Genomic DNA, 143,207 nt, shown 5'->3' on the forward strand with positions numbered 1-143,207 from the left:
CACCGCAGGCCTGGTGCTGCCCGGGAGGCCCCCGCCCAGTGCTGGTGACACCTGGTGGTCAGAAGCGGTCCCTGTGGCCTCCCAAGTCCCAGCCAGACAGGGAGGTGCCGGGTGTCAGGCCCAGAGGGATGCTGCTCACCGCTTAGGGGCTCACCTGTGACCCAGGGGACAGGCCTCCCATAAGCGGCCTTTATCTCTCTTGGTCAAGCCTGCCGCCCACTCCGCCTGCCCAGGAGGAAGGAAAGAGCCAAGTAGTACCTGAGAGGCCAAAGTCCACCGTTGGGGTCGAGGGGCAGAGGCCTCCTTCACCGCCTTCCCATACACAGCCCTCTGGGCCTCATCGTGACTATGCTGTCAGCGCAGGCCAGCTTCCCACAGGGAGCCCCCCTCGGAATTCCCCAAGGGCGGCTGTCTTTCGAAGGCCACGCCCTCCTCCTTGTATAGGAGGCTCTGGACCCAGGGCCCAGAGGAGTAGGAGAGAAAGTTGGGCTGGATGGGGCCTGGAAGGCTGGCGGAGAGGCAGGGGCAAATGGGCATCTTTGCTGATTGCCTCTAAAATGGGGTCCCCTTTAGTCTACATGTGAGAGTGAGCCCTGGAATAGGGTGGATTAGGTGTCTCCTGGCTCAACCTGCCACTCACTAGCTGCTGCACACACTACAGGCACATGGAAATGCACACACAAATGCGCACAGGCACACGCACGCTCAGGCACACACACACAGGCACACACACACAGGTGTGCACACACAGGCACACACAGACGCACACACGCACAGGCACACACACACTCAGGCACACAAACACAGAGGCACAGGCACACCCACACAGGCACAGTCACACGCACACACAGTCACACACACAGGCACAGGCACACAGGCATAGGCAAACAAACACCCAGAGGCACACACACAGGCACGCACACAGACCCACACGCACACAGGCACACACACACAGGCACACACACAAGCACACACACACACAGGCACAGGCACACAAACACACACAGGCACGCACGCACAGGCAGAGGCACACACACAGGCACATGTACAGACCCACGTGCATACAGGCACACACACAGGCACACGCACACACAGGCACACACACAGGCACACACACACAGGCACAGGCAAACACACACAGGGACACGCACACGCAGGCACACACACAGGCACACACACACGGGCATACACACAGGTGCACACACACAGGGACTCGCACACACAGGCACACACACAGGCACACACACACGGGCATACACACAGGTGCACACACACAGGGACTCGCACACACAGGCACACACAGGCACACACACAGGCACACACACAGGGACACGTGCACACGGGCACACACACAGGGACACGCACACACAGGCACCACACACACGCACACGCAGAGACATATGCTTTGGCTGGCTCCTTCCTGTTTCGTTGGGATGCCCCCACCCCTTCAGGAAGCCCTTGCCTCCCACCCCCAGCTGAGTCTGGGGCCTCCTGGGCCCCCCATAGGCTCCTGGGCTTCCCTCTGCCACAGCCCGGGCCACCCTGTGTGGTCAGTGTTCACTCCCAGGTCCCTCAGACTGGGAGCAAGGACGTTAGGCTCAGCCATGCACCCAGCGCAGAGTCCAGTGTTCGGCTGGGCCGGGGGCATTGGATGACCAGTGGCGGTGACTCGGGGCTTTCTCACGCCCCTGCTCCGTGTGTGGGGCGGGGCAGTGAGGGAATGGACTGCTGCATCTTGGACTTTGTCCTTGGCCCTGGGAGCCATCTTGAGATAGTAAAGGGGGACAGGCCAGGCATGGGTCTTAGAGAGGTCCCTTGGGTGACCCCCATGTGGAGGAGGTGCCTGGGGAGAAGCCGGGCGGGGGATGGGAGGGCCAAGGAGGAGATCTGGGAGGCGGCATCCCAACCCAGGGATGGTGAGTTTGAGCCAAAGACGCATTGAAAATGGAGTGGATGTCTGGGGAGTCACACTCCGTCAATATTTCAGGGAACATTGCCAGAGAGGACACCTGTGAGATGGTTTTGTACCTGGCCTGGCCCGTGGAGGGCCTGGAAATGGTCAGCATGGACAGGGGCCAGAGGACAGCCTGGGTCACTCAACGCTGTGCCCCTGCTGTGGCTTGGAGCCACGGGTCCTGCATGGAACTCTCAGAGCAGGCAGGATCTGCCCTGACCTCAGCCCATGGGGAAAGCAGCTACTGCCTGCAGAGAGGGTGGCACTGGGGCAGGAGGCTTGGGGTGAGTGGGGCGTAGGGACAGGAAGGCTTCCAGGGGTGTCAGGGTCATCCCCACCTCCTGCAGCCGAGACCACAGCAGTGTCACAGGCTTCGGGGCTCATGGGGTGAGCCAGCATTGGCTGGACATGTGGAACAACCCGGAGACAGGAACGGCCTCTGGGAAGACAGGCTCCGAGTCCCCCTTTTGCTGAGCATGGCCTGTCCCCTTCAGGACCCGTTCGATGCAGCCAGGTACTACCAGCTGGCACTGGCAGCCGCCGTGGACCTGGGAAACAAGAAAGCACAGCTGAAGATCTACACGCGGCTGGCCACCATCTACCACAACTTCCTCCTGGACCGCGAGAAGTCACTCTTCTACCAGAAGGCCAGGACCTTCGCCACAGAGCTCAACATCCGCAGGGTCAACCTGCCTCCTCTGCCACTCTGCGGGTGGGCCCCCTGGTTGGCCCCCAGCCACCCTCGCTGAGGACAGCATCCGAGGGAGTGGGTTTTGTGCAAGGAGGATGGTCTCCTGCCTCTCCTGGTGTCTCCCGTGGCTCATTTTCTGGGAAATGGAGGCATGAAAGCAGCGTTCAAATAGCAATAAATTTTTTTTTTTTTTTTGCAATAACATACCGAAGTCCCCAGCGCATCCTTCCCTCGTGTGCTTCCGGGGTGTGTCTAGGGGCCAGCTCTTTCCCTGGTGGCAGCCCTCTGATCTTGGGGATGAGAAGGACCCTGAGTCCAACAGACCTGGGCCAGGTCACCATGAGCCTCGGTTTCCTTGGCTGCCAGAGGGGAGATGGTGGTGGAACTCCTTGGGTAGTTCCCTGCTCAGAGCTTTTGCTGTAGCTCTCGTGCCACCCTTGCCTTTAATCTTCAGGCCAACTGTGCCCGGATGTGGGGGCTGCTAGTGCCCTTGTTTGCCATTGAAGAAGTAGAGGCACAGAGAGGTTAGGTGTCTGGCCCACCGTCACATAGCAGGTAGGGGCGGAGACGCAGAGCCCAGTACACTGACCACCACACCACCCTGCCAGCCTGCTGCCAGGAAGGTGTCCCCATTAGGACCCAAGGTCAGCTCTTGGACCTCTCTTGTGGTGTCAGGAGAGCCACAGGCCAGTGAGGGTGGCCCCGAGGATCCCTCACTCAGTGTCCTCTGCTCTCAGACTTGGCTGGGCCGAGCCTGGCCAGTCCCACCTCTGGCCACTGGTCAGCCCTCCGGGAAGTGAGATGCAGAGATGTACACAGACTGCCTGAGTAGATGCTGCTGCCCAGTGTTGAAAGTCTTATCTGGGCTGACCCCCAGCCGTCCCCACATACCGCTCCCCTTCCGGCCCCCGGCCCTCATCCCAGTCCCAGGAGTCCCAGGTTTCCTTCTTGGAATCTCTTGGCCCCAGGGAACACGGCTCACACGGTCTCTTTGCCAGTTTACGGCAAGGAAACCGAGGTTCCGAGACTGTGGGTGTCCCACGTGATTCTCACATACACTGCACTCTCCCAGGCCCCTCTTTTAAACACTTTAAATGAGGTGACATTCACATCGCATGCAATTACCTATTTCAATGCGAATCATGTGGTGGCATTTGTGCATTCACGGTCCTGTGCAACCACTCACGCCATCTAGTTTCAAAATGTTTTCATCTCCCCAGAAGAAACCTCCCACCCTCACTAAGCAGTTACCCCTCCTTGGTATCCCCCCAGCCCCTCGTTTGATGGAAGGGGAAACTGAGGCCCGGAGAGAGACTTGCCAGTGGGCGGAGCTCTGATAATAAGGAATCAGGCACCCATCTGCTGCTTCAGTCCTGGGTTGGTTTTCCACCCAGCAGAGGTGACAGAGCCGGGAGGTCCTGGGAGCACCACAGGGGAGCCCCACACTTGCAGCCAGAGCCCTGCCCCGAGCCTCCCCACCAGGGGGCAGCAGAGAGCTTTCCAGCACCGGCCGCGGGGCTGGCGGGAAGCAGCGGGTCAGAGCTGCTGACAAACCTCATGTTGACCCCAGATCGCTGTCTCTGTGGGTTGGGGTTGGGCTTGGGAATTGGAGGCTGCATGATTGGAAACATGAAGACGGCTCGGCCTGGCTGGAGCAGCGGGAAGCGCCGTCACGTTTGCTGAGGACACAGACCTCCTGCCCGCTGGGCCGAGCGTGCAGCTATTCTTCTCGGGGTGGGGGCCGCAGGTCCGGGTTGCTGTCGCCCCCGACCTGCCTCAGAGTCCGGGAGGCGTTTGAACTGTGCCTCCCCATCTCCACCCACCCTGGCTGGTGCCATGAGGGGCCTGGATCCTGGGATCCTGTTCCTCTTGGGCAGCAGAGACTGGGGGACCAGAGGAGATGATGGGTCTTCAAGCCCCACATTCAAACCCCAGCCCACCATGCACAGTCTGGGGGTTCGGGGTGACGGAGTTGATGTCTCTGAGCCCCAGTTTGGTCACCACTAAAATGAGGCCGACATACTGGGGCAGAGTGCCAGCCCCCGGGCTAACAGAGGCCTGTTTCCTACTGACAATACTTCTTACTCCTAGGAACAGCTTCAACAACCACACACTAGAGAACGCCCAGGCCAGCTTGTCAGAGGTACATGAACCAGAGCGACTCCATCTTGAATGGGGGCTGGGTAAAGGGAGGCTGAGACCTGCTGGGCCGCATTCCCAGGGTGCTAGGCATTCTTAGTCACAGGATGAGATAGGAGGTCGGTGCAAGACACAGGTCATAAAGACCTTGCTGCTAAAGCAGATTGCAGTAAAGAAGCCGGCCAAAGCCCACCAAACCCAAGATGGCCATGAGAGTGACCTCTGATTGTCCTCATGGCTCATTATGTGCTAATTATAATGCATTAGCTGCTAAAAGACACTCCCACCAGCGCCATGACAGTTTACAGATGCTGTGGCAGCATCTGGAGGTTCCCTACATGATCTCAGAAGGGAGGGCAGAAACTCTCAGTTCTGGGAATTGCCCACCCCTTTCCTGGAACACTCATGAACAGTCCAACCCTTGTTTAGCGTATGATCAAGAAATAACCATGAAAATGGGCAACCAGCAGCCTTTGGGGCACTCTACCGCCTCCTGGGTTCAAGCGATTCTCCTGCCTCAGCCTTCCTCGTAGCTGGGATTACAGGCACCTGCCACCACGCCCAGCTAATTTTTTGTATTTTAGTGGAGACAGGGTTTTCCCATGTTGGACCAGGCTGGTCTCGAACTTCTCACCTCAGGTGATCCACCTGCCTCGGCATCCCAAAGTTATGGGATTACAGGAGTGAGCCACTGCGCCCGGCCAGAGCAGCCATTCTGATATTCCTTTTCTTTCCTAATAAACTTGATTTCACTTTATGGACTCACCCCGAATTCTTTCTTCTGTGAGATCCAAGAAACCTCTCTTGGGGTCTGGATCGGGACCCCTTTCCAGTAACAAACTTGCTTAACCTCTCAGACCCTTCGTCTCTTCATCTGTACCCAAGACAAAGCCTCCCCCGAGGTTCCAAAAGTGAGGAGAGAACGCCTGGGAAACGACGGGCACGGAGTCGGTGTGCAGAACCAATATCACAGACTGGGTGTCAAGCCACTGTCATACTGGAAGTAATATCATGCTCTCCCCCACAGGTTATGAGGAACAATATCACAGGGGGGTGAGTACCTTCTCCGGTTGTGGGAGTAGTATCATCATCTCTTCCTTTAGATGACAGGAACAATATCACAGGGTGGGTGTACACCCCGTGTGTTTTTGGAAGCAATGTCATTCTCTCTCTTTCTAGGTTTTACGATTTGTATCACAGGTGGGATGTACACCCCTTCTTATATTGGATGGAATCTCAACCTCTTTCAACCTGTATCTTTAGAACAATATCCCATGGGGGTTATACATCTCTTCAATATTGGTAGTAATACCATCTTCTCCTTTCTTGGATATAAGAAGCAATATCACAGGAGGGGTGTACACCCCTTGCAATATTGGTAGTCATATCTCCTCTCCCCTGTGGTTATTAAGGACAAAATCCCAGGGTGGCTGTACGGTTCCTACTTTATTGGGAGTAATATCATCCACTCACCCCCTGGATAAGAGGAACCATGTCACTGAAGAGGTGTCCACCCCCTTCGATATTGTCGGCCATGTCATCTTCTTCCCGCCTGGATATTAGGAATGATACCCCGGGGTTGGGGGCGGTGTACACCCACTGCGATATCGAAAGTAAAATCAGCCTCTTTCCCGCTGGATATTAGGAACTATATCACAGGTGTGTGTGCGCCTTCTGGGATATTGGGAGTACTATCAGCCTCCACCTCGCTGCATATTAGGAACAATATACGGGGGGCAGGGTGGTTACACCCCTGCGATATTGAGAGCAATATTCTTCCCTCTCCCCTGTACAGTAGGAACTACATGACAGGGATCTGTACACTTCCGTGGTAATGGGATTAATGTTGTCCTCTCCTCCACTGAATGTCAAAAACAATATCACAGAAGGGTGTACACCCCCTGCGATATGGCCAGTAACATCATTGTCTCTACCTTTGGATACTAGGAACAACATCACAGAGAGTGTGTACACTCCCCTGCGATATTGGCCACAATGTTATCCTCTCTTCCCCTGGATATTAGGAACGATATCCCTGGTGGTGGGAGGTGGAGTACATTAAGAACAATATCACTGGGTGGGTGTACACCCCCTGCGATATTGGGTGTAGTATCATCCTCTCTTCCCTAGGATATTAAGAACAGAATCACAGGAGGGGTGCACAGCCACAGTCCCTGCATTATTGGGAGTAATAGCATCTTCTCCCCCTCTCGACATAAGGAACAATATCCCAGGGTGGGTGTACATCCTCTGCGATGTTGGGCATAATGTCACCGTCTCCCGACGTGGATATTTGGTATAGTGTCCTAGGGGGGTGTACACCTTCTTCGATATTGGGAACAATATCATCCTCTCCCCTCAGGATTGTAGGCAAAATATCGAAGGGGTTCTACAACTCGTGTGATGTGGGCAGTAATATCATCCTCTCCCCACCTGAATGTTAGGAATTATATCACAGGCGGCTGTACACTTCTTGCGATATTGGGATTCTTATCATCCTCTCCCCTCATGGATATTAAGAACAATATTACAAAGGAGGTGTACACCCCTGTGATATTGAGAGTAATATGCTCTCCCCTTCGGGATATTAGGAACAATATGGCAGGAGGTGTGTACAACCCCTGCGATATTGGGAGTAATATCATCCTCTCCCCCTGAATAAAAGAAACAATATCACAGGAGGATGTCCACCCCCTGTGATATTGGGAGTCATATCATTTTCTCTCCCTCTGGATATTCGGAACAATATCACAGTGGGTGTGTACACCCCCCTGCGATATTGCCACTGCTATCATCGTCTCCCTCCCAGGATATAAGGAACAATATCACAACTGGGTGTACACCCCCTACGATATCGGGGGTAATATCTTCCTCTCCCATGCTGGCTATTGGGAACAATGACACAGAAGGGGTGTACACCCCCTGCTTTATTGGGGGTGATATCGTCCTCTCCGTCCCCCGATATTAGGAACAATATCCCTAGGGAGTGTACACCTCCTGCAATATTGAGACTGATATCATCCTCTCGCCCCCTGAATATTAGGAACAGTATCACAGGGGTGGTGTACACCACCTGCGAAATCAGAAGAAATATCATCCTCTCCTCCTTTGGATGTTAGGGAAAATATCACGGGGGAGGTATACGCCCCCTGCGATATTGGGAGTCACATCATTCTCTCCCACCCACGATACAAGGAACAAGATGACCGAAAGGATGTACACCCACCGGGATAGTTTCAATATTGTCATCCTCTACCCCCTGGCTATGAGAAATAACATAATAGAGGGGTGTACACTTTTTTCGATATTGGGAGTAATATGCCCTCCCCATCAGATATGAGGAACAAGTCAATTAATTATTAATATTAATAAATATAATAAAAATTAATAGTAATCATCAATATTAATAATCACAATAAAGACAGTAAAAAGTAACACTGGTTAAAAATGTTGAAGATAGTATTAATAGTTAATAATAATAGCACTATTAATAATAAAATACTAATATCAGGAATTATGGTTACTTAAATCAAAACTAAGTGATTTTGGTAAAAAATTAATTAATATTAATAATTAATAATACTGTTAAGTGATATTAATATTAATAATTAACATTAAATGTGCATAATCATATATTTAAAATAATTATCCATAATTAATAACAGTATCTTATTAATTAATAGTATCATTGATAATTATTAAATCAATCATTGATGTTTAAAAATTAATCATAGCATTATTCCTACTACGGCAGACGGTGTACATCCACCCTGAGATATTGTTCTTGCCATTCAAAACAGGAGAGGATTACATGACTCCAGATATCAAAGAAAGTGCAAGAGGAAGAGGATGATATGATTCCCAATACAGATGGGTGTACACCCTTTGAGGGTGTACACACTAAGGGTGCACATCCGTCAGTGAAAGACTTCATAATTTCTCGACAGGGAGATGATATTACTGATAAAATCATAAACAGGCTGAGAGTCCACCATGGCTCCCAATAGCCAAGGGGGGGAGAGGGGGTGGTTATTGGTCCCCACCTCGCGGGGGGTGGCTCACCCCCCTGCGAGGTGGCTCCCAATAGCCAAGGGGGGGAGAGGGGGTGGCTATTGGTCCCCACCTCGCGGGGGGGTGGGGTGTAATATTGTGAGTAATATCATCCTTTCCCAGGTGGAAATTTGGAACAGTATCACCTGGGACATGTACACCCCCTGTGATATTGAAAGTAATATCATCCTCTTCTTTCCTGGATCATGGGAACGTCATCACTGGTGGGTGTACACTTTCTGCGATATTCGGGGCAGCATCATCTTGTCTGCCTTGGAATATTAAGGACCATATCACAGGGGGGCTTGTACATCTTCTGCAATATTGGGAATGAAATTGTCCTCTCTTTCCCTGCAAATTAGTAACGATATCACAGAATGAGCGTTCACCTCCTGCGATAATTACCACCTTCTCCCCCTCCGGATATCAGGAAGAGTATCACACTGGGGTTTACAGTGTCTGCGATACTGGGAGTAATATCATCCTTTCGGCCTTGAGATATTATGAAGAATATCACAGGGTGGATGTTCACCGCCTGCTATATTGGGAGTAATATCAGCCTCTCCCTTCCGTGGATATTAGGAACAATATCCCACGCTGGGTTTACGCCTCCTGCTCTATGGGGAGTCATATCATCCTCTCCCTTCCAGCATATTAATAACAACATCACAGGGCGGGTGAACACAGCCCTGATACTGGAATTATTAGCCTCCTCTCCCCCTCCGGATACTAGGAACAATATCACAGAAGAGCTCTAACTTCCCTGCGATTTCGGGAGTAATATCATACGCTTCCTCCGTGATTATTAGGAGCAATATCACCAGGTGGTTGTCCATTCATTGCTATGTTGGGAGTCATGTCATACTCTACCCCCCTAGATATTAGGATCAGTGTCACAGGTGAGTGTACACTTACTGCGATATTAAAACTAATATCATGCTCTCCGTTCCTGGATATTAGGAATGACATCACAGGTAGGTATACACCCCCTGCGATATTAGGAGTCATAATATGATTATTAAACACCAATGATCGATTTTAATAATTATCAATGATACTATTAATAGGATACCATTATTAATTATGGATAATTATGTTACATATATGATTATGCAGGCTTCAAATTAATCATTAATATTAATGTTATTTCACAATATTATTAGTTCTTAATATTAATTATTATTTTATTACCAACATCTCTTAGTATTGATTTCAGTAACATTAATTGCTGATGTCATTATTTTATTAATAGTTATATTACTATTAATTATTAATACTAATCGTTAACATTTTTAACCAGTATTAATTTTTACTATCTTTTTTGTGATTATTGTCAATAATTATTAATTTTTATTATATTTATTAATATTAATAATTAATAGACTTGTTCCTGATATCCGGCTGGGAGAGGATGATATTACTCCCAATATCGAAGAAAGTGTACACCTCTCTATGATGTTATTCCTAAGAGCCAGGAGGTAGAGGTTGACATTATCGGAACTATAGCAGTGAGTGTACCTCCACTCGGTCATCTTGTTCCTTATATCCTGGGTGGGAGAGGATGATATCACTCCCAATATCGCAAGGGGCGTAGACCTCCCCTGTGCTATTGTCCCTAACTTCCAAAGGTGGAGGGGATGATATTTCTTCTGATTTCGCAGTGGGTGTACACCACCCCTGTGATATGATTCCTAATATCCAGGGGGTGAGAGGATGATATTAGTCTCAATATTGCAGGAGTTGTACACTCCCTAGTGATATTGTTCCTAATATCCAGGGACAGAGAGGACGGTATCACTCCCAATAGAGCAGGGGGTGTACACCCCTTCTGTGGCACTGTTCCTAATAGCCAGCAGGGGTGAGGAAGATATTACTCCCAATATTGCAGGTGGTGCACACTCCCTTGTGATATTGTTCCCTATATCCTGGCAGGGAGACGATGATACTAGTGACAATATTGGAGGCTGTGTACACACCCCCCACTGTGACATTGTTCTGAATATCCAGAGGGAGAGGAAATGATAGGACTCCCAATATCACAGGGGGTGTACATCCTCCTGTGATATTGTTTCTTATATTCAGGGGGAGAGGATGATATTACTCCCAATATCACAGGGATTGTACACCCCTCCTGTGATATTGTTCTTAATATCCTAGGGAAGAGAGAATGATACCTCACCCAGTATCACAGGGGGTGTACACCCACCCAGTGATGTTGTTCTTAATGTATTCCACCCCCCACCACCAGGGATATCGTTCCTAATATCCAGGGGAAGAGAGGGTAACATTAGGCCCAATATCGCAGGGGAGTGTACACACCCTCTGTGATGTTGTTCCTAGTATCCAAGGGTAGAGACGATGATATTACTGGCCATATCGCAGGGGTTGTACACCCTTCTGTGACATTGTTTTTGACATTCAGTGGGGGAGAGGATAACATTAATCCCAATATCACAGAAGGTGGACAGACCCCTTTGATGTAGTTCCTACTGCACAGGGGAAAGAGAAGAATATTGCTCTCAATATCGCAGGGGTGTAACCACCCTGCCCCTGTATATTGTTGCTAATATGCGGTGGGGTGGAGGCTGATAGTACTCCCAATATCCCAGAAGGCGCACACACCCCTGTGATATAGTTCCTAATATCCAGCGGAAAAGAGGCTGGACGATACCCCTGGAGTATCGTTCCTAATTTCCAGGCAGGGGGTGTTGACCTCTAGGCCCGCCATCCTGGCCACTGTGTTTTGTGGGGATCACTCAGTCCTGGGAGCTTCCTGGGGACCCCAGAAGGAAGAGAACAGGGTGGTCATGGCAACCTCAGCCCCAGGCTCTGGGCCCAAGTGCAGCAGTCCTTTGATTCTGGTTTGATCAGGGCAGTAACAACAGGTCATGTCATTCACACAAGGATTGGCTTCAATATAATGCATCAAGGGACTGTGGAGGACACAGATCAGCCTCCAGGCCAGTTATACCTGGTGGCTTAGCCAGTGCAGGCTGGGGAGTAGAAAAGCTGACTCCTGACCTCCCCACCTACCCTACCCACAGATGCCAGTAGCGGCCAGGGATCCCCAACTTCACGCAGAGGCAGGCAGCACAGTTGCTGCCTCCTTTGATCCCATCCCAGGGCCCACAGGGCCTGGAGAAACCTGGCAGGGGCTGAGTTGGGAGACTCAGGCAAGGGGATGCCAAGTGAAGAATGTGAGGGACTGGGTATGAGGGGCACTAAGGGCACAGGGTCTGCTTCCCCTGGGGAGGTGGCCGTGGGACATATAGTAGCCAAGCCTCCACAGGCCCCACCCTGCTGCCAGGCACACGTGGTGCCCATACTCACCCCAACAGCTGCAGGAAGGTTCTTCATCAACAAAAGGGGAGGACGCACCTACACCCACATAGGCATTGGTGCCCACACACATCAGAGAAGAAAATTCCTGCTGTGGCTAAAGTGTGGGGAAAGGGGCAATGTCCCCTTCCTCCCCATGGTGGGTCCAAAATCACCTGCTCCTGCCAGCACCCCCACCCCTAACTCCAGAAGCTGCTGACCTCCACCACAGTGCCATGCCATGTGCCAAGAACAGCTCAGCGGTACATCCCAAAGGGTGCTATCCTGGAGCGACTGTGCTGGGCAAGGGACACGTTTCCTAGTCACAGAGGTTTTCTTTCTTTACCACTCACCGGCCCTGTGCCTCAGTTTCCCCCACTATGGCGCAGTGTAAAAATCCCATCTTGAAGGCTAGGAACCCACAAAGGTCACCACACCTGGTCAAATGGGGGGTGAAACTCCCTGCCTTGGACCTCTTGCTCCAGGACTGATGTCCATTGGGACATGGCCAGGCCAGCATCCCAGGGAGGGCTGCATTCCCTGCCTGGGGAACCTTGTTCCCAGTTAGGGATCACTGGAGTTGAGGCCCCTAATGGATCGGGGGAGGCACAGGGGTAGAATGGAGGTAGCCCCATCATACGGGCCTGTGTAGACCCCAGAAAACAAGCAGAGTTCAGACTCTTGTCTGAAGCTGGCCACCTGAAAGGATTTGGGCTTTGGGGTGTGATGAGGGCCTGGGGTCAGGGAATAAAGTATGCTGGTTTGGACACGCAGGAGGTTCTCCGCAGCTCTCTCAGGTACAGGGTATGTTGCTAAGTACATGCTTTTAAAAACCCTAGGAGGAGGGGGCACCCAGAAGGGGCCCTGAAGCCGACGGCAAGGTCCAGCCTTTCCACCTCCCCAGCTGAAGACAGGCTGGAGGACAATTCTCCAGAGTTTCATAACAAAGAAGAGAAAAAAGAAATCAAAAAGACCTGGAGGATAGGCAAGCTAATGAGGGCTTACTGGGATTACCTTGCCTAATTCTCTGGGCCAGGTGAGGAAACAGGCCACAGTAGAATATTCAGACCCTGGGTAGGCAGCTGGCAGCCTGGAGCCCAGGAGGTCCTAACAGACTGCCCCAACCCCAGCCCTCAGCCAGGAGCGGCTCCGCCCACAGCTCACTCACTGGTAAATCAGGCCCACTGGGCTGCCTGCCCTTCCCCAATCCCCCTGGCTCACCAGGCCACAGCCTCCCTGCTCCTGGCTGCCAGACTGCGGATGGCAGTGCACGCCCCCTCCATTCTGGCTTCTCAGCTGCCCACCAGGCCATCCCTCTCTGCCAGGCCACCTGGAGCCTGGCCGTGTGCATGCGGGGTGGACAGCACCTGGAATACTTGGGCCGGCTTGGCTGGGGGCTGCGGTTCCTGTGCAGGGTGGAGTTAGCGCCCTATCCCATTCCCTGGCCCCATGGCCCCTCTGAGAAGACCCTCCACATACTGCCAGGCCTTGACCACCAGTAGCCCCACATCCAGGAGGCATCGACGTGCCCACCTCTGGTTGGCAGTGGGCATGCAACCCTGGGGCAGACCCCCTAGAATCCCAGGTATGAGAGAGCTAGGTGAGGGCAAGGGTGGCATCAGAGTGAAGGGGGACTGCCCCTCCACACCTGTGGGTATTTCTCAAAAGACGGAGACAAGACACTGGGAAAAGAAATAAGACACAGAGACAAAGTATAGAGGAAGAAAAGTGGGCCCAGGGCGCCTGCGCTCAGCATACGGAGGATGCTCACCGACACTGGTCTCTGGAGTTCCCTCAGTATTTATTGATCACTATCTCTACTATCTCGGCAAGGGGGATGTGGCAGGACTACACGGTAGTAGTGGGGAGAGGGTCAGGAGGAAAACGTGTGAGCAAAGGACTCTGTGTCATCAATAAGTGTAAGGAAAGGTGCTGTGCCTCGATGTGCACGTCGGCCAGATTGATGTTTGACTTTACACCACATCTCCGTGCAGTGTAGAGCAGTATTGCCGCCAGCATGTCTCGCCTCCAGCTGTAAGGCGGTTTTCTCCTATCTCAGTAAATAGAATGTATGGTCAGGTTTTACCCCGAGACATTCCATTCCCAGGGATGAGCAGGAGACAGATGCCTTCCTCTTATATCAACTGCAAAAAGGCCTCCTCTTCCACTAATCCTCCTCAGCACAGACCCTTTACGGGGGTCGGGCTGGGGGATGGTCAGGTCTTTCCTTTCCCAAGAGGCCATATCTCAGGCTGCGTTAGTGGGGAGAAACCTTGGACAATACCCAGGCTTTCTTGGGCAGAGGTCCCTGAGGCTTTCCGCAGTGCACTGTGTCCCTGGGTACTCGACAAAGGAGAATGGCGATGACTTTTACCAAGCATACTGCCTGCAAACATATTTTCACTAAGGCACATCCTGCACAGCTCTAAATCCATTCAACCTTGAGTCAATACAGCACATGCTTCTGTGAGCGCAGGGCTGGGGCTGGGGTTACAGATTAACAGCATCTCAAGGCAGAAGAATTTTTCTTAGTACAGATCAAAATGGACTTTCTTATGTCTTCATCTTTCTACGTAAGACACAAGAATAGTCTGATCTCTCTTTCTTTCCCCCACACAGAGTGTCACCACTGTATGTCAGCCTCTGGGGGACAGGCTTCAGCTTACACCCACCTTCCAAATTCCACCCTCTCACCTTGGCAGAAGCTGGCCTGGAATTGGGGCCAATGGATGGGTGGCAGACGACACTGTGTTCAGGTCCCCATGACGGCCTCACACAGGGGTGGTGGCCCTGCAGTTCCAGGTGCCACACACACGCCAGCCCCTGCTCGGGCCCTGATCTTTGAGGAGGGGGAGCAGCAGAACCCGGGCACTGACCCCACAGTGCCACTCACACCCACAGACGATTCTCCACACAGGCATCAGGTCTCGGTCCTGGCCACCTCCCCCTGCAGGGCCTCAGCTCTTTTGCGGGACTCACGTGGTCCTTCCTCACATGCAGCTCTGGTAGGATGCATTGCTCTGTACCCAGGGGCTCTGAGGTGACAATGGCCACGCTCGTGCAGAGTGCAAGGGCACAGGCTGGGTGCCCATTGTGGGGACCCTGACTGCAGCACTCCCAGACTATCATCGGGCATGCTGGCCCCCAGGCTTAGCTAGGGCACCAGCGGTAGGAGTGCACAGCTCTGGACTCTGCAGGAGGAGGACAACTGTCACCGCATCTTGATGTTCTCCTGCTGGTGTCACTCTGTGCTTCTCATCTCCTGGTTGTAGGATTCAGGGCAGACTCTCTGAACACCTTGTGGGAAACAGCAGAGTCCAGCAGAGAAGAGGAGAAATGCCCAGCTGCAAAGATGAAAAAATGGCAGGTGTGACATGGGCCCCCATTCAGATTCTGTATTTAAATGAGGTCTTCTAGAACACCTGCTCTCATTGGATAATACTTCAAATATATATATATGTGTGTATATATACATATATTTATATATATGTAAATGTATGTGTGTGTGCATATATATATATATATATATATATATAATTTTTTTTTTTTTGGAGAGAGAGAGTCTCGCTCTGTAGCCCACGCTGGAGTGCAGTGGCATGATCTCGGTTCACCGCCACCTCTGCCTCCCGGGTCCCAGTTCAAGCAATTCTCCTGCCTCAGCCTCCCGAATAGCTAAGATTACAGGCATGCACCACCTTGCCCAGCGAATATGTTTGTTTTTTTGTCTTGAGACGGAATCTTGCTCTGTCACCCATGCTGGAGTGCAGTGGCACGCTCTCGACTCACTGCAATTTCCAACTCCTGGGTTCATGCTATTCTCCTGCCTCAGCCTCCCGAGTAGCTGGGACTACAGGCACCTGCCACCACGTCCGGCTAATGTTTTGTATTTTTAGTAGAGACGGGGTTTCACCGTGTTAGACAGGATGGTCTCGATCTCCTGACCTCGTGCGAGAGAGCGAGGTCACCTGGGCGAAAGAGCGAGACTAAGTCAAAAAAAAAAAAAAAAAAAAGAAAAAAGAAAAAGAAAAAGAACAATATAAGCCAAATTCACTCAAAAGAAATAAAAACAAGATGACAAGTCAATGGCACTGAAAACAGAAAATCAACAGAAGAACTCAATAGAACAATAGCCGTTTCTTCATAAAGATCAACAAAATTGGTCACTATCAAGCCAGGCTAACAAAGAAAAAAAGAAATCACACAAATTACTATAAGGTGAGTACAAAAGTAATGGCAGTTTTAGCATTCTTGGAATTTGCTGTTTGATAATGGAATACCTTCTTAAATAAGTGTGGTTATGTTATTCATCATTTAATGGGCATTTCTTGCCTTTTTCTTTCTTTCTTTTTTTTTTTTTTTTTGCTAATGACTTATTACTTATTTATTTTAGACTATGGAAATGATATCAGACAAAAAGCCAATTCAAGCGACTTTCTTATTCGAGTTCAAAATGGGTCCGAAAGCAGGGGAGACAACTCACAACATCAACGCATTTGGCCCAGGAACTGCTAACTAATGTACAGCGCAGTGGTTCAAGAAGTTTTGCAAAGGAGACGAGAGCCTTGAAGATGAGGAGCATAGTGGGCAGCCACCGGAAGTTGATAACGACCAATTGAGAGCAACCACTGAATTCGATCCTCTTACAGCCACATGAGAAGTTGGCGAAGAACTGAATGTCGACCCTTCTATGGTCATCTGGCATTTGAAGCCAACTGGAAAGTTGAAAAAGCTTGATAAGTGGGTGCCTCATGAGCTGACCAAATAGTTTAAAATGCGTCCTTTTGAAGTGTCATCTTCTCTTATTCTATGAAACAACAATGAACCATTTCTTGATCAGATTGTGACATGCCACGAAAAGTGGATTCCATACAACAGCCAGCTCAGTGGTTGGACTGAGAAGAAGCTCCAAACCACTTCCCAAAGTCAAACTTGCACCAAAAAAGGTCATGGTCACTGTGTGGTGGTCAGCTGCCGGTCTTCTGATCCGCTACAGTTTTTGAATCCTGGTGAAATCATTACATCTGAGAAGTATGCCAAGCCGTTCGATGAGACGCATGGAAAACTGCAGCACCTGGAGCCGGAACTGGTCAACAGGAAAGGCCCAGTTCTCCACAACGCCTGACCACATGTCATACAACCAGGGCTTCAAAGTTGAATAAACTGGGCTATGAAGTTTTACCTCAGCTGCCATATTCATCTGCCCTCTCGCCAACCAACTACCATTTAAGCATCTTGACAACGTTTTGCAGGGAAAACACTTACACAACCAGCAGGATGCAGAAAACGCTTTCCAAGAGCTCATCGAACCCTGAAAGCACGGAATAAACAAGTTTATTTCTCCTTGGCAAAAATGTGTTCATTGTAATGGTTTCTTTTTTTTCTTTTTTTTCTTTTTTTTTTTTTTTTTTAGAAAGAGTCTCACTCTGTCGCCCAGGCCAGAGTGCAAAGGTACAATCTCGGCTCACTGCAACCTCTGCCTCCTGGGTTCAAGAGATTCTCCTGCCTCAGCCTCTTGAGTAGCTGGGATTACAGGCACATGCCACCATGCCTGGCTAATTTTTGTCTTTTTAGTAGAGACGGGATTTCACCATGTTGGTCAGGCTGGTCTCAAACTCCCAAACTCCTGATCCGCCCGCCTCAGCCTCCCAAAGTGCTGGGATTACAGGCGTGAGCCACTGCGCCCAGCCCATTGTAATGGGTTCTATTTTGATTAATAAAGATGTGCTGCAGCCTAGTTATAAAAATTTAAAATTCATGGTCCAAAACCACAATTACTTTTGCACCAACCTAAAATATAAGAATTAAAAGAGCCCTTTATATTAGAGAGCCCATGGATGAGAAAATAATAAAGAATATTACAATCTCCATAACCCACAAACTTGTAAGTTAGACCAACTGGATGAATTAAAAGACACAATCTATTAATACTAAGACACAGGAGAAATAGGTCATCTAAATATATTTATATCTATTAATAAAATGGAATCAATACCTAATAACCTTACAGAAAACTTATAGATTCCAAAAATCTGACATTCTGTCATGTTATTCTAACTGGTGGGATTCGGGGATTTCCATTTCGATAAGAACATAGGTGAGTCGCACACACTTAATTTTACTGCTCATTGGTCAGGAAACATATGTCCACTATAGGATACTGCAGAGCGATGCGTTTTGGAGAATTTAGGTAAGATAATATGATTTTCAGAGTTAAAGGAAGACCACCTGTTTTATGTACAGTAATTCCTCATAATTATCACAGGGGATACCATATTTAAACTTCGGGATATCCCCAGGTATAATTCTTATTTGAGCCACATGTGAACTTCAGACACGGAGGCTGCCCAACTTAGGTGGCTTTCAACAAACGTGGAAGTTAATTCGCAACCTATTTTGTGGAGGCATAAAATTCAATGAGCACTCACTTAACCTTTTATTTTAAATATTATTTTTGTAAACTTTGCATTTCCAATTAGGTGAAATTTTAAACCTGTTTCAGTTCTTATCCACTTTTTTTTTTTTTTTTCCTGAGACAGAGTTTTGCCCTGTCACCCAGGCTGGAGTGCAGTGGCATGGTCTCGACTCACTGCAACCTCCGCCTCCCAGGTTCAAGCGATTCTCCTGCCTCAGCCTCCCAAGTAGTTGGGATTACAAGTGCCCGCCACCATGCCCGGCTAATTTTTGTATTTTTAGTAGAGATGTGGCTTCCCCATGTTGATCAGGCTGGTCTTGAATCCCTGACCTTGTGATCTGCCCACCTTGGTCTACCAAAGTGCTCAGATTACAGGCCTGAGCCACCGCGCCCAGCCTCTCCACTCTTTTGAAGTGGAGGGGAGTAAGGGTTGCTTTAAGTTAGGAGGGACTCCCATGTACCCAACCCATTTGTGTAAATGTCTTCCTTCAGAGTTCTTCAAATCAGCATCACAATTGTTAAAGGTCTCCCACATGGTAATAATTGTGCTACAAGGTTTTACAAACATGAAGTTTATGTTTGGCTGAATTAACCTCCTTGCTGTGGCACAAGGGGGCCATAGGTAGTTTCACCAATTATGAAGCGGGTTCACTGTGCAATGGGTGCCGTTGTTCCTGAGTACAATGAGACCAAACACATTCATACATAAATCCCATGAAGTGAATTTATTACTTACAAATAGCAAACAAAAGACAACAGAGGTCTAGGATTCAATATGAACCGCTACCACAAGATCAGGAAGGCTACCCAGAGCAGATGGATGGAGTTTTGACTGTAAATGCTTCACTTGCACTACAACTGAGGGACCCCAGAAAGCAGCCCACCTTGGGTTTTCTCCCAGGATGTGGTTTGCTGGACACAAGCGTTAAAGGCCATTGTTTCGAGCAGGGACTATAACAGAGCCTGGGCTGTTCTGACCAATGTCACCTGATTATCAGGATATTGCCTTCCCAGCATATCATACAGTTATCTTGAGAACTACCAGTAAGAAAGGGAGGAAAATGGCCCTACACCCTTAAAACTGAAGGATCAGGATATTTGTGGTGACAAGAGGCACAGACAGTAGCGACAGTGTTCTCGTGAGCCATCTACTAGTTCTCTTGACCGGAGAGTGGCACCTGACTGCTTTTCTCTTCCCTTTCAATGGAAACTGTTTCAGAATGTTTTGAATATTTTGAGTTTCTACATCTATAGAGTTGTGGCACATGATCACTGGCAGTGTGGACTCTGCACGGTTAAAGTAAAGAGTTCAGGAGCCCATCAAGCCACATTAGAGGAGACCACCTAATCCTCCAAAGAGTGTCACTCCATCTTCCTGGGGTTAGCTCCACATGCAGTAAGGCCATTATGTCTAAGGCCGGCAAGACTTGCAGTCCGAAGATTCGACTTTTGACATGCTGATAAGCAGCAGTGATAAGAAAAGCCCACACACTGGCTAGGAATTTTTCAATGAAACCAGCTGAGATGCTTCTTCATATGCTTCGGTAGGGGCTAATAGCAAACTCTTTCTTCCCATTGTCTTTACTCATCAGTGCCTGAACCGTGAGGCACCATAGATGTATACCTCATCAGGAGGGTGTACGGGACAGAAGCAAGGGGAGCAGCAGCACAAGAAACAAACAAGGCCACTACTTCTGCCTACATAATAACTATTGTCTTGGAGTGTACAATAATTAATAATGTTCACATGGCTGCCCTAAGCATACAGAGATGGTGACCAGAGTAGGTACAGGGACTACAGAGATACAGCCTGATTCTTGCTAATTAGGACATAAGTGTCGGCTTACGTGCTGTGCTTTTGTGCATTAATAAGCAGCCTCAAAACTGCCCGCTAAGCACAGGCCAAATGTCATGCTGGGGTGCAATTAAACATTCATGTCTAGGAGATGACAGCATTTTAGTGTGGGAGAAGATGACAACAGCTGAAGACCACAAAACACTGTGCAGAACAAAGGGAAGGCCCATCGTCAGCTCACGGTTCTGACCCAGGTGACTGCTGATGTGTTTCGGAACTGTCAGCCGACATCAGGTAGGTCAAGTTGAGCAGGTGTCCTGTATGAGGGCTGGTCCATTCGTTTTGTGTTGCGTTGCCAATGGTTTCAATAGCGTCTCATGCACCCCACTGGTGAGGAAGGAATTAGCACCCTACGTTTACTGGCACTGTTAAACACATAACATCTATTACTAAACAGATAAGCCAGACATCAGTTATTAATTACCTGTAGGAGGATGGTGTAAGCTCCCACAGGCCCAAACAGGGATTAACTTGGGAGCAGAGAGTGGTTTCGCATTAAAAAAGTGAGGATGTTCCTTTTTTTTTTTTTTTTTGGAGACAGAATCTCGCTCTGTCACCCTTCCTGGAGTGCAGGGGTGTGATCTCGGCTCACTGAAAGCTCTGTCTCCTGACTTCACGCCATTCTCCTGCCTCAGCCTCCCTAGAAGCTGGGACTACAGGCGCCCACCACCATGCCCGGCTAATTTTTTGTATTTTTAGTAGAGACGGGGTTTCACCATGTTAGCCAGGATGGTCTCGATCTCCTGACTTCGTGATCCGCCTGCCTTGGCCTCCCTAAGTGCTGGGATTACAGGCGTGAGCCACCACGCCTGGCCAAGGAATCTCCTTTGTTCCTACAGGAGTATATGATTGGTTTGTCTGTTGGCTGGTAGGGAACTGAATCATGTGACACTGACTGGTAAGACTGTAATACTGTAAAATACAATATATAAATTATAATACCATAATGGTGTAATACTATCTACTACAGTACCAAAGGCATCGATGAAAAGCCCAACACTATCATATGTGACTGAGAGACTGAATGCTTCCTCCCTCAGATTGGTTACAACATATTGTCCTATCACAATTCTCTCTCCTTCATTCAAAGTGAACGATCCAAATAACAGACAGAAATAGTAAAGAATAAAGGGTAACAGACGCAAAGAACTCACGAGATGATACTCTATGGTAAAGTTTATGTACTTAGGAATTAATACCAACTCATTATTAGCAAAAAATAAACATCTTTACATCAAGAGTAGTTTTTCCTTTAATAAACAAAGGTGGAATGTGTATAATGGACAAGGGATAAACAAAATTTGTCAAATGAGGCTAGTAAGACAATCCCAACAATTCACAATCATTATTCACTGGTCCATTAATCACAGGGCAATACATACAAATGAAACTTACCTGGCCGGGTGCAGTTGCTCATGCCTGTAATCCCAGCACTTTGGGAGGCCAAGGCGGGCAAATCATGAGGTCAGGAGTTCAAGACCAGCCTAGCCAACATGGCAAAACCCTGTCTCTACTAAAAATACAAAGAATTAGCTGGACGTAGTGGCAGGCGCCTGTAGTCCCAGCTACTCGGGAGGCTGAAGCAGGAGAATCGCTTAAACCTAGGAGGTGGAGGTTGCAGTGAGCCAAGATCACACCACCACACTCCAGTCTGGGCAACAGAGTGAGACTCCATCTCAAAAAAATAGTAATAATGAAATAAAAAAATTAAACTTACCTACATATTAGAAAAACATCAAAATTCAACCATGAATCCAGCACATTATCAGATGAATAGACAAAAATTCTACCAACAAACTTAAGAAAATACCATTATCTATGAAATTCAAGTACTACTGCTTAAAGAGCATTGACAGAACTCTCACCTCAAGGTTTCCCTGCAAAACAAGGTGAAATGCATTCTCAAGACTCTTTAAGAATGAGCCACTGATAAAAACAATATACTTGTAACTTGTGTAACATTTCATACATTTTTTTCAAGTACTACACGATAATTAATTTGCGTCAGGCTTTCCAAATTAGAAAAGCTTCACTTATAGAACTTCTTTCCAGTGGGAGTTTTCACACCACTTTTCAAGTAAATGTGAAAACCAAAAATATTCTTGCAGTTTCTAAACTATTAAGAGTTTTAATCCTGTGTACGTTCTTGTATTTACAAGGTCCAGCCAGCTACAGTCTGCATTTTCCTATGTCCTTGAGTGGGTATGAAAGAAAGGAAACATTCCCACATTCTGGACATTCAAAGGGTTTTTCTCAGGAATGAGCTGATGTCTCCAAATGGAACTAAGACACCTGAAGGCCTTACCACAAATTTAAACTCAAAAGGCTTTTCTCCACTCCGAGTCCTCCCAAATCTTCAAAAACAGGAAAATTTGAAGGCTTGACCACACTTCCTACATTCTTAAGGTTTCTCTGCAGTGTGAGCTCTTTCATGTTTATGAGGGAATGGGAAAGAGTAAATCTTTTACCACATTTCTTAGATTCAAGGGGCTTTATTATTTATTTTTTTGAGATGGAGTATCACTCTGTCGCCAGGCTGGAGTGCAGTGGCACAATCTTGGCTCACTGCAACCTCCGCCTCCCAGGTTGAAGTGATTCTCCTGCCTCAGGCTCCTGAGTAGCTGGGATTACAAGCATACGCTACCACACCCAGCTAATTTTTGTATTTTTAGTAGAGACGAGGTTTCAACATGTTGGCCAGGATGGTCTCGATCTCCTGACCTCATGATCCGCGTGGGCTTCCCCCGAACCTCCTGTGGCTTTTTATGTCCTTGAAAAAGAACTAAGAGAACTGAAATGTGCCACCATGCCCAGCTAATTATTATTATTACTTTGAGATGGAGTCTTGCTCTGTCGCCCAGGCTAGAGTGCAGTGGTGCGATCTCGGCTCACTGCAAGCTCCGCCTCCCGGGTTCACGCCATTCTCCTGCCTCAGCCTCCCGAGTAGCTGGCGTGAGTCACTGTGCCTGGCAGTATTTTATTTTTTGTAGAGACAGGGTTTCACCATGTTGCCCAGGTTATTTCATATTGTTTTAATCCAGGCTGGTTATGAACTCCTGGGCTCAAGCAATACACACACCTTGGCCTCCCAAAGTGCTGGGATTATAGGCTGAGTCACTACACCCAGCATCTATATCATGACTTCTTTCATGGCGAGTAAGGTGACTGGAACGAGTGTAGGCTTTACTGCATCTCTTACATTCATAGGGTTTTTCTCCAGTATGAATTCTTTCGTGGAGGTGAAGGGAACTGAGGCGACTGAAGGCTTGGTCACATTGTTTACATTCATAGGCTTACTCTCCAGTATGACTACTTCTATGGTTACAGAGGGAACTCAAACGATTAAAGGCTTTGCCACATTGTTTACATTCATAGGGTCTCTCTCCAGTATGAATGCTTCCATGGTCATGAAGGGAAGTGGAACAGCTGAAGGCTCTATCACATTTGGTACATTTATAGGGTCTTTCTCCAGTGTGAGTCCTTTCATGCGTCTTAAAAGAACAAGAAAATCTGAATGTTTTCCCACATTCCTTACATTCGTAGGGTTTCTCTCCAGTGTGAGTTCGTTCATGTATTAGACAAGAACCGGAAACAGTGAACGCTTTATCACATTGTTTACATTGATAGGGTTTTTCTCCTGTGTGAATTCTCTGATGTCTTTCAACTGAATTGAGAAAATAAAAAGCTTTACCACATATCATTCATTTATAAGCCAGATTTCCACTGTGCATTATCCTGTGTCTTCTAACACCTGGAACAGAAACGAAGAATTTCCCACACTGTTCACATTTATATTGCTTCTCTCCATATGGTTTGTATCCTGAGTGAGCTAGGATGTGCCTATTAAGGAGGGAATGACATACAAAGACTTTTCCACAAATACTGCATTCACATTGTTTTCATCCAGTAGAAATGTTCTCATTGAGATCAAGATTTGGAATTTGGCTGACAACTTGTCCATCATACTGACTACCTTCTTTGCTTTCACACAGTCTCTGTACCATATGATTTCTGTAAAAAAAAGACAAGCACATTATTATTGCTTGGTTTTATAACTTTCTACTTATTAATAGGTCTTGGACTTACACTGCTACCAATACCAGGGAAAACGCATTTTTTTTTTTTTTTGCCATGACTGAATTATTTGAAAGTAAATGGGTTACTACTGAAAATACAGCTACCACCTGCACGGCTGTGACCAAAATAGTCAGATTCATATACCCAATTTTGTAGTACTATTTTCAAGTAAACTGTTTTTCAAACACTGACTGCTACACTCAAGTACGTTACATTTTAGGTGAAATTTTTCTAAAAAGAAATAAATTTCAAGTGACTCTTATTTGTTTTGATTGCTTGTTTTTAAGCTCATGACATGCTAAGATTCCTTCAGATGACTTTATTTCCTCTTCTCAGTACAAATTATCTTATATCTTTCCCAGGTTTTTCGAAGTGATCTTCAATATTCTGGTCTTTCCATTTGTTTCCTAAAATGCAGACCCACAAAATTATCATGAATTATTACAAACTATAGAAACATTACTACATTTAATGTTCATTGTACACAGTGCCCATGCCTGATTTCTTCACCAAATCATTCCCTTGCCACATTCCAAATCACAAATAGCACTGAAGAGGGGGCGGAGCAAGATGGCCGAATAGGAGCAGCTACAGTCTCCAACTCCCAGCGCGAGCGACATAGAAGACCGGTGATTTCTGCATTTTCAACTGAGGTACTGGGTTCATCTCATTGGGGAGTGCCTGACGATCGGAGCTGGTCAGCTGCTGCAGCCCGACCAGCGAGAGCTGAAGCAGGGCGAGGCATTGCCTCACCTGGGAAGCGCAAGGGGGAAGGGAGTCCCATTTCCTAGCCAGGGGAACTGAGACACACAACACCTGGAAAATCGGGTAACTCCCACCCCAATACTGCGCTTTAAGAAACAGGCACACCAGGAGATCATATCCCACACCTGGCCGGGAGGGTCCCACACCCACGGAGCCTCCCTCGTTGCTAGCGCAGCAGTTTGTGATCTACCGGCAAGGCAGCAGCGAGGCTGGGGGAGGGGCGCCCGCCATTGCTGAGGCTTAAGTAGGTAAACAAAGCTGCTGGGAAGCTCGAACTGGGTGGAGCTCACAGCAGCTCAAGGAAACCTGCCTGTCTCTGTAGACTCCACCTCTGGGGACAGGGCACAGTAAACTAAGACACACAGACACCTCTGCACAGACGCAAACGACTCTGTCTGACAGCTTTGAAGAGAGCAGTGGATCTCCCAACACGGAGGTTGAGATCTGAGAAGGGACAGACTCCCTGCTCAAGCGGGTCCCTGACCCCTGAGTAGCCTAACTGGGAGACATCCCCCACTAGGGGCAGTCTGACACACCACACCTCACAGGGAGGAGTACACCCCTGAGAGGAAGCTTCCAAAGCAAGAATCAGACAGGTACACTCGCTGTTCAGAAATATTCTATCTTCTGCAGCCTCTGCTGCTGATACCCAGGCAAACAGGGTCTGGAGTGGACCTCAAGCAATCTCCAACAGACCTACAGCTGAGGGTCCTGACTGTTAGAAGGAAAACTATCAAACAGGAAGGACACCTACACCAAAACCCCATCAGTACATCACCATCATCAAAGACCAGAGGCAGATAAAACCACAAAGATGGGGAAAAAGCAGGGCAGAAAAGCTGGAAATTCAAAAAATAAGAGCGCATCTCCCCCGGCAAAGGAGCGCAGCTCATCGCCAGCAACGGATCAAAGCTGGACGGAGAATGACTTTGACGAGATGAGAGAAGAAGGCTTCAGTCCATCAAATTTTTCAGAGCTAAAGGAGGAATTACGTACCCAGCGCAAAGAAACTAAAAATCTTGAAAAAAAAGTGGAAGAATTGATGGCTAGAGTAATTAATGCAGAGAAGGTCATAAACGAAATGAAAGAGATGAAAACCATGACACGAGAAATACGTGACAAATGCACAAGCTTCAGTAACCGACTCGATCAACTGGAAGAAAGAGTATCAGCGATTGAGGATCAAATGAATGAAATGAAGCGAGAAGAGAAACCAAAAGAAAAAAGAAGAAAAAGAAATGAACAAAGCCTGCAAGAAGTATGGGATTATGTAAAAAGACCAAATCTACGTCTGATTGGGGTGCCTGAAAGTGAGGGGGAAGATGGAACCAAGTTGGAAAACACTCTTCAGGATATCATCCAGGAGAACTTCCCCAACCTAGTAGGGCAGGCCAACATTCAAATCCAGGAAATACAGAGAACGCCACAAAGATACTCCTCGAGAAGAGCAACTCCAAGACACATAATTGCCAGATTCACCAAAGTTGAAATGAAGGAAAAAATCTTAAGGGCAGCCAGAGAGAAAGGTCGGGTTACCCACAAAGGGAAGCCCATCAGACTAACAGCAGATCTCTCGGCAGAAACTCTCCAAGCCAGAAGAGAGTGGGGGCCAATATTCAACATTCTTAAAGAAAAGAATTTTAAACCCAGAATTTCATATCCAGCCAAACTAAGTTTCATAAGTGAAGGAGAAATAAAATCCTTTATAGATAAGCAAATGCTTAGAGATTTTGTCACCACTAGGCCTGCCTTACAAGAGACCCTGAAGGAAGCACTAAACATGGAAAGGAACAACCGGTACTAGCCATTGCAAAAACATGCCAAAATGTAAAGACCATTGAGGCTAGGAAGAAACTGCATCAACTAATGAGCAAAATAACCAGTTAATATCATAATGGCAGGATCAAGTTCACACATAACAATATTAACCTTAAATGTAAATGGACTAAATGCTCCAATTAAAAGACACAGACTGGCAAACTGGATAAAGAGTCAAGACCCATCAGTCTGCTGTATTCAGGAGACCCATCTCACACGCAGAGACATACATAGGCTCAAAATAAAGGGATGGAGGAAGATTTACCAAGCAAATGGAGAACAAAAAAAAGCAGGGGTTGCAATACTAGTCTCTGATAAAACAGACTTTAAACCATCAAAGATCAAAAGAGACAAAGAAGGCCATTACGTAATGGTAAAGGGATCAATTCAACAGGAAGAGCTAACTATCCTAAATATATATGCACCCAATACAGGAGCACCCAGATTCATCAAGCAAGTCCTTAGAGACTTACAAAGAGACTTAGACTCCCATACAATAATAATGGGAGACTTCAACACTCCACTGTCAACATTAGACAGATCAACGAGACAGAAAGTTAACAAGGATATCCAGGAATTGAACTCATCTCTGCAGCAAGCAGACCTAATAGACATCTATAGAACTCTCCACCCCAAATCAACAGAATATACATTCTTCTCAGCACCACATCATACTTACTCCAAAATTGACCACGTAATTGGAAGTAAAGCACTCCTCAGCAAATGTACAAGAACAGAAATTATAACAAACTGTCTCTCAGACCACAGTGCAATCAAACTAGAACTCAGGACTAAGAAACTCACTCAAAACCGCTCAACTACATGGAAACTGAACAACCTGCTCCTGAATGACTACTGGGTACATCACGAAATGAAGGCAGAAATAAAGATGTTCTTTGAAACCAATGAGAACAAAGATACAACATACCAGAATCTCTGGGACACATTTAAAGCAGTGTGTAGAGGGAAATTTATAGCACTAAATGCCCACAAGAGAAAGCAGGAAAGATGTAAAATTGACACTCTAACATCGCAATTAAAAGAACTAGAGAAGCAAGAGCAAACACATTCGAAAGCTAGCAGAAGGCAAGAAATAACTAAGATCAGAGCAGAACTGAAGGAGATAGAGACACAAAAAACCCTCCAAAAAATCAATGAATCCAGGAGTTGGTTTTTTGAAAAGATCAACAAAATTGACAGACCACTAGCCAGACTAATAAAGAAGAAAAGAGAGAAGAATCAAATCGACGCAATTAAAAATGATCAAGGGGATATCACCACCGACCCCACAGAAATACAAACTACCATCAGAGAATACTATAAACACCTCTACGCAAATAAACTGGAAAATCTAGAAGAAATGGATAATTTCCTGGACACTTACACTCTTCCAAGACTAAACCAGGAAGAAGTTGAATCCCTGAATAGACCAATAGCAGGCTCTGAAATTGAGGCAACAATTAATAGCCTACCAACCAAAAAAAGTCCAGGACCAGATGGATTCACAGCTGAATTCTACCAGAGGTACAAGGAGGAGTTGGTACCATTCCTTCTGAAACTATTCCAATCAATAGAAAAAGAGGGAATCCTACCTAACTCATTTTATGAGGCCAACATCATCCTGATACCAAAGCCTGGCAGAGACACAACAAAAAAAGAGAATTTTAGACCAATATCCCTGATGAACATCGATGCAAAAATTCTCAATAAAATACTGGCAAACCGGATTCAGCAACACATCAAAAAGCTTATCCACCATGATCAAGTGGGCTTCATCCCTGGGATGCAAGGCTGGTTCAACATTCGCAAATCAATAAACATAATCCAGCATATAAACAGAACCAAAGACAAGAACCACATGATTATCTCAATTGATGCAGAAAAGGCTTTTGACAAAATTCAACAGCCCTTCATGCTAAAAACGCTCAATAAATTCGGTATTGATGGAACGTACCTCAAAATAATAAGAGCTATTTATGACAAACCCACAGCCAATATCATACTGAATGGGCAAAAACTGGAAAAATTCCCTTTGAAAACTGGCACAAGACAGGGATGCCCTCTCTCACCACTCCTATTCAACATAGTGTTGGAAGTTCTGGCTAGGGCAATCAGGCAAGAGAAAGAAATCAAGGGTATTCAGTTAGGAAAAGAAGAAGTCAAATTGTCCCTGTTTGCAGATGACATGATTGTATATTTAGAAAACCCCATTGTCTCAGCCCAAAATCTCCTTAAGCTGATAAGCAACTTCAGCAAAGTCTCAGGATACAAAATTAATGTGCAAAAATCACAAGCATTCTTATACACCAGTAACAGACAAACAGAGAGCCAAATCAGGAATGAACTTCCATTCACAATTGCTTCAAAGAGAATAAAATACCTAGGAATCCAACTTACAAGGGATGTAAAGGACCTCTTCAAGGAGAACTACAAACCACTGCTCAGTGAAATCAAAGAGGACACAAACAAATGGAAGAACATACCATGCTCATGGATAGGAAGAATCAATATCGTGAAAATGGCCATACTGCCCAAGGTTATTTATAGATTCAATGCCATCCCCATCAAGCTACCAATGAGTTTCTTCACAGAATTGGAAAAAACTGCTTTAAAGTTCATATGGAACCAAAAAAGAGCCCGCATCTCCAAGACAATCCTAAGTCAAAAGAACAAAGCTGGAGGCATCACGCTACCTGACTTCAAACTATACTACAAGGCTACAGTAACCAAAACAGCATGGTACTGGTACCAAAACAGAGATATAGACCAATGGAACAGAACAGAGTCCTCAGAAATAATATCACACATCTACAGCCATTTGATCTTTGACAAACCTGAGAGAAACAAGAAATGGGGAAAGGATTCCCTATTTAATAAATGGTGCTGGGAAAATTGGCTAGCCATAAGTAGAAAGCTGAAACTGGATCCTTTCCTTACTCCTTATACGAAAATTAATTCAAGATGGATTAGAGACTTAAATGTTAGACCTAATACCATAAAAATCCTAGAGGAAAACCTAGGTAGTACCATTCAGGACATAGGCATGGGCAAAGATTTCATGTCTAAAACACCAAAAGCAACGGCAGCAAAAGCCAAAATTGACAAATGGGATCTCATTAAACTAAAGAGCTTCTGCACAGCAAAAGACACTACCATCAGAGTGAACAGGCAACCTACAGAATGGGAAAAAATTTTTGCAATCTACTCATCTGACAAAGGGCTAATATCCAGAACCTACAAAGAACTCAAACAAATTTACAAGAAAAAAACAAACAACCCCATCAAAAAGTGGGCAAAGGACATGAACAGACATTTCTCAAAAGAAGACATTCATACAGCCAACAGACACATGAAAAAATGCTCATCATCACTGGCCATCAGAGAAATGCAAATCAAAACCACAATGAGATACCATCTCACACCAGTTAGAATGGCAATCATTAAAAAGTCAGGAAACAACAGGTGCTGGAGAGGATGTGGAGAAATAGGAACACTTTTACACTGTTGGTGGGATTGTAAACTAGTTCAACCATTATGGAAAACAGTATGGCGATTCCTCAAGGATCTAGAACTAGATGTACCATATGACCCAGCCATCCCATTACTGGGTATATACCCAAAGGATTATAAATTATGCTGCTATAAAGACACATGCACACGTATGTTTATTGCAGCACTATTCACAATAGCAAAGACTTGGAATCAACCCAAATGTCCATCAGTGACAGATTGGATTAAGAAAATGTGGCACATATACACCATGGAATACTATGCAGCCATAAAAAAGGATGAGTTTGAGTCCTTTGTAGGGACTTGGATGCAGCTGGAATCCATCATTCTTAGCAAACTATCACAAGAACAGAAAACCAAACACCGCATGTTCTCACTTATAGGTGGGAACTGAACAATGAGATCACTCGGACTCAGGAAGGGGAACATCACACACCGGGGCCTATCATGGGGAGGGGGGAGGGGGGAGGGATTGCACTGGGAGTTATACCTGATGTAAATGACGAGTTGATGGGTGCAGCATAGCAACATGGCACAAGTATACATATGTAACAAACCTGCACGTTATGCACATGTACCCTACAACTTAAAGTATAATAATAATAAATAAATAAATAAATAAATAAATAAATAAATAAAGAAAAAAAAAAAAAAAAAAAAAAAAAAAAAAAAAAAAACAAATAGCACTGAAGATAGGGAAATACTTCTGTAATTAAGTGAAATGTGTTGTCGTTCTCACCTACAAAAGCCAGGTTCCTGCAGGTTTCCTGCATCACTTTTCTGGAGAGATTCTTCTCAGAAGAATCTAGCAAAGCCCATTCCTCCTGGGTAAAGTTCACAGCCACATCCTCAAAAGCCACGGAGTCCTAGAACATTCCACACATGTGGATAGAAGGATGGGTGAGACTGACAGCACTGGGAATCTATACTCAATTCATAAGCTATTTACATGATTCTAAAATTTCCAAGCATTTATTTTATGACTTGTCACAACTCTTACTCTGTTCACACATACTCCCCCCGACACAGCAGTACGAATGCTAGAATTAACTATTCAAAAAGGCAACAGCAAAGTAGAAACACCCATCTCTTTAGAGAAGCCAAGAAGTAAGATGTGCTGCTAGGAGTTACCTTTTAACTTCACTTTGTACATTTCTAGTATCTGCCATAATAAAGTCCTACCTGATGTGCATAAGTGAGTTAATATTATCAGTCCTGAGACTACTTATTCTTAAAAACGGCTGCTCACAAAGTTCAGTCTTTGTATTAGTAACTTACATTTTGAAAGGGATTCCACCAACCCAAGTAATAAGAATGACTCACTGCATCTAAATGGCTTATGCAATATATTTGCCACAACTTTTTCTGCTGAAGTTCTGTTATTTTGTGTCACTGCAGCGGTCCTTAGGGAACCAGACACCAAAACACAGTCTGAACACTAAGTGTTCAATGAGTTTCCCTGGTAGACAATGTTTTACATGTGCTGTCACTTGTTAACTGGGGAGTTGAGCCCATCCCATGTGATTACACCAAGACAGAATAGGCTTATTAAATTTAATTGAGAAGTAAATAAAACCAATAATTGATATTTAACAATACTAAGACAACAATTTTTAAAATTTGTATTGCACAATGTCAAGGCAGAAAGGAATAAGAGGAAATATGACACATGTTTTTTAAAATGACATTAATGTCACCACTTCCAGATGCTAATCCTATGAAATCACATAAATTCCCAAATCAGGGAATTTAAAACATTAGGCAAGAAAAACTACTTTTTCATATGTAGTAAAAATGACAAATGTCTAATGGTTTTTAGTCCTCTAAAAAAAGAGTGATGGCTTGTCTAACATACTTCTAAGATTTTCAAATGAAAATATTCAGGACAGGACAGTATTAGCAGAGAGATGAGCAAGCAGACCAAGGGAAAAAAGTCTTAATGACCCAGCATTTATATGGAAAGTTGAGGAATGATAGAGTAGGCACTGTAGAATAGAAAAAGAAATCATATGCACTTTAAAATGTGAGGTAAACCAGGCTGGCACCTACTTGGGAAAATGCATTGCATTCTTCTCTATTCCATGAACAATAATCAACTTATTACATATCAAATATGAAAGATAAAACCAGAACACTTTCAGAAGTCACAGGAAGATTTTTTTTTTTTACGAAGGATTAGGCAGAATTTTTTTTATGTAAGAAAAAAGTGATAAAGAAACAGACAAACTCAAACATATTAAAATTTAGGGAATAAAAAGAAAATAGAGTGGGCCGGGCGTGGTGGCACACGCCTGTAATCCCAGCACCTTGGGAGGCTGAGGCGGGTGATCACCTGAGGTCAGGAGATCACCTGAGGTCAGGAGGTTGAGACCAACCTGGCCAACATGGCAAAACCCCGTCTTTTTGTTGTTTGTTTGTTTGTTTTTTGAGACGGAGTCTTGCATTGTCGCTTGGGCTGGGGTGCAGTGGCAAGATCTTGGCTCACTGCAACCTCCACCTCCTGGGTTCAAGCAATTCTCTTGCCTCAGCCTCCTGAGTAGCTGGGATTACAGGTGCCTGCCACCACGCTCAGTTAATTTTTTTTGGATTTTTAGTAGAGACAGGGTTTCATCATGTTGGCCAGGCTGGTCTGGAACTCCTGACCTCGTGATCTGCCCACCTTGGCCTCCCAAAGTGCTGGGATTACAGGAATGAGCCACCGTGCCAGGCCTAATACCCTGTGTTTACTAAAAATACAAAAATTAGCTGGGTGTGGTGGTGGGTGCCTATAATCCCAGTTACTCGGGAGGCTGACACAGGAGAATCACTTGAACCCGGGAGGTGGAGGTTGCAGTAAGCAGAGATGGCTCCACTGCACTCCAGCCGGGCTACAGAGCAAGACAGCGTCTCCAAAAAAACAAAAAACAACAACAAAAGAAAACCTCAGATATTTAGATACCAGGATACAGATGTGTCCACTGTCATAAATTCCTCACCATGCTGCAAGAGGGGAACTGACATTCTGGTGAATCTTTGTAAATCATCAATTTATCTATCACACTTTTATTTCACCGGTAGCATTTACAAAGCTAATTCCTACAATTCCATTTGAAATTACCCTTAAAAAGAACAGAACTTTAAAACTTACTACACTCACTCTGGGGAAGAAAGAAATATGGAGTTTTAGCAAATAAAATACATCATTTTACCTTGCCTCTTTGGAAATAGTATTTTTATCTTTCAAGCTGTACTGACAAAATGTATCTTATTGTCAATGAAAACCTGAAACTCAAATAAGCAGACAAGCCTTTTCAAGGTAACAAACTCAGGGAGAGGTAGTGCTGAATCCAACACAGACCTTTCTAAGTGTCACGGCAGGCCATTCTATCACTCGGGACACCCATCCTGTTCAGTAAAGTACTCAGTGACCACCTAGGAGGCACTGGCACTGCTCTTTGTCCTCCTGTGCGCCTTAAGTGCATTTTAATATTCAAGTTCTTGCACGTCCTCTCTGGGGTGGGTTTTCCTTGCCCTTTGGGACAGTTTTTCTCTCTTCACAAGTCTCAGACAATCTAGAGAGCAGAAATCATTTCTGCCTTTTCCTCTCAATATCAGCATCCGATTGGCAGACCATCGATGTGTCTCCGAGGAATAAAAACTCGGGCTGGAGGAACAATTTTAATGACCTAACTTTAATGACATTACGTTGTATTGTCCATTAATTTTAATGTCCTAAAATTTCAATAACCCTAAGGCGTCACCATTTTAGATGAAACTATACCAGGAGATTCCTCTAAGGCCAAGAGCACCCAGCTGCTCCCCTGAGAGACTCTACCCCCTACCTCAGGCTGTCCTTGGCGATGAGATGACCCCGGGGCTGATACTCACTAGACCCTCCAATAGACATGGCCACTGTGGGTATCCTGGGTCATCCCCAGACAGTTTTAAAATGCCAGGACTAGGAAAAGACAGGAGGGTGGCTGAGGACACAACACCCTGTAAAGTTTTCACGGGGAGACCTCAACCTAAACACATTTTGGTCATATGTACACTTAGGAAGGATGAAAAGAAGAGAGGCACAAATATTTTTTTTTTACAGTAGAGTGTCAGATGATTTATTCTCCACTTTCCTCTCATGTAAAATGCTTGGAAAGAGAAAAATATTTTGGCCAAGGTGGCTCACGCCTGTAATCCCAGCGCTTTAGGAGGCCGAGGCGGGCGATCAATTAAGGTCAGGAGTTCGAAACCAACCTAGCCAACATGCCGAAACCCTGTCTCTACTAAAAATACAAAAATTAGCTGGACGTGGTGGTGGGTGCCTATAAGCCCAGCTACTTGGGAGGCTGAGGCAGGAAAATCGCTTGAACCCGGGAGTCAGAGGTTGCAGTGAGCTGAGACTGCACCACTGCACTCCAGCCTGGCGACAGGGTGAGACTCTGTCTCAAAACAAAACAAAACAAACAAACAAAATATATATATGTGTGTGTGTGTATATATATGTATGTATGGTTTGCTTCCTCATTAACCTTATCAAAGCCTCTCATTTACGCCCCTCCTGTGGACCCCAAACCACAAACCATGACTGCGGTACCCGGTTTGTGAATCACCGTTTGCTCAAACACACCGTTTAACGTTTAAACAAAGTCTCAGGTTAATTTTAGGGGGAGAAAGGTGGGACTGGAAGCCCACGAACCACAGTTCCTCCCACGCTGGAACCCCCCTCACAGTGTCGGGGCTCTCCCGGATCACCCTCCAGTGGTCACCGCACTACCTGGGTGGGGGAGGCGCGGGGTTCCCGAAAGGGCTCCGGCCGGCGGAAGTGGGGCCCGCAGGTACAGACAGGACCCAGGGGTCCCGCTGCCCGCCCCGCCCGGCCCTGCACAGAAGGGGACTGAGGCCCGGCTGCGCCGCGGCGACTCGGTCCGCAGGTTCCGCAGCCGATGGCTGGCTCCAGCAGGTTTCAACCAGCGCTCTTCCCCACTTCAGGAAGCCAGGCGCAGTCCACTCACCATTCCTCGGCTCCCCGGATGTCCCGGAGTCAGCGAGGAATGTCCCAATACCCGCAGGTCACAGGGTGGCCGAGGCTGCTGCGGAGCCACCTGGGCCTCCCAGAGCCAAGAAGTAGCAGCGGAGACTCACAGAAAGAGCCTACTGCGGCCAAGGGCAGACAGAGCGCCCGCCAGCCGGATCCCGGAAGCCGCCCTCTCCTTTCCGGCGGCGCGCCTGATTGAACGCTCCCCGCCCCAACGCCCCTGATTGCAGGGGGCTTCAGGCCCCGCCCCCTCAGGCCCTGAGTGACAGGAGATTGCGAGCTCACGCGAGGCTGGTTGAGGCCAGAAAGACCGTTTTGGCCTAGCGGTTTGTAGAGGGTGCGTCCTTCCTGCCCTGGGATCTCACCATGCAAGGACATTCCCAATTAAACTTGTGTAGAAGAAGATTATAGCTATTTGTGCATAAAATATATATAAAATTGCAAGCAATATAATGACAATTCTGTAACTGCCCAGTGGGTTCACCTTGCCCGCTACCTAGACAGAGCCGGTTTCTCAAGAGGGGGGAATAGCAAGAGAGAAGGAGTAATTCACGCAGAGTCGGCTGTGCGGGAGACTGGAGTTTTTAATTTACTTTTATTTTTCTGAAACAGAGTCTTGCTCTGTCGCCCAGGCTGGAGTGCAGCCTCGGAGTTTTATGATTATTCAAATCAGTCTCCCTGAGCATTCGGGGATAAGAGTATTTAGAAAGTTTATTTTGCCAAGGTTGGGGATGCTTGTGCATGACACAGCCTCAGGATGTCCTGATGACAGTGGCCCAAGGTGGTCAGAGCACAGCTTGGTTTTGTTGGAGATAAATGCTCGGTGCCGCAAAGTGAAACCAGCACTCAAGCGAAAGTTTTCTCAGCCACACAATTTACTTCTGCAGAAGCGTGCTGCTCGCATCAATCACAATCGCAAGAGCACACGGAACAAAGGAAAGCGGGGGTTTTTATTCCTAACGCAATCCCTACCTCTGGCATGGGCTGGGGCCAGACCTCAAGATCTAAACCGATCCGGTGGGCTATTTGTGAATATTTTCCCAAATAAGGAAGGGGGAAAGGGGATGTGAGTTACAACGGTGGGACGTGTTGTTTCGAAGGGAGAAATGGGTGCAGAGCAGGTAACCAAGGGAACAGATGTGAGTTATTGATTAGAACTGATGGGAAGGTTGTTTACAGTAACTAAGGGCAAGGAGACATGGAGAACAAGAAAGTTGAGTTCCAGAACAAAAAACAAGAACGTTAACATGCCAAACCTTGGAAGCGAAACTGACTGTATCTGACAGTTTTATACATTTTAGGGAGATAGGAGACATCAATCAACATATGTAAGATGAACACTGGTTTGATCCGGTACAACCTGAAGCAAAAGTGGGTCAACTCGAAGCCAGGAGGGGGCTTCCAGGTCACAGGCAGGTGAAAGAAACTCTTCTGAGTTTCTGATGAGCCTTTCCAAAGGAGGCAATAAGATATGCATGCTTCTCAGTGAGCATAGGATGACTTTGAATAGAATGGGAGGCAGGTTTGCCCTAAGCAGTTCCCAGATTGACTTTTCCCTTTATCTTAGTGATTTGGGGGGCCCAAAATATTTTCCTTTCCAATTTCCCCCTTTTGTTTTAAAAATATTTTGGAGAAAGCATTTTAGAAGAAAATCAGTCTCTGGTGCCAGGTTTTGTCTGATTTCTCATGGAGTAGCTGGGATTACAGGCGCGCGACACCACACCTGGCTTTTTTTTTTTTTTTTTTTTTTGGTAGAAACGGGGGTCTCCCTCGGTTGCCCAAGCTGGTCTCTGGTGCCCAAGGCGGGGCTCCCCGTAATGTCTACAAATAATCCAGTGAAGGAACACCAGAGAGTGGAAAGCGGAGGACGACCGAAAAAGGACTCCCCAGTAGGTTTTCACTTCAAGCTCTAGGGTAAGTAGGGAGCTCGGAGAATTCCAGGGAAACCTCGGGAAAATGTGGGTCAGGCTGAGAGTAAGTTCGCGAATTACTTAAGCCTTGTACTGCAGTTACTGCGCCGCGGAGGGGTAATTGTGAGTACCCCAAATCTCACATCTTTGTTCCATCTGGTAGACAAGTATTCTCCTTGGTTCCCGGAATATGGAACCGTCAATGTAAAAGATTGGGACAAGGTCGGATCAGACTTAAAACGAGCACAAGAGGGCCGCGATATTCCCGTCTCTGCTTGGTCTGTATGGTCAGCAGTTAAAACAGCACTGGAGCCCTTGCACACTGAGGAGGAGGAGGAGGAGTTCCAGGATGACATAGGAAAGTTGAATAATCAGGAGTCTAATTATCAGCTAAGTGAGCCATGACAGTCTCATTTTAAAAAGGGCAAGAAACGGGAAGGTATGTATGCTAATCTCCAAAAACGTATAAAAGAAACAGTGCCACCTACTGCGCCTTTAGGGGAAGGTCTGGAATGGCCGCCCCCAGGCCAGCCTTAGGAATTTTTGGAAGGGGAGCCTGACAGGCGCCTTGGGGCTCCCATTGTTGCAGGCCCCGCCAGTAACTATGGTGAAGGGAAGCTTCAGGCTTGTCCAACAGCCAATCATGATGAGGGAATGATCCAGGCTTGCCCATCTGTTAATTATGGTAGAGGAATGCTGCGAGCCGGTCCAAATACAAATGATGACACAGGGACAATCCAGGCATCCATTCGCCAGGCACAAGAAATGGGGGATTTGAATGCTTGGCAGTTTCTGGCAATTCTTTTGCCAGCTGAGGAGCCCAGAGAACTTGCTCAAGCATGCTGGGAGCCATTTCCTTTTAAAATATTAAAAGACTTAAAGCAAGCAATTGGACAGATGGGCCAAATTCTCCTTATGTTCATTCCTTGTTACAATGTGTGGCTTATAACAGACGTTGAATACCTACAGATTGGAAGGCACTAGCCCGATACACCCTGTCCCCCTCTGAATTTCTCCAATTTAAAACCTGGTGGATGGATGAAGCAACAAATCAGGCACGCAGAAACGCTCGAGCCCAACATCCCGTTAATACCACATCTGATCAATCGCTTGGAATCGGACAGGCATGGGGTACTCTAAATCAACAGATGGTAATGGGTGATGAGGCTGTTGATCAGCTCAGAACTACATGCCTAAGAGCCTGGGAAAAGAATTCACAACCCTGCTACTGCTTATCCTTCTTTTAACACAGTTCAACAGGGTCCAAGGGAGCCTTATCCAGATTCTATTGCCCGTTTGCAGGATGCGGCTCAAAAGGCTATTTCCGATTCTCATGACAAGAAAGTGATCGTTCAGCTGCTTGCTCATGAAAATGCTAATACAGAAGGTCAGGCAGCAATTAGACCTATTAAGGGAAAGGCAGATCTAAATGAGGGAAAAACTTTAAGTGAATACATTAAAGCCTGCGATGGCATTGGGGGGCACCTCACCCATCGTGGGGGGTGCCTCAGCCCACTGCCATGTGGATGGTAACAGTGAGGAGGAGAGAGGGGGTTGCTATTACTCCCCATTACGATGTGGATCGTAAAAATGACTCCCCCCTGCAATGTGTGTCCATTATTAGCAGTCTTTTTAGTTCAGGATATTAGGAACAATTTCACAGGTTGTGTGTACACAGCCTGCGATAGGAGAACGAACACCATCCTCTGCACCTCCGGATATTAGGAACCATATCACACAATGGGTGTACACTTTTTGGGAGATTTGGGGTAATGTCGTCCTGTGTTTCCCTGAACAATCAGAGACACATCGCCGGGCGGCTGTACACCTGCTACTCTCGGCAGGAACATCATACTACTGGAAATTAGGAACAATATCACAGACTGGGTGTCAAGCCACTGTCATATTGGAAGTAATATCATGCTCTCCCCCACAAGTTATAAGGAACAATATCACAGGGGGGTGTGTACCTTCTCCGGTTGTGGGAGTAGTATCATCATCTCTTCCTTTAGATGACAGGAACAATATCACAGGGTGGGTGTACACCTCGTGTGTTTTTGGAAGGAATGTCATTCTCTCTTCTTCTAGGTTTTACAATTCATATCATAGGCGGGGTGCACACCCCTTGTTATATTGGATGGAATCTCAATCCTCTTTCAACTTGTATCTCATCCTCTTTCAACTTGTATCTTTAGAACAATATCCCATGGGGGCTGTACATCTCTTCAATATTGGTAGTAATGCCATCTTCTCCTTTCCTGGACATCAGAAACAAGATCACAGGAGGGGTGTACACGCCTTGCAATATTGGTAGTAATATCACCTCTCCCCTGTGGTTATTAAGGACAAAATCCCAGGGTGGCTGTATGGTTCCTACTTTATTGGGAGTAATATCATCCACTCACACCCTGGATATCAGGAACGATATCACAGAAGAGGTGTCCACCCCCTTCGATATTGTCAGCCATGTCATCTTCTTTCCCCCTGGATATTAGGAATGATACCCCGGGGTTGGGGGCGGTGTACACCCACTGCGATATCGAAAGTAAAATCAGCCTCTTTCCCCCTGGATATTAGGAACAATATATGGGGAGCAAGGTGGTTACACCCCCTGCGATATCGAGAGCAATATTCTTCTCTCTCCCCTGTACATTAGGAACTACATCACAGGGGTCTGTACACCTTCCGCGATAACCGGATTAATGTTGTCCTCTCCCCCACTGAATGTCAAAAACAATATCACAGAAGGGTGTACACCCCCTGCGATATGGCCAGTAACATCATCATCTCTACCTTTGGATACTAGGAACAACATCACAGAGGGTGTGTACACTCCCCTGCTATATTGGACATGATGTTTTCCTCTCTTCCTCTGGATATTAGGAACAATATCCCTGGTGGTGGGAGGTGGAGTACCTTAAGAACAATATCACTGGGTGGGTGTACACCCCCTGCGATACTGGGTGTGGTATCATCCTCTCTTCCCTAGGATATTAAGAACAGTATCACAGGAGGGGTGCACAGCCACAGCCTGCAGGACCCTGAGGAGCCCTCCTTCTGCTTGGAAGCTGAGGACGACTGGGAGGACCCAGAGGCCCTGAGCTCACTGCTGCTGTTCCTGAACGCCCCCGGGTACAAGGCCAGCTTCCGTGGCCTGTACGACGTGGCGCTGCCATGGCTGAGCAGCGTGTTCTGCAGCTTTAGCGACAAGGAGGAGCTGACTGGGCGCCTGGCACAGGCCCGAGGGGCGGCCAAGAATGCTGGCCTCCTCATGGCCCTGGCCAGGCTCTGCTTCCTCCTGGGGCAGCTGTGCAGCAGGAGGCTCAAGCTGTCCCAGACCCGGGTGTACTTTGAGGAAGCACTGGGGGCCCTGGAGGGCAGCTTCAGGGACCTGTTCCTGGTGGTGGCTGTGTACGCCAACCTGGCCAGCATTTACCGGAAGCAGAAGAACCGGGAGAAGTGTACACAGGTGGTTCCCAAAGCCGTGGCCCTGCTCCTGGGGACGCCGGCCACATCTGCAGCACCGAGGCGGAGGGGGAGCTCCTGCAGCTGGCGCCGCGGTGGGTGGTGGGTGGCCAGAGCCTGCAGGCCGAGGCCCGGGCCTGCTTCCTGCTGGCCAGGCACCACGTGCACCTCAAGCAGCCCGAGGAGGCCCTGCCCTTCCTAGAGCGGCTGCTGCTTTTGCACAGGGACTCGGGAGCCCTAGAGGCTGCGTGGCTCTCAGACTGCTCCCTACTCCTGGCTGACATCTACAGCCGCAAGTGCCTGCCCCACCTGGTGCTGAGCTGTGTCAAGGTGGCCTCATTGAGGACACAGGACTCGCTGGCCGGCTCGCTGGGGAGCGTGAACCTGGTGCTCCAGAATGCCCTCCAGCCCCAGAGCCTCCCCACCCAGACTTCCCACTACCTCAGGCGAGCGCTGGCCTCCCTAACCCCGGGCACAGGCCAGGCGCTGCGCGGCCTTCTCCACGCCAGCCTGGCCCAGCTGTATAGCCACCATGGCTACCACGGCCCGGCCATCACCTTCATGATGCAGGCGGTGGAAGCCAGTGCTGTTGCCGGAGTCCGTGCCATCGTGGACCACCTGGTGGCCCTGGCCTGGCTGCATGTGCTTCATGGGCAGAGCCCGGTGGCCCTGGACATCCTGCAGTCTGTCCAGGATGCAGTGGTGGCCAGTGAGGACCAGGAGGGTGTGATTGCCAACATGGTGGCCGTGGCTCTGAAGAGGATGGGCCGGACTAGGCAGGCAGCCGAGGGCTACTACCGCGCCCTACGGGTGACTCGGGACCTGGGCCAGCGGAGGAACCAGGCAGTGGCGCTGGCCAACTTCGGGGCCCTGTGCCTGCACACGGGTGCCAGCAGGCTGGCCCAGCACTACCTCCTGGAGGCCGTGTGGCTGTTCTCGAGGCTGCCCTGCGGGGAGTGTGGCCGGGACTTCACCCACGTGCTCCTGCAGCTGGGCCACCTCTGCACCCGCCAGGGCCCGGCCCAGCAGGGCAAGGGCTACTATGAGTGGGCCCTTCTGGTCGCCATGGAGATGGGCCACGTGGAGAGTGAGTGCCCCGGTTCCTCCTGTGTGCCTTCCGGGGCCACTCGGGTCAGGGCACACCTGGGGTTTGTGATTCAGAAACAAGTGGTGGTTTTTCCACCATCGAAAGTGCTGAGTCGTGGCCAACAGCAGATGTTGGCAAGAGCCCTAGAGACAGGCGGTTCCCATGCAGGGCCAGGCCCTCTGTGCCCTACTGGGGCAGCCAGCTCTTCCCGGTTTGCCCAGGGACCATCCTGCCTTGAGCACTGAAAGTCCTGCATGCTGGGAATCCCTAGACATAACCCTGGGATCAAGGCAGGCTCTGCTGAGCTGGGACTTGGGGCCCCTGCATGAGCCAGGCCCTGAACGCCGGTTCTTGTGCCCGTGTTATCTGCTTGGTATCTCGGCAGCCTGTGCACCTGTCATCCCACTTCACAGAGGACACAGGGGCGGGTGATTGCCCAAAGCCGCAGAGCAGTTCATGCAAAAGCAGCTCGTTGTGCAGAGTGTGCCAGGCCCCACCCACAAATGGGGCTTGTGGGGTCCTCGGGTGGCAGGGGCTGAGCATGGGAATGTGAGCTTCAGGCCAGAGAAGCCACAAAAGGGTGAGTGGCATGATGGCGGGGCAGCACTTGGCCCGGGTTAGGGAAGCCTCTTTAGTCTGGGACCACAGGGTTGAGAGGATTTAGTCAAGTAATAGGTGGTGGGAGAGGGGCTGGTGGTGTAGCCTGTGTGAAGGCCCAGGGGTGAGCGAGTGGGGGTGAGTGAGCGGGGATGAGTGGGGTGTGAGTGGCGGTAAGTGAGTGGGGGTGTGATGGGGGTGAGTGAGTGGGAGTGTGAGCAGGGATGAGTGGGGGTGAGTGAGCGGGAGTGTGAGCAGGGATGAGTGAGTGGGGGTGAGTGAGCAGGGGTGTGATGGGGTGAGTGGGAGTGTGAGCGGGGATGAGTGGAGTGTGAGTGGCGGTGAGTGAGTGGGGGTGTGATGGGGTGAGTGAGCGGGAGTGTGAGCAGGGATGAGTGGGGTGTGAGTGGTGGTGAGTGGGGGTGAGTGAGCGGAGGTGTGATGGGGGTGAGTGAGTGGGAGTGTGAGCAGGGATGAGTGGGGTGTGAGTGCGGGTGAGTGCGCGGAGGTGTGATGGGGGTGAGTGTGCAGGAGTGTGAGCGGGGATGAGTGGGGTGAGTGGTGGTGAGTGAGTGGGGGTCAGTGAGCGGGAGTGTGAGCGGGGATGAGTGTGGTGTGAGTGGGGGTGAGTGAGCAGGGCTTATGCAGGGAGGTGCAGAGTTGGGACTGGGTGGGTTGGGTGCTGGATGGTGAGAAGCTCTTCTGGAGAGCTAAGCAGGGCCTGGGGCCTCAGGCTGTGCTTGGTCTTTTCCCCAAGAGCACTGGGGAGCCATGGAGTGCTATAGAACAGTCACTGCAGACTGAGCAGTGAACGGACAGTAGGTGGGCAGGGCTGTCCGAAATCTAGGCCGCAGAGGATAGATGAGGAAGTTGAGTCCAGGGAAATGGCTGAGACAAGCGATACTGTTGTGGGTCCCCTCTGTCTTGCAGCGCTTTGTCATGGCATAGTGAGACCACTCAGAGGTGCCTCCTGTGGCCTGGACCAGAGCCCCAGGGGCTGTGGCCAAATCTGCCCATTTCCCAGCATAGGCCTGGCACCCACTCCTGGCCCTAGGAGGGATGAGATTTTGGAAAGGACCGTGTGAAGGGGCCCCGGTCCCACACATCTGCCCAAGGAGGGGTAGGGGGTTCAGACCCAGGCTTCTTCCCCAGGGGCATTCTCTGACTGGAAGGAGACCCTCCAGGAACCCAGCGCCCCAGCCCCCACTGAGCCTCCGGTGGCTCCTGGCACAATAGTCTGTGGCACCTCCTCCTACGAGGCCCTCTGTGGGGTGCTGGGAGATTCAGACTTGGAAATGCGGGCCAGGGAACGGGGATCATGCTTCCCTGTCTCCCCACCCTGCGCTGAACAGTCGAGGAGACTGAGGGCGGGGCTGATACCCCACATGCTTACTTGGGGTCATTTTTGAGTCACTTTCGGTAGTTTGTGTCTTTCTAGGAGTGTGGCTGTTGTGTCTAGATGGTCTGATTTGTTGGTTTACAATTGTTCGTGGTGTTTTCATGGAATCCTTTTATTTCTGTCAGGTCGGCAATAAGGTTTCCTCTTTCATTTCTGATTTTAGAAACTTGAGTTTTTATTTATTTATTTATTTATTTTTATTAGAGATGGGGTCTCATCATCTTCCCCCAGGCTGGTCTTGAATGCTGGCCTCAGCGATCCTTCCAGCTCGGCCTCACAAAGCGCTGGGATGACAGGCGTGAGCCATGGTGCTCAGTCTCTGATTTCCGTCATTTGTGTCCCGTCTTTCTTTTCTTGGTCAGTCTGGTGAAAGATTTGTTAATTTTGTTATTATTTTCAAAAAACCCACTTTTGGTTTTGTTGATTATCTCTTTTGTTTTTCCATTCTCTGTATTTTTACTTCCCATTTCTACTCTCATGTTTATTATTCTCTTCCTTTTGTTTGCTTTGGGTTTAGTTCATTCTTTTTCTAGTTTCTCAAGGTGAAAGGTTAGGTTTTTGATTTGAGATTTTTCTTCTTTCTTTGAATGTAGACATTTACAGTTATAAATTTCCCTTTCAGCACTGCCTTAGCTGCATCTTGGAATTTTTGATATGCTGTGCCTTTTTTTTTTTTTTTTTTTTAAGACAGAGTTTTGCTCTATTGCCCAGGTTGGAGTGCAGTGGTGCAATTTTGGCTCACTGCAACTTCTACGAGGTTCAAGCTATTCTCATGCCTCAGCCTCCTGAGTAGCTGGGATTACAGACGAGCATCACCACGCCTGGCCCTAATTTTTGTATTTTTTATAGAGACAGGGTTTCACCATGTTTCCCAGGCTGGTCTCAAACTCCTGGACTCAAGCGATTCTCCCGCCTTGGCCTCCCACAGTGCTGGGATGACAGGCATGAGCCACCACGCTGGCCAGGGCTATGTATTTGTTTGCATTCTTCTCAAATTAGTTTTCAGTTTCCCTGATGGTCTCTTCTTTGACTCACTGGTTGTTTAGGAATGTGTAATTTCCACATATTTTTGAATTTCCCACATTTGCTTCACTGTTGATTTCGTTTCGTGCCAGTACAGCTGAAGAACACCTCTGCTTTGGTCTCAGTCCTTCTCCATTCACTGAGGCTCGTTTTGTGGCCTGGCATGTGGTCTGTCATGGGGAATGTCCCGTGGGCGCTCGAGAGGACTGTGTATTCAGCTGTTGTTGGGTGACGTGTGTGACAGAGGTCCATTCGGCGTACCTGGTTTCCGGTGTTAATCTCCAGAATGTTTCTGACACTAGAAAATCAGAAGCTTTCCACCATTCCCAGCGCCCTGGCTTTGGGAGAGGCCAGTGAGCCTGTGGCTTGGGAGCCTGGTTGCGTGAGAGAAGCATGTGTGGGAATGCCAGGGGCCGGCTTTGAACCCCATTCCCCCAACATGATGCCGTGTGTGGCAGACGCCTGGCTTTGCTCTCTCAGGGTTCCATCTGCGGCAGGGGCTACTTGTGCCCCTGGCCTCATCAGCTCAGGCTGAAGGCGGCCCTGGTCCTGGCCAGAGGGGCTTTGTGGAACAGAAATAGACGACCTGGTGCAGGGGCTGAGCCTGGCCAGGACCTCAGCCCTGGGGGTTGTAAAGAAGGCCGGGCTCTACCATGAGCATCTGCACCAAGCTGTGCCCATGTCACGGTGTGCTCGGCGGCTGTCCTTGCATGGGTGCGTGGCCTGTCTGCGCTCAGGCTCCCTGCCTATGGGGCCCAGGCTCACAGAGGTGTGAAAGAGGTAAGCACAGCGCAGGCGCCTCTGAGCCCAGCCAGCCTCGCTTCGATGCTGGGAGGCTGACGTCTTCCTTCTTGTCTTCTGCCCAGGCCAGCTGCGGGCCATCCAGCAGCTGTGCTACTTCTACAGCACCGTCATGCCCAGCGAGGCCCAGTGTGTCATCTACCACGAGCTCCAGCTCTCCCTGGCCCGCAAGGTGGCCGACAAGGTGCTGGAGGGGCAGCGCCTGGAGACCATCAGTCAGCTCTACCTGTCCCTGGGCACCAAGCGGTGAGGGCTGGCTTTGTAGTGGTGGGGGCGGGGAGGGGGGCAAAGAGGGTGGGGGAGCAGGGCAGGGAGGGGGGCACAGGGAAGCTGGCCCAGGGCCCCAGCAGCCCCTCTCCTTGGGATCATTTGGTTCCTTGGCATCAGATGCTTTGAGTTGGTGGGCCTGGGGTCGTCCCAGGGCTGCTGATGGCCTGTGACTCCCAGCTTGAGTCTCCCTTGGGTGACACGTCTTCCTATCCCTGCCTGCACACCTCCCCAAAGGTCATCTCAACCCCAGCAGAGGCAGTACGTGCATTCTGGACCGTTCTTCCTACTATGATGGCTTTTGTCATCTGACCTCTGCCTGCCCCGAGTCTTCACTCCTGGCCTTCATCTGTCCCCTTAAATGTGACCACAGCAGCCACCTGTGGCTTCTCTCCCACAGAAGACAGAGCCAGTTGTGTCACCTGCTTCCCTGGGGCAGGTTTTCAAGGTCTCACATCCCATATGTGGCCCACTCGGCTTCCCCAGAGCATCCTGACTTGTTAGGGTAATCATGGCCCTGGCCACCCCACCCATAGGGCCCGGTGACATTGCTGCAGTCACACCTCCTGGAGTGTCGGACTTACTGAGAGAGCAGGGAAGGAGCCAGATTCCATGGGGACCCGGGAGACTGGCTCCAGTCTTGGCCTCAGGTTCACAGAAGGAAAATGGGTCAGTGTGCTAGAACCATGCTTCTCAAAGTGTGGTCGCTGGACCAGCAGAGCAGCATCCATGTCACCTAGGAGCTTGTGCCGAGTGGGAGTTCTAGGGCCTGCCCCAGGCCTGTGGAGCCGGAAGCTCTGGGGGCAGGGCCAGCAAGCTATATGGACAGGCCTCCGGGTGACTGTGATGCCTGCACACCTTGAGAACCATCAGCCCAGATAGCCTCTGAACACTAACGGCTCCTGGTGCATCTGGAGAACACACAGGCCATGTCTGGGAGGCAGGGGAGATGGACTAGCACACTCCTCCTGCCACAGGGCAGCATGATGCTCGATTCCCTCAGAAGGATGTCCTTCATCTTTTCCACGCCGTGTGTGTTCACCCTGGCCCTCCCAGCAGCCTGGGAAGGGCAGAACACTGCACACACAAGAGAGCCGTTCCCAGTCCCCACATTCCAGATTAATCTGTCACCAGACCCACGGGAGGAGGCAGACTGGTTCCAGGAGGATGAGAGCCCTTGTTCTGACACCTGTATCTGATTCCAGGGCCTACAAATCCGCTCTGGACTACACCAAACGAAGTCTGGGGATTTTCATGGACCTCCAGAAGAAAGAGAAGGAGGCGCATGCCTGGCTGCAAGCAGGGAAGATCTATTACATCCTGCGGCAGAGCGAGCTGGTGGACCTGTACATCCAGGTGAGTGGCAAGGGATGCAGGAGGGACCCTGTGCTGTTCACTCTCTGTCCATCCATCCATCCATCCATCCATCCATCCATCCATCCACCCACCCACCCTTCCATCATCTATTTACCTGTTCATCGTTCCATCCATCCATCCATCATCCATCCATCCATCATCCGTCCGTCCATCCATCCACCCATCATCCATCCATCCATCATCCGTCCATCCATCATCCATCCGTCCATCCATCCACCCGTCATCCATCCATCCATCATCCATCCATCTGTCCATTCATCCATCATTCATCCATCCTTTTATCTTCCATCTATTCACCCGTCTATCCATCCACCTGTCCATCCACCCATCTATTCATCCTTCCATCATCTATCTGTTTACCTGTTCATCCTTCCATCCATCCATCCATCCATCATCCATCCATCCATCCATTCTTCCATCATCTACTCATCAACCTGTGGGTCCTTCCATCCATCCATCCATCCATCCATCCATCCATCCATCCATCCTTCCATCATCCATCCATTCACCTGTTCATCTTTCCATCCATCCATCCATCCATCCATCATCCATCCCTACGTCCATCCATCTATCTCTGTAAATACCTGACAGAAATAACTTAAGCAGACCCTGGGAATGACCTTTATGGCAGATGCACCTGAATATGTGTTCTAGGCTAGGGAATCCAGGAGTGGCCAACTGGAGATTCTTTCCTTGTCATCTGAGCCCCTGTCCTGTCCTATGGAACACAAGCTGTAGAGAGGATCGAACCCTTGAGTTTTGGGTTGCATGAAGGTTGCTAGGTGTAGAGTGGAGGTTGTTAGGGAGAGGGTGTTAAAAGATGCTATATAAGCTCTATGCCTTTCAAAAGCAGTTGCAGTTATCCAGGCCAGGCCTCCATCACTGGACTCTGTCTTGTATGTAACACCCCATGTCTCATTTTCTCTGTCTCTGGGTCTCTTCTTTTGCCTCTTGAACCTGGTGGCATCCCCACTGGAATAGGGGTTTGGCACAACAGGTGTCTCCCTGATTTCTTTGTATTCTCCTAGCCAGCATTTTCCCTTGGTCAGGACCTCCCTCTTGTTTCTCTTTCCCTTTCTCAGCACTGATTAGGTCATTATTATAAAGATCTTGCAGGTAGGGTTTTAATTAAAAACAACAGGGTTTTCTAAGTGGGTTCCATGATGGGCCATGTGATCAGAAAGCCTTTATCATAGTTTTATGGATGATAACATCAGGCACAGCCATCATTCAAATATACAGGGGTTGTTTTGAAAGAGAAAAAAATGAGTCTGTTTTATTTGATCATCTGCAAACCAGTAACAGACCAAGTTCCAGGCACTGAACAATCAGCAAGTGACAAGATTGACAAGGCTGCATGGTTTACCTGGGAAGGGCAGTCAGCCAGGACCCATCTCCATTTTCCTCTAGGTTTGCCAGTCTAGTAGTGACCCTCAACCTGAATGGCAGCAATTTAATAAAAGAAATTGTCCTCCCACAGAACTGGAACCCAAATGTTGCCACACAGCCAGAAATTTCAGGAGTGCCTGGAACACTTACATAGTCAAACGTCCTGCCCACCAGGCCTCTCAGTCGAGGCCAGTTCCCTCCTACCCCTCCCCTCTGCTTTCTGGTTTTAGGAACTGTCCTTTTCCCCGCTCCCGATATTTTGCTTGAGACCAGCACCTCTCTTCTCTGTTCTTCTCCCCAACATCCTGTTTCAGAAAACAACACGCTGCCTATGTCCTTAGAGGCTCACTCGCAGCCCTTTTCTGCCAGTGCAGCAGACAGCTGTTGCACTCACATTGGCTTCGCTTCTGTGAGAATCCCCTCCATCTCGCTGCGTAAACAGAATGCATCCGGAGAAAACCCCAGGCAAAGTGGCACAGGTGCTGAGAGTCAGAAGTAGGGCAGGCAGGCACTGAAGTGGTGAGTTCCACAGGGATGACGGCAGGCACACCATATGTGACAGATGCACAGTGTCCTCAAAGCTGCATCACGAGCTGTCCTGGGCTTCACACTCACTCAGGCTTGATGGAAATCCTATTTTTCTTTCAATCTTATGAAATAGTTCAGAGGAATTCTATTAGATCTCTTTCTGAAAAACTGTACATGCATTTTATGATGATAATGATTATTACTGTCATTATTATTATGATCGATAGAGACAGGGTCTTATCATATTGCCTAGGCTGGTGTCCAACTGTTGGGCTCAAGCGATCCCCCCGCCTCAGCCTCCTGAAGTGTTGGTATTACAGGTGTGAGCCACTGTGAACGGCCCAATATTACTGTTGTCATTACTGTTATTATTTTGCTTAGGCTGTGTATTAGTCAGAGTTCTCTAGAGGGACAGAACTAACAGTGTATATATATATACACACACACACACACACATATATATACACACACACATATATATGTATATGTACACACACATACACAAATAAAGGAGAGTTTATTAAGTATTAACTCACACGATCACAAGGTCACACAATAGGCCATCTGCAGGCTGAGGAGCAAAGGGAGCCAGTTCAAGTCCCAAAACTAAAAAACTTGGAGTCTGACGTTTGAGGGCAGGAAGCATCCTGCACAGGGGAAAGATGTTGGATGGGAGGCTAGTCCAGTCTAGCCTTTTCACGTTTTTCTGCCTGCTTTATATTCTAGCCGAGCTGGCAGCTGATTAGATGGGGCTCACCCAGATTAAGGGTGGGTCTGCCTTTCCCAGCCCACTGACTGAAATCTTAATCTACTTTGCCACATCCTCAAAGACACACCCAGGATCAATGCTTTGCGTCCTTCAATCCAATCAAGTTGACAGTACTCACCATCAGAGGCTGGTTAAAGTTGGTGACCTTTGCGGGTAGAACCTCTCACAGTACAGCTAGTTTGAGTAATGAATGGGTGAGGAAAACTTGGCTCACTTGAAGATGGTTCAAGTGATTTCTACCACACAGTATGTCCCCTAAGTGAAAGACACTAACATCAGGAACACTTCCCACGAAATATGCTTTTCCATTTAGATCCCACAGGGCAAGCCCATTCCAACTCTCTTCATCACAGGGTATGAGAAGTAAGAAACAAAACGTAGGTATGAACATATGTTGAACATGATCAAACTTAAAAGGCAAACACATTGGGAAAAAAGTAGACTTGCCACATATCTGAGGTTCAAAGACAGCCTTGATCTATCAAAATATGCAAAAATGAAAATTCCAAAAGGAAAAAGATATATGCATACTCGATTAACATACAAAAATCTGTTAGCAAAGAAAAGCAAATTAAAATGGCAGGTCCCTATGGCCAACAACTATCACTTGGGAAAAATGTATCAAAATGATAAAGCCCACTGCTGGTGCAAACATTGAAGATGGCCTCTCCTGCCCTCTGCTGGTGGGAATTTAAACTACAATAGTATGGTAAGTCCTTTCTGGAGCTTGTTTGAAAATATCAATCAAAAGTCTTTAAAATGGCCGGGCGCGGTGGCTCAGGCCTGTAATCCCAGCACTTTGGGAAGCCAAGGTGGATGGATCACAGGTCAGGAGATCGAGACCATCCTGGCTAACATGGTGAAACGCCGTCTCTACTAAAAATACAAAAAATTACCCAGGCATGGTGGCCGGTGCCTGTAGTCCGGAGTACTTGGGAGGCTGAGCCGGGAGAATGGCGTGAACCCGGGAGGCAGAGCTTGTAGTGAACGCAGATGGTGCCACTGCACTCCAGCCTGGGCGACAGAGCAAGGCTCTGTCTCAAAAAAAAAAAAAAAAAAAAAAAAAACCACAAAAATTAGCTGGGCATGGTGACATGCACCTGTAGTCTCAGCTACTCTGGAGGCTGAGGCAGGAGAATTGCTTGAACCTGGGGGCAGAGGTTGCAATGAGCCGAGATCGTGCCACTGCACTCCAGCCTGGCAACAGAGGAAGACTCTGTCAAAAAAAAAAAAAAAAAAAAAGTCTTTAAAATGTTTGCATCTTTTGATCTAGTGATTCCAGTGCTATAGCTTTTACCAGGGGAATAATCACAGCTCTGTAGAAACAGACACACATTTTTATTGTTTTTATACAATGAATGGAAGACCTTTCTAAAACTAGCTTTCTTCTTGGAATGAAGAACAGTATCCCAAATGATAGATATTAACATTAACATTTACTGAGCACTTCCCACATGCCAGGTGCTTTCTAAGAGCTTTACCTGTATTCTCATTCCTGGAGGTGCTCATAGAATACCTGGGGACCAAGGGGGCAGCTACATGGCACAATGAGAGAACAGGGTGGTACTGGTCTGGCCTCAGAGTTGCAAGTAACAGAAAACAACTGAAATTAAAGTTAATTTGAAAAAAAAAAAAGGAAAATTTAACCATCTGTAAAGTCTCAGCAATGGATAATAACAGTTAAGATTTATTGAGAGTTTTCTATGGGCTGCTCTAAGGACTCTGCATGTATTAATACTTTTAATCTTTACCCAGTCCTATGAGGTGGATATTATTCTTAACCCCATTTTGCAAGTGAGGAAACTAAGGCAAAGAGTGGATAAGACGCTTGCTCAAGGTTGGAAGAGTCAGTAATGACAGGACCGGCAATGACAGCCAGGCAGGCAGCTAGCTCCAGAGCTCAGTTCCTTAACAGGGTTAACTAAGGCTTAGCTAGATCCGGGAGGCGGTGCAATGCTACCAAGACCTCTTAGCTTGCCTCTCAGCACTTTCTTCCCACGTGGGCTCCCGTTTCCAGAACAGCAGCCCCCAAGCCCAAACTGACCTCACAGCGCACCATATCAAAGCAACCGTGAACATCTTCCCAGCCTAAGACCTGGACTATAAGAGGTCTGTTTTGGGTCTTGTACCCTCCCCTAGGACAGGGTCAGTCTCTGGAAACTGAGCAGGACCACTATAGAAAGCAGTAGTGGCTTCTCAGAGGAAGGGTTGTAGGCAGACACGTGTATGTCCATATTGAAGACAAGTTAGCTGTGCTCAAGGACCTGCTATGTGCTCGGTGTTTGCAGGGCACTGGGGCATACTAAGACATGGTTGGTTCTCCCAATCAACTGGGGGAAACACAGGCAAAAGGAAAAGAGCAATAAAGCTTGGTAATTCTCGGAAGAGAGACATGAACAAAGAGTAGCTGGAACCCAGGGACAAGGGAATACTGATCAAGGGGTGAACAGGCGCCAGATCTTGACAGCCCGGCAGGCCAAATAAAGGAGTAGTGAATAGTAACTACTGATGTTTGGAGGCAAACTATGTATGCCAGGCACTAAGCTAAACGATAAACATGTATCTTCACTCCAATACCTGATGTTTCACAGATGAGCAAAACTGATACTCAGAACAATAAAATAACTTGCCCAAGGACCCACAGTGATGGAGGCAGGATTCAACAGTCTATAAACACCTTGGATTTCACTATGTTGCTAAGGGGAGGCCAGCAAAGGTCACAATGAAATTCATTGTTTCCCACAAGTAACCCACATTGAAAATGAAAACGTCTTAATTGGTAGCAAATCTGGTATCACATATCTATCTATAATTAGGGTGCCACAGTACACACATTGAAGGGTTTCTATTCTTTTTCTTTCTTTTTTTTCTTTTTTATTTTTTTGAGAGAGAGTTTCACTCTTGCTGCCCAGGCTGGAGTGAAATGGGCAGTTGTGGCTCACTGCAGCCTCCACCTCCTGGGTTCAAGCCATTCTCCTGCCTCAGCCTCCCAGGCAGCTGGGATTACAGGCGCTTGCTACCACGCCCAGCTAATTTATTTATTTATTATTATTTTTTTAGTAGAGATGGGGTGTTTCACCATGTTGGCCAGGCTGGTCTCAAACTCCTGACCTCAGGTGATCCACCCGCCTCGGCCTCCCAAAGTGCTGGGATTACAGGCGTGAGCCACTGCACATGCCCAAAGGGCTTCTTTAATGGACCTCAGAAATGAAGATGTGGTCATTAAATACTGGAATTTTTCCAACCTGCTTTTAAGTATCAATATGGTGTGCAAGTAGTGCCATTTAAAATTGCAGAGAAAAAAACTCTGGAAGGATTTCAGATCCAAATTCAAAGGCCCCGAAACCACAAAAGGAGAAACCTGATCTGACCTGAACGTACCATGTATGGGAACCTGGGATAGCGGCGATGCTCTTGGGAGTATTCAGTTACCAGGGAGGCCCTGCACTGACCCTTTTTCGAGGAGACAATCAACAGAAGATTGTATTTGATGGGACAAATTCACTTCCTGTTAACAAGGCTTCTAACCCTGTACGAGAGAGAGAAGAAGGGAGGGCAAAGACTTTAGTTGGCTTTGAAGAAACAAATCCAGTTCTTTAGGAGTCTTGAAAGAAAAAAAAAAACCAGAAAAAAAAGGAGGTATTGTTTAGAAAGGCCATATGATCCACCCAGCTGTTAAATCCTGTGCTCCAAAGGGTGAAGAAAGGCTGAAGAAATGATAAATCAGTAGAGATTTGGTACTTCTCTCTCTCTCTCTTTTTTTTTTTTTTTGAGATGGAGTCTCGCTCTGTTGCCCAAGCTAGAGTGCAGTGGCGCAATCACTGCAACCTCCTTCTCCCAGGTTCAAGCGATTCTCCTGCCTCAGCCTCCAGAGTAGCTGGGATTACAGGTGCTGGCCACCACGCCTGGCTAATTTTTGTATTTTTAGTAGAGACAGAGTTTCGCCATGTTGGCCAGGCTGGTCTCGAACGCCTGACCTCGTGAATCACCCGCCTTGGCCTCCCAAAGTGTTGGGATTACAGGCGTGAGCCACCGTGCCCAGCTGGCACTCTTTTCTTGAGTATTTATTACTTTCCTTTTACAAACACCCCAACACATAGTAGATATTAAACAGTGCCTACTAATTCAAATTTTACTTCCTATGTAGCTCACTGGCTCTCCACCCCTGTATTCAATCCACCTGAAATCACTCTCCCGCTCTCCCACACTCCAGCAGAATAAACTGCCCTTTACATGTACAGTGCTTCTATTATGCCCCATGTACAGAGTTTCTATTATGGCACTGTATTGAAGCTGCTTCCTCTACTAGATTCTTACTTCTGTCCTCACCACTTTATCACATGCAGCCGCTCAGAAAATGTTGGCTATACTGATAAAGTGCTTTCACAAATTTATAAATACAGAGTTACCTTGTAGTACACCTCTGTGGTTTTCTTTGGACCAGGAGCTCCTCACGTGCAAGGCCATGTCTTACTCATCTTTATCTCCACTGCTGGCATGGTGCCTAACAGCTCCTAGCAAATAGTAGGTGCTCAGCAAACGTTTGCGTGGTTAAGCCCACCATTTCTCAGCACATGACTCGGTGGGAAAGGGTTGGGAGAGTAATACGCGGGATTACTGACGGAGAAAAAGTTGTGACCTCGTAACACACAGTTCGTGGGCGTGAGTAGTGTGGAAAACGGCAGTTTGCTGGGAAAGTAATTTAGTTCCCTCGGTTCAGGCTGGGAGGATTTTTCACAAGTGGCGAGGAGAAGGCTCACGTGAACCACATACAGGTGCTTCTCACTGAAAGGCACAACAAATCTAGAGCCAAGTGTAATAACGAAACGGGCCCCAAGAAGTTTATTTAATGCCCAGGGGTCCTCAAGTGGTCACTGCCAGGCTCTAGCATCCTGTCCAGCAGGCCTTTCTCCTCCTTTCAAATCTTGCTGGGCGACTCCTGAAAAGCAAAAGTAGGAAAGAAACTGGGGGCTGAGGATGGAGGCCCGGACAGAGGGTATCTCTCCTGCTCTGGCACCCGGGAGTCTGCGAGGGCTTCGGAAGCGCAGCGTCTCACGGTCTCGCATCCCGGACCTGGACGCATCCTGCGGCAGCGGTAATCCTGGTCCTTCTGGGCTTCCATAGGTCGGAATAAACTTGGGAACCTTTCGACCCGGAAAGCTCAGTGTTTTAAAATTCAAATCGCACCTGCCGACGTAAGAGCGAAACCCTTCAGGCCGACTCAATCCTAGCTGCTCGTTAACTAAAACCGCGAAGAGAACACAGTCTCCAATCCGAACGCCAGGAGGCCCAACTCCGGAGCCGACGCCGGAAGCGCTCTACCTGACGTCACTTCCGTCGCGTTTTGGGGCGGTACCAAGATGGACTCTTCACGGGCCCGGGAACAGCTCCGTCGGCGATTCCTTCTCTTGCCGGACGCCGAGGCCCAGCTGGACCGCGAGAGTAACGCCAGGCCGGGTGAGGCGCGCACCAAGCCGCCCCGAGGTTCTCAGAGGCGAGGCGCTGGAAAATGGCCGGCCTCCGGCGGCCCCGGCCCAGTCTGAAGGGACCGAGTTTCGGTTTTGCAAGTCGAATATTTGATGTCAGGGAAGATCCTTAGAATCGCGTAGTGCTGTGCATCGTCATCTCAGCTGCGCTTCAGAATTCTCTGGAGAGCTGATTTGACACCTGTTTGGAAATATCGGTTAAAATTAAAAATACCCACCGGTTCTAAGTCTTAAGAATTTACCGGAAACATGCCTGTATCGCAGTGCACAATGATGTGCGCAGTGTTTCACCTCTGCATTGCTTGCAATAGCGAATCACTAGAAATACTTGTCTTGCCTGTCAGCAGAAGGCTGGTTAAGTAAATTTGGATATGTGTATACATGACACGCCAGGTCGACTTGTATGTACCAATGGGGATGATTTTCAAAGGGAAGTGCGGAACACTATAGTATGCCGCCATTTGGGTACAAAACAGGTAACCTGTGATGTATGTTCACCTGTAGGTGCATAGAATAATGAAAGAATTCAGTAGAAATTGTAAGTGGTGGTTGCTTCTGGGGATTAGATCTGAGGTTAAGGATGGGAGTCAGATAACTCATTTTGGATATTTGTAACCCATATGTTTTAAAACCGTGTCCATTTATTACCTTTTCAAAATAAACATGAATTACCTGATGCCCAGGCATGATGATGTATACATTTTGAGGATATTCCAGAATATTATGAACATGCTTCGTAGGGTTTCCGATGGTCATCTAAAGGCCCAAAACCTCATATGTGGACCATTCATTCTCACGTGAACATAGAGGGCATGTCAGAATCCTCGGAAAACTTTCTAGAAATCATCCATCTGACCCAACCCCCATCCACCCTTTCTTTCGGATTGCGTTCCAGACAGGAAAAATGACTTGTCCATCACCTGTCTAGACAGGGCTGTGCTGGAACTAGAGCTCTGGTGTGCCGTTTCCACTTTTGAGCTGTGTTTAAAGTAATGATTTAGTTATAGGCTGGGCATGGTGGCTCACGCCTGTAATCCCAGCACTTTGAGAGGCCGAGGCAGCCTGATCACGAGGTCAGGAGTTCGAGACCAGCCTGGCCAAAGAGACCAGCCTGGCCAACATGGTGAAACCCGGTCTCTACTAAAAATACAAAAATTAGCCGGGCGTGGTGGCAGGCGCCTGTAATCCCAGCTACTCGGGAGGCTGAGGCAGGAGAATTGCTTGAACCCGGCAGGCGGTGGTTGCAGTGAGCTGAGATGGAACCATTCCATTCCAGCCTGGGCGACAGAGGGAGACTCTGACTCAAAAAAAAAAAAAATAGAATTTAGTTATAAAAGTATTCTTGAAAGACCACAAGTCCAGTTCATGCGCTACCATTTGCCTTTGGCATTTTTCCTAATCAACAGGACTAACTCCTTTCCTAGAAGAAATGTGAAACATATTAAAATTCTTACATTTCCAGGTGGCATTGTTATTTCCGAAAGACGATGAAAATGTAAATTTGATTTCAAAATATATTTAGAGGAAATAAATTGACTGTATTTGTTAGTGGGCTCTTATTATTTTTTGTAAATATAAACCTATCTCAAGGGTTTTTTTTTTTTTTTTTTTTTTTTGAGACAGAGTCTCGCTCTGTTGCCCAGGCTGGAGTGCAGTGGCCAGATCTCAGCTCACTGCAAGCTCTGCCTCCTGGGTTTATGCCATTCTCCTGCCTCAGCCTCCCGAGTAGCTGGGACTACAGGCGCCCGCCACCTCTCCGGGCTAGTTTTTTGTATTTTTTAGTAGAGACGGGGTTTCACTGTGTTAGCCAGGATGGTCAAGGGTTTTACAGAAGAATTTATCATGGAAGAGACTCTGGTTCCTAGCTCTAGGAAATTATTTTATTTGGCTTAAATTAAGTGTAATTTTTCCTCGCAAAATTATGGTAACTTAATAAGTTGAAATCTCCCTTATCTGCAGAAACCTCCACAGCTGTTCAGAAAAAGGAGAAACCTCTTCCAAGACTTAATATCCATTCTGGATTCTGGATTTTGGCATCCATTGTTGTGACCTATTATGTTGACTTCTTTAAAACTCTTAAAGAAAACTTCCACACTAGCAGGTAAGAAAACTTTATTGCTTCATAAATTAAACGCATGTCTGATTTTTCGTGTTATATTTTGTTAGTTGAATTCTTCAAACAGTAAGCACCTACTCTGTGCCAGGCCCTGTGTTGGAGGTGCTGGTGATACGAAGATGAATATGAGATGGGGATCAAAGGGTACATATTTTTAGTTGTAAGATGAATAAGGTCTGGGGATCTAATGTACATACAGTATGGTGACTATAGTTAATAATGCTGTATTGTATACTTGAAATTTTCTAAGAGTAGGTCTTGTGTCTTCCCCTGTTCCCTGACCAGTGGTAACTGAGGTGATGAGTGTGATGATTAACTTGATTGTAATCATTTCACAATGTGTGTATATATATATGTATCAGGTCATCACATTGTACATCTTGAATATATAAAATTTTAATTTGTCCATTATACTTCAATAAAGATGGAAAAAATAAAACCAATGGGAGGGTGTGTGCTCTGGGCATACACAGTAGAGTGGAAGAGAACTGGAAGTTATTTTTGTGCAAATAAATATATTGTAGGATGACGAAGGTAAGAAATTTAAGAAGGACCTAATCCATTTGGGGAAAAAAGGAGGGAGAAAGACTGACTGAAGGTCTTCATGAAGACCAAGTACAAGAGTACTGGGAGGAAGGCTTGAGAACTGTGGCCGGTGAGAACCGGGTCTCAAGGTTGGTTTCAGAGGGTACTTACAGCTGACAAGGTAACTACGGGGTGTGACTGCGTTGGAGTGCAGGTGAAGGTCAGCAGTGGGAGGAGTGCGAGCTTTGTGGCCAGGCCAGATGTACAATAGTTCCTCATTCGCAGGGGCTGAGATCCCTTCAGTATAGTCTCCAGAGCTGACATGGAGGAGAGGGTTGGAATCATATCCTAGGGTCCTTACTGCACATTGGAGAGTGATGTGGAGACCCTCAGATAATAAACGGAAAGGAGAGGTATGTTGGTGAGCAGCAGAGCTGGCATTGGGAGGGCTGGTGTGCTTAGGGTCAAGAGTAGTAATTTGGAAGTACCAGTGGGGTTAGGAAGATGCAGACAGGACTGTGGTCCTCTGGTATCACAGCAGGACACATGATTTCTCCTCAAGGGCCTTCAGGAGGAGCAGTGATTTCTGGCAGGGGAGACTGTCGAGCCACATGGAACAAGCCCTCGGGAAAGTAGGCAGAGGGGAGTTTATTTAAACTGTCCTCTACTTTCTAGGGGAGAAACTTTCCCTAAACACTCCCATCTTCTGCCCTTCCCTGTCACTCACTCCTTTTTGGGAGGTGGCGTGACTGATTGAGTGTGTGATGAAGAATTGGACGAAGGTAGCTCAGCACCTTCTCCTGCACGTCAGCTGCCTGTAGGAAGTGCAGACTCTGGTCTGCCTTCCCATGGTGTCATTTCACGGGGGCAGCCCTCACAGGAAAAGGTCTCTAGGTTTTCATTTTGACCTGGAACCCAGTGGGTAAGCCTGCCTGTTTCTGGGTCTCAGAGACCCGGTATTAGGAAGTGCTTTGTCACCACTCACCAAAGCCATATTCTTCCCACCGCTGCATCAGTATAACAGACATTTAATCTTCATCAGCTTGACTCAGTCATCTGTCTTAGAATGTGGGCTGGGAAAAGAGAGATGGATACTTTATTTTTATTTTGAGACAGGGTCTTGCTGCACTGTCACCCTCCAGTGGTGCGATCATGGCTTACTGCCTTGACTTCCTAGGCTCAAGTGATCCTCCCACCTCAACCTCCCAAGTAGCTAGGATTATAGGCGCACACTACCATGCCTGGCTAATTTGGTTTATTTTTTATAGAGACGAGGTCTCTTCATGTTGTCTAGGCTGGTCTCAAACTATTGGGCTCAAGTGATCCTCCCACCTTGACATCCTAAAGTACTGGGATTACAGGTGGGAGCCACTGCACCTGCCTGGAGGGGAGGGATACTTTAATCACCACCAACAGCAGCTGCTCTTTCCTTCATCAGAGACTTTACGGAACCTGAGACATGTTTGGCTGTGGGTGCCAAACACATGGAAGGTGCATTTCTAGCTCTCCAACAGCTCACTTTAGGCTGCAGCAGACAAGTGACCAGGCCTCATGTGTGCTCTGTAAATGTAGGCGCAAGGTATTATGGGAGCGTCTAGGAGGGGTACCTAGTCCAGGTCAGCCTCAGGACTGAGATCTTTTTGAGGTTTTAGGAGATGTGAGATAACTTCTCTATTTGTGTCCTTTTATTGGGTATTTCTGGTAGTTTAAATAAATGGCAGAGTAAGAAATGATCACACATAAGATGTTTGGGGGCAACTGCAGTGAAGTGGAGTGCCCAGGACCACACAGCTGCTGTGTGGCGAAGCCAGGACGCAGACAATGGGACCAGGGCTGTGGGGGTTGGAAAAAAAAAGTAGAAGTCATAAATCTGTCCTCAACAAGGTGTCATCTTAGAGAGAAAAAGGCATAAATGCATTCTCAAAGGCTGAGGATTTTGAGTCGCATTGTTTTCTTGGGAAGGACTCATTAAGGGGTGTTGGAGGGTATTGAGCAGCCATGAAATGAGAGGGCGGCACAAAAGACAGTGCTGGCTGAGTTCTGCTTTTGGAAAATGGCTAAAATGGCTTGTTCCTCTGACACCTGAGGTGATTTCTTTTTCTCCTGGCTGTAGCCTAGGTTTAGAAGCTTGAGGCCTTAAGGTTCTTTATATTGTTCAAAGATAGGAGAGCAGGGCCGTATTCAAAACTGAAAAACACTGTGATGCTATAGAAATCACAGTTTAAAAAACTCTGCTTGTGTGCGTCAAAATCAACTGTGGACTTAAAAGCAGAAAGCAAAATTAAAATCCCAGATGCTCGGGCCCAGAATTTTGGAAACTGCGGACTAGGTAGTTTCTCTTAGAAAGGTGCAAGGTGATTATGATATAAAGCCAGAGCCGAGGACCACTGACTGATAGTATTATATTTTGTTCAGGCAGTTTAAAAATTTTTCTTAGGCCGGGCACGGTGGCTCACGCCTGTAATCCCAGCACTTTGGGAGGCCGAGGTGGGTGGATCAGCTGAGATCAGGAGTTCAAGACCATCCTGGCCAACATGGTGAAACCCCGTCTCTACTAAAAATACAAAAGTTAGCTTGGCATGGTGGTGTGCACCTGTAATCTCAGCTACTCAGGAGGCTGAGGCAGGAGAATCGCTTGAAAACGGGAGGTGGAGGTTGCAGTGAGCCGAGATCGTGCCATTGTACTCCAGCCTGGGTGACAACAGCGAGACTCTGTCTCAAAAAAAAAAAAAAAAAAAAAAAAATTCTTATATCCTTTACCAGTATGTGCTTTTCAGCCTTTTGTTATCACCCCTAAGGAGTCTTTTTAGACATTTTTTTTCTAATCATCCCTGTGGAATGTGGAGTTAGATAAACTATATATTCACTTATATACTGCATGCATATCTGTGCTTTATACATACAATTAGAGCCAGATTTTTTTCTTCACTTTGGGGGCAATACTCCCCACAGTGAGACTGCACACTCTAGCAGAAGAGAGGTCTTTGAAGACTCCTAAAGATGAACATGGACATTTTTTCCTCATAGATATAACTTGAGTGATGGCCGGGCATGGTGGCTGATGCCTGTAATCCCAGCACTTTGGGAGGCTGAGACAGGTGGATCACTTGAGGTCAGGAGTTCGAGACCAGTCTGGCCAACATGGACATGGTGAAACCCCATCTCTACTAAAAATACAAAAATGAGCTGGGTGTGGTGGCCGGCGCCTGTAATTCCAGCTACTCGGGAGGCTGAGACGGGAGAATTGGTGAACCTGGGAGGCAGAGGTTGCAGTGAGCTGAGATTGCGGCACTGCACTCCAGCCTGGGCAACAGAGCGAGACTCTGTCTCAAAAATAAATAAATGAAAATAAAAATAACATGAGTGGAATAATAATGATTATGATTGAGGGTGAGCTGTGAGGAGCACTTTGCTGACTACTTGATTTAATTCTTACAGCTATTCTGAGTTAAGTACTGTCAATATTTCTGAAACACACGGAGGTTAGGTAATTTGCCTAGGGTCACAAAACTAGTCTTACTCAAGTTAAGATTCAAACCCATATAGACAGATTTCAGAGGCTGTGCTCTTAACCCCTTCACTCTGCTGCCTCTCATGACTCCGAATCTCAGAATTGCATCGTCATAAAAAGCCTTCATGGAATCTGGAACCTTGCATTATTGGAAGCTCACTTTGTGCCTTTGTAACTTAACAGTTGTAGCCATCCGTTCTCCCTCTCTCTTCCACGTGGACTGTCAGGCTTTTCCCATAGTGAAGCAGATGATGATGAGATATTGGATTGAGTTGGGAGAATGGGAAAGGGACCTCAGTCCCCAAGTCCAGCTGGGGTGGAGGGAAGGGGTTGTCCAGGTTGCCTCACACTGGCTGAATCAGATCACAGGCAGACTTGGAAGGGAGTCAAAAGGCATTGGCATTGAGGGTGAGGTGGTGGGTAGAAGATATTTTGAAAATGGGAGAATTTCATTTAGGAATCTTTTATGAGAGAAAATTTGAATTATAAAGTCCACTTAACTTGGAGGAATGAAGTTTCCCAGTGATAAACTTCTTTAATCCTGTCACACTCAAAACTTCAGAAACAACCAGAAAGCCACTATCTTCCTTGTATTTTTGTTTTATTTTATTTTATTTTATTTTTTATTTTATTTTATTTTATTTTATTTTATTTTTTTATGGAGACAGAGTTTCACTCTTGTTGCCCAAGCACTCCAGGCTGGAGTGCAGTGGCGCCATCTCAGCTCACTGCAGCCTCTGCCTTCTGGGTTCAAGCAATTCTCCTGCCTCATCCTCCCAAGAAACTGGGATTACAGGCACCTGCCACCATGCTTGGCTAATTTTGTATTTTTAGTAGAGATGGGGTTTCTCCATGTTGGTCAGGCTGGTCTTGAACTCCTGACCTCAGGTGATCTGCCTGCCTCGGCCTCCCAAAGTATTGGGATTACAGGCGTGAGCCACTGTGCCCAGCCTCTTCCTTGTATTTTTAAAGAAAATGCATTGTCGTGATCAGACTTTTCCCTTGGTTGGTTGGCTGATGAGAGTGTATATGTAAATGCATGTATTTCAGGTCTGTCTTTTCATTCTTTCCTGAGTTGTGTGTCTCTTTTTCTGACCCCCATCTTCCATAGATTGAGACTTTCTGAAAGTCTGGATTGTTTAAGTATGGCTTTTTCTGCACCACTTGATATTCTTAGAAGTAGATTTTTTTTTTTTTTAAAGACAGAGTCTCACTCTGTCGCCTGGGCTGGAGCGCAGTGACGTGACCTCGGCTCACTGCAACCTCCGCCTCCCGGGTTCAATTGATTCTCCTGCCTCAGCCTCCCGAGTAGCTGGGACTATAGGCATGTGCCACCACACCTGACTAATTTTTTATTTTTAGTAGAGACGGGGTTTCACCGTGTTGGCCAGACTGGTCTTGAACTCCTGATTTCAGGTAATCCAGCAGCCTCGGCCTCCCAAAGTGCTGGGATTACAGGAGTGAGCCACTGTGCCCGGCCTCTTAGAAGTAGATTTTTAAGCTGTTAATGAAAACTTTTAAGATACCCGATGATTCATTAAGTGCTGTCAGCCCTCTTACTGTTTTTATCTCCACAGCTGGTTTGTCTGTGGCAGTGCCTTGTTGCTCGTCAGCTTATCAATTGCGTTTTACTGCATAGTCTACCTGGAATGGTATTGTGGAATTCGAGAATATGATGTCAGGTATCCAGCCTTGATACCTATTACCACTGCCTCCTTTATTGCAGCAGGAATTTGGTAAGTTAACTTTGAAATGACTAACAGGAATGAACAACAAATTTTTTTTGATCAGATAGTGATATACTTGGTCCAAACTTTGAAAGAAAAACGGTATAACAGAAAAGTAGTCTCCTGGTCATTCATGCTCTCTGGTTCCCTTTTCATTAGTATCTCTTTCTCCTTCTATTTATGGATCTAGTTATTTAAAGCACAGATGGTGACATTCTGTACATATTTTGCATTTTGCTTTTTAAATGTATCTGACATACAATACATATAGAAAAGTGGAAAAAACTAAAATGAATGAATTAGTGAATGAATTCTTATGAAGTGAGTATTGGTGTAAATCGAGCCAGCACACTGGGAACCCCCTTCATTCTCCCTCATAGTTCCTACACCTTCCCTCCTGCCACAGGTAAATACTGCCTTGACCTTCATGGTAACTACTTGCTTTGCTTCATTAGGTATTCTATTTTTGTTTCATCTACGCTTTTGAACTTTATAGAAAGGGATTGGTACAGGGTGTATTCCTTCACATTGAGCTGGCTGTGTGCAGCATTATGTGCAATTCTTTCATATCGTCGCCCGGAACAGTGACTCATCTTCATTGCCCTTTTGCATTCCATTGTTTAATTGAATCCCAGTTTCTCTTTTCCATTGTTGATTGTGTTTAGATTTTTTTCAATTTGGGATTACTATAAAGGATGCTATAAAGAGCATTCTTGTATAAGGCTCTTGTAGCACCAACTGAAGTTGGTGTGTGTGTATATGTGTGTGTATATATATATATATATGTACCCCAAGGGGTAAAATTGTTGGGTGTACATACCTTTGACTTCAGTAAATCATGCCAAACTGCTTTCCAAAGTGGTTGTTCATCTTTTTTTTCCTTTTATTTTTCAATGGATTCTTATAGTTTGGGATTCTTCCATAATGGTACTTATAGATGTTTCTCATTCTTTTAAGCAGTTGCATAGTTTTCACAGCATGGACATATCATGATTTATGTAACCTGTCTTCTGCTGTTGGACTTAATTATATTTATACTCAAACAATGCCACAATGAATAACCTTCTTCATAAGTTAATTAAGTACTCAATGAAAAGTACAGGGTTTTTTTGGGTTTGTTTATAAAAGTAAGACTTGCTCACTGAGGAAAAAAAATCTGTAAATTACAGAAAAACACAAAGGAAATACATCCTATGATCCAACCAGAAAGAAAACTAGTTTTCCTATGTTGTGTGTAGCTCTTTAGTTTTTTCTTTCTTTATATCAATTGACTTTTTTTTTTTTGGAGGGAGACAGGGTCTCACTCTGTCACCCAGGCCAGAGTGCAGTGGTGTGATCACAGCTCACTGCAGCCTTGACTTCGCAGGCTTAAGTGATCCTCTTACCTCACTCAGCCTCCTGAGTAGTTAGGACCACAGGCACATACCTCCACACCTGGCTCTTTTTTGTATTTTTTGTAGAGATAGGGTTTCGCCATGCAGCTCAGGCTCGTCTCAAACTCCTGGCCTCAAGCCATCTGCTTGTGTCCGCCTCCCAGAGTGCTGGGATTACAGGCGTGCACCATGACCACCCCAGCCTAATTGAATTTTTATTTTGGAAGAACCACATACCTTTATACATATTCAGTTTAAATACATTCTTTCTATGACTCACTTTCTGTAGTTGAAGTTCAAAGTTGTTTGACAGTGTGATACGGTTATTGTTAACTTTTTTAGTGATGTGGCGGCATACAGATAGGTTGTTTTACTTTTTCCCATAAGGCTAAGGCCATCTCCAGAAACATTACTTTGTAGACAGTGTGATTATAGTTATTTGATACTCACACTTATCAAAATATTATATATTAAAACCAATAACTATCTGAACTTATTTGAATATAGTTTTCCCTATTCTGTTCTTAGAAATTTCAGTCATTAAAAATCATTTATACTTAGAAAGTTTTTAATTTTACTTTGATGACAGGAATAGTGTTTTTCTCAATGAAAGATATAATAGCAGCTTATAAATGATAACTGTTTTCATTCTGTTTTTAAGAGAAAATACTTTGATATTTTTTACCGTGATAATTTAGTGTGTGATTTCATAAAAACGAGCTGTAGCCATTTAAATTCTTGTTCAGGTGCAGAAACTAAGAGACTTCAGTTTCTATTAAGCCATGTCAAGTCCTATTAGGAGACCTTTAGTGGTTTCAGTTCCAGGGCCTTCTTGAAGAAATTGTGATAATTGTGTAAGTATATCTAGAGTTTTCCTTTTCAGCATTGGCTAAGTCACGTAAGAGAATTATGATACATAGAGATAGTTGCTGACTGGATGAACTTTTCCACATTGAATTCTTTAAATCTAGATTCTAGAGTAAAATATATTGATGCATATCAGAGTCGTCAACTGTGTATTTGTTGTTTTTTCAGCTTCAACATTGCTCTATGGCATGTGTGGTCATTTTTCACTCCGTTGTTGTTGTTTACCCAGTTTATGGGGGTTGTAATGTTTATCACACTCCTTGGATGATTTTTGAAGGTAAGATATCTGGAATGGTTTTTCTAAAAATGAACTCGTTTGAAAAATGTCTTTTATGACAATTTTGTTGTCCACACTAGAATTATCCATCCGTTGACCTCTGAAATAGAAGGGATTGAGACTCTTTGTTTTTTTCTTTGTAGACAGGGTCTTACTCTGTTGTCCAGGCTGGAGGATAGTGGCATGATCACAGCTCACTGCAGCCTTGACCACCTGGGGGCTCAAGCAATCCTCCCACCTCAGCTTCCCAAGTAGCTGGTATTACAAACATGTGCTACCATGCTTGGCTAATTTTTAAAAAAATGTTTTGTAGAAACAGAGTCTCCCTATGTTGCCCAGGCTGGTGGGGATGGGGGACTGAGACTCCTTCTTTTGAAAAAGTTGGTTCTAAGTTACTACTTTTTAGAAAAGGTACACTGCCTTTCAAAGACCTCATAAAGACAGGATTTGCACCTTCCAATATAGTTAAATTCACACATTAGACCATTTTATGTTGAGATCATATTAATTTCTGTCAACTTACATTCAATGACTGTTGGCTAGATCATTCTTAAGAAATGGGAATACAGGAAGAATGGACAATTTTACCCAATTGGGAAAAAAAAATCTGCCATCTTCTAACTGTCCTGACTTCCTCAGAAAAATGTGTTGGAGGACACAATCAGCTTTGGTTTGGTGTTATTCATAGAATTTCTGCCTCCCCTCAGATAACCCCATCCTGAGATCTGCTGCCTTACACAGTGGAGGCTGTTTTCTGAGTGTCGGATAACTGTGTTATTAAATAAGTGTATATTGAGAATGCTCACTCCAGATGCCTAGGGGCATAGTGAAAAGGACAGAGTGCCTCCTGTCAGGTCACTTACATCAGAACTTGCAGAAAATCTGCTTTATACAGCAGTTGACAGGTGTGGAAACTGAGGCCTATGGAAATGAAAGTTAATACACTAAATTTTCAAGATGTTAATGAAAAACTGACATTTCTGCCAACAGCATGCTCTCTCTATGGGATTTAAAGGAAGGTCAGTGGTAACCATGTACAGAAGAAATGGACATAGTCTCATTGTTAGCAGTCTGAAAATAGTTGCTAGCACCTCCATGCCCGTTCCAATGTCTGCAGCCTCCTTCATGCACCCGCTGTGTCTTGGGATCACTGGAAGCCCTCACTGGAGGCCCTTCATTCCTATACACTTGTGGTGCCACAAGCGGCTCTGGGCCTGGAGGAATCCTGCACATCTCAGAACACTTCCTCACCTGACCCTGTCAGCCATCTCTCTCCTCATGTTCTCAGCCCCTTCTTTGGCTCTTCAATTTTGAGTTTTTACAGATGTTTGGGAACTCTTACTCTGACATGGATTTATAATTGGTAATGGAGACTCAGTGTTGTAGATCACAGAGTGAACTATGCTTTTTAGTGTTAAATGCAATAGCTTAAGGTAGAAGGTTTTCCTTGGTACGTAAATACTGGTTTTCTTTCAGATTTAAGGACATATACTTTTTTTTTTTTTTTTTTTTTTTTTGAAGAGACAGGGTCTTCTATGTTTCCAGGCTGGCTTTGAACTCCTGGGATCAAGTGATCCTCCTGCCTCAGCCTTCAAAGGAGTTGGGACTACAGGCCCACGCCACCGTGCCTGGCTGGACATGTAAATTGGAAGTGAATGGTTAAACATCCAGCTGGCTGAAAGTATGGCGGACCCTCACAGAAAAGCTACAGTGTGTTTTTGCAACTATGAAGTGAATGGTTTCCTGGGAAAAATTGTGACTTTGTATAACTGTTGTTGAAATCAGAATAAATTATATTTCACTTGCATATTCTTAAATTATTAAAATTTTCAGAAGTCAGTGATATAGGAATACTATTTTGCAATGCGAATCCATTTGAATATTTGGAGAAGGTGGTTTCATTATAGGTGCATAATGCACTCTTAATATTTTAAACAAATAGTTCACTCTTCCATTTAAGGGATAGCAGTTCCTTATATAAAATGACTGGATGTGTATAAAGGAATTATGTTGCCATGTGCCTTTAACCAGCTTTAGTAATTACTATAATCTCATATTTATGATAGTTTTGTTAGGTACAGGACCAAATGAAAGTATTTTACGTTTTCCCATCACTTTAGATTTTATCATTGTGTAAATTACTGGGTTTTTAGCATTTCCTAATGTGAAGTTTTAGTCATTTTTAAGTATACATATTTTTTTCTGTACCATTTAAATAAAATATTTTTATAACTTTCTTGTGAGTTTTGTTCATGCAAACTTTGGAATAACTTCTGGTTTTTAGCTATTAGCACTTTGAATTAACTATATAAATAACAAGGGCTCTGTTCTTCAAAGACTTTATAAAGACAGTATTTGCACTTTCAAATGCAATATGTCTGCATTTAATCTAAACAGCATAAGCATTGTGACAGAAGGTACCTCATGTTGATTGTTTTCTCTGTAAGGTGACTTCTAATAATGACCTGACTTAATCACCACTTGTGTGTGTGTCTGGTTCAGATCATACCCTGCCATTTACTAGCTGCAAGACCTTCAGCAGTATAGATTTAGTATCCCTAATTTCAAAATCTGAAACTTTTTGATTGCTGACATGACACTCAAAGGAAATGCTCATTGGAGCATTTCAGGTTTTGGAATATAATGCAAATATTCCAAAATCTAAAACAGTTGTGGTCCCAAGCATTTCAGAGAAGTAGTAGTCAGCCTGTAGTCTTTTTTCAGCTGTGAAGTGGGAATAATATCTGTCTTCTTGTGGGTTGTGGGTAATAGTAATAATGTTTGTGAAACACCAATTACAGTGCCTGACACACAGTAGGTGTCCACTCAATAAATGGTAATGGAGAGGGAAAGAAAGGGAAAGCAGAATCTAGGATCAGGAATATCACATCCGGTTATGACATTTGCAAAAGGGAAAGTCAGGCATGATGAGTAGACAGAAGCAAACCCAGTTTGTGGTCATGGGTATGTGCAGGTGTGGCGAGAGTGTCATTTAAAATAGGGAGCAAGGCCAGGCGAAGGCCATAATCAGGCAGCTGAGTCAGGCAGTGATGAATCAGGCAATGATGTCAGGGTCCAGCATAACTGAGGCTGCAGCTCTGGAAGGTAGGGCATTTGGATCAGATCCCCTGGAGGGAGCTTGGGTGAAGAGTGCCCCATGTCAGCCTTCACACATTTTCTATCTGTCTTTTATTATTATTTTTTTTTTTTTCTTGAAGTGTGTGCTTACAACATGGATAGAAATCTAAGGCTGGGATGTGTTTAAAACAATTAGTTAAAATCTAGTTTCCCAAGTGCTAATAACTGGCCAATTAGGATGGTATGAAGATTATCCTATTACTTAAAAAGAGACTTTTTGAGACAGTCTTTAACTTGTCATAACATGTCTGAACAGGATGTAGTTTGAGACACTAAAAAGGATAAGACAGCAGTTTGGAAAGAGACCACATCAGTGCAACATGAATTCTGCTAAAATCGAAGCAAGAACAAACATCAATTTATTGTGAAGCTTGGGTGAAAAAATGGTGAAATCATTAATGCTTCATGAAAAGTTTATGGGAACAATGCCCCAAAGAAATCAACAGCTTACAAATGAATAACTTGTTTTGAGAAGGTAGCAGATGATGTTGAAGAGGAAGCCCTCAGTGAGAGACCTTACACGTGAATCTTTGAGGAAAAAATTAATCTTGTTTATGCCCTAATCAAAGAGGACTGATGATTAACAGCAGTTAACAATAGCAGAAACAATAACCAGTGTCATAGACACTGAACAATTGGTTCAGGTTACACAATTCTGACTGAAAGCAAACTTTCCACTTGATGTGCACCAAAACTGTTGTGCCCAGATCAGCTGCAAACAACAGCAGAGCTTTCAATGGAAATTTTAAACAAGTGGGATCAAAATCCTGAAGCATTTGTTCAAAAAATTGCAACAGGATATGAAACATGGATTTCCTAGTACTATTCCTGAAGACAAAGCACAATCAAAGCAATGGCTACCAAGAAGTGGAAGTGGGTCAGTCAAAGCAAAAGCAGACGAGTCAGGAGCACAGGTCATGGCAACAGTATTTTGGGGCTCAAGACACTTTGCTTGTTGACTTTCAGGAGGACCAAAGAATGGTAACATCTGCTTATTATGAGAGAGTTTTGAGAAAGCCACAACTTTAGCAGAAAATTCTTGGGAAAGCTTCAGCAGAGTCCTCCTCCACCACGACAATGCTTCTGCTTATTCCTGTCATCAAGGGCAATTTTGGGAGAATTTTGGTGGGAAATCATTACAGTCCCGATTTGGCTCCTCCTAACTTCTTTTCGTTTCCTAATCTTAAAAATTCTGTAAAGGGTACCCTTTTATCTTCAGTTAATGTGTAAAAGACTGCATTGATATGGTTAAATTCTCAGGACCTCCAGTTCCTTAGGGATGGGCTACATGGCTGTATCACGACTTACAGAAGTGTCTTGAACTTGATGGAGCTTATGTTGAGAAATAAAGTTTATATTATTATTTTTAATTCATTTTTTCCAAATTTTGAAGTCCGAGGGTACATGTGGAATGGCTAGATTGAGTTCATTAATATATGCATTACTTTGCATACTTATTTTTCGTGGTGAGATTTCTTAAAATCTACTCTCGTCACAATTTTTAAAATGATATAAATTGTTATTAACTGTAGTTACTATGTGTACAATAGGTCTCTTGAACTTACTCTTCTTAACTGAAATTTGGTACCCTTTGACAAACATCTCCCAACCCCCTAATTCCCCCTGCTGCCCAGCCCCTGGTAGCCACTATTCTACTCTCTACCTATATGACCTCAGCTTTTTTAGATTCTACATATAAATGAGATCATGTGGCATTTGTCTTTCTGTGCTTGGCTTATGTCACTTAACATAGTATCTTCCAAGTTCATATCCATATTGTTGCAAATGTCAGGATTTCCTTTTTTTTTTTTTCCTTTTTTTGAGAGAGGGTCTGGCTCTGTCACCGAGGCTGGAGTGCAGTGGCACAATCTCAGCTCACTGAAACCTGGACCTCCCAGGCTCTAATGATCCTCCTACCTCAGCGTCCCAAGTAGCTGGGACTACAGGTGCGCACCACTGGGTCTGGCTAATATTATTATTATTATTATTATTTTGACACAGTTTCACGCTTGTTGCCCAGGCTGGAGTGCAGTGGCGCGATCTTGGCTCACCCGCAGCTTCTGCCTCCCGAGTTCAAGTGATTCTCCTGCCTCAGCCTCCTGAGTAGTTGGGATTATAGGCATTTTTACTAGAGATAGGGTTTCTCCATGTTGGTCAGGCAGGTCTCGAACTCCCGACCTCAGGTGATCCACCTGCCTCGGCCTCCCAAAGTGCTGGATGTACAGGCGTGAGCCACCGTGCTCAGGCTTTTTTATTTTTTTCTTTTTTTTTTTCTTTGTAGAGTTGAGGTTTTGCCATGTTGCCTAGCTGGTCTTGAACTCCTTGGCCCAAGCGGTCCACCCACCATGGCCTCCCAAAGTATTGGGATTACAAGTGTGAGCCATTGTGCCTGGCCATTTCCTTCCTTTTAAGGCTGAATGAATAGTATTCTGTTGTGTATGTATACAATGTGTATACATACACACATTTTCTTTGTCCATCCATTGATGGATGCATAGGTTAATTGCATATCTTGACTATGATTTGTGTGTTATGGCTTGAATTTTCTCTCACTGGAAGATCTGTTGAAATCCTAATCCTCTGATTGTGGCCCTATTTGGAAATGGAATCTTTGTAAATTAAGTTGTAAATTACAATGAAGTCATACTGGAGTAGGGTGGGCCCTTAACCCATTATGACTGGTGTCTTTATAAGAAGAGGAAAAGAGACACAGATACAGAGGAAAGATGGTTAAATGACAAAGAGGCAAAGATTGGAGTGATACAGCTACCAGGGAAGGAATGCTAAGGGTTGCCAGCAACCAGCAGAAACTGGAAGAGGCCAGCGCTGCTGGAGCCTTCAGAGGGAACTTGGCTCTTCTGACATCTAGATTTTGAACTTCTGGCCTCCCAAACTGTGAGAGAATAAATTTTCATTGTTTTAAAGCCACCCAGTTAGTGGCACTTTGTTACACCCATCCTAAGAAATGAATACACTTGGCTGTGCTTGGTGGCTCACGCCTGTAATCCCAGGACTTTGGGAGGCCGAGGTGGGTGGATCACGAGATCAGGAGTTCGAGACCAGCCTGGCCAGCATGGTGAAACCCCCATCTCTACTAAAAATACAAAAAATTAGCCAGGCGTGGTGGTGTGCACCTGTAATCCCAGCTACTTGGGAGACTGAGGCAGGAGAATCACTTGAACCCAGGAGGCAGAGGTTGCAGTGAGCCACGATCACGCCACTGCACTCCAGCCTAGGCGATAGAGTGAGATTCTGTTTCGAAAAAAAAAAAAGAAAGAAAAGAAACGGATACACTAACTCTTTTGTTCTTAAAAATACTGGAATTACATAGCTACCACCAAAGGTGACTGGGGGCAAAATGTTCTAATTGCCCCTTGAGACCTTCTATTATCTCTGGTAGCTGAGTGTGCCAGGGGGCATCTGGCCTTGTGAAATCCCATCATCTTCACTGGAAGAAGGGAGCTCATGCGATCTTTAAAAAGTCAGGAAACAACAGGTGCTGGAGAGGATGTGGAGAAATAGGAATGCTTTTACACTGTTGGTGGGACTGTAAACTAGTTCAACCATTGTGGAAGACTGTAGCGATTCCTCAAGGATCTAGAACTAGAAATACCATTTGACCCAGCGATCTCAATCCTGGATATATACCCAAAGGATTATAAATCATGCTACTATAAAGACACCTGCACATGTATGATTACTGCAGCACTATTCACAATAGCAAAGACTTAGAACCAACCCAAATGTCCATCAATGATAGACTGGATTAAGAAAATGTGGCACATATACACCACGGAATACTATGCAGCCATAAAAAAGGATGAGTTCATGTCCTTTGTAGGGCCATGAATGAAGCTGGAAACCATCATTCTGAGCAAACTATCACAAGGACAGAAAACCAAACACCGCATGTTCTCACTCATAGGTGGGAATTGAACAATGAGAACAACTTGGACACAGGGTGGGGAATATCATGCACTGGGGTCTCTTGTGGGGTAGGGGGACAGGGGAGGGATGGCATTAAGAGAAATACCTAATGTAGATGATGAGTTACTGGGTGCAGCACACCAACATGGCACATGTATACATACGTAACAAACCTGCACGTTGTGCACATGTACCCTAGAACTTAAAGTATTTAAAAAAATTAAAAAAAGAAGGGAGCCTATGTCTGAGGGTAGCATGTCTGCCTGTCCATCTGCGTGGTACTGAATCATCATTGGGAGGCAGCTGCCTGGTCAGAACGTTTCAAGCTTTTACACTGATTGAGCCATGCCACACAGTTCTCAGGACACAGTGTGAGCAGGGGTAAGATGTGCCAAATGTGGTGAAAACAGAAGGCCTGGGTGCCACCAGCATCATTTCTGACCCCTTGTATCTGCCCACCACAGAGCAGGGGTCAGTCATAAGAAATTGGGGGCCCCGTGTGGCTCAGATTTTTGAAAAAAAAATCTCACCGGTGGAAGGCAGAACACAGTGTGGGTAAATCTCTGATTTATTTATTTATTTATTTATTTATTTATTTATTTATTTATTTATTGAGATGGAGTCTCACTCTGTCATCCAGGCTGTAGTCCAGTGGCACAATCTTGGCTCACTGCAACCTCTTCCTCCTGGGTTCAAGCGATTCTCCTGCCTCAGCCTCCCAAGTAGCTGGGATTACAGGCACGCACCACCACACTGGCTAATTTTTGTATTTTTAGTAGAGACGGGGTTTCACCATGTTGGCCAGGCTAGTCTCGAACTCCTGACCTCAAGTGATCTGTCTCGACCTCCCAAAGTGCTAGGATTACAGGGTCTCAGTTAGTTTTAACATTGTCTTGAGATTACAATAAAGGGGGCTGACTTTAGCCTCCAGAAACTTTCATTTCATTGCTTCTTAAAAAAAAAAATGCAGGCCGGGCACCGTGGCTCACGCCTGTAAACCCAGAACTTTGGGAGGCCAAGGCAGGTGGATCACAAGGTCAGGAGTTGAGACCAGCCTAGCCAGCATGGTGTACTAAAAATACATAAATTAGCCGGGCATGGTGGCAGATGCCTGTAATCCCAGCTGCTCAGGAGGCTGAGGCAGGAGAATCGCTTGAACTTGGAAGGCAGAGGTTGCAGTGAGCCAAGATTGTGCCACTGCACTCCAGCCTGGGTGACACAGTGAGATTCCATCTCAAAAAAAAAAAATAAAAAAATAAAAAATAAATAAAAATAAAAATGCAGATAGCCCAGAGACAGGCATTCCACCTGATTTTTCAGATGGTGACTGAGTGCTATTTATCTTTGTACGCAGCGGGTTAAGGTACTGCTAGCTACTGGAACATTTCAGACTTGTGGTGGCTTAGCACAATGGAAGTTTATTTCTCACTTGTGTAAGGTCCAGCTTCGGGAGAGGAAGCTGCCTCACCGGTCACTGGGGAGACAGGCAGACTGCCTCTTCCACCTTCAGCTCAGGGCCCCAGGTTGCTCTAGCTGTTGGTGTCGGCATCCATTGCTAGGAAGAGGAGGGGAGAATGTGGAGGGTTCCTAGTAGGTTTGCTGGATCCTCTTCCTGGACTGCCTTTCCAGACCCTGCTCCCTTCCGCCTGGCCATCCACTCCTAAGCCTAAAGAATGTACAGGAGGCCTGATGCAGTAGCTTGAGCCTGTAATCCCAAAGCTTTGGGAGGCTGAGGTGGGAGGATGGCTTGAGCCCAGGAGTTTGAGATCAACCTGCACAACATAGCGGGACCGCTGTCTCTACAAAAAACAACAAACAAACAAACAAACACAAAAAAAGAGCCAGGCGTGGTAGCACACACCTGTAGTCTTAGTTATTGGGAAGGTTGAGGTGGGAGGAGCACTTGAGCCCCAGAGTTCCAGGCTGTAGTAAGCTATAATCACACCACTTCATTCCAGCCTGGGAGACATAGGGAGACCCTGTCTCTATTAAAAATAAAATAAATAAAGAAAGAAGACTGTGCAGGTGTTGCCTCCTTCCTGAACCTCTCAGCCTTCCTGCAGACCTGGGTTCCTCCCAGGCCTCTCTTCTAGCCCTGCTTAAGGGTGCTGTGCTACTTACTGTGTCTCCACCCCCAGTCTCCTAGAAGTTGAGGGCTAATTCTCACAGGTCATGCTCCCCAGCTTCCCAGTGAGGGCTCATTAGCTGTTTGTCTATTGCTGTTTCTCTGCCTGAACATCAGCTCCACCTGAGCAGAGCCTTTCATAGCTGAAACCCCAGCGCCTAGAACAGAGACCAGCAGTCAGCCACGCCCGACCCGTAGGATGCTCTTCTGCAGAAACTTCCCAGACCTCCACTTAGCGGCACCCCAGCGGGGAGCCCTGGCGGACGCAGTCCCCTTCCGGGAGCAGGCGGGTGCCAGGCGGGCACCGGGGCTTTGGAAGGGGCTGGTGGAGAGGCTTGGACGCGGGTAGCCCCAGGGCAGACCCCAGGGCGTCCCCCATTCCAGCTCCTCTTGGTCCAGAATGGCTGCCGCTCCTTTGGGAGAGGGTACGGGATGGTCTCTTCTTAGAAAGTGGCTCAGGTCTTATTCCGCTTGGGGGCATCTCGCAGCCAACACACAGGCACACCAGACGGACAAACAGAAAAACCCACAGAAGGCGGCCCCTCCCCCAATTCAGAGACCTAGTGACGGGCGTTCCTCCACCCCTAACCAGACACACCCACGCTAGAGTGACCCGCACAGAGAAGACAATACAGAAATACGCAGGGACGAGGACAGACCGAAGGACGTTCGGACACGGACTCAGGCAGGATCACCTGGACCTCTGGGTTCCCCAACGGAGACCCTCGGGGAAGGCCCAGAGCATCGCACGCCCCTGTGGAGCCCCGGGCACCCCACTTGGCAACAGCCACCCCCACCCCCGCGCACACCCCCCCGGGCTGGCACCAGGAGACCCCCTCTCCCCAGCCCCACAACCCCGCGACCCCGGGAGGCACCTCTTGTCACCCAGCGTTTCCGGGGCGCCCGGACAGGGGCAAGGTGGGCGGGGGTCGGCGCAGGGGTGAGGGCTGCAGACCGCGGGCAGGGGCCGGGCGCGCGGGGGGAGGTGCGGGAGGACGCGCAAGCGTCGCGGCAGCGCTGGCCTGTGTCCCAGGAATCAGGAGCGGGGAGCTGTCCGCGTGGGTCCCGGAGCGGGCAGGGGGTTGCTCGGGGCGTTGCCCAGTGAGAGGCAGTGGGCAGGGGAGCTCGTAGAATCCTGGGTCAGCGGGGTGGGGCGCTGGGTAAGTGGACAGGGTGGTACCTTGACGGAGGACGAAGGGGCAGAAGAGGCGAGGGAGAGCGTCGGGAGGTGACAGGAGAGGGGGCAGGTTGGCAGAGGCGTGGGGTAGGAACAGGAGGGGAGGTGAAAAGGGGGGTGCTGGTTGGCAGAGGCGTCGGGGCAAGGACAGGAGCCAGGAACGCAGGCGGAGCCCGACGGCAGCCACCCCCAGGACCAGACTTGGCGCGGGTGTCTCCAAGATGCTCGAGGGCCTGGGGTCGCCCGCCTCGCCACGGGCAGCTGCGAGCACCTCGGTCGTGGGGTCGTCGGGGCCCGCGGCCTGCCCGCCTCCCTCCCCCTCGGCCCCGAGGTGCCCGGAGTCCCCGGTCCCCCGGCGGGGCGGTATGCGCGCCAGCGTCCCACAGAAGCTGGCCGAGACGCTGAGCAGCCAGTATGGGCTGATCGTGTTCGTGGCGGGGCTGCTGCTGCTGCTGGCCTGGGCGGTGCACGCCGCGGGCGTGGGCAAGAGCGACCTGCTGTGCTTCCTGACGGCGCTCATGCTGCTGCAGCTGCTGTGGATGCTGTGGTACGTGGGCCGCAGCTCCGCGCACCGCCGCCTCTTCCGCCTCAAGGACACGCACGCCGGCGCCGGCTGGCTGCGCGGTGAGTCCAGGCACCGGGCGAGCGGGTCTCAGCCTCCTCGCCCGCTGGCTGCATCCTGAGGCGGCTCTGCGCATTTCCCACCGCTGCCGTCTTCCCTTCAGCCTTTTCTGCCTTGGTCTCTGTGCATCTTTCCTTGCTTTCCCTTCTGCCCTTCTTTCCTCTCTCTCTCCCAGACGCTTCCATCATTACAGCTACAGTTACAGAAATCTCCCCAGTCCTTCCCTGGCTTAAAGCCATGCAGTGGCCCTACTGACCCCATGATGGAGGCCACACTCCCTCTCCTGGCACTCAGGGCCTTCTAGCATCCGACCCCCGAGGGCCCGTTTCCTTTGATCCCCTCCTTTGTTCTCATCCTGTCCTGGGGTCATTCTCGCTGACTTTCTTCTTCCTTCGCATGATCTCTGCCTCTGCACACTTGGCACCTTCGGTTCCCTCCTCCAGGAATGTCTTTTACACTCTCCCGCCTGCCTCCCTGCTTTCCGAGACAGGGTTCAGGCCTCACCCCATTCTTCCCGCGAAGCTTCTTCGACCCTCTTCTCCTCCCCGCTTTGCAGGTCTGACCACACGCCCCCAGCCCGCACTGGGCCCCAGTGTTCTTGTCGACATGTCTGTATCCTCCACTCCACTGGGGAGCTCTGTGATCCCTGTCTCTCGGTCCTAGAGCCACCTCAGGGCGTGGCACGAAGTGGGTGTTGAGAAAATGAGGGGGGGATGAATGAAGTAATGAATGCGTGGATGCAGAGTTGGGCAGAGAGGGATAGAGGCTCCTGCTGGTATTCACAGGTATTGACTGAAATTGTCAAGATAGGAACTCTCCCTTCCTCAAGGGGCTGCCACTTATTTATTTTATTTTATTTTATTTTATTTTTTGAGACAATGTTGCTCTATTTCCCAGGCTGGAGTGCAGTGGCACAATCACAGCTCACTACAGCCTCTTCTTCCTGGGCTCAAACAATCCTCCCACTTCAGCCTCCTGAATAGCTGGAACTGTAGGCACACATGGCCTTGCCCGGCTAAGTTTTGTTTTATTTTGTATAGATAGGGACTCGTTGTGTTGTCTTCTGGTCTCAAACTCCTGACCTCAAGGGATCCTCCTGCCTTGGCCTCCCAAAATGCTGGGATTACAGGCATGAGCCACTGTGCCTGGCTGGTGCTGACAGTCTTGAATGGGAGACAGAATGGTGCAGGTGAAAGGGAGGAGGTCATGGGGAGCATGCTTGTGAAGAAAGCCTCTGTCTGAGTAACCTTCCTGGGAGAGGCTGAGTGCATTTCACACCATGTGGTCCAGACACATCACACATGGCCACTTGGATTCTCATATTAGACCTGAATTTAAATCTCCATTAGAGTGGGGCTTCCGTGTTCCTTGCATGCATGAGCTTGGGCAAGTTACTTGATTGCCTCCCTTACCCTGAATCCTGGTTTCAGCATCTGTAGAACAGGGACCCCGCACTGGATAGGATCCAGTGACTGACGAGGTGGCTGCCCAGCACACAGTAGGCCTCCTTTCCACATTTCTTTCAAAGGTCCTGGCCAGATGCCACCTTCTTTCCAAATGCCTGGCAGGAATTACTCCTCACTTCCATGGGCCACCATGACCTTCCTTCTGTAAAGGTCTTTTGGTCTTTGTCCATTTCTGCCTTGTATTATGACTATTGGATATGAACCTTATCATCCAGATGAGATTTTAGGCTTCTTAGGCTCAGGGACTGGATCTAGTAACTTGCTTTTGGGAAAATTTGATACCATTGCAGGCTGGCCCAAATTCCTGTTCTGAAAATGGTTGTTTTAGGGAAGTTCATGGTTTTGTGACTCTGTGAATGACAGTGAATCTGGTACTATTTAAAACAAGGCACAAAGTGTTGTTTTAGGGTATTGACTTACACAGGCTAAAAAGGATTATACACATGAGCCTTTACCTGTGCTTTCCTGCAGTCAAAGCCCCCTTTTCTGTTCCTCACTTCTTTTTCTCCTCCATCCTTTTTTCTCCCTTCTTCCTTCCCTCCTTCTCCTTTCCTTTCTTCCTCCTCCCTCCCTCCCTATTTCTTCCCCTTCCTTCCTCTCTCACTTTCCTTCTTTTTTTCTTTTCTTTTCTTTTCTTTTCTTCTTCTTCTTTTTAAGATGGAGTCTTGCCCTGTCTCCCAGGCTAGAGTGCAATGGTACAATCTTGGCTCACTGCAACATCCATCTCCTGGGTTCAAACGATTCTCCTGCCTCAGCCTCCCGAATAGCTGGGATTATAGGCACCTGCCACCATGCCCAGCTATTTTTTGTATTTTTAGAAGAGATGGGGTTTCATCATGTTGGCCAAGCTGGTCTCGAACTCCTGACCTCATGATCTGCCTGCCTCAGCCTCTCAAGGTTCTGGGATTACAGGTGTGAGCCACCATGCCCGGCCTCCCTTTCCTTCTTTTTTTCCTCATTTTCTTTCTCTCTTCTCCTCCTTCATCCTTTCTTCCTCTCTTCCTTCCTCTATCCTCTCCACCATCCCTCTTCCCTCTCTCTCTCTTTTCTTTCTCTTCCTTCTTCTCTTCCTCTCTCCCCTGCTGTTTTTTTGTTTGTTTGTTTGTTGTTTTTTGTTTTTGTTTTGTTTTTTTTTTTTGATGGAATCTCACTCTGTTGCCCAGGCTGGAGTGCAGTGGCTCGATCATGGCTCACTGCAACCTCCACCTCCAGGGTTCAAGTGATTCTCCTGCCTCAGCCTCCTGAGTAACTGGGACTACAGGTGCACACACCACCGCACTCAGCTAATTTTTGTTATTTTTTAGTAGAGACAGTGTTACACCATGTTGGCCAGGTTGGTCTCGAACTCCTGAGCTCAGGTTATCCACCTGCCTTAGTCTCCCAAAGTGCTGGGATTACAGACGTGAGCCACCACACCTGGCCTGGTACATTTAGAATGTTCTCCTTCTCCTTCTCCTTCTCCTTCTTCTTCTTGTCAGTCTGTGCTTATCCAAGGAATGCTTTTCTTTATATTGAAGTGCAGTTAACTTCCCAGAACCATCATCCTCTTCCCTGGAGCTTCTATCATAATTCATTTATGCATCATCCATCCATCCATCCATCCATGTTTTCTTGTTCTTTCTCTTTCTCTGCCTCCGTCCAGGTTGACTCCGAGCATTGGCGCCTGAGTCTATGGGTGAACGGTTGCACCATTTCCCAAGATTGGGAAGCCAAAGGGAAGAGCAGGGTGGGACACAAAACCAATGACATGTTACATTTCTCTTCTGGACATGCTACGTTTGAGGTGTCTTTGGGACACTAAGTAGAGAGGGAATAAATGGGCGAGGTAGAGAGAGCACGTGATAGGTGTTCAGTAGATGGTGGCTATTTAGACATTCAGGGAGTTTCCTCATAATAATGTAATTCAAGTGAGGTGTGTGTATCACGGAAATGGTGTTGGCTCTGGAAGGCTTAACTTGAGGTCTCAGCTCTATCACCTTCACCTTTCTGAGTCCCGCTTTCCTCATCAGTAAGATAAGAATCCCAGCCTTTCTGGGAGGAGCTGAGGGATGTTGAGAGAAGCAGTTTGCAAAGACCTGGCCATTCCTGTGGGTTCATCAAAGAAGCAAGAAGCTAATTATTAGTGTCGGGAGGCCCTGGTGCCAAAAGGAAGCACTCCAACAGGGACTAGGGTTTCCTCTGGAATTCTAGCTGGAAAGACAGGTTTGACCCAGGAACTCAGCTCTGCCCTGGTGCTGGTGACAATCTTAGATCAATTGGCAGAGGGCAAATCCCTCAGGAAAAAGAGGAGTGATCCCCAAGATCCATTCTGGGGCCACTATGAGAGTCTTGCTTAACTGCATGCATTTTCTTACATATTTATTTTCTTAGATGAAATTTCTGGTCCAATGGAAAATATAGACATAGTGTCACAATTTCAACACAAACAAGAGAACGTTGCTGCCAAAAAATCAGATGCAAGCTTGGCTTTCATTCAGACTGTGCGTGGAGGGTATCATCCTCCTTGAGCATTTACAGGCCCCTGGAAAGAGTGGTGGCAGGAGGAACCAAAGGAGGGTCAGTCTAGAAGAGAGAAGGATGAGGAGGTCACAGAGTAGATAGTGCTGCTGCCTTGCACCTGTCAGCTCCAGGCCATCCTCTGTCTTTCAGCAAATAAGAGTCATTTCCTGGGGGAAGCCTCTCCAGATAGTTTCAGACCAGGGGCAGCTCCCAGGTTGTATGGTCTCATAGCACTCTTCATTTTCTTTCTAGCACTAATCAAGCAGGAGATTGTATTATTCAGTGACTGCTGGGGTAGCTGGACTGAGCCCCTAAAGACAGAGACCCTGTCTGAATGTGCTTACCATTGTATCCTGAGCTCCTGGCATGGTGCTTAACATGTAGTAAATACCAATTCATATCTACTGAATAATGGAATGAATGAATGAATGAATGAGTGGATGGATGGATGGATGGATGGATGGATGACTAGATGCGTGAATGCATAAGTGAATGATGATAGAAGCTCCAGGGAAGAGGATGATGGTTCTGGGAAGTGAACTGCACTTCAATATAAAGGAAAGCATTCTAAAGTAAGCACCAGGCCAGGCGTGATGGCTCACGCCTGTAATCCCAGCACTTTGGGATGCTGAAGTGGGCAGATCACCTGAGGTCAGGAGTTTGAGACCAGCCTGGCCAACATGGTGAAACCCTGTCTCTACTAAAAATATAAAAATTAGCTGGGCGTGGTGGGGTGCCTGTAATCCCAACTACTCAGGAGGCTGAGGCAGGAGAATTGCTTGAACCCAGGAGGCAGAGTTTGCAGTGAGCTGAGATTATGCCACTGCACTCCAGTCTGGGGAACAGAGTAAGACTCCATCTCAATAAAATGAAATAAAATAAAATAAAAAATAAATAAAGTAAGTACCAGCTGGTGATGGAAGAGTGCGCTTTGAGAGATGTTGAGCCTCCCAGCCCTGGGTTTGTCCAAGTAGAGGTCAGATGGCTGCCAGTCATGATGCATTGGAAAGCATTCTTGCATGAGATAGAATGTAGACTAACTCTGTGAGACTTTCCACCTCTAAGAGGGGGGTTCAAGATTCTAGCCTCCTAGGAGGGATTTGGGTGCCTACCAAAGAGGAGGGGGGTCCCTTTGCCATCACTAGATGGGTACCCTAGGTAGTCTTTGGATTATTCTCAAGTATTGTAGCTGGTAAACTTTCTAATTGATTCTAATGCATCGACTTTTTCTTGGCAATTGAGTGATGACAATAACATCCTGCTTATAGAACTTTCTAGGTAAGGAACACTGTTCTAGGCGACTTCCATGTAATGACTCACTTAATCTCCTCAGCACCCCTATGAGATAGGTGTTATTACTGTCATTACATCTTAGAGATGGGGACACTGAGGCAAAGGTAAGTTACATAATTGCCCAAGGTCATCAGCTAATAAGTGGTAGGAATTGGGCAGCTGGCCTCTGCCACTCTATGTTCTACTGTCTTTTAGAGCATGATTTTTGTCAATATTCCATGTACATCCAACATTGTATACTCTGTTTTGAGGTATGCAAGATTTTATATACATATAAAAACAAGTTCATTGATTGTATGATTCAATTCTTCTATGTCTTATATTTTGTCTACTTGATCTATCTAGTTCTGAAATTTTCCATTTTTTTTTTTATTACTAGCAGTTAAATATATAAAGCAGGGAGGCTGAGGCAGGACAATCCCTTAAATCTGGAAGGCGGAGGTTGCAGTGGGCAGAGCTTGGACCATTGCACTCCAGCCTGGCCCAGAAGAGCGAAACTCCATCTAAAATATATATATAATATATATGTATAATATATATATTTATTTATATTTATATATATTTATACATATATGTGTATACATAAAGCAAAAACTGTTTTATTTGGGCACACGTGTGGCTGTTATATCTTCCTCATACAGTCTGTCTTTTATCATATGTAGTGACAAAGGAGAAGGGATTCTCTATCCTACTTACTACATTAACTTTAAATTCTGTATGGTCTGATATTAATATTGCCATTCTGACTTTCTTTTTGTTTGCATTATCTGATTCCTCTTTGTCCACTACTTTATTTTAAACCTTTATTACTTTGTTAAAAGTGTGATTTGTGTAAAGATCATGTAACTAGGTTTTGTTTTTAATTCAATCTTCCTATTGTTGCTTACTACCTAGTGGGAGGATTTAGATCATTCTAATTTACAGTAATAATTTATATATTTGACTTTTTTGTTTCCATTTTTCTTTACGATGTTTATGATATATTTTACATTCCGAATTCTTCCTTTTCCTTTTCCACATTTTTGTCTTTTTTGAGCATTTGAAATATTTATTGTGATTTTTTTTATTCCATTAATGGCCATTTTTTTCCTTTCCTTACTCTCATAATCAGATGCATATTACTTCATTCTTTTTTTTTTTTTTTTTTTTTTTTTGAGACAGAGTCTTGCTTTGTCGCCCAGGCTGGAGTGCAGTGGCATGATCTCAGCTCACTGCAACCTCCACCTCCCAGGTTCAAGTGATTCTCCTGCCTCAGCCTCCTGAGTAGCTGGGGCTACAGGTGCCCATCACCACACTGGGATAAGTTTTTGGTTGAGACGGGGTTTCACCATGTTGGCCAGGCTGGTCTTGAACTCCTGACCTCAAGTGTTCCGCCCATCTTGGCCTCCCAAAGCGCTGGGATTATAAGTATGAGCCACCGCGCCCAGCTGCCTATTACTTCATTCTTATTTGAAAACAAAACATTGAACATTTCCCTCAGCGAGCCACACTGTGTGCCAGTCCAAGATGCTTGCTGCTCCCACATCCTCTCTATCTCATGGGATGGGACCTTTAGCGTGCGTTTGCCTCCCTATTCCTTTCCCTTCCTCCCTCTCCCTTTCTGTTTATTTACCATGAAGGCTTTCAAAGGTTTTTCTTTGTTCCGTATCCAGTCCTTCTCCAACTTAGGTTTTGTTGTTGTTGTTTTTGGCGGTTTTTTTTTTTTTTTTTTTTAGACAGAGTCTCTCTCTGTCACCCATGCTGGAGTGCAATGGCACAATCTTGGTTCACTGCAACCTCTGCCTTCTGGGTTCAATTGATTATCCTGCCTCAGCCTCCTGAGTAGCTGGGACTACAGGTGCTTGCCACCACACCCGACTAATTTTTGTATTTTTAGTAAAGACGGGGTTTCAGCATGTTGTACAGGCTGGCCTCGAACTCCTGACCTCAGATGATCCGTCTGCCTCGGCCTCCCAAAGTACTGGGATTACAGGTGTGAACCACTACACTCGGCCGAACTTAGGGGTTTTGTAGAGATGGTTAATAGAATTTCGCCTCAAAATGTCTATTCTGTATGACAAGTCTTTATAGGGCATGTAAATTACACATCTCAGGCAGTTTATCCATTTGAATTTAAGTTCTTTTCTTCTTTTCTCTCCTATTAATCTAATTATCTATCTCTATCTGTCTCTCCATCCTTTATGCCTCCAGCCTTCTACAAAGTTGATTGGTCACTGTAATTCGCTCTCCTTTTCATCTTCCCCTCTTTTGGGGACTCTCTTCCAGTTCCAAGCTGTTTGGTTAAAGTCCTTTGTCAGACGAGTTATGTGCATGACAGTTTTCTCTCACCCTCTGTTCTCTGTTCAACAGTCACCTCCTTTCCTGTCCATGTACCTTCAACCTCAGTCCCCTTTTCTGCTTTACTTTTCTTCATGCACTTAGCACTTTCTGACATTCCTTATATGTCTACTATTTACTGGTTTATTTTTTGCCTTCCCCACTAGATGTGAAACTCCTCAAGGCAGATACTCTGTTTTATTGACCTTTATCTCTTCAGTGCCTGGGACAATGCCTGGCCCATGGTTGCTGCTCAATAAACACTTGTGGAAAAAATAACATTTTGTATATCTTCAAACATCGTTCTGCCTTTTGCCCTGACACGTGGGCGACATCTTAGCTGGGAATAAGGTTTCTGAGGTGCAGTCCTTTCCTTGCGGCAGATTCTTCCATTGTCTTCTGGTTTCCCAGGCTGCACAGAAAAAGTCTGTTGCCAGCTCATCTCTCTGATATTTCGTGCACACCCCAACTTATGCAATATTATACTTGTATATTTTTGTTTCTATAGCAATCTCGTATGTCTGTCTTTGAGCCCTTCGCACAATGTCTCATGCATAGTAGGAGTCCCCAAGATATTTGTTGTATAAATAACTGGGTGAATGAATCCATGGATGAATGGATGAACACAGGAGGAAAGGGAGGACTTAAAGAGTATAAGAAAATATGTAAATGTTTATTACTTAACCCTTGACATGTCAACCACAGAGATGGTTTAGACCAGTAGTTTTCAAAGTGGGGCCTAGATTAACAGTGGCAGCCCCATTTGAAAACTTGTTAGAGATGCAAATTTTGGGGGCCCCGCCCAGACCTACTGAATCAGAAACTCTGGAGGCAGAGCCCAGAAATTTGTGTTTAACAAGCCCTCCAGATGATTCTGATGCAGGCTCCAGTTTGAGAGCCACTGCTGTAGACCATCCTCATTTTCTGTATGGGATCCTGAGGCTGGGAGCAGGAAGTGACTCACGTGTTCTGTGAGTGTCCAGGTTCCTATAGTTTCAGGCCTGTGCTCTTGCCACTCAACCACGCTGCCTCGCCTCATCTTGCTATGTTTTTTTGTAATTAAAACCAACCATGTATTTGTCAAAACATTTGAAAGCACTGGGATCGAATCTCCACTCTTACAAAGTTTCTGATTTCATTGGGGCATTTCTAGGATTAAAAAAAAAGTGAGTTAGAGTTGTTTCTATAAGGCTTTGAGCAGTGGAAAAGTGCCAGGCGATTGCATTACTTTTCAGGAGGCTTCTCAGGCTGGAGCTGTAACGTTATAGCCCAATGTTATGGCTCATGCCCTCCTCTCTGCTCAGTGCCTTAATGCACGTCCTACATGATCCAGTTTCCTCCTGTTGGTGGGAGCAAATGTGTAAATGGCGGTCAATACTAGCCCAGAAGAGAGATGAGGATCTCTGACTTGATCAAGCGCTCACGATCACGGCCTTTTTCTCACTAATTTCTTCATTTGTCACCAAGTGTCTTTTTAATGTATTTTGTATATTCCTTTCCAGTCTTTTTTATATGCATATTTTTTATTAGTTTGTTTTTATATTTTGGGCAAAACCATGCTCATTATCTTATCAAAGATTGCTTCCTTTCTTCAGTACATCTAGCACAGGCCCTTCCTCCGCTACTACTCTAGAGCCCTTACTCATCTTTTTTTTTTTTTTTTTTTTTTGATATGCTTTCAGCTGGGCTCAGTGATTCATGCCTGTAATCCCAGCACTTTGGGAGGCTGAGGCAGGCGGACCTCTTGAGGCCAGGAGTTTAAGACCAGCCTGGCCAACATAGCAAAAACCTGTCTCTACTAAAAATACAAAAAATTAGCTGGGCATGGTGGTGCACGCCTGTAATCCCAGGTACTTAGGAGGTTGAGGCACAAGAATCACTTGAACCCAGGAGGTAGAGGTTGCAATGAGCCAAGATCATGCCACTGCACTCCAGCCTTGGTGACAGAGCAAGACCCTGTCTCAAATAAATAAATAAATAAACGTTCTATTTTAGAAAAACTTTAGATTTATGGAAAAGTGGCAAAGATAGTTCAGAGAATTACTGTATACCTATATGACCTGCACACTCTGCACTCTAATTTCTTATTTATATATATATTTTTTGAGATAGAGTTTCACTCTTGTTGCCCTGGCTGGAGTGCAATCACGTGATCTTGGCTCACTGCAACCTCCACCTCCCGGGTTCAAGTGATTCTCCTGCCTCAGCCTCCTGTGTAGCTGGATTACAGGCATGTGCCACCATGCCTGCTAATTTTGTATTTTTTAGTAGAGACGGAGTTTCTCCATGCTGGGCAGGCTGGTCTCAAACTCCTGACCTCAGGTGATCCACCCACCTGGGCCTCCCAAAGTGCTGGGATTACAGGTGTGAGCCACCGCACCTGGCCAGCTGCACTCTTACTCTTCAGAGAACAGGATTTTAGGATTAGAGTAGATTTTTGAGTAGAACAGTGACGTTCTTAGATTGCTCCTTTTTGAAAAAGCTTCTAGAAGCCTTCTGTTGATTGGACCAGGCTTCGTTGATTGTATATCATTTGTCAGACTCTGGGCTATGGGGTAGGTACAGTGATGAACAGGACACAACACCTGCCTTCTAGTTTTACCTTCGCAACTCAACAGTAGAATTTATTTATTTATTTAGAAATAATTTTTATGTTATTTTTGGGTAGAGATGGAGTTGCTTAGGCTCTTGGCCTCAAGTGATCCTCCCGCCATGGCCTCCCAAAGTGCTGGGATTACAGGCATGAGCCACCATGCCTGGGCTAGAATTTATTTTATTAACATTTTTAATCATGGTAAAACATGCATTTATATATATAAGATTTACGAACTTACCAGTTTTTAAGTGTACAGCTCAGTGGTGTTAAGTACATATATGCTGCTGTGCAACCAACCTCCAGAAGTTTTTCATCTTGCAAAACCGAAACTCTGTCCTCATTAAACACTAACTCCTCATTCTTCCCTCCCTCCACCACCTGGCAACCACCATTCTACTTCTGTCTATGAATTTGCTTACATTTGATACCTCATATAATGAAATCCTACAGTATTGTCCTTTTGTGGTTGAGTTTATTTTACTTAGCATAATGTCCTCATGGCTCATCTGTACTGTATCGTGTGTCAGAATTTCCTTCCTGTTTAAGCTGAATAATGCTTTGTTGTATGTCTATACCTCATTGTGTTTATCCGTCCATCTGTGGATGGATGCTGGGTCGCTTCCACTTTTTGGATACTGAAAATAATGCTGCTATGAACAGGAGATACAGATATCCCCTCGGGTCCCTGCTTTCAATTCTTTCGGGTATATACTCAGAAGTGGAAATGCCAGATCATGCCGTATAGTGTTTTGAATTTTTTGAAGGCCCTCCCTACTGTTTTCTAGAGTAGCTGTGCCACTTTACATTCCCACCAACAGAGCACTATTTCTCTATATCCTCACCAATGCTTGTTATTTTCTATCATTTTCTTCTTCTTCTTTTTTTTTTTTTTTGATAGTAGCCATCCTGATAGTGTGGTGGTATTTTCGTAGTTTTGATTTGCATCTCTCTAATAATTAGTGATGGTGGGCATCTTTTCATGTACTTGCTGGCCATCTTTATGTCTTCTTCGGAGATATGTTTATTCAAGTCCTTTGCCAATTTTTAAATTGGCTTTCATCATTGCTGATTGATTGATTTTTGGAGATGGAGTTTCGCTCTTATTGCCCAGGCTGGAGTGCAATGGCGTGATCTCGGTTCGCTGCAACCTCTGCCTCCCAGGTTCAATGGATTCTCCTGCCTCAGCCTCCCAAGCAACTGGGATTATAGGCATGCACCACCATACCCGGCTAATTTTTGTATTATTAGTAGAGACGGGTTTCACCATGTTGGCCAGGCTGGTCTCCAGCTTCTGATCTCAAGTTATTCACCCTCCTAGGCCTCCCAAAGTGCTGGGATTACAGGTGTGAGCCACTGTACCCAGCCCACTGTTGTTGATCTATAAGAATTCTCTATAAATTCCCTCATAGCAGCATTATTTTCAGTCTCCAAAAGGTGGAAGCGACCCAGCATCCATCCACAGATGGACGGATAAACACAATGAGGTATAGACATACAACAAAGTATTATTTGGTTTAAAAAGGAAGGAAATTCCGACACATGATACAGTATGGATGAGCCATGAGGACATTATGCTAAGTAAAATAAACTCAACCACAAAAGGACAGTACTGTACGATTTCATTATACAAGGTATTTAATGTAAACAAATCTGTATATTGTGGATATTAATGACTTACTAGATACATAATTTGCTAATGTTTTCTCCAGTTCTGTGGGTTGTCTTTCCACTTCGTTGGTAGCGTCCTGTGATATGCACAAATTTTTCATTTTCATGTAGTTCAGCTTATTTATTTTAATTTTTGTGGCTTGAATTTTTGGTGTCACAGCCAAGAAATTATTGCCAAAGCCAATGTCATGAAGCTTTCCCCCATGTCTTCTTTTATAAGGTTTATACTTTTATTTTAGATCTTTTATCTGTTTTGAGTGAGTTTTTGTATATGGTGTAAGGTGAGGGTCCAACTTCATTCATTTGCATGTGGATATCCGGTTTTCCCACCACATTTTTTGAAAAGACTGCCCTTTCCCATTGAATGGTCTCGGCACCCTTGGGAAAAATCATTTGACCATATACATAAGGGTTTAATACATAATATAAATTATTTTGAAATGACATCAATGTATATCAATGCAATGTGTGTGTTTCCACTTCCTCTTTCATCCCGCATTTAGGTAGTATCACATTGTTTGCAGTCATTACCATCATCCTGGGATGCCTTAAAATTGGATACTTCATTGGATTTTCAGAATGTTTATCAGCCACTGAAGGAGTTTTCCCTGTCATGCATGCAGTGCACACTTTGTTGCAGGTAAACCACTGATGTTTATTTATGTTGTCTCATTCCTGTGAAGTGTCTCCCAGGGTGTGTAGAAACTTGTAACATCAAGACGTGCGGCAAGTGGAGCCAGTGTGAGCAGCTGTGGACTGCTCAGCCAGTCCCAAGGTGAACTGAAGCCTTTCTTTGAGGCTTAGTTCTTCAGCTGCCTCCATTGCAAAATAAAAGTCTGTGTCCCCATGGCCGTTTCTGCAGGGATCCTATGAGGCAGAACTTCTAATGTTGAACAGTCAGGAAATTCTGCCAAGCCAAAGTCTAGAGTAAAGGCTTGAGGGAATTTTATTTTCTGGGTATGTAACAGCTTTATTGAGAGAATTCACATGGCATATAATTCGCCCATTTAACATGTGCAATTTAATGGTTTAGTCTGTTCATAGAGTTATGCAACATTGCCAAAATCAGTTTTATTTATTTTTAAAAATTTAATATTCTTCCTACCTAGAAACCTTGTGCCCTTGCAGTGCCTCCTCTGGGTCATGGGAACACTTTTGTTTTCTCATTTGGGGATTAAAATCTTTTAGAAATGTATGAGGATTTTTTCCCGTAGCACCAGTAAACTTGGTGTGGCTCAGAAGTAAGGATTTGATAAACATGATTTAAATACATAGCTCAGGGTCAGAAAAATCTCATGGTTGAAAAGAATGTTAGATGGGCCTTCAGGGTAGTGTTCGCCCTTGGCAGAAATCCGTGGTAATGTTATCAGAGTCAGGATCTGAATTGTTGAATTGTCAGCCTCATTTGTTTTTCTTTTTTATTGCATATGTTTAAGGTATACAACATGATTCCTCTATATTCCTATCCGTAGTGAAGTGATTACTACAGTCAAGCATATTTATGTCTGTCATCTCACATAGTTGCCTTTCTTTTTTTAGATATGGTAAGAGCACCTAAAATCCATTCTCTTAGCAAATTTCCAGTATGCAATACAGTATTATTAACCATAGTCTTCAAGTTGTGCATTACATCTCTAGAATTATTCATCTTACATATTTGCAACTTTGTACGCTTTGACCAAAATCTTCTAATTTTCCCCCTCCAACCACCATTCCACTCTTTATGTTATTTTTATTTATTAATTTAATTTAATTTTAGAGACAGGGTCTTGCTCTGTTGCCCAGGGTGGAGTGCAGTGGTGCCATCATGGGTCACTGCAGCCGTAAATTCAGCTTAAGTGATCCTCCTGCCTCAGTCTCCCTAGTAGCTAGGACTACAGGCCCACGTCACCATGCCCAGCTTCTACTGTCTGTTTTTATGCATTTGATTAAAAATGTTTTTCTAGATACCACATATAAGTGAGATTATGCAGTATTTTTCTTTCTGTATCTGCCTTATTTCACTGAGCATGATGTCCTCCAGATTTGCCCATGTTGTTGCAAATGGTAGGCTCTGCCCTCATTCTTTTCTAAGGAAGAAGTTGGAGCTCAGAGAAGACAAACGACTTGTTCAAAGTCACTGCGGAGACACAATGATTATTTTTTTCCTGATAAGTCACCCTGGAAGACCATGAACTTGTTCTAGTGATCCTGCCATTGCTGGAAATATTTTTGAGTTCCCACTTTGGGAATGTTCTTTGGAAAGTTTTCTACCTCTAGAAAACCAGGGATGCCATTTTTAAAACTTCATCTTTTACCTAAAGTGGCCTTCAGTTTGTATCCCCAGCTGACTTACCAGATAGCACCGGATGACCTTAGAGTGTTTCTCTAGATCAAACACATTCTTGAACAGTGAAGCTAACAGACAGAATATGCCCAGTGAGCCTGGAAACAGTTTAACTCAGTGGTGGCACAGTGGGATCGCTGGGGAGCTTGCTGAGGGGCTCATTTGGAGGGGCTACCTTGCACTTGAAAGCTGTTATGGACTGAGTGACTGAGTCGTATCCCCATGAAATTCATATGCCGAAATCCTCATTCTCAGTCCCTGAGCATGTGACTGTATTTGGAGATAGGGTCGTTTAGAGGAAATTGAGGTTAAATAAGATCATTAGGGTGGCCCAAATTCAATATGCCTGGTGTCTTTATTTTTCATTTTTTTTGAGACGGAGTCTTGCTTGTTGCCCAGGCTGCAGTGCAATGGCATAATCTCCGCTCACTGCAACTTCCATCTCCTGGGTTCAAGCAATTCTCCTGCCTCAGTCTCCCAAGTAACTTGGCTTACAGGCACCTGCCACCATGCCCAGCTAGTTTTTGTATTTTTAATAGAGATGAGGTTTCACCATGTTGGCCAGGCTGGTCTCGAACTCCTGACCTCAGGCGACACACCTGCCTCGGCCTCCCAAAGTATTGGGATTACAGCGTGAGCCACTGCGCCTGGCCTTAGTGTCTTTAAAGAGGAGAGAAGGACACAGATGCACACAGAGGGACAGCCATGTAAAGACACTGGAGGAAATTGACCACCTACAAGCCGAAGAGAGAGGCCTCAAAAGGAACCAACCCTGCCAACACCTTGATCTTGGATGTCTAGCCCCAGGACCCAGAGAAGAGAAATTCCTGTTATTGAAGCTGATGGTCTGTGGTCCTTTGTTATGGAAGCCAGAGCCGATCAAAGATAACTGGCTGCTCATTCCAGGGGAGCCAAATCCCATGAAGACAAAGCCTTACAGTGATTCATTGACAATGTGGGAAGCTTTAATGAGACCAGAAAGAACTGCATTCGTTCATTCATTCATTTTTCATGCAGTTCATCTTTAAGTACTGGGTGAACATTGTTCTCAGCATGGGGAATACAAGGGTGCAAAGCCATGGTCTGTGGCACACACCATGAGGGTGTCAGTTAGGTGACAGACAGTCCCCAAAACGGTGACAACACTGGGCTCAGTGCTTTGACCAGAGTGTCCCAGAGCAATGAGGGAACACAAACAAGGGCATTTTGGCAGCTTGGCGTGAGGGTCGCTTTCTGCCAGGGAAGGTCCCAGAACCATCTGTGAGAGAGCGAGGAGCACAGAGGTAGAGGCTCAGAGGCCACTGTAAGAGGGTGTCTTTGGGACGTGCAATCTTTCCTCACAGTGGGGTAGGGAGAGGATGTGTGGGCATAGGCTGGATTCGCGGTTTGGTGTAGGGCTTGTAAGCTTGCACTCTGGTCAGATTGCATGACTCCGGCTCTGACCACAGCTTTGTGACTTCAGGCAAGTTACTTAACTTCTCTGGGCCTCATGGGTCTTACCTGCGAGGTGGGGACAATCACAGTACCCACTTCATCAGCTCATTGTATAGATTAAAGGCACAGGTGTATGAAAAGCACTTAACACAGGGCTAGGTGTGCAGCAAATTCTTGGTCAAGGCTGACCATCAGCTAGGGGCTTGAGTTTCACCTCGAGGGCAATGGGGAGCCACTGAAGGCTTTAGGCAGAAGAATGACCGGGATAGATATGAATTTTCAAAATATCCCTCTTAGTTGGTGGGTTGGAGATCCTAGCTTCCTAATTTAAGGCATTTTATTGGCCTGGCAAGTCAATGAATTAATCATTCTATACCTTTTGGACACTTACCATGTGCTTTTGCTACATTAGATGACTGGACAATGGAAAACAGTATACACACACACACACACACACACACACATATGTAATAATTAGGCGCTCTTCTAAAAAACAGAGTATTTATTTTAAAATTGTGGCAAATACTGTAAAACCTGTAGATACCAGGATGAAATCACTTTTGTCACCCAGGCAAAACAGGCCTGGGAAAGCACCAAGGAGAGGTGACTCCTGCCTATGTGTCTGAGATACAAAGTGTTTCCAAAGACTTTCTAAAAACCTTTCATGCATCTCCTGCTTTGATGAAGCTAGACATTACTAGACATTCTTTAGGACTGCAGTAAAGCAGATAAGATGCTCCTGGAAGAACTCTTGCCCAGCACTGGCATCTCCACCAATGAACCGATGACAACTCTGGCTTTGAGCCTCTAGAACCAATGAACTCTGTTTCTCAGTGAATTATGTAAATCTCTCTTTGCTAATAACAGCTCCTCCTTACCCTTCCCTCACCGAATGCACTGGCGGCTTGCCATTCCATGCATTCTGGATTGTAATTCCTATTTCTATTTCCAAGGAAATCCAACATATTTAGAGATAATTTTCTCTAGTGTCTTTTCTTTTTAGGTTGACAATCACATAACATCTACCATCTTAGTCATTTTAACTGTAGGGTTCAGTAATGTTAACTACATTCACTTATTGTACAACCAATCTGCGGGCCTTTTTCATCTTGCAAAACTGAAACTCTGAGCCCACTAAACAACTCTCCATTTCCTCCCCTTCCCCGGCTGTTGGCAAACTCTGTTCTACTTTCTGTCTTTATGAGTTTGACTATTCTAGATGCCTCATTCAAATTGAATCATACAGTATTGGTCTTCTCATGTCTGGCTTATTTCTCACAGCATAATATTCTCAAGGGTCATCCATGATGTAGCACGTATCAGAATTTTCTTCCTTTTTAAGGTTGAGTGAAATTCCATTGTATGTCTATACCACTGTGAAAGGAAAATAAATCTTGGGACCCCAAAATCACTAAACCAAAGGGAAAAGTCAAGCTGGGAACTGCGTCAGGCAAACCTGCCTCCCATTCTATTCCTAAATAAGATAGCTACACAGATTTTAAAGATTTTAAAAAGCTACAAACCTCCCTCACAATTTGTCCACTAGGAAATTCCTTGTGGGATCCAAGATCTTTACTCTAAAACAGTTGTGTTAAATTTCACCCTCACAATGTAAATGGATAGCTGATCTTCACAGGCACAGGAAAAAGGACAAAGGACAAAGCTCAAAGTCAGCCCTCTGCTCACCTGCAACAAATGCATACCTGATGGCTTCTTGTGCCCTACATTTGTTTTATCTTAGTAGAAACGCAGTTTCACCGAGCTAGACGGATGCGTAAGTGACTATTCCTCTACCCCCTTCACATGAGAATGGCTGATCAAAGACTCAAAAGAATGCAACCATTTGCCTCTTATCTACCCACACCTTTATAAAAACATTTCTTCCTTGTTTCACAGTATTTTTCCTTTCTCTTTAAAATATTGAAGACCTCAAAATCATCTGTAAAGAAAGGCATAGACATGTCTCCCAGGTGCGTGTCCTTAATCTTGGCAAAATAAACTTCTAAATTGATTGAGACCTATCTCAGGTACTTTTTGGTTTATATTACATTTTGATCATCCACTCATCCATCAGTGGGCACTTGAGTTGCTTCTACCTCTTGGCTATTGTGAATAATGCTGCTATGAACATGGGTGGACAAATATCTTTGTGAGAACTTGCTTTCACTTCTTTTGGAGATACATATATGTATGTGTGTGTGTGTGTGTGTGTGTGTGTGTGTGTGTGTGTATCCAGAAGTGGTATTGCTGGACCATATGGTAATTCTAAAAAAAAAAGCAAAAAGCATTTATTTTAAAAATATAATGTAACATCACTGAGAAAAAATGGAAAAGATAATAAAAACGCACCTGTAAGCAAATCAACTGAAACCAGCATTTACTATTGTTTTTATGTATTTCCTCCATTCCTTGTACTTAAAGTGTACATTCTTCTCAAAGTTTCTGGGTGTAGAATTTTCTATTACAAGTTTTTCACTAAAAAAAGGTTTCAGTGTCGGTAGGTAGTTTTTATAAAAAGCATCAATTAAATGGCTGTCTAATTTCAAATCATTGATAATTGCTAATTAACTGTTTCTCTATTATTGGGCTGAATGCTTTAACAGGAGTCACTGCTGTCTGTTTTTATTACTGGATGTTTCAAGACAGTTAATGCCCTGAGTGTGTTTTCCTGAGTAAGACGGTAAATCTTAGGTAAAAGAATGTGAAAGAGGTGATATGTGGATATTTATTTTATTTTGTACTGTCTGATTTTATTTTTGTGACTCTTAATTAGAAAATAAAGATTAAATGAGACAAATTTATAAAATGCCTAGTGGTATTTGGCATGCAGTAGGTGCTCAATATGTGTTTATCTCTAAAATAAAGCCCAAAACATTTTAGAAGCCCAAATAATGCCTGGTATATAGGAGGAGCTCAGACAATGTCAGTGAATTCGTGAGTGAACAGTGGAGAATATTTATTGAAAACATACACGCTTCTTCAGGTGCTAGTCTAAGTGATTGACATGGATCATTTCATTTAATTGCTCACAACACCCTCTAGGGTAAGTTCCCATCATCCCCATTTCAAAGACAGGAAAACAGATTCAGCAAGGTTCCCCGACTTGTCCAAGGCCATGGGTTATTCAGTGAGAAGTCAGGATTTTCACAGGTGTGTTACTATATAGAATCCCTGATTTCAATCCCTTCCCTGTATTGCTGCTAGTGACTGCATAACCAGGGGACTGTTAGCATATATAATAGACTGAAATAAAAAACCAGCCCAAATCAATTTCATTATTCATTTAAAGCTCTCAACATTTCCTTTCTGGCCACTGGCACACAGTAACTGTACAGTGAATATTTCTTGGGTGAAAACTAACATGTGATATAAACCAGTTATAGGATTAATGTCAGGCAGGCTACTACTTCCGTACCCTGTCCCACAGCAGACATCCTAAATCAATCACCGCATCTCACAGAAGACACAGAAGACATCCTTAATGAATTGCAGCACCGTTTCTTCCTGAACCAAGAGGCCTCACTTTATTTTTCTGCACGGTAGTCCTGGATCATTGTCCCCACTGGGGAGTGGCACTGCCACCTAAGATGGAGCAGGAGGTCACTGATGTCCCAGCATTTTCTCATACCTTTTCTTTGAGTTTTATAGCTTCTCAAGTTTGCAACCGTAATGATGAGTGTATCACCAAGTTTTCTTTTCTTTCTTTATTTCCATCTAGGTATATTTTCTTTGGGGGCATGCAAAGGATATTATCCAGTCTTTCAAAACACTGGAAAGGTAAAAATTGTGGGTAATTGCTTTCTATGTTGAATTTGGCATTCGTTTAGAATGATCAAAATTCGTCACTGCCATCTCGCTTTGATGATAAAATCAGACCAACTCTCCACTCAGTCCTGAAAGCTGAGCCCTCACTTACGGCAGACAGAAGAGAGTTTCTGCCTTTGGCTTCTCCATGGGACGGGTCCAGAAGTAGCATGAAGTGGCCTTGAATTTTGAATTTGAGTCTGTATCTTAGAATTTGAATTTTGAATTTGAATTTGAAATTCAGACCATTTTGAATTTGAGTCTGTATCTTAGACACTTTTCCCTTATGACCCTCAGTTTCCTCATCTATGAAATGGAGATGAAGGGAAGAAAATGTAATTTCTTTTTTTAACCCTCATAAATTCTCAGTTGAGATGCTGTCCTGAAAACAAAGGTCAGATTAACAAGAGAAAAACTAACAGGAGTTTATTGACACTTGCCGAGTGTGCATAATGTGGGAGGGGGACCTCAGTTCTAACAAATTTCTGTTAAGGCAGTGGTTTGGGGGCCTTGCTTAGATAGTATTTTAACGAAGAGCCATAAATCTTACAAGAACAAGACCAGGCTAAGTTTGCTCCCATATTCTCCTATCTCTGCTGACCTCATTTCTGAGCTGGTAAGAGCCCAGAGCTGTCCCCAGTAAGAACAAAACTTACATCTCTGTCTGTATGCAGGAAAGGAAGGGGAGGTAGCAAGATCTTTTGTTTTCGTGAATCGCCATCCTGCCATCAGGCAGGCACAGGGAGAGGCAATGTCCTCTGCGTTTTTAACCTTTTGCCGCTTAACAATCTTCAGTATCACGGAGAAGAATCTATCAGTTTCTTTCAGAGAAAATAACGTAGCCTGCCTCAAGGACTGAATGAAGGAATTGATGTAAAGCACTATGTAACAGGCACTCAGCAAGTGTAGGATCTGTTACTAGGTCCACCCACCACCCTCCCAGGGGATTATGAGGATGGAAGGAAAGAATCAACAGGATAATAGAATGAAACTCCTAACTGCAAGGTGTTGTTACCATGTAAGAAAGCACCAGGTGCACACACACAGATGAAGGAAACATACACTGAGATTAGAAACGGCTCATGAGAGCCTTCCCTTTACAGTAGTCTGGGATTGTCAAATCCAGTGATGAGAAAGGCAGCCTGGCATGGGAAAATGACATCTGCCCTTGGTTTGTGGACCATTTCCAGATCAAGCCAACAGGAGGCTGCCAGCTTGCAGGGAGCTTGCATGGCGGAACAGCTTACAGCCATGCGTGGCAACAGTGCTACCTCCTTGAGCTCCATGGGCCTGGGACTGGATAGTGCCATTTGGACCAGGAAAAAGGAGAGAAGAAAGGGGAGCTGTGTGCATTATGAGTAAAAGAAAAGCCAGCCAGTATGAGGCAAACAGCATTGTCTGCGTTTGTCAAAGGCTCTATAGAATGCTTCCCAGATGCTTTGGGGAAGGCTGGCCATGATCTACAGCAACTGGGCAAGCGCAAGGGGCAAACAGATTGGCAAACACCTGACTCAGACACCCTGGGATTCTGTTTCCTTCTCCAGTTGTGCTTGGACATTATGCCAAAGGAAGCCAGGATTCAAATGAGGCAAGGTTTTGCCTGCAGTTTCCCGTGAGAGTCCCAGAGAGATCAGCTGAGGTTAAAACTGAGAGAAGAGGCAGGGTCAAGGTTGAGGACGCAGGTGCACCATTTTTCCCGTGGGCAGATCATGGTTGAGGGGTCTCTTTGTTTGTCTCCTTTTAGTAAATTTTCTTCCCTCTAGCTCTGCTTCCAAGACCCAGCTTCTTTGATGTTCTATAGGCATTGAGTTGAGTACTGGCAAGTTCAAGACTAAGGCTGAATGCCAAGACTCTGTGGTTTTGGAAGGTTCCATGGATCTGCCCCTCCCAGCCAGGCAGGGGACCCACCCAGAGCCTGAGCTGCCAGGTGAAACTGGAATCATGCTTCCTGTGGGCCTCTGCTTTCCAATTAGGAGTGATCAATTCCACAGAAAGTTTTAAAGAATCCCTCTCTCAAATCACCAGTGTTTGCTGCACCTGCTACCTGCAAGGCACGTTGCTAAGTACCCTGAAAGCTACCAGTGTGAATACACCTTAAGCCTGCAGATGTAGGAAGACTTTGGAGTATTCGAAGAAATCAGTGACCCTATGGGGACCGCATTCCCCATGGATCTCTCGCCTGCTACCCAGAGTCCAGTGTCTACCTTCCACTTAGTTCTCTTTTCTATCTTCTGCTGTAGGAGGCAGCATGGCACAGAGCCAAGGGCAGGACTCTGGAATCAGACTAGAAGAGCTCTGCTGCTTACCGTCTTGGCAAACCCCCATGTGGCTGCTTACTCCATGTGTGACCATGGGCTCATCTTTGAGCCTATCTGGATCTCCCGCAGCTCAACAAAGTCATTACCGAGCAGGCTCTTTCTAGATTTCCACTCTGCCATCCTCAGTGGGCTGCAGCTTTAGCCCAAGCTGGCTGTCTCATGGTCATAAGATGGCTGCCACAGCTCCAGCCTTCATGTCCACATTCAAGGCTAGATAAAAAGGAGAAAGGGACCATAGCAGACTTTTCTTATTCTTGTTTCTTTTGTCAGGAAAGCAAAAGCTTTTCAGTAGTGCCCAGTAGACTAAAGGTCACATCTCACTGGCCAGAATGGCCATGCCTAGCTGCCAAGGAGTCTCTGGCTTGTTTCAATGTCCTTAGAAGTAGGTGGCGTGGTAGAGGGGTGGATGATGGTTGGGGCTGGCCAATCAGCAGTAAGGGTGGACCTGCTCTCCAGATTTCCAGTGGTACTCTTTCATCTTTCCCTCATTGTTCTCTCCTCTCCTCTTCTCTTCTGGGAAAAAGATTTGGGGTGTGGTGGGGTGGGTTTTCTGCTTTTAGTAAATTTTCATCCCTCTGGCTCTGCTTCCAAGACCCAGCTTCTTTGATGTCCTATAGGCATTGAGTTGAGTACTGGCACGTTCAAGACTAAGGCTGAATGCCAAGAGTCTGTGGTTTTGGAAGGTTCCATGGATCTACCCCACCCAGCCAGGCAGGGGGCCCATCCAGAGTCTGAGCTGCTAGGTGAAACCAGAATCATGGCTGAGAAGGAGCCATGTATTTGTGTGCACACGTCTGTCTCAGCCCGTGGGGCTTGAGGCTCTCCTAGGGCTGCTTGAGGCTCTCCCAGGGCTGCTTGATGCTCTCCCAGGGCTGCTTGAGAACTGAGTCCTTGTGTTTTTCAGGTTTGGGGTAATCCACTCAGTGTTCACCAACCTGCTTCTGTGGGCCAACGGCGTCCTCAATGAGTCCAAGCACCAACTCAATGAGCACAAGGAACGGCTCATCACCCTGGGCTTTGGGAACATAACAACAGGTGAGTGGTGAGAGAGGTAAGTGGCCCTTCTGCCATGTTGGAATATCTTGGAAACCTGCAGAGTCCACAGTGTTCAGAGATGGGGTGCAGGTTCCAAAGAACTGCAGGGCCACCCACCTCAGCATCAGCCAGACAGCCCCCTGTTGTTGAAAATCTTCCAAAACCTGAATCTCTCATACGTGATGTGTAATTAAAGGTTTCTTCCATGACTCAGGGACTTGTGAGACCGACAGTGATCATTCTGATGGCCATTCCTCACGGTCCAGTTCGCCGCAGAAATAAATGTCTGTTTTCAGCTAGAGAAGATTGATGGTTGTTTCTGCTTGTGTTTTTAATTAAATCTCTATTACCAGTTCCTTCTAGTGAAAGTATGGCTTTTAAAAATTCATAGAAGTCTAATGGTAGGTTGTGGTTAATAGGCTGTAGTTCATTTAAAGTTTTAATTTAACTGTACTTGGCTTATAATTCTAGCTCATGTCTGTTCCACCTTGTTCCCATTTGAGAGCCTGTTGGGTTAATCTTTTTTTATATATATATATATATATTTTTTTTTTTTTTATTATTATTATACTTTTAAGTTCTAGGGTACATGTGCACAATGTGCAGGTTTGTTACATATGTATGCATGTGCCATGTTGGTGTGCTGCACCCATTAACTCATCATTTACATTAGGTGTATCTCCTAATGCTATCCCTCCCCCCCAATCTTTATATTTTCTTCTAAAATCCTTTAGCATTTACAATATGTCACTTCTATATTAGAACCTTCAGGCTGAGGGGAATGTGGGGCAGGGAACTGGGTGTCTCAGGTTTGTTCCCATCGTGTGCGAGCTGTGTGACCTTTGGAAGGACATTTAATCTCTCTGAGCCTCCCTTTTCTCCTTTGTAAAGTGAGGGTATCCAAATCATGCACTTGCAAAGATCCCTTCCGGCTTTAATGTGCAGTGAGTCTGTGGCAGCTGTGTACGCCCAGCCTGTCCTAGAGAACCACTTTGAACCTGTTTCGTCATCAGTGGGGTGGAGACAAGGAAATCACCACACCCAACCAGCAGCCACTCTTGGTGTTTGGGCCTCATGTCCTCCTTGGTATCAATATCAGTAGCAGCAATGGCAACAATAACAAAAGTAAACTTTTATGAAGCATTTGCTGAGTGCCTGCCACTGTTCTTGGAAATTTACACATGTCATTTAATTTGTGCCCCCACACTCTCTGGTAAGCTATATATATGTGTTTTTTTGTTTTGTTTTGTTTGAGACAGAGTCTCACTCTGTCACGTAAGCTAGAGTGCAGTGGCACGACCTTGGCTCACTGCAACCTCTGCCTCCCAGGTTCAAGCGATTCTCCTGCCTCAGTTTCCTGAGTAGCTGGGACTACAGGTGCGTGCCACCACACCCGGCTAATTTTTGTATTTTTAGTAGAGACAGGGTTTTGCTATGTTGGCCAGGCTGATCTCGAATTCCTGACCTTGTGATCCACCCGCCTTGGCCTCCCAAAATGTTGGGATCACAGGCGTATGTCACCACGCCTGGCCTCAGGTAGACAATATTAACCTCATTATATGGATGAAGCCACCAAGCCACGGAGAAGTTAGCCCAGGGTAACACAGTGAACACGTGATTGAGTCATGATTTGAATCTTAGCAATCTGGCTTCAAGGCCCTCTGTGAAAGATGAGATTGGATTAATTTTCTAAAAAAGAACTCTGTCAGCTCTAACATTCTGTTACTCTGAACTTTTCCTCCTGATTTCTTCCCTTGTCTTCTGCATAACGCCGTATTGAATTGTAAGTGCTAGGGAAGCCCTGTATGGATTGAAGATTATTACCGGGGGCAGTGGCTCACACCTGTAATCTAAGCATTTTGTAATCCCAAGGCAGGATCATCCCTTCAGCCTAGGAATTTGAGACCAGCCTGGGCAACAAAGGGAGACCCCATCTCTGGGAAAAAAAAAAAAAAAAAGCCAGGCATGGTGGCATGGGCTTGTGGTCCCAGCTAAAGCTACGTGGGAGGCTGATGCAGGAGGATCACTTGAGCCCAGGAAGTCAAGGCTGCAGTGAGCTGTGTTTGTGCCACTGCACTCCAGCCTGGGCAACAGAGGGAGACTCTATATCAAAAAAACAAAAAAGAAAAGAAAAAAAGAAAAAGAAAAAGAAAATTACATAGTGTTCTGTGAATGTAAAATTAATGCTACGATATAACTTTTCTCAGATTTTACAAGTAATATATACATATCACAAACTAAAACAATGACAAAGTGTGAAGGAAAAAAAAATCCACAACACTTACCCAGAAATGCAGTAAATGCTGTGAATGTTTGGTTATTTTTTTGTAGTGTGTCGCATATTTATAGTTGATTTTATACTATATGTTTGATTTTTTGATTTTTATACTATATGTTTGCAACCTACAGTAAGAGACAGATTTTACACTGTAACCCAAACACGCACATACCTATGTGTGTATGGGTGATGAAATAATACTTACTTTTACTATGTCAGAGACGCTCCCAAATTTTATGGTAGGTGATTCCACTCCATTCTATGCTATTCTAGTCCACTGAAAATTATTTCTGCCACAAAAAAGTTGGTTGCTACCTGATTTTACAGCCTGGTACTGGGTTGTGACTTGCATTAAAAAAAATAGATATACAGTTTGTTCCCACTTTTTCCCATTTTCCTTGAAACGGGATTACTTTCTTAATATTCAAACACATCTTGGCTGGGTGTGGTGGCTCATGCCTTTAATTCCAGCACTTTGGGAGGCTGAGGTGGGTGGATGGCATGAGCTCAGGAGTTCAAGACCAACCTGGCCAACATGGCAGAACCCTGTCTCTACAAAAAATATAAAAATTAGCCAGGCATGGTGGCATTGGCCTGTGGTCCCAGCTACTCAGTAGGCTGAGGTGGGAGGATGCTTGAGCACAGAAGGCTGAGGTTGCAGTGAGCCAAGATTGTGCCACAGCATTCTAGCCTGAGCAACAGGAGACTGTCTCAAAACAAACAAACAATGTCCCCTCCCAAATACCAAAAAACCATAAAGCACATCTTAATTATAATGTACAATGGTTGCCTACTATCTCATTGTTGGGATATACTAAAATTTACTTAACAATTTCTAAATTGTTGGACATTGAGCTGTTTCTCTCTCTCTCTCTCTCTCTCTCTCTCTCTCTCACACACACACACACACACACACACACACACACATACACATACATAATTTTACCTAACCTTTTTTTTAAAAAAATTATTTTTTGAGATTGAGTTTCGCTCTGTCACCTAGGCTGGAGTGCAGTGGCGCAATCTCAGCTCACTGTCACCTCTGCCTCCCAAGTTCAAGCGATTCTCCTGCCTCAGCCTCCCGAGTAGCTGGTATTAGAGGCTTGCCACCACGCCTGGCTAATTTTTGTATTTTTAGTAGAGATGAGGTTTTGCCATGTTGACCAGGCTGGTCTTGAACTCCTGACCTCAAGTGATCCTCCTGCTTTGGCCTCCCAAAGTGCTGAGACTACAGGGCTGAGTGACCGCGCCCGGCCTTACCTGACTCTTTGATTATATATATATATATATATATATATATATATATTTTTTTTTTTTTTTTTTTTTTTTTGAGACGGAGTCTCGCTGTGTCGCCCAGGCTGGAGTGCAGTGGCCGGATCTCAGCTCATTGCAAGCTCCGCCTCCCGGGTTTTTACACCATTCTCCTGCCTCAGCCTCCCGAGTAGCTGGGACTACAGGCGCCCACCACCTCGCCCGGCTAGTTTTTTGTATTTTTTAGTAGAGACGGGGTTTCACCGTGTTAGCCAGGATGGTCTCGAACTCCTGACGTCGTGATCCGCCCGTCTTGGCCTCCCAAAGTGCTGGGATTACAGGCTTGAGCCACCGCGCCCGGCCGATTATATTTTTTTATTCGTCCCTTTGAGTAGAAGGGTAGAATGGGAAGAATGGAATTACGGGTCAGAGACTGCATTGCCTTTAGGACTTTGGTGACCTGTTTCGTCATTTACTTGCAGCATCTGCCCTCCTGTGATGACAGGGCCCTCCATACCACAGTCAGCTTCTCTTCCAGAAGGTGGCCCATTTGCTTTCCCCGCACTGATGCTGGAGAGTGCCTGTCTCCTGCATGCTTGCTAGCACTGGAGTCTTAAGGGGCATATCTTTTGCTAGTTAAAAGGGGCAATTTCTCCAGAAAGTATTTTTAAAAATTAATTTTTAAAAATCACACGTGTAAATCATCTTCACAGAGAAAATTTAGAAAATACAGGGAAGCAAAATCTAGAAGACATTAAAAATCATCTGTCATTTTTCCACCCAGAGATAACCATTGTTAAGATGTTAGTTTGTGTCCTTCCAGATTTTTCCCATCTGTGTGTCTGTCTATCCATCTATCTATCATCTACGTATCTATTTTTTTACAACAATAGAGTCATCTTCTCTATCCTCTTTGGCAACGCACAAAATAAATGCGATTTAGGTAATGCATACGCTTTGGGGATACTCAGGGCTATCAACTTAGCCATGACATTAAACGTGATAATAAGCCATTATATGATACAGCTTGTAATCCAGTGGGAAGATCCAAGCCTGAATCCACGGTGGAAACGGTTTTCTGTGCTTTTCTGCTTCCCCTTGCACATGCTAATCGCCCTCCTGTGTGATCTACCTGTCTCCCCTAGTTTTAGATGACCACACGCCGCAGTGTAACTGCACACCCCCAACTCTCTGCACTGCCATCTCCCACGGGATCTACTACCTCTACCCCTTCAACATAGAGTATCAGATCCTGGCCTCCACAATGCTCTATGTCCTATGGAAGAACATCGGGCGCAAAGTTGACAGCCATCAGCACCAGAAGATGCAATTCAAGTCTGATGGGGTCACGGTGGGCGCAGTCCTGGGCCTGACCGCGCTGGCCGCCACCATTGCCGTGGTGGTGGTGTACCTGATTCATATTGGGCGCTCCAAGACCAAGAGCGAGTCGGCGCTCATCATGTTCTATCTGTATGCCATCACCCTGCTGATGCTTATGGGGGCTGCGGGGCTGGCTGGAATTCGGATTTACAGGATAGAGGAGAAATCACTGGATGAGTCCAAAAATCCAGCCCGCAAACTGGACTCAGACCTCTTGGTGGGCACCGCCTCGGGCTCCTGGCTTATCTCCTGGGGCTCAATCTTGGCCATCCTCTGTGCCGAGGACCACCCCCGCTACACCTGGTACAACCTGCCCTACTCCATCCTGGTGATGGTGGAGAAGTACATCCAGAACCTCTTCATCATCGAATCCATTCACCGAGAGCCTGAAAAGCTCTCTGAGGACATCCGAACTCTTCGGGTGGTCACAGTCTGCAATGGCAAGCCCGTTGCTTCTTCCTGCCTCAAGAGTGGAGGTGTGGCTGGAGATGTGGCTCCCCGGGGCAGGGACATGCCACCAGCAGCCAAAGGAAATGTGTGCATGAGAGAAGGCTGTGGCAAGGAGGAGGAGAAGCAGGAGGAGAGCAGCTGGGGAGGGAGCCCAAGCCCAGTCCGCCTTCCCCGTTTCTTACAGGGCAACGCCAAGAGAAAAGTCCTGAGGAATATTGCAGCCTTCTTGTTCCTCTGCAATATTTCGGTAATCTGCACCAACTTATTCTTATTCTTTTAATTTTACTTTAAACTTTCATTTTAGGTTCAAGGGGTACACATCATGTTTGTTACATGGGTAAATCGCGTGTCGCTGAGGTTTGGTGAGCAAATGATCCCGTCACCCAGGTAATGAGCATAGTACCCGATAGGTAGTTTTTCAGCCTGCACCCCACTTCTGACCTCTCCCCTCTACTAGTGCTTAGTAGTGTCTATGGTTCATATCTTTGTGTTCATGAGTACCCAATGTTTAGCTTCCACTTGTAAGAGAGGACATGTGGTATTTGGTTTTCTGTTCCTGGGTTAATTCACTTAGGATAAGGACTCCAGTTCCATCCACATTGCTGCAAATAATGTGATTTCATTCTTTTTTAAGGCTGCGTAATATTCCATGGTGTATAGCTACCACATTTTCTATTTATTTATTTATTGAGACAGGGTCGTGCCCTATTACCCAGGCTGGAGTGCAGTGGCATGATCACGGCTCACTGCAGCCTCAACCTCCTGTGCTCAAGCAATCCTCCCATCTCAGCCTCCTGAATAGCTAGGACCACAGGCATGTGCCACCACACCTGGCAAATTTTAAAAAACTTTTTTTTTTCTTTTTTTGAGACAGAGTTTCACTCTTGTTGCCCAGGCTATGGTGCAATGGTGTGATCTTGGCTCATTGCAACTTCTGCCTCCCGAGTTGAAGTGATTCTCCTGCCTCAGCCTCCAGAGTAGCTGGGATTACAGGCACCAGCCACCACACCTGGCTAGTTTTTGAAAATATTTTTAGTAGAGATGGAGTTTCACCATGTTGGCCAGGCTGGTTTCGAACTCTTGACCTCAAGTGATCTGCTTACCTCGGCCTCCCAAAGTGCTGGGATTACAGGTGTGAGCCATCACGCCTGGCCAAAACTTTTTTTTTTTTTTGTAGAGATAGGTTCTCACTGTGCTGCCCAGGCTTCTCTTGAACTCCTGGGCTCAAACAATCCTCCTGCCTCAGTCTCCCAAAGTACTGGGATTACAGATGTGAACCACTGTACCCTGCCATAATAAATTTTCTTTATCCAGTCCATTACTAATGGACATCTAGGTTTCTCTTGCCTTTTTAAAATAAGGAATGGAGGCAGCTTGTAATAAAAATACTGTAAGTACAAAATTAAAATATAAGGCTGGAAAGTAGACCTATATTCTACAAATCTACCTACTGAAGACTTGCTGCATGCTAGGGGCTTGGCTAGGTACTAAAGATAAAGTGGAAAGATTCAGTCTCTTTTCTCTAAAAGGTCTCAGTATAACGGGGGAGGGAGACAATGAGAAAATCTAATACAGTGAGCAGGACAAGTGCTGAGAGGGGTTTGTGCAAGGTGTACTAGGAGCAGGGATCCAGAAAGACTTCAGTGAGTAGTGGGTGCTTGAGGTGAGGCCCAGTGTCAATCAGGAGTGCTTTTGGTTGCAAGTGATAGGTGATTTTATTCACAGTGTCTTCAGTCTTAACAATGTTTAATTGTCTCATGAGAATTCCAGAGGTTGGCTGCTTGGCGTTGGCCTGGCAGCTGAACCATGTCATCAGGCATCCAGGCACTGTTCATTTTGTCACTTGGGTGGTGTGGCGCTTGTTGCCACATGGTCATGAGATGGCTGTAGCTGCACCAGGCATCACATCTAGGTTCAAGACAGAAAGCAGCGGGGAAGGGCTGTGTCTCTCACGTGGGCACCCCTCGCTGCAAGGGAGGCTGGAGAAGTGAATGGTTTGCTTTCCAGCTTCTCTGATGGAAGGTAGCAAGGGAGAGGAAGGTGTACAGTCACTCACCCAATCTTGTCTGCATCAGCAAGGAATGACTGGAAGTTCACCAGGTGATCAAGGCAGGGAAAAGCATTTCAGGCAGAGGCACACAATATGTGAAGACACAGAAGCAAAGACACCATGGCATGTTCTGGGGGCACCAAGTAGTTTGGCATAAATTCCACGTGTGTCAAGCAGAGCAGCAGAATGGGAAATAGGAGAGAGGGCCCAGCTAGGTGGACTCTGGCTTGAGCAGGGCTTCCTAGGCCTGGCTAGAGTCTGGTCTTTATGCTGAGGGTAGGGGAGAATTCGCTCAGATTTGTGTTTTGGAATGATCCTCCCAGCAGCTGTGTGTAGCAAGGATGGAGACAGACAGGGCCAGAAGCAGAAAGACTGAGAGAAAAAGCCATGCCACAGCCCAGGCAGGAAGGAGTGACAGAGGGATGGAAAGAAGAAAAAGAAATAAGAAGCATTGTGTGCTGTTGGGATTTTTTTAAAGACACATAAAGGAAGGATGGTGGGGGTTGGTGAGAAGGAGGGGGAAGCAGCCTTTGCCACCGCATGAGTCTCTGCAGTGATGGTGACTGGTGGCTGGAGGGGAATGCCCCAGTCCACAGAGGTGCCTGCCCATCACTCCGGGTGAAGTCGGCTCTCTGCTACCAGCCTCCATTATCAAGCCTGCTCTCTGTTGCCCCAGAAGCTCAGAGGCTTTTGAGCTTCCTCCCCTGAATTTCAGATGGTGCATACAAGGCCTGCAACTTTTGATATAGCCCTAAGAACGCAAAGTTGGGAAGGTCCCTTCTGAAGTCAGAATGGATGTGTGTCTGCCAAGCAAACCTGATCCAACCTAGCCTTGGATCACCCAGGTTCCTTCAGCTCGCTAGGCAGTGAGGAGGGGCTCTGAAGGGGGAAGGTCAAGAAGAGTTTGGCTGCAGGCAGACCCTCTTCTCCGTCTAACAGACATTTGTCAGGCACCTGCTGTATGCCAGGGACTATGTCAGGGGCACAGCAGTGAACCAAGAATTTAAAGAGTTAACAAGAGAGCTAGATACTAGTCAGCTGCAGCTTTTTGAGGTGCATATTCCAAAATGCAAATTCTTGTAAAGTCAGAGCTAGTTCTAGAATCCTCCTCAAGCATATGCTTTTTGTACATATCCTGTGATTAATATTAATATATGTTTATTTTGAGATGGAGTCTTGCTCTGTTGCCCAGGCCGTAGTGCAATGGCATGATCTTGGCTCACTGCAGCCTCCGCCTCCTGGGTTCAAGTGATTCTCCTGCCTCAGCCTCCCAAGGAGGTGGAACTACAGGGATGCACTGACCATGCCCAGCTAAGTTTTGTATTTTTAGTAGAGACAGGGTTTCACTAGGTTGGTCAAGGTGGTCTTGAACTCCTGACCTCAGGTGATCTGCCTGCCTAGGCCTCTCAAAGTGATGGGATTACTGGCGTGAGCCATCGCTCCTGGCCTGATATATCTTTTTAAAACTAAGTTCTGAAAAGTTATTTTTCCCTGGTTGCCTTTTTCGTTGACCACTGGGTGAAATACTTGGCTTGCATTTTTGGACCCACTTGAAGAAAGATAGCACTGTCCGAAATACCAGAATCAAGTGGCAACTGATGGTTTGTCAGGACCCGAAGGCCAGACCCAGGGCCCAGTCCAAGGAAAAGAGTGGGCTTCGTTTCTTCCTCCCTGTCCTTGGCCCATGATGCCCCCAGGCACTGGTTGGGTTCTGGGGGATTGAACCAGAGGATGGAAATCATCACAGGGTGGTGTCTTAGGATGCCCATGCTGGCTCATTGGGTGGTATTTTGAAACCTTGTGGTTGACCTCAGGTGGTGCCAAAGGCATCTGGCAGACAGCAAGAGCTGTCTTCTCCAGCATCGGGAGCCAGTCCAGAGGCCCCAGCTGCAGGTGCTGATGTGCATGTCCAGGTGGAGTGGGCTCCACTCCAGAGATGGAGATGGAAATGTTAGTTGAATTTCCAGGAGCCGAGGCACTGGAGACAACAGAGGGTGGGTGTGGTGACGGGGAAAGGCAGGGTGCTATGGGAGACGGGTCAGGGAAGGCCTCTTCTAAGGAAGGGTGTGGATGGGGCTGCGGTGAGAGACTATCAGGGCAGAGCTGCAGGTGTAGGGAAGGGACGAACGCAAGGCAAGGCAGGGCTCACTGGACATGACCTGGGAGCGTGGAGCAGAGGGCAGAGGGGAGACCACACAGGGCCTGTGAGCCAAGACTCGATCCTAAATGCAACAGAAAACCGTGGAAGGGTCTACACTGAGAGTGATGAGATCTGACTCATGCTTATTTTATTATATTTTTAATTGTGGTAAAAAAATACCATATAAACTTTCCCGTTGCACCCACTTTCAAGTGTATAGTTGAGTAAAGTACGTTCACATTGTTGCGCAAACATCACCAATGCCCTTTTCCAGTTTATTCTCATCTGGTAAAACTGAAACTCTGCCCCATTATATATGAACTCCTCATTCTCCCCAGCCCTTGACAACCACTCTTCTTTCAGTCTCTAGTAATTTGACTCCTAGATGCCTCATATAAGTGGATTTGTGGAGTATTAGTGCTTTTGTGACAACTCATCATAACACCCTCCAAGGTCTCCAGGTTGCAACTCATGAAGGGTGACAGATGCCAAGCGTTACCCCTGCCTTCACACTTGAGTTCCTGGGGAGATGGTGATCCTCTGTTGGAGACGGAGGACACTGGAGGAGGGGCAACCTTGAGAGTGGTGGGTGGAGGTCAGTGTGGAAGGAAGGACCAGAGTTAAGTAATGGATGTGTTCCGTTTCAGGTGCCTCTGTGGCATCCAAATGGACGAACCCAACAGGCAGATAGTTTGGTTTTCTATTGCCATGCAATGAGCTACCCCAAATGTGTGACAAAAGCAACATGCATGACTGTTTTTGTCTCGTGGCATTTATTGTGACTCGTGGCAGGGCTTGGATGGGCAGTTCTGTTCCTCGCAGTATCAAGTGAAGTTGGTGAAGCCTTGGCAGGAAGCTCCGTGGTCTGGTGTCTTGGGTGGGAGTGGCTGGGAGGTTGGGCTCAGCGGGACTCTTGACTGGGGTATCCACAGTTGGGTCTCCAGCATGATGTCTCAGGGTTGTCGGATTCCGTACCTGGTGGCTTAAGGTCTCAGAGCCGACCCTCCAAGAGATTGAACTGGAAGCTGCTTGTCTCCTAAGCCCTGGGCTTGGAAACTGCATGGTGTTACTTCTGCCATATTTTATTAGTCCTGTAGTGACAGAGTCCATATAGATTCAAGGAAAGAGATCATAGGCCGCCTCTCAATAGGATAAGTAACAAGAATTTACAGACGGCTGAACAGCAGATATCAAGATGTGGATTTCAGAAAAGAGGTCCCATTTTCCTGCCTTCCTTTCTTCTCCTTTCTCCCCCCTGTCTCCCTCTCCCTTCCTCTCTCCCTTCCTTTAAAAGGTGTCCCTTGAGTACCTACAGAGGTCCAGGGACTGCTATGAATGGTGAGGGTACAGCAATGACCAAGATCTCTGGTCTTCCTCTTATGGGGCTTACAAACCAGGCAACAGCAGGCAAAACCATCAACTGAGCAAGACAGACACCTTATAGTGTACCCGTATTAAGCAGAGAAGTGGAAAAGGAGGGTGTGGGAAATAGCTCTTGGGTGGCCATTGCAGATCAGATGGACCAGCTTAGCGGGAAGGCCTCGCTGAAGGGTGATGTGAAACAGGGAGGGGCTGGCCACACATGTTCAGGGCAGAGGGAACAAGGACTGGTATAAAACCCCCGGTGGGAGTGAGCGGGTCTGGTTTGAGAAACAGGAAGAAGGGCTGCATGCCAAGTGGGTGGGGTGAGTGAGGAGAAGCATGTGCAGTGGTTAGAAATCAGCTAACAGAGAGCTTTATCACCCCATGCAGGAGTGTAGCTTTTATTTTAAACATTTTGGGCAGACTTTGGGGGTTTAATCAAGGTAGGGACAGCATCTGATTTCCATAAAATGTAAATCTGGACCCGACAAACAGGTAGGAGAGACCCTAAGAGTCACAGCAGCCAGTAAGCAAAGTAGAAGAGAGGGGTCTTGGTTCCAGGGCCCCCGTGGTGGATACCAAATGCACAGATGCTCAAGTCCTATATAAAATGGGGTAGTATTTGCATGTAACCTACCCATCCTCCCGTATACTTTAAGACATCTCTAGATTACTTAGGATACATAATACAATTTAAATGCTATGTAAATAGTTGTTATACTGTATTGTTTAGAGAATAAGGACAAGAAGAAAGTTTGTACATATTCAGTGCAGACACAACCAACCATATTATTTTTGAATTTATTTATCTTTATTTTTTGAGACGGAGCCTCACTATTGCCCAGGCTGGAGTGCAGCATCATGATCCTGGCTTACTGCAAGCTTCACCTCCTGAGTTCAAGGGATTCTCTTGCTTCAGCCTCCCAAGTAGCTAGGATTACAGGCACGTGCCACCACGCCCAGCTAATGTTTTGTATTTTTAGTAGAGACAGGGTTTCATCATGTTGGCCAGGCTCGTCTTGAACTCCTGACCTCAGGTGATCCACCTGCCTCGGCCTCCCAAAGTTCTGGGATTATAGGTGTGAGCCACTGTGCCCAGCCTACTTTTTGAATATTTTTGATCCGTGGTTGGTTGAATCTACAGACACAGGTCCCTGGATACAGAGGTCGGCTGTACACAGCAGGGCGTTTTCTATATGGTGATACTAATGAAGGCGATGTGTCTCAGTTACCTATTGCTATGGAAGAGAGCACCCCAATACTCAGCAACTTAAAACAATGTACATTTATAATTTCATAGTTTCTCTGACTTACGAATCCAACTAGTTTTAGCCGAGTGTCTCTGCACAGGGCCATTCCCAGGCTGAAACTTTTGGATGGGACTGCATTCATTTCAAGGCTTGACTTTGTGAGAGGTGGCGGAGGATTTGTTTCCAAATCTACTCATGTGCCTGTTGGCAGGATTCAGCTGTGGCTTGTTGGACTGAGGGTCTGAGTTCCTTGCTGGCTGTTGACGGGAGTGCTCCCTGGGCTCCTTGCCGCATAGGGTGCTTCACAGCGTGGCAGCTTTGCCAACTGTCTTACAGGAGAACACCAGCAAGAGGGATAGCAGGTCCTTTTGCAACTTAATTTCAGAAGTGACTTCCTGGGCCTTTTGCCATATTTTGTGAGTTGGAAGTGAGTTGTTAGGTGCATCCCACGCTCAAGGGGTGGGGACTCCACAAGAGGGTGGCTGCAGGAGCTGGGGAGCATTGAGGGTCATCCTAGAGGCTGCCTGCCACAGCCAGGGGGTGGAGGAAGCTGAAGAAGTGTGCAGCCTGAAGCGGGAGTGAGGAGCCTGACAACTCAAGGGGTGGCAGAAGGAGAGAGAACTGGGACAGAGAAGAGACTGAGAAGCAGGGAACAGTGTGTAGGTTCCGTGAGCAACACAAACAAAAGTCACTGCTTTCAGTTTTGCAAATTTAGTTCTCATCTAAGCCCTTTCAGACACGTGTTAGAATTCCCATCTTACAAATGAGGAAACCGAGGCTGGGTGAGGGCTGTAGGGATGGAGAGTTAGATGGGTTCAAAAAGCACTCATTCGGGATGGATTGCAGGGAAGGGTGGGTGAGGAAGTGAGCAGAATCATGGCAGACATGGATTTGGTGGTTTCTGTGGAGATGGGAAATGCCACGAGATTTCCTTATTGTTCTGTCAGGGGCGACTCAGTCTCCATGTACCCAGGTCAGCTCCCACGAGGCCTGGGACTTGAGTGAGGCTTCTGTGGTGGCTTGGAAGCCACTCCCCACCACAGGCCATTTTCTCTTCTCTTGCAGCTTTGGATACCTCCTGCCTTTGGCTGTCGACCCGAGTATGACAACGGATTGGAGGAGATTGTCTTTGGCTTTGAACCCTGGATAATTGTGGTCAACCTGGCCATGCCTTTTTCTATTTTCTACCGAATGCATGCAGCTGCCTCCCTCTTTGAGGTCTACTGTAACATATAGTCTGGGTCCACAAGAGACAGAGGAGTGAGGTAACAAGAGTTCATTGGAGCCACCTGGGAGTAGCCAGGTTGGACAAATATTGCCTGACAAATATGAGAAGGGCCACCTTTTGTCTGCAAAGATTGTGCTTCCTGTGGGCTGGAACTGCTCATCACCCCTGATGAATGTAAACAAGTTAGATCAAAATCCATGAGGTGGCTGGAATCTATCCAATATAAAAAGATATTTCTTACCTGAAATGTTGGCACATTTTTGTGATCATTTTCAAGTATTTTTAAAAAGAAATTTCACTGTTCTCTCTTTCACTGTAAATACGTACATGTTTATTGTAAAAAATTTGGATATTTCAGGAAAGTAGAGTGAAAAAGTCACCTATGATGCCATTGTTCAATTAACAATTACTTTTAATATCTTGGTGTATTTCTTCTGACCACGTTGATGAGATTCTTTTCGTTGTCATTATTATGCCTTTGAATGTGATGTAACATATTTGATTTTGTATTCAGTTATTTTCCCACTTAACAATATGGCATAAACCTTGCCCCCACATTGTTATAAGTTCTTTATAAATATCATTTTAATGCTGTACAGTAGTCTATTAAGTGAATGTACCTTAATTAACGTAGTTTCCTATGATTGGTTTTACAGTGTTTATAACTTTTTGCTTTTATAAGTAACTCTGCAAAAATCAATCCTATTTGTGAAGCATTTCCTATATTTAGAATTGCTTCTTTAAGATATGGAATTACAATTAGGATGCCTAGTCCAAAGAGTAAGATTATAAATATTTCAAAGTTGCCTAAGGAATATTGATATCTGGGAGGCCTTTGTATAGTTTTTCCATAGTTATTTTAAAATAATAATAAAATTAATTTTCTTACTGTAAGTATTAGTGTGAATATCTTTTCATCTGAGTGTATTTTTTTTCAGACAGTGCAGGCAATGGTACAATAATAGATACAAAGTTTTTTTAATATGACTAAAGTACACTTATTTTAGAAAAATCTAAAAAATAGGCATATGTACTAAAAAACAAAGGAAAAACATCATCTATACATGTCCCATCTAGAGAATCAGTTCTCCACCTGGGGACCTTGTTCCTTGAGGGGACATTTAGCAATATCTTAAGATGTTTTTTAATATTTATTTTTTATTAAAATTTACATAAATCTAAATTCTACATAATATTTGTACATACTTATAGGGTACATGTGATATTTTGATATAAACATATAATAAGTAATAATCAAATCAGAGTGGTTGAGATATTCATACCCTCAAGTATGTATCTTTTTTTGTGTTAGGAACATTCTAATTTCACTGTTAGTTACTCTGAAATATACAATAAATTATTCTTAACTATAGTTGCGCTTTTGTGCTACCAAACACATTTTTGATTGTTACATTACTGCGCCCAGGGATACTGCTAACACCCTACAACTCACAGGACAGCCCCACTGCGAAGAGGCATCAGGCTGATTGTCAATGGTGCTGAGGTAATCTAGAGGTAACTGCTGTTAAGTTTTGTTATCTAGGTAGCTATTAGTACACACACACAGGCTGGGCGTGGTGGCTCACGCCTGTAATCCCAACACTTTGGGAGGCTGACGCGGAAGGATCGCTTGAGGCCAAGAGTTTAAGACCAGTCAGGGAACACAAACATAGTGAGACCCTGTCTGTACAAAAAACAAAAATAAAACAAAAAAAACCCAGGTGCGGTGGGGTATGACTCTAGTCCCAGCTACTCATGAGGCTGAGTGTAGAGGATCACTTGAGCTCAAGAGTTTGAGACTGGGTAGTGAGCCAAGATCATGCCACTGCATTCTAGCTTGGGTGACACAGCAAGACCCTGTCGCTAAAAATAAATAAATAAATAAATAAATAATATATATATATATATATATTTTAATTTTTTATTTTTTGAGATGGACTTTCACTCTTGTCGCCCAGGCTGGAGTGCAATGGCACAATCTTGGCTCACTGCAACCTCCGCCTCCTGGGTTCAAGTGATTCTCCTGTGTCAGCCTCTGGAGTAACTGGGATTACAGATGCCTGCCATCATGCCCAGCTAATTTTTGTATTTTTAGTACAGACAGGATTTCAACATGTTGGCCAGGCTGGCCTCGAACTCCTGAGCTCAGGTGATCCACCCACCTTGGCCTCCCAAAGCGCTGGGATTACAGATGTGAGCCACCACACCCGGCGATAATTTTTTTTTTTTTCCAAAAGTACACATACACTCACACCCACATGAAGGAGGTGGTTTTTACATATATACTGTATTTGTATGTAACTTGCTTTTTTCCTCTTGATATACCAGCATGCTTCTTCCCTATTTTGAGTCCCAGGCATCGACGCTCTGGCTTTAGTGTGCCTGAGACTCATCTGGGGAACTCGTTAGGATTCCTGCCCTCCAAGCTGGAATTGCAGATTCAATCTGGAGGGGGGCCCGGAAATCTGCACTTTCATCAGCATCTCAGGGGGTGCCAATTCCCTTTGATAGGCATCTACTTGGGAGTCCATGGACTCCTGAGCAAGTTTCCTTGACATTGTGCAGTGTGATTGTGCAGTATCCATGTGCAGTATGATTTTGGGTGGCTTTAAAGTACATTCCATGGAAGGATGTATCATTCCTTATTTTTTCAAACCGTGATGTTGGACATTTAGAGACATTTAGGTGGTTCCTTTTGGTGGTACTACCATAAACAATGCTATGGTGATCATCTTTGTAACTGAGTCTTTGAGGTCAGTGACAGGCTGTGCTCTGGAGCGATTTATGCTGACTCGGCAGTGACTGAGCAGGAATACCGGTTTCCCCATTTTGGTTGGCATTACCTTTATCCCCATTCTAAGCACATTAGAACAGCCCTGTGGCCTCAGCTGTGGGCTCTGGGCTCTGGCAAGGAGACAAAGCAGCCATCATAATGTTGGGATGATGGATCTAGGCTGTGGGGATGCTATCGTGGACACAGGGCAGCATCAGAGCTTGGAAAAGCCTGCATGGCTGGCTGTGCTCAGCGTTTCCAAGAAAGGACCTCAAGATGGATGGAGCATCTCTTATCCCCAACAGGCAGCCTCAGGGGTGGCTATTTCTTCCCTATTTTGGGTCCCAGGCATCGACGCTCTGGCTTTAGTGTGCCTGAGACTCATTTGGGGAACTTGTTAGGATTCCAGCCCTTCAAGCTGGAAGTGCAGATTCAGTCTGGAGGGGGGCCCAGAAATCTGCACTCAGGAAGGTGCTTTTTACCTCCAAGTAATTAAGCATCCTGACTCAACCAGGGTAGGTGGCAAGGAAAATTTACTATCTTAATGCCAAGGCAATTTGCCGAAGAGGAACCAGAATGTGCAATACGCAACTGTTAAGATCTCAGGGATTAATACAGGGAATACAAATTGAAATAATAATGAGTTACCACTTCTCATTTATTAGATTGGCAAGAGTTGGCAAGATGTGAAAGAAAGACTCATATATACTGCTAGTGGGAGTGTAAATGAATAAAATCAGATTAGAGAGCAATTGGCAATATTGACGAAGGCTGGAGATACACATGCCTTACCACCTAAGAATTCCGTTCCTTGGCATGTGCTCCAGAGACAACCTCACGCATGGGTTCAGGAATGTTCACTCAGCATCACTTGTAATTAGGACAATGGAAAACAGCCTAAATGCCTGTCAATTAGGAGTGAAGATAGACACACTAGGGACTATTTCCATGATGGAATATTTCACGAGAGGAAGAAATGAACACACCTGAATTCATGTATCAACATGGAGAGTCCCCAAAACAGTGCTGAATGAAACATTAAGTAGCATAGGGGTACAATTGGTATGATACATTAATATGATGTCTAGGAACAAGCAAGACAATCCCTGATATTACTGGGGGATATGTCCATATGCAGTAAGATTACAAACACACCTGAAGAAAGAATGCACGCCAAGTTCAGTGTAGTGAGAAGGGGAGGGGCTTGGAACCAACAACTGAGTTCATGCTGCGTCCGAAATATTTTTTCTTAAGCAAAGATGTATTCATTATGTTTTCATCTGCACTTTAAACATGTACTCTTTAAGTGTATTTTTAATGTATTTTAATGAACTTTTAAATGAGATATTTCATAATAAAAGTATTTGAGAGCAAGAAAAAAAGAAAGTCTGCATAAGCAAGATGAACTTAGACAAAGCCACCCAAGCAGGTAAATTTCCAGCATTCATCCATCATTGTTGAGAGATGGGTGTCAAAGTCAGCGGTGTTCTGTTCTCCTTGGCAGGTAGATCCCCGAGGTGGGGTAGCTCAATGCAATTAGCTGGTAAGATCACTGGACTCACTCTTCCAGGGATGACTCTGTGCACATTAGGAAACCTGACATTGGTTTGCCTTCCAATGTAGCTCTTCGCTGTGGGGACAATGTCCTGGGCACACATATTATCAGGACAATCTGCAATGGACTGAATGTTTGTTTCCCCCCTAAATTCATATGTTGAAGCTCTAATCGCAATGTGGGGGTATTTGGAGGTGGGTGTCTTTGGGAGGTAATGAGGTCATGATGGTAGGACCCCTGTGAATGGGATTAGTGCCTGTAAGAGGGGGCCAGAGAGCTTGTGCACTCCTTTTCTGTCATGTGAGGATGCAATGAGAAGACAGCTGCCTGTGACCCGGAAGAGGGCCCTCACCAGAACCCAACCATGCCAGCACTGGCACCCTGATCTTGGACTTCCATCCTCCAGACCCATGAGAAATAAATGCCTGCTGTTGATTAGCCACCCAGCTTGTGCTATTTTGTTATAGCAGCTTGCACTGAGTAAGTTATTCCCTTACCTGCTGTAACCGTATACAGGAGGGACCTGTGCATTTGGTAGCTTGGGTTCCTCCCTGAGCCTGTGAAACTCAGATTTGAACCATGGATTTTGGGTGCCATGACTCTTGTCGAGGCAGAGTGGAAGGGCAAGGGCATGGAGCCAGATATCCAGGGTGACAACAGGCTCCCATGGTGCCTGAGTGTGCATTAGAAAAAGCACCTCTTCCACAAGACATTCTCCAAACTGTCGAACCAAACCCACCAGCATCTTCCTACCTACCCACGCGCGGGGGGCAACTTAGACCTGTTTGTCTCCCCACCACAAATGTCAGCCAAAAGATCCAGCTGGAAAATGCTTGCTACTGCCTTCCAGTTGCATGACCCTCTCAGTTAACGAAGCCCTTCCCGCATCCGTCTCCCCCTACGCCTGTCTGTGAAGTCCCAGCTCACAGTTGACCTGGTTAGGTAAGCACTTACTTTGTTTGAACAGAGGGAACCTTTGGATCACATGTACCTATGTAGTCAGTGGCAGCATTTGGTTCATCATGCCGGGTTTTTTATTTATTTATTTATTTATTTATTTATTTATTTATTTTTTGAGACGGAGTCTTGCTCTGTCGCCCAGGCTGGGGTGCAGTGGCCGGATCTCAGCTCACTGCAAGCTCCGCCTCCCAGGTTTACGCCATTCTCCTGCCTCAGCCTCCCGAGTAGCTGGGACTACAGGCGCCCGCCAACCCGCCCGGCTAGTTTTTTTGCATTTTTTAGTAGAGACGGGGTTTCACCGTGTTAGCGAGGATGGTCTCGATCTCCTGACCTTGTGATCCGCCCGTCTCGGCCTCCCAAAGTGCTGGGATTACAGGCTTGAGCCACCGCGCCCGGCCAATCATGCCGGTTTTAAGAACTTCATTGCCTTTTCTCTTCATTGGTCATATCATCTTATAAAGAAAGTCAACTCAGTAAAAATATCCGTTAAACAATGCCTCAGGGATATGTGTACAGAACAATCCAATCAGCTGACAGAACATCTGGCTTTTCACCCACTTATAAAATACTGCACTTTGCTTAACATGGTGAAGAATGAAAGCTGCTAACAGCTGGTTCTTTCTCCCAAAATGTGAGCCCTGCTATAGGAGAGTGCAACTAGCAGGCGGCGCCGGCGCCTTTCCCTGAACTTCAGGGCAAACTTGAGAGGGGGCACCTGGCGCGTGGGCAGTGGCCTCAAGGTACCAAACAAAGGGCTGGGCGCAAGGTGTGCTGATTGGACTCCATTGGCTGCGCTGGGTTCCCGTAGCATGTGTCAGAGATGCCTGTCACCACTTCCCGGCCAAGACCCAGCCTGTTTCAGAAAGGACGTTCCCTCACTGTACCCACTAGGACCCACTCCCTGCAGAGCACCCTGGTCTGTCTCAAGAGGCTTTGGAGGAACTTGGGGGTTACAGGGTGTTCCCCTGATGGGAGAGTCCCTGGCATGCGGGGTGTGAGTGGGACTGAGTTCGGTGGGGGAGGCTGGGGCAGCTGGCTGGGAGGGCACTTGTGCTCGGTGTGATGGGGGAATGTAGGCGATGTTAGTTCCTCCTAAGAGCAGCCACTAAGAGGACTCTGGGGAGGGACAGACGGGCGCAGTGTTTTAACCCACAAGTGGGAGGGTAATTCTGGCATGGTGGTTTCAGCAATGTTAGTAACGTACGGACCCCCTTAACCATGAGAGTGAAGCTACATGTCTAAAAAATGTAAATCAAATCAGGCCACCTGCTAAAAACCGTTCAGTGGTTTCCCACTGCTTTTTTTTTTCTTTTCTTGAGGCAGAGTTTCGCTCTTGTCGCCCAGGTTGGAGTGCAATGGCATGATCTCGGCTCACTGCAACCTCTGCCTCCTGGGCCCAAGAGATTCTCCTGCCTCAGCCTCCCGAGTAGCTGGGATTACAGGCGTGTGTCATCACACTTGGCTAATTTTTGTATTTTTAGTAGAGATGGGGTTTCACCATGTTGGTCACGCTGTTCTCGAACTCCTGACCTCAGGTGATCCACCCGCCTCGGCCTCCCAAAGTGCTGGCATTGCAGGCATGAGCCATCGCGCCCCGCCCTCCCATTGCTTTTAGTAGAAAATACAAACTGCTACCCGTGGTCTATCGGAGCTGTCACGATCTGGGCTCTGCATCTTCATTTTCTTCTCATGCCAATCCCATCCTCTGCCTCCCCTCCCCCATCGCCCTTCCTCCTGCACGGCTGCACCCACACCTGGCTTCCTCTCTTTAATATTCCTTCCTTTCCTGCCCCGCAGGACCTCCGCAGGAGCTGCTCTCTCTGGGGCGTGCACTTCTGGCTCCGGGCAAGGATCCATCTTTCTCACCCTTTAGGCCGTGTGTAGATAGGTGTTCCTCTGTAGTGAAGTCCTCACTGTCCATCCCATTACGCTTCACCACGGCACCCTGTCCAGCCCCTTCACAGCCGGCCGCCAGCTGTGTTTTCTTATTTATTGGCGCTCATCCAGTCCAGTCCTGGATGGGACTGCCTGCCTCATGAGGGCAGGAGCTGTGCTTCCTCCTCTCCTGGGGCCTCCCTGATGTGGTTGCGTGGACACGTGGGCCACCCTCCCAGCTCCAGACTATCGCAGGGCATGGGAAGGGCGGGGGCCTCCATGGGCCCTGAGGATCGCCATGTTTCCTTCTCTAGTTTTTGAGACTTTGGTGAAGATCCTCTGCCTGCTTCTAGCACACACATCCTGACCTCCTTTTGCCTCGAAGACACAAGATGGCGCTTTAAGCTTGGCTTTTGAGAAAGAGGACTACAGACGCTTGAGTTTCTTCCCTCTGCTCGCTCTCAGACCTGGCTTGCGAGGGGATCCGTAGGGTCCACCTCTCCGCAGCTTGGTGGGTTCCGTTCTCCTCCTCGGACAGGGGAGGACCAGCAGCCAATCACTCCTTCCTGCTGGAGAACGAAGTGGAGCTCTAACTGTTTTTCTGACATCAGTAATAGCTGCCTGCACTCCTCTGGCAGGCATCTCTGAAACATCAGTTTTGGATGATTGGTCTAAGCCAAGCACCTTTGATATCAAGGGTAAGCCTGCTACCCCTTTCCTGGAGACGGGCACGGAGGTGAGCATGTGAAGAGTGCCAGACCACGTGGTGACAAACTATGGCTCATGAGAAGAATGGAGTATACATTTTTAAAGGGTCATCTCTCTCTCTCGCTCTCTCTCTCTCTCTCTCTCTCTCTCTCACACACACACACACACACACACACACACACACACACAAATATGCTGCAGAGATCGTACATGACCTGACAAGCCTAAAACACTCACTATGTGGCCCTTTATAGGAAATGCTTGCTGACCCCTGGTCTAAACACTGAGAGGTAAGTGGCCTCTGCTGCGCCACCCTGGAAGGATTTTGATCCCTAAATAAGAAGAGGTGAGGAGGAAGCCTGCCCTTCCTCCTGGCTTGAATGTGCTTGTGAGAGGCAGTCAAGCCTGTGACTGTGGCAGCAGGCTTGTGACCATGAAGCAACCAGCCCGAGAAGAAAGGCCAAGCTGCTGAGGAGGGAACAGTAGCCTGGGGCCTTGATGACATTGCTGAGCCTCTGTGTGACCCTGGAGCTGCCTTCCTCTGGAGTTCTTGTGATGCCAGATAATTCAATGTTGTCATTGCTCAAGCCAGGAGTGGGTGAACTTTTTCTATAAAGGGCTACGTGGAAAACATTTTAGGCTCTGGGTGGGCCATAAGATCTCTGTTGCCACTATAACCCTGAAAACAACCATAGACAAAGTGTAAATGGTTGGATACACCTATGTTCCAATAAAACTTTATTTATAAAAATAGATGGTGGGCTGTGTTTGGCCCTGAGGGCCAGAGTTTGCTGTGTATTTTGTTTGTTTGTTACTTGCCGCTGACCCAGCCTAACTAGTACTCCCTGATGTCTGCCTCAGCTCAGAAGCGCCCTTGGGTTCTAAGCCACAGGGGCTAAGCTTGAGTGTGGGTGGGGTCTGCAGCAGGGTTGTGGGAGGGATAAGCACATAAAGCCCCACCCATTGATCTGTCCTTTCTGCGGTCCAGGTCGTGCTTTCCTGCAATATCTTCTCATCATGGGCCTATCAATCTTGACGGGAAGGCACCACTTGAACAGAATGCTTTCAGCATTTCCAGGTCCCTGTTTGCCCTCAGCACCACACGCAGTTCTCAGCCTCCACACCTCGCATGTTCGTTAAGCAAGACTAAGCCACACGAAGCAACAGTGCAAGGGGAGGGTCTTTCTGTCCACAGGGTCCCATGGCAGAAGTGTGGTTCGGGGAGAAATGGGGGAGTGTGCCCTTCCCTGAACAAGCACATTCCCTCAGTGTGGAGGAGCCCCTCCAACAATTTACAAGTGCTATGATGACACGATGCTCATTCAGACCATCGGCTGCAGACGGATTGCAGAAATACGTGAAGACTGTGTCCCTGGTGGTAGGATCTGGTTGCTCCTTGTCCCTAAGGTGGGCCCTGAAGGGAAGGCAGGATTCCAGCCAGATTGAATGAAGAGTGAGGCTTCTGGGGAAGGACTTGGATTGTCTCTTGTGCTTGTGTTCACGGATTCCTGATGATTGGTTCTCTCTCAGGGAGACGAGGCTTCGAGGCCAGGTCTCTGCTCCGAGTTACCTTCACCACCCTGCACCTTGGTGGCAGTAAGAGAGCGACCTCAAAGGGCTGCTGAGAGAATCGAGGGGGATGCATGTGCAGCTCTAGGTATGGCACCCATTCCGGCCCATGGCAAGCTCTTACTATGGTTGCAGGTGTAATTTCCAGTCTCTGCCTCCAGGGATTGCTGCTGAGTATAGACAGACGTTTCTCTGCTCACAGAGTGAGGCTGCCAAGATGATTCCAAGATCTCTGGTTCTGTACACAGCCCAGATAGCCTGTGAAAGGGGGAATGATAACCCCGAAAGACGTCCATGTCCTGATGTCCAGAACTAGTGAACGGGATGTTGACAGAAGAGAATCTGTGGATGTGATTACTTCAAAGATCTTGCGATGGGGAGACTATCGTGGATTATCTGTGTGGAACTGCAATGTAATTGCAAGGTGTCCTTATAAGTGAAGAGGGAGGCAGAGGAGATTCGACTGCAGAAGAGGAGGTGATGTGATCACAGAGGCAGAGATTGGAGTGATGTGGCCACAATTCAAAATGCCCCACCAAAGAGGCAAGGAATGGACTCTCCTCTAGGGCTTCTACCGAGGGCCCTGCCAACACCTCAATTTTAGTCCAGGAAGACTTGTTTCGGATTTGTGACCTCCAGAACTATGAGAGAATCTATCTGCATTGTTTGAAGCCACCGGGTTTGCAGTAGGGTGTTAGAGCAGCGTGGAAAATCCATTGAGTCCCATTGCCCTGCTTTGTGTGCCTTGTACAGAAGCAGAAAATGGCATGGATAGAATGGGAGGTCATTATGTTAAGTGAAACAAGCCAGGCACAGAAAGACACACATTGCATGTTCTCACTGATTTGTGGGATCTAAAAATCAAACAATTGAACTCATGGAGCTAGAGAGTGGTAGGATGGTTACTAGAGGCTGGTAAGAGGAGAAGGGGCCGAGGGCAGGTGGGGATGATGTTAGAAAGAATGACTAAGACATACTGTTTGATCACACAGCAGGATGACTGTAGTCAATAATAACTTAATTGTACATTTACAAATAACTAAAAGAATGTAATTGAATTGTTGGTATTAGAAAGGATAAATGTGCTGGGTGCGGTGGCTCACGCCTGTAATCCCAGCACTTTGGGAGGCTGAGGCGGGCGGATCACGAGGTCAGATCGAGACCATCCTGGCAAACACTGTGAAACCCCATCTCTACTAAAAATACAAAAAAATTAGCTGGGCGTGGTGGTGGGCACCTGTAGTCCCAGCTGCTTGGGAGGCTGAGGCAGGAGAATGGCATGAACCCGGGGGGGGCTGGAGCTTGCAGTGAACGGAGATGGCGCCACTGCACTCCAGCCTGGGTGACAGAGCAGACTCCATCTCAAAAAAAAAAAAAAGAAAGAAAGAAAGAAAGAAAGAAAGAAAGAAAGAAAGAAAGGAAGGAAGGAAGGAAGGAAGGAAGGAAGGAAGGAAGGAAGGAAGGAAGGAAGGATAGGATGGACAGGGATGGACACCCCATTCTCCATGATGTGCTTATTTCACAGTGCATGTCTGTATCAAAACACCTCATGTACCTCACATCCATTTGCACCTACTATGTACCTAGAAAAAGATACAAAAGAGTATATAAAGAAAAAAAAAAACCCAAAAGCAGAAAAGAGGGCAAATGAGAGCCGGGGATTGTAATCTCAGTTTGCCCAGGATGAAGTCGGGTGACCTGGGTATAGAGCAAGTCCCTTGGCTTCTCGAGCTCCCATCTTCAGAGTCAGGAGTGGATGCAGGGGCAGGGTGTGACTTCGATAACACATTCCCTCCAGGTGGCTCTGCCCTCCGCCCTGTCTCAGGATTGTTTATAGCTCTCTGCCTCTTCTTAGCCATTTGGAGTTTTCAGGGGCCCTGCTAGGTCCTCCTGACTTCTCACTTTGCTCACGTTGGTGGTCTAATTCATGGCCAAGGGTCCACCTGCTGTCTGGATGCTGATTTTCAACCTGACCTCTCAGCTCCAGGCTGGTTATTTCCAACAGCCTACTTGGATGTCTCAAAGGCACTTTACACTCAATGTGTCCAACACTGAACTCAAGACTCCCGGCATCGCCAGCCGGTTCTAACTCCACATTTCCAACCAAATGGATTGCACCAGGGTCTGTCCATTATGCAAGCTGGGCTGCAAAGGCTGTCTTGACTCTACCCTTATGCTCTGTCAGGGCTCAGAAAATGACACCCCAAAGCGTGGTGCCTCAGCCTGAGTATTTTGAACTGAAGGATACTGGAAGGAACTCAGAAGCAAGGTCTTTCCAACCTTCTCTTGACACCCTCTCTCCTGCTTGTCTTGTTCCTCCAAAGTGAGTAACATAAACCAGAATTCATCTTCCTTAAGGTGGGTCATAGAACCTAGAAACCCTCCTGCTAAAGCAAACTATAAAACCTAGAAAGGTCACTCTCTACTTTCTCCTTCTCCTTTGAAAACCATCATTTCAGAAGGGGTCCTGCCCCATACCCGGGAGGAAGGAAGGCTACACAGAGAGGCTGAGAAGAATCTGAGCCGACAGCTTTGCTGGGTCCCCTTTCAGTCTGTTCCCACTAGGTCATACCCATTTATCCAATCACATTTCTTCCTGGCTGTCCATTCTTCATCTAACCTAAGCATAAAAATCAACAGTTTTCCTTGGGTCTTGGGGTTGTCATTTCTGAATCCTCTCATGTCACATAAAACTTGTAATAAATAAATTTGCTCTGCTTTTTCTCTTGTTAATGTGTCTTTTGTTACAAGAGTGTTGGTCATGACCCTTAAGGTGGATGAGTAAAGGACTCACACCTTCACAGCCTTGCAGCCCCATCTCCAATCAGTAGCCACACCTGCCACTTCTACCCACAAATACCTGGATTCCACTCATCTCTTCCCATTGTCATTCCTACCACTCAATTCCCTGTCACCATCATCTCCTGATGAGTCTTCTGGAGCAGCTTCCTCACTCATCTCTCCAGTTCATCCCTTGCTTCTACCAGTCTGTCCTTACTGTGGCAAGAGGGGCATTTGAGAAAGGCAATTACATGGTTACCTCTCCTCTGCTCAGCACCCTCCAATTTGATGGACACCAAAATCCTTGCCTTGGTCCCCTTGGTCCTGTGTTCCCTCCTTTCTGGCCTCATCTCAAGCCACTGCCCTCATGTCGCACTCTTCCTCTGTAATCCACACTGCCAGCTCCTTGAGTTCCTCGAACGTGCCATGCTCCCTCCTGCTGCAGCAGGGCCTTGCACTTGCTGCTTCCTCTTCTTTCTTCTAGTGAACTCCTACTCCTCCTTCAGCTCTCCATTCAAGCCAGTGCCTCGGGGAAGTCTTCCCTCACCTGTAGATCAGGTCTGGTGTCCCTGCCATGAAGCCTCACACCACCACCTAGCTTTCCTTCATTGCGTCTGTCATAGCTTTTGATCATACAATGATGTGTGACTCTCTGAATAGTGGTCCCTCTTTACCAATTTACTGTGAGCCTCAAGAGGCAGGACCAATGACTGTTTGCTCCCCCTCTGTATCTCTAGTGGTGGTAGAAGAGGAGTTCAATAATTATCCTCAAATGAACTAAAACGAATGGATGCTTAGATCTTTTTTTTTTTTTTGGAAACAGGGTCTTGCTCTGTTGCCCAGATGTGATGATCACGGTTCATTGCAGCCTTGACCTCTGGGGCTCAAGTGATCCTCCCACCTCAGCCTTCCAGGTAGCTGGGACTACATGCATCCACCTCTATGCCTGGCTAATTTTTGTATTTTTGTATTTTTTTTTTTTTTTTTTTTTTTTTTTTTAGAGATGGGATATTATTACGTTGCCCAGACTTGTCTCGAACTCCTGGGCTAAAGCAATCTGCCCACCTCAGCCTCCCAGAGTACTGGGATTACAGGCAGGAGCCACTGTGTCTGGCCCAATGCTTAAGATCTTTTGAGACAAAAAAGAGGAAGTGGGATAGTTTCAATACTACAGGAAGCTCAGAAAAACAAAAAACCCCAAACACGCCCCCCAGTCCCCCCAAAAACATACATATATTTATTTGATACTTGGCTGTGCAGGTTCAAAAATTATTTATTTATTTATTTGCTTTTGGAAAAACTCAAGTCAACTTGGTGAGGTCACTTTTTTCTGGCACTCCTTCCTATTTGGGTAGTAAAGGGACCTGCATGGTCTGGATGGATAATTGTGATGAGGAGGTTACTGGGATTGCCCTGAAAGCATTGACTGTGAGCTTTCAAGGATAGAAGCTGCATCTTCATCTCTATAACCCCACGTTTGGCATCAGCCTGAGGAGATGCTAGGCAGCAAATATGAATTATGGCCCACACTGTTAATTTCTCACCCATGAGTAGTTCCTTTGCTTGCTAAGAGAAAATTCTGATTTTGCTTGGGAAACAAAGTGTCCAGTGTCAGATTATGACTCATGGTTGGTTTAAGCCAGGCTGGGGGCTTTTGTTCCTTTTGTTCCTCACTGATACTTGAGAGAGTTTACAGTAGGGACTGTCCTGTGGTCCACTTCTGGATAATGAGACATAAGGAGAAGTCTGCTGGATCCTTCTAAGAAGATTTTCTTCATTGGTTAAAGGCAAGAGGCACATCAAGAAAAGCTCCCTTGACATAGCTTCCTCTGTCTTGCTCCTGGAGTCTGAACTTGGTGATGATGGCTGGAGCTATAACAGCCATCCTGTGACCATGAGGCTCCAAGGGTATAAAGCAGTAATATTCAGGAAGGTGGTGCCTTTGGACAAAAAGATAAAAGGAATCTTGCAAAGATAAAGGGAATCTTGTAAAGGCTCAGCTACATCACTGAGCCTTTGCAAGCCCCTGCCTTCTTCCTCTTAATTCCTGTTACGTTAGATAACTAAATGTCTGGATTGCAAAAGCCACAAGTAGTCAGGCTTTCTGTTAGTCACAGCTGAAAACATTTCTCTTATTTTCAAATAATTTCAGACTTAACAGAAGAATTAATTGTAAGGCAAAGAACTTTCATGCCCTTCACCCACATGTCACCAATTGTTATTTGCCACATTTACTTTCTCCATCTATGTAGTCTATTCTGCTCTATTATCTTTCCCTGAACCATTTGAAATTCAGTTGCAGGGATCCTTCTCCTCTCCCTTAAACATTTCAGAACATACTCCCTTTGAACAAGAAGAGTCTAGTGCTCAAGTTCGGGAAATTTGAGGTTGATGCCATACAATCGTCTAGTCCTTGATAATTGTCTAATAGTTCACATTAAAATTTTGTCAACAGTCTCAATAACGCCCCTCAAGGCACCTTTCCCCTGATCCAGCTGTCATGCCTTTTTAGTCTCCTTTAATCTGCAACAATTCCTCCACCTCTTTTTGTCTATCATGGGGTTGACACCAATGAAGAGTTCAGGTCAGTCCTTGAAGGTCCCTCCATCTGTGTTTGTCTGATGTTTCCTTCGGGGAGAAGAATGCTACAGAAGCGATGCTGTGTTCTCAGTGTGTCACGTCAAGAGACACTTGGCACCCATTTGTCCTATTCCTGATGACGTTAACTTTGTTCTGTTCATTAAGGGAGGACCTGCCAGGTTTCTCTACTGTTAACACTTTTTCTCTTTGTAATTAATAAACCATATGAGTGGAAGTGCTATGAGACCATGAAAATATACTTTACCTTTTTAAATTTTCACTCAGTGATGATTCTTCCTTCAATAAACTATTATGACTATGGTTGCAAATGGAGTTTTCTATTATTCCCTCTATATTTATTCATTGGCATTCTACTGTAAGAAAGACTCCTTCCTTCTTCCCTCCCTCCCTCTCTCCTTTCCTTTCTTCCTTCCTTTTTCTTTCTTTCTATAGCTATGGGTTCTCATTTTATTCAATAGACTATAACCTACCATTGTCATTATTCATTTGGATGCTCACATCATCCCAGATCTGGCCAGTGGAAGCCCTTTCCAGTTGATTAATGTGTCCTTTGACATGTCTCTGCCATTCTTTGAATGCTTCCTTGCTTTCTGGCACCACACAGCACTCTGGGCTCACCTTGTACTTCCCTACCCCAGCCTTAGCATCAGCCACTTCTCCAAGGAGCTCTGGGTCCTTTTAGTGAAGGGTGGTATTTATAAACCACAATCTGGATGGTTTGTGGATATTGCACAGCATTCAGTCAGAAGCCATGGGAAATGGAGCAACATTTATTCAAACTTGTATTAGTCAAGCTACTTAATGCTAGGCTAGGCTGCAGTGAGTAATAATCCCTAACCTCGGTGACAGTGCAGAAAAAGGAGGGTGTCATATGTGGAGTCTGATGCAGGACAATAGGAGTTTTCTCCACCTGGTGACTCAGGTATCCAGGCACATTCATCTCTGCAGGTCTGCCATCTTGACATGAGGTCATTGCAGAAGGAGAGAGGGTGTAGAGTCATGCCAATTCTTAGGTGCTCCTGACAAAGAGAACTGCAGCACTCTGCTCACATTCCTGTTTTCCAGAACTCAGTCAGTACCCAACGCAACTGCCAAAGAGTCTGGGAAGCATAGAGAGTACACGGAGAGCTGGAGATCCCTCATTACTGCTGCCACGATATGTTCATTTATGCAATACATATCAATGGGTTCACCCCAGTAAGGCTGACTCCAAGAGGCTGACTTTAACTTGGGTGGTTTGCAGCTGGGGAAGAAAGGCAAGTCAGCACCGAGTGAACATATTATCCACTTCAGTGGGTTGTCGAGCTGTGCTAGAGGCAGATGCAGTGTGCTGCAGAAATACAGGTGGTGGCTACTACCCTGGAGTCTCGGGGAGATCCTAGTGTGCATTGGTGTGGGGTGTGAGAGGTGAGTGGGCACTCATCCCCTTAGGAAGAAGTGGGAAGGACATTTCAGACAGGGGCAAGTGCAAAGGCACAGGGCCTGAAAGAACTAGGCTGGGAGAAGAGGACAGCACTGGGATGGGTGGGAGAGGGGTCTGCTGGGGAAAGCTGGTGAGGCAAGAGATGAGGCTGGACAAGCAGACTGTGAAGGGACACACTGAGGAGCTGGGAATTAATGCATTTATTTTTATTAATTGGATTAATGATAAATAATGTGGGTTGCAGGGAATCATAGAGAATATGAAGATCACTGTGGTTGTGTTTTAGGAAGATTGCCTTGGTGGTAGAGTGTTGGATGGAGGAGATAGGAGTGGGGGTGAAGACATCAACACAGAGAGACCTACCCAAAGGCTCTGGCAGCCGTGCAAGCAAAAAGCATCAAGGACCTGAATTAGGAGGTGGCACTGGGGATGGATACAAGGGGTTGGCTGGTGGAGCCAGTTTGAGATAATGAATATATAATAGCTTCCATCTATTGTGGACTGTCAAGATGTATTATTGGCTCACAATCCTTCCTGGCCTTTCCACATTCCTGCGACCTCCCTGTGGACAAAGCAGATTTCTTGCTGTGCACATGACCAGCTTTGGCTAGAGACGCATGAGCAGAGTTAGTGCACGCTTGGTCTGACCGGAGGCTCTAACTGAATGTGATGTCGGGTGACCTCATTGACCCCCACCCCTGCACTATGAGAAGAGCAAGCTCCAAGGAACCATTGGCCTGTGAATGAGACACACAGAAGCAAACAGAGCCTGGACCCCAGTCCGAGGCAAGACTTCCCAGCTGACTGCAAATTATTAGCAAGAAGTAAACACTTGTTTTAAGCTGCTGAGACCATGGGGCTGTGTGTTATGCAGCATTGCTGTAAAAAAACTTGACCAATACAGGCACTTGCCCTTTCCTAAGTACAGCATCTTATTTCCCCATGATATCTCTTCATAGTAAGGATTAGGGGTGCCATTTTAAAGATGAGGCTACTGAAGCTTAGAGAGGTTACATCACTTGCTTCAGGTTCCAGAGCTGGTAAGTCAGAGGAGGATTTGAACCCAGGACTGTTTTGTAAGACTATCCTTCTCCCTCTGTCTACACAGTGCTGCCTTTCAAAGCTGCCAAGCTCCTGAGTTACCCGTTTTAACCCGCCAGAAACCTCCTCGCTCCTGAACTGGGGAGAGGGACTGAGCTTTGGGTTTCAAGAGGAGGCTCTAGGGCCACCATCAGGGGGCCTGTGCTTGAGGTGATGTGGCTGGCTCATCACTTGGGCCTTTCCACTTGCCCCTCCCCATTCCCTCCTCCCCACCCTGCTCCCTGCCCTGTGCCAAGCTGAGCATATTGGCAGGGCTGGTGGCTGGGAGCTCAGCATGTATCCTGCAGCCACGGAACAGAGCTTTTATTGCTGTCATACAGAGTTGACTGTTTCGATACCAGCAGCGGGTGCAGCAAAATCCCTCCCATTTTCTTATCAAGTTTTCCATTTGTCTCAGTGAAGCAAATCCAATTTAAAATACATCTTCAGAAAAAGGAGGGCCAGTGAGTTTAACTAGAAGAATATTTGCTAACTGGATTAGGAAAACTCGCTCTGTGCTGAAATGTTCGAGGAAAATCCTCTTAGTACAATTTTGCAGGAGCCAGGCATGTGAAAGGATCATTTCCTCTCTATCATCCCCTGAGATCAGGGCTCTGGCTGGATGAAATGAGGCAGGAGTTTATTAGCTGCTTAGCTGATTAGAGCCTATGCTGATGAGGCTGAGCTCTGACAAGTCAATGTCAGAGAGAGATCTTGGTTTCCAGCAGTTTTTAACTCTGCCCAACTCTTTGTGGGAAAGAGCCTGGATAAGAAAGGACACCCACTACTTACTCAAAACCACCATCCCCAGCAGACAAGCAGCTCATGGAGCTCTCCCTGGGAAAGACTGAAGGCTGTGGAGACCTAGCTGCATATTATATTATATTTTGCATCATAAGGTCTTGATACAGAAAAAACTCAGTTTCCAAAACTGATGAGAAACCCAGTCTTTTTTTTTTTTTTTTTTTTTTTTTTGATAGAGTCTTGCTCTATCTCGTCTCCCAGGCTGGAGTGCAGTGACGCAATCTCAGTTCACTGCAACCTCTGCTTCCCAGGTTCAAGTGATTCTTCACCCTCCCGAGAATCTGGGATTACAGGTGTCTGCCACAACACCCAGCTAAATTTTGTATTTTTAGTAGAGATGAGGTTTCGCCATGTTGACCAGGCTGGTCTCGAACTCCTGTTAGGTGATCTGCCCACCTCGTCCCCCAAAGTGCTGGGATTAAAGGCGTGAGCCACCACACCTGGCCAAAAAATGATGAGACACTCAGTTGTTTGGATAACAGGGAGAATGTTTAGTGTTCTAAAAACGTATCCTTTCACATGTAACGCTTCCTGCCTCTGAGGCTTTGCCTTTGCTGTTCCCTCTGTTAGGGTCGTATTTCCACCCTGCATGCTGGTGAATTCCACTTTGCCCTCTTGCCCAAGTGTCATCTTTTCTGGACAGCCCTTTCCTGTGCTGCCCATCAAACAGGTCGTCTCTTGTTCTCATGCCACTGCTGAACATTGTTTATTCCTTGTGCTAGTCAGGGCTTTGTCAGTTGTAACAACTGAAACTCCACTTAGACATGTTTCAGCTAAAGGGTGACTTACTGACTTTTGTAATTGCAGAGACCATGGTATGCCTGAATTTAGAGATTCAAAGAAGTCATTTTCTCTCTCTCTCCTCTTCCTCTCCTCCTTCTCATTTTCCTTATCTTTTTCTTTCCTCTCCTCCTTCCCTTGTTCTTCTTTTTCCTTCCTTTCCTCTTCCTTCCTCTCTCCCTACTTCTTTCTCATTCTCTCCCTCTAATTTGCTCTATTCTCAATATGGGCCTCATTCCTTCTACTGCAAATAAGGAAAATGACCACCTGGAAACCCAAGGCCCACCACATCCCAGCAGAGCCACCCCAGCAGAAAGAAACCCAGCTTCTCTCTCCAGCATCTACACATCAACCCAGGCCAGAACTCCATCGGACCCTTGTGAGACATGCTTCCATACCTCGGTGGACCGCTGAGTCCAGAGAATTCAGAATAATGACAGGCACTTCTGGGGTCATGGGCCTTCCCTGTAGCTAAGGTGACAGAAGGACAGACTGGTCTGGAATGTCCATGCCAGCTGGCTCACATGGCCAGCCATTGATGCTGGCTGTTTTCTGGGAGCTCAGTTGTGCTCTAGACCAGAAAACCTCCATGTGGCCTCTCCGCATGACTTTCATTTCTTACAGCATGGTGACTAGGGCCCAATGGGGAGACTCTCATAAGCAACGTTTCCAAAAGACCAAAGTGGCAGCTGTGAACCCCCTCATGGCTGAGCCTCAGCCCCCATGCTGCATCAGAGCCACTGCCGTCTTGGCTTCCCAGGGGGCCACCCCAGAAGCAGCATGGAAGGGGACGTGGAAACCAGGAGGTTCCAGGGAAGTCCCTCTGATATAATTTAGATATTTATCCCTACCCAGATTTCATGTTAAATTGCAATCTCCAGTGCTGGAGTTGGGGCCTGGTGGGAGTTGTTTGGACCATGGGGTAGATCCCTCCCACGGACTCTCTCTTGCTTGCTCCTGCTTTGGCCACGTGATGTGCCTGCTCATGACTGTAAGCTTCCTGAGGCCTCCCTGGGAGCCAAGCAGATGCCAGCACCATGCTTCTTGTAAAGCCTGCAGAACCATGAGCCAATTCAACCTCTTTCTTTATAAATTACCTGGTCTCAGATATTTCTTTATAGCAATGCAAGAATGGCCTAATACGCCATCTTTGGAGACTAGCTAGCATACGGGCCTTCTCCATCTGTAGCTACACTTGTAGAACACACGGGGCTTCCAAGACCACTGCAGCAGCTGGAGGAAGAGCTCATCCTGTGGGATGTTCCCAAGGCTCAGATCTGTGGTTCACATCACTTCTGCCCACATTCTATTGGCCAGAATCTCACTCCCTAGCCTCCACCTGACAGCAAGGGAACCCAAAGGGAAGGATCTGCTGGGGGCCATCTCTGCCACAAGGAGCAAGTGAAAGCAAGTAGAGAGGAAGCCAAGACTGATGCCCAAGTGGGAGAGGTGCTGAGGAAAGAGGTATTTCTTTTATTTTGACAGAGTTCTGAATGTTTCAGAGTAGTCTAAGTGCACCCAAAAGCACAATGATTAAATGAGGGGCAGGAGAGTGGCTTAGAAGATTGTTTTTCTGGATTCAGCTCCAACAAAATTTGTTCCCCACATCTTGGTGCTGTGTCATGGTCCTTCTCGCCACTGATATTCAGCCTTGATACCCTGCTGTGGCTCTACCAGGGAGGGAAAATACTTTCCTGCCACTGCCCTGAGCCTCCTGACTGACCCCAGCTACCTTGGACATCCCAGCTTTTGGGACTACCTCAGACCGCCCTATAACCAACAATCAGAGGCTGGCGCAGCAAGGGTGCTCTGGTACCCTGCCTGGTGCTCCAGGGTGACAGGCAGCACGTGCTATCATTGATCGGTGTCTGTGCAGTATTTGCTAGAGTTTTGTGGATCTCAGCCTTGAAACCTGTGTCTTTTTACAGTCAAAGGGTCTGAGTTGGGAGAAGGCACCTAGATATGCTCCACCATAGCGTTCTGGTGTTTCCTGTCATCTCTGAAGCCTCTGAGCTCTTATAACAGGGGCTTAAAGACTGTAGCATTGGGATATGAAGACTCGTAGTTATTGTCCAGTTCAGGGGACTTTAACTCCAGGTATCTGGAACTTAGAATAAATCTTCATGCCCTCACCATGGCAACAGGGCTCACCTCCTTTGTCTCATACCTCTCCCTCCCTTGGCCACTATTGCTACAGACATCCTGACCCCTTTACCTCTTTATCTCTGCCCCAGGGCCTTTGCTTGGGCTCACTTTCCTCCAAGAATAATTTACCCCTGATATTTGCCTGACTAAATCCTTCTCACCTTTCTGATTGCAAAGAGGCTTCCTCGACAACTCATTCTGAAGCAGCTTTTCCCTCCAGTCTAGCTACTCTCTCTTTCGCTATTCTGTTTGATTTTATTTATAGCACTTAGCACTGTATGACATTGTTTATTTTGAAATTGTTTATTTCTCTCTCCTCAATAACACAAGCCCTAGAAAGACAAGGAATATGTTTTTTATTCTGTTTCTATCCCTGGGCCCTAGAATAGGGTCTGGGAGGTGATTGCAGCAGAACCCCTAGCTGAAAAGGCAATCCTGTGCTAATTAGAAAAAAAGAGCTCCCTTGCCCCCATCCATGCTTTTTTTTTTTTTTTTTTTTTTTTTTTTTTTATGGAAACTCCCTCTGTTACCCAGGCTGGAGTGCAGTGGAGTGATCTTGAAGAGAGCCCTTTCTTGATATACTTTATCAACTTCTGCTGGAAGTTTTTTATACTCATTATACAAACCCACCCTATCTGTGACTTACATGACCTGTATGGCCCTGCCTCCATCCCATCAAAAATGCGTGTGGAGTGAATGAATGGATTGGTGGAAGTCAGGGGGACTGGAATATCTGGAAACAAATGTCAGCGTGTGTGGCCAGCGTCTATGCACCTCTCTTGGTTTGATTGCATCTTCTGTGCATTGATTTCACAGTGCTGGGCACAGGATCCCTTTTTTGCTCATTACCGACAAAGATTTGTCAAGCACCCACTCACTGTGTTCGCTTGGGGAATTCAGACATGAACAAGACACGATTTCTTGATTTAAGAAGCTGAGATTCTAGAGGGCCAGGCAGTGATGTGAAAGATGGTGCAGTCCAGGGTCCTAACAGCTGTATTAGGAGCCAGCCCAGGGCTCTCCTGGAGACAGGACACCTGTTCAGTGCAGAGGACTCAGTAAGCCTTTCTGAAGAAGTGATTGAGCGGGCTCTGAAAAGATGGAGAGGTTTGAGCATTGCTAAGTGCTTTGTACAACTTACAGAGATCCATGTTGCCCAGTCTCCAAGCAGTCTCATGTTCAGCAGACAAAAGGCAATTTTCAAATGGAAATTCTTTACTTGCATTTCTATTTCTATTTCCTCCCTTCCTTCCTTCTCCCCAACTCCCCCCCGAATCTTGCTCCGTTGCCCAGCAGACTGGAGTGCAGTGGTGTGATCTCGACTCACTGCAACCTCCAACTTCTGGGTTTGAGTGATTCTCCTGCCTCAACTACCTGAGTAGCTGGGATTACAGGCACATGCCACCATGCCTGGCTAATTTTTGCATTTTTAGTAGAGACAGGGTTTCACCATGTTGGCCAAGCTGGTCTCGAACTCCTGACCTCAAGTGAGCCACCTGCCTCAGCCTCCCAAAGTGCTGGGATTACAGGTGTGGGCCACTGTGCCCGGCCCTTTACTTGCATTTCTTAAATTCTGTGAAGTCAGTAGGGATTGTTCTCTAGAATTCCCTTTTACTCTCCTATCCAGATTCCCCCAGATCCCAGTTCCCTCACCTCTTTCATGCAATTTTCCCTGCAAAACTCCACCCACAGCTTTCAATACCTCTCCCCACTTCTCTGCTCTTTATTGTGAAGACAAGCACAGTCTCTTCCTTTTGGGACCATTCTTCCCTCCTCCAGCTTTTCAGGTCTAATAATGTATCCACTCTCTATCACAAAAGCCAAGTTAGAATTCTCATTGGAGCGCAGCCCAGGTCAAGAAACTGCAGATACAGCAGAGGGAGAAAGGAGGTTCAGAACACTCATGTGTTAATTGTTTTGGTCTCATCACAGTTTCTTTTTTCTTTTTTCTTTTTTGAGAGGAAGTCTTGCTCTGTCACCCAGACTGGAGTGCAGTGGCGCCATCTTGACTCACTGCAACCTCTGCTTCCTGCACGCCATCATGCCCAGGTAATTTTTGTGTTTTTAGTAGAGATGGGGTTTCCCCATGTTGGCCAGGATGGTCTCGATCTGATTCGTGATCTGCCTGCCTTGGCCTCCCAAAGTCCTGGGATTACAGGCATGAGTCACCACACCTGGCCGGTCTCATCACACTTTCTAAACGACTATTATTACCTAATTTCCCAGATGAGAAAACTGAAGCTCAGAGAGATCAAGCGACCTGCCGGATATCCCAAAGCTAGTAAGTGCCGGTTCTTCCTGCCTGCCATACTTCTCTTCCCTCTGTCTTCCCCTTTGCCTACTTAACTTGATTCAACCCAAAGAGAAATTTCCCCAGGAAAGCCATCCCTAAACATCTTGCCTTGGCCAACCTCCCCAACTACCGTACACTTCAATAAGGCTGTGAACTTTCCCTTCACAGCCCTTGTCACATTTGTAATTGTGCATTTCTTTGGATTATTCCTGGGTTAAAGCCTATCGAGACTTTAAATTTTTTTTTTTTTTTTTTTTTTTTTTTTTTTTGAGATGGAGTCTCACTCTGTTGCCCAGGCTACAGTGCGTTGGTGTGATCTCGGCTCATTGGGTTCATGCCATTCTCCTGCCTCAGCCTCCCAAGTAGCTGGGACTACAGGCGCCGCCACCATGATCAGCTAATTTTTTGTATTTTTAGTAGAGAGGTAGTTTCTCCGTGTTAGCCAGGATGGTCTCAATCTCCTGACCTTGTGATCCGCCCGCCTCGGCCTCCCAAAGTGCTGGGATTACAGGCGTGAGCCACTGCACCCAGCACATTTATCCTTTCTAATACCAACAATTCAATTACATTCTTTTAGTTATTTGTAAATGTACAATTAAGTTATTATTGACTACAGTCATCCTGCTGCGTGAGCCATCGTGCACAGCCTAGACTTCAAGCTTTTAGAATAGCACCTCTCTCTCTCTCTCTCTCTCTCTCTCTCTTTCTCTCTCTCTCTCTCCCTCCCATTGTATAACCAGTGAGTAAAACAACATCTGGGACATGTCAGTACTTGTTAAATATTTACTGAATGAAAGAATGAGTGACTGGAATTCAAACCCCTGTCTCCAAAATCCAAGTTCTTGTCTGACATCATGACTTGGCGTTCTCCAGGAGGAGAGGATGGGGGAAGGTCATTCCAGGTTCAGGAAGTACCATATGACCGTTTACAATGTGTGTTCTTTTCTGGCTGTGGCGGCGGTGGTGGCAGCTTGAATCTAGGCTGTATGCAGAGTGGTGAAAGGAGAAGCAGGAGCTATGGACAAAGATGAGGGCAAGATGAGGAAAAGACCTTGCATGCCGGGCCAGGAACAGGGGCCACAGGGAGCTGATCATGAAACACACTGAGGGTGTTTCATCAGGGGAGTGACATGAGCATAGTCACATTCAGGAAAGATCACTGCGTGCTGGGAAGACAGAGGGTCAGGGCAGAGCCTGGAGGCCAGGAGAGCGCAACCATCAAACAGGGTAGAGAAGGCACAGTTCTGGACAGGGATGTCAGTGGCGAGAGGAGTGGTCCAGCTCCCAGAAGATGAGGAGAGACAGGAGGTGAGGATGGCCCTTCGGTTTCAGGTTTAGGCACCTGGACAGATGGTCTTACCCTCTCCAGCAGCAGAAAGCACTGAAGGGGAAGGAGGTTGGGGGAAGGGACTGCGTAGGCTGAGTAGCCTAAGTCTGAGAAGCTGGGCCACTTGCAGGTATTGGTCCAGGGTGCAGGTGTGTTTGGTGGAGGGGGAGACTAGGAAGGGAGGAGAAAGTCCAGTCTGTTTCTAGACCTCACCATGCTGCAGGTGTCTGGGCCAGCAGGTCGCAGATGGAGCTGTGCAGCTGGCTGCTGTTACATCCCTTTCTCTCCCAGCTGCCTTCAGCTGAGCTTAAGGCCAGCAGAGGCCAAAACACTTCACAAATGCAACTGGTCAGTTGGGAGGTGCGCTCAGAGCTCAGGAACACTGTTTGCCTTCTTTATTGTTTGCCATCATTCTTTTCTTTCAGTTTGGGTTTTGGGCCCCCTCAGTTTCTTTTCTGTTAACACTGAGCTATTTATCCATCCCTCTCAAGGTTGAAAAAGAGAAAGACTGTAAAAGTGCCCTGCAAAGAAGAGGCTTCCAACCCTCTGGGGTACTCTCTTCCTCCTCTTGTCTTCTGGGTTCATCCCAAATTATTCCCCAAGGGAAAAATCGCTCAAGGATTTAGGGCGGTGGTGGGGAAAGGACAGTCTCCCAAGAGGTCAGGTGAAGCCCCAGCCTCAGGGTGTTGAGGGAGGGGCTGGGGGAAGCGGGAGCCTGTTCCTAGGAGACACTGTCTACTGGACACCTCATCCTAGACGGCTTCCCCGAGTTCTGACACTGTCCCAGGAGTAGGAATCATTCATTATCCCACGCTGCGGTGAAGGAAACCAAGGCCAGGTAAAGTTTTGTAGGGCCCTCAAAGTTGCAGAGCTGGGAATAAAGTCCGGATTGGGACTCAGGTCTGTGGGCAATCCAAGGCTGCCCCCTTTACCCTTCAAATGCTCTTTCCTCCTCCGGAAGCCCTCGCGTCCTCCTCCCTACCCCACCTCTTGTTCCCCAAGCGTGGCCAGGGCTAGGGCTCCAGGGTTGCGCCAAGCGCCGTTCGGTCTTCCCGGGGAGAATTTTCCCCGGCCCGAGGCTAGGGTCTGGCGCTGGGGCGCCCCTCAGACCTGCGGGATCTCCCCTAAACTCTGGCGCGCTGAGCGCGGTGAGCGAGGTCGCCAAGGCACAAGTGGGGCGGGAGCTCGAGAGAGCTGGGCGCGGAGGCGCTGGGGGCGGGACGCGGGGCCCGGGAGCGGCCAGGGACCGCGGCAGCGCCGCAGTGCCAGCCCGGCGCCCGCGGCTGCCTGCCCCAGCCCCTTAGTGGCGGCTTGTTCTCTTCTCTCGCTCTGAACTAGACACAGCCGCTGCCGCTGCCGTCCGGCGCGCTGCAGACTCCCGAGAACAGCCCTGGCTGTCAGCGGGCACCAGCCGCTTCCTGTCCCCAGCGCTAAGACTGGAGGGGCGCACCATCGCCACCGAGCCAGAGGCGCTTCAGGAGGCAAGAGAAGTCCCCGCGCGCTCCGGGGCCCGGCGCAGCTCATGGTGAGCGCCCTCTGGGGCTCGAGGGTCCCTTGGCTGAGGGGGCGCATCCTTAGGGTGCCCCATGGGGCTGCCTTGGGGTCTCAGGGCTGAAATTGGGACCGCCCAGAGACCGCCCCTGCAGCCCAGCCCGAAATGCTGCCGCCAGGGAGCAACGGCACTGCGTACCCGGGGCAGTTCGCGCTGCAACAGCAGCTGGCGCAGGGGAACACTGTGGGGGGCTCGGCGGGGGCACCGCCACTGGGGCCCGCACAGGTGGTCACCGCCTGCTTGCTGACCCTACTCATCATCTGGACCCTGCTAGGCAACGTGTTGGTGTGTGCAGCCATCGTGCGGAGCCGCCACCTGCGCGCCAAGATGACCAACGTCTTCATCGTGTCTCTGGCCGTGTCAGACCTCTTCGTGGCGCTGCTGGTCATGCCCTGGAAGGCAGTCGCCGAGGTGGCCGGTTACTGGCCCTTTGGAGCGTTCTGCGACGTCTGGGTGGCCTTCGACATCATGTGCTCCACAGCCTCCATCCTGAACCTGTGCGTCATCAGCGTGGACCGCTACTGGGCCATCTCCAGGCCCTTCCGCTACGAGCGCAAGATGACCCAGCGCATGGCCTTGGTCATCGTCGGCCTGGCCTGGACCTTGTCCATCCTCATCTCCTTCATTCCGGTCCAGCTCAACTGGCACAGGGACCAGGCGGGCTCTTGGGGCGGGCTGGACCTGACTAACAACCTGGCCAACTGGACGCCCTGGGAGGAGGACGTTTGGGAACCCGACGTGAGGGCAGAGAACTGTGACTCCAGCCTGAATCGAACCTACGCCATCTCTTCCTCGCTCGTCAGCTTCTACATCCCTGTGGCCATCATGATCGTGACCTACACGCGCATCTACCGCATCGCCCAGGTGCAGATCCGCAGGATTTCCTCCCTGGAAAGGGCCGCAGAGCACGCGCAGAGCTGCCGGAGCAGCGCAGCCTGCGCGCCCGACACCAGCCTGCGCGCTTCCATCAAGAAGGAGACCAAGGTTTTCAAGACCCTGTCCGTGATCATGGGGGTCTTCGTGTGTTGCTGGCTGCCCTTCTTCATCCTTAACTGCATGGTCCCTTTCTGCAGTGGACACCCCGAAGGCCCTCCGGCCGGCTTCCCCTGCGTCAGTGAGACCACCTTCGACGTCTTCGTCTGGTTCGGTTGGGCCAACTCCTCACTCAACCCCATCATCTATGCCTTCAACGCCGACTTCCGGAAGGTGTTTGCCCAGCTGCTGGGGTGCAGCCACGTCTGCTCCCGCACGCCGGTGAAGACGGTGAACATCAGCAATGAGCTCATCTCCTACAACCAAGACACCGTCTTCCACAAGGAAATCGCAGCTGCCTACATCCACATGATGCCCAACGCTGTTACCCCCGGCGACCCGGAGGTGGACAACGATGAGGAGGAGGAGGGTCCTTTCGATCGCATGTCCCAGATCTATCAGACATCCCCAGATGGTGACCCTGTTGCAGAGTCTGTCTGGGAGCTGGACTGCGAGGGGGAGATTTCTTTAGGCAAAATAACACCTTTCACCCCAAATGGATTCCATTAAACTGCATTAAGAAACGCCCTCATGGATCTGCATAACTGCACAGACACTGACAAGCATGCACACACACGCAAATACATGCCTTTCCAGTGCTTCTCCCTTTATCATGTGTTTCTGTGCAGTAGTTCATGTGCTTAGAAACCTCACCCCATGGATTGGTAGTTCAAATAATTGGCCGAAGCAGTTGCAATAAACTCAGTCAAATATACCCAGCCTACCAGAGATGGACCAATGATCATATTAGAGAAGAGAGTATGGTGCTGCGTCCTTAAAAAAAAAAAAAAAAAAAAGTGATACTTGGTCCTTAAAAAATATGCTCTCCCCTCCCTTTTTAAACTAATGGCTTGTTCAGTCACTTGTTTGTGTTTGAATTGATTTTTAAACAGCAGTTTGTGTGTGTGTGCAGTGATGCGGTGGGAGCACAGCTTTCCTGTGTCTGGATTCCCGTGACTCTGTGCTCATGTCATTTCTTCTCTCTGTGCTGGTGGGTGTCTCTTCACCATAGCTGAAGAAGTCTCCCTGATTTATTCTGGTGTCTAATAAACACAAATTATTTGTATTATGCGGTGACTGTCTTTGCTTTGCTGCACTGGGTTTCAGGATTGCTTCTGAGAAAACCATGAGTGCATCCTTAAAATGCAAAGAAGATATTTGCTGGGTCTGGAAGTACATGCTTATTCTCTTTACAGTTTGGCCTTAAAGATACACCAGGGCAAAGGACCTTGAGGAGCTTCTGTTTTCTCAGGTTTCTTTTTATTGCTTATACACATGTTGGCTCTGTGCTGAAACTTGGATTCAATGGCATGGCATTAGATCTTCTCAAGCCCAGATTTTTTTTTTTTCTTTTCTCATTTGGAATCCTTTTTGAAGTAACATAAGACAACTCACCTGATTCCTAGACAGTTGCGATCAGTTCATTGAAAAGATCATGTAGAATAATACCTTGAATCTTTCTCTATCTGAAATCTGTAGCATGTTTTAGAATGACATGGCTTTTGAGAAATCGTGTTTTCTGAAGAGCTTTGAAATGTGTGAATCAAGATGCTTTAAAAAAGAAACGCTATTTTTAAATAGGCATTTTCCTTAGTGGACAAGAGCAAAATAGGGAAATGCTTTTTAACTAAGATGTAGAAGCCAGAGATGAAATGTGAATGAACTTGAAACTGGAATATCTGTAGGTCAAAGTGCTCAACAGAAAAGCCCAGCTGACTCCAATCATTTTGTTTTTGCTCCCTGCAGTGTGCACAGTCAAGGGGAGTGTTTTATTCCAGTCCCACACCAGTTGAGAGCATATTATTACCATCAGATCTAAATGTGAGCACTATTAATGGAAGCAAATGAAATGAGAATATGCAATTTCTTGCAAGTCCCTGCTTTGAAGCAGTTTTATCAAGGACAGTTCAATCAATTTTGATCTCTTTAAGGATAATTTTATTGTCAGTCTTCTGTGCAGCCATATCTTGATCACTGCAAAATGTGCAGTTCCTGGCACATAATGCTTAATGAATACTTGTTGAATGAATGACTATTTCTGGAACAGTGAGATTGAAAGCAAATCCTATTCAGTATGTCAATTTTTATATATAATTTAGTCAAAATGATACTGGAATCTGAGGTCCGTGTTCAGTTTCTGACCTCCTGTGAATGGATAGCTAAGCAAACCATTAGGCAACATTAGGAGCAGTGAAAAGTACACAGCTATAGGATTCAGGAGATGGTCGCGTGACCTTGAATGACTCAATTAACCTTTCTGGGCCTCATTTTCCGTCTGTGTCTGCAAATGGAAACACTTATACTAGATCACTGTTTACTCAATCATGCTTTGCGATGCAAATGTTAATGGATGGGGTCTCTGGTGAAATAAGTTCAGCAAACCCAGGTTCAATACCTGCTTTCTCGATAGGACTTCTTAGAGCTTCTCCTGTGCACGATGCATCCTCCAGTTGGGGAAGTTTCTGTATCAGTTCCCAATGCCGTTCACCTTGTGAACCTTGTTTGGTGGAATTCCTGTTACTGTTTCTCTGGAGTCCACAGTCACGGTTTGAGAAACTCAAATCTAACTGATCTGGAAGTCTTTACAATATTCTGTTCTAAAGCACGGGTTGCTATAAGCAAAATCTTTTGTGAAAAACACTGTTCTAGGCTCCAGTTTAGACAAGTTCTGTGTTATGGAAAATAGATTATGTAAGGACTTTGGAATTTCCTGTAAAATATC

General features: G+C 46.6%; 5 protein-coding genes, 2 long non-coding RNA genes and 1 pseudogene across 10 annotated transcripts in view; 5 read left to right on the forward strand and 3 right to left on the reverse strand.

Annotated features, from left to right (window-relative positions):
• Positions 1-5,538, forward strand: part of LOC135970876 (SH3 domain and tetratricopeptide repeat-containing protein 1-like) — a 12,249-nt gene extending 6,711 nt beyond the window's left edge. Inside the window, exon 5 of one of the 2 annotated variants that reach the window (XM_065544781.2) lies at positions 2,449-5,538. In XM_065544781.2, the coding sequence (XP_065400853.1) occupies positions 2,449-2,703 (255 nt within the window). In that variant the 3' untranslated portion in view covers positions 2,704-5,538. The remainder of the gene's footprint in view (positions 1-2,448) is intronic. The other variant, XM_074039431.1, reaches the window with a different exon arrangement.
• An 8,331-nt stretch (positions 5,539-13,869) lies between these two features.
• LOC141410279 (uncharacterized) lies at positions 13,870-17,460 on the reverse strand. Its single transcript, XR_012434661.1, has 2 exons — positions 16,633-17,460; positions 13,870-15,496 (listed from the first exon to the last, which is right to left on the reverse strand). It is a non-coding gene; the product is annotated as an uncharacterized lncRNA (long non-coding RNA).
• A 5,934-nt stretch (positions 17,461-23,394) lies between these two features.
• Positions 23,395-35,580, reverse strand: LOC135970877 (uncharacterized; annotated as a pseudogene).
• Positions 35,581-37,417: 1,837 nt separating this feature from the next.
• Positions 37,418-42,448, forward strand: LOC135970854 (SH3 domain and tetratricopeptide repeat-containing protein 1-like). The gene is given in 6 exon segments (XM_074040922.1): positions 37,418-37,493; positions 37,674-37,904; positions 38,763-38,897; positions 39,706-39,800; positions 40,500-41,016; positions 41,019-42,448. Coding segments are annotated over 6 exon segments (2,343 nt in total). The 3' UTR covers positions 42,308-42,448.
• A 3,132-nt stretch (positions 42,449-45,580) lies between these two features.
• On the forward strand, positions 45,581-68,330 carry TMEM128 (transmembrane protein 128). 2 transcript variants are annotated; one of them, XM_065544782.2, is made up of 7 exons: positions 45,581-45,861; positions 45,948-46,128; positions 47,355-47,505; positions 57,658-57,799; positions 63,428-63,586; positions 65,986-66,094; positions 67,616-68,330. In XM_065544782.2, the coding sequence occupies exons 1-4, from the start codon at positions 45,735-45,737 to the stop codon at positions 57,745-57,747; spliced, it is 549 nt and encodes a 182-aa protein (XP_065400854.1). In that variant the 5' UTR covers positions 45,581-45,734; the 3' UTR covers positions 57,748-57,799; positions 63,428-63,586; positions 65,986-66,094; positions 67,616-68,330. The 2 variants fall into 2 exon arrangements, with proteins under 2 accessions (XP_065400854.1, XP_015305646.1); XM_015450160.3 differs by lacking the exons at positions 45,581-45,861; positions 45,948-46,128; positions 47,355-47,505 and adding an exon at positions 55,559-55,669.
• On the reverse strand, positions 48,775-55,124 carry LOC135970878 (uncharacterized). Its single transcript, XR_010586744.2, has 2 exons — positions 54,622-55,124; positions 48,775-51,428 (listed from the first exon to the last, which is right to left on the reverse strand). It is a non-coding gene; the product is annotated as an uncharacterized lncRNA (long non-coding RNA).
• An 8,328-nt stretch (positions 68,331-76,658) lies between the features above and the next one.
• Positions 76,659-114,121, forward strand: OTOP1 (otopetrin 1). Its single transcript, XM_005554476.5, has 6 exons — positions 76,659-77,085; positions 89,425-89,561; positions 96,400-96,458; positions 99,708-99,838; positions 104,513-105,444; positions 113,065-114,121. Exons 1-6 carry the CDS (start codon positions 76,683-76,685, stop codon positions 113,233-113,235), a joined length of 1,833 nt encoding a protein of 610 aa, XP_005554533.2. The 5' UTR covers positions 76,659-76,682; the 3' UTR covers positions 113,236-114,121.
• A 25,041-nt stretch (positions 114,122-139,162) lies between these two features.
• Positions 139,163-141,551, forward strand: DRD5 (dopamine receptor D5). Of its 2 annotated transcripts, XM_045392140.2 has the most exons (2): positions 139,163-139,426; positions 139,728-141,551. In XM_045392140.2, the coding sequence occupies exon 2, from the start codon at positions 139,781-139,783 to the stop codon at positions 140,993-140,995; it is 1,215 nt and encodes a 404-aa protein (XP_045248075.2). In that variant the 5' UTR covers positions 139,163-139,426; positions 139,728-139,780; the 3' UTR covers positions 140,996-141,551. The 2 variants fall into 2 exon arrangements, with proteins under 2 accessions (XP_045248075.2, XP_005554534.3); XM_005554477.4 differs by having other exon boundaries at positions 139,163-141,551.
• Positions 141,552-143,207: the final 1,656 nt, after the last annotated feature.

Source organism: Macaca fascicularis, chromosome 5 (genome assembly GCF_037993035.2).
Source record: "Macaca fascicularis isolate 582-1 chromosome 5, T2T-MFA8v1.1".
Classification (NCBI taxonomy): Eukaryota; Metazoa; Chordata; class Mammalia; order Primates; family Cercopithecidae; genus Macaca; species Macaca fascicularis.

Coding starts and splice junctions, on each gene's coding strand:
- OTOP1 (XM_005554476.5), top strand. CDS start 76,683: ATGCTCGAGGGCCTGGGGTCGCCCGCCTCGCCACGGGCAGCTGCGAGC. Junction 77,086..89,424: donor CGGCGCCGGCTGGCTGCGCG/GTGAGTCCAGGC, acceptor TCCCGCATTTAG/GTAGTATCACATTGTTTGCA. Junction 99,839..104,512: donor CTTTGGGAACATAACAACAG/GTGAGTGGTGAG, acceptor TGTCTCCCCTAG/TTTTAGATGACCACACGCCG.
- TMEM128 (XM_065544782.2), top strand. CDS start 45,735: ATGAGCATCTGCACCAAGCTGTGCCCATGTCACGGTGTGCTCGGCGGC. Junction 45,862..45,947: donor CTCACAGAGGTGTGAAAGAG/GTAAGCACAGCG, acceptor TCTTCTGCCCAG/GCCAGCTGCGGGCCATCCAG. Junction 46,129..47,354: donor CTGTCCCTGGGCACCAAGCG/GTGAGGGCTGGC, acceptor ATCTGATTCCAG/GGCCTACAAATCCGCTCTGG.
- DRD5 (XM_005554477.4), top strand. CDS start 139,559: ATGCTGCCGCCAGGGAGCAACGGCACTGCGTACCCGGGGCAGTTCGCG.